Source organism: Fundulus heteroclitus, chromosome 18 (genome assembly GCF_011125445.2).
Source record: "Fundulus heteroclitus isolate FHET01 chromosome 18, MU-UCD_Fhet_4.1, whole genome shotgun sequence".
Taxonomy (NCBI): Eukaryota; Metazoa; Chordata; class Actinopteri; order Cyprinodontiformes; family Fundulidae; genus Fundulus; species Fundulus heteroclitus.
Window position 1 is genome coordinate 29,098,838 of NC_046378.1, and position 106,993 is coordinate 29,205,830.

Sequence of the window (106,993 nt, forward strand, 5' to 3'; positions counted from 1 at the left end):
GCTATCTCTTTCATGCACAGCAGGTTCCCTGCAAAGCTTGACAAAGATTTCGTGTTTCTAAACAAACTGAGTTCAGATGAGATGTGTCTCCTTTATCTGGAGGCACAGAATGTCTGTATAATGACAACAAGAGAGAAATTGTTTAGACATCAACAACGTCAAAGACGATTTAAGTTGAATGAATATACAGAAATGTGGTGTTTTTAACGAAGGAAGCTTTAAAAGGCTTGTAAAGGACTTTTTTATGATGACACTGATGGGTTTGTTTTTTTATACACAAGTGATCATTATTTTGCCTTTACGTCAAAATACATTTAGTCAGAGGCGAGTCTGATGTCCTGCAGGTTAGTGCAGCCTCAGTGGTCAATCACTCCCGTATACTGCACAATTATTAATGCAAGCTAGTATTTCTGATCATATCATCATGTTTAGGCATATTTTTTAACTCCAAGCTGGATAAACCTGAATGCTTACTGGATTTAAGCATAGCAGGTGATGTGTATTTGTGTATTGAGAGAGGGTGTGGCCTAAGAAGGTCAACACCCAATGTCAAGGTGTGCAGAATTATCAGGCAGCATCTTTTCTTTAGGCAAAATGGGCCAAAAAAGAGATTTGACTAACTCTTAAAAGTCAGAAATTACCAAAAGTCTCTCAGAGGGATGCAGCACACTTGAAATTGCTAAAATATTATTTTGTTGCAAACAGTCAGCAGGGTTGCAAGAAACGTGTAAATAAAAGAGAGGGAAATTAACGGATAAGAGAAGAATCAAGAGTGAAGCTAGCTTTATCTTGCAAGTCTGTCCTATTTCATACCTGCAACCCACCTGGAGTATCCACAAGATGTTCAGTGCTCAGAGACATGGCCAAGGTAAGGAGGGCTGAAATCGACCACCACTGCACAACACACAGAAGCTGAAGCGTCTAAACTGGGCCAAGAAATATCTGAGAACAGATTTTTCAAAGACATTATTTTTCATTTGACATTGTAATAAACTGATAAAATGAGAGGGACTCTTGGCAGACCTATATGGGTCACAGAGTTCTATTCTTTTTGCTAATTTCCAGCTGTTTTGTCTTTTGAAAATAAGTCCACCCTCTATTTTTTCAGGTCAAGATGTTTTTGGTGCAAGAAAAATAAACCTGAGAAACAAACCGTCTCATCTTTGTGATTAGAGTCCAGACTGGATGGGTACATCTTTCCAATCGCCGGCCCTGTCTGCCATAGCTGTGGTCTCCACATGTCAGTGTGGCTCTGTTACAAACGTTGAAAACATGGCTGACGTACCGCAGCAGAACCCAAGGAACAAGCTAGGATCGGGAGCTTTCCACGCTGACGTATACTTCCGGGAACTGGCCCCGTTACATACTGTTCGCCTAGGCTGGTGATAACACATCATTATCTATTTTCAGCTGGCTAAACTGAGCAGTCTGTCATTCTGGAGATGTGGCTGAGCTGAGATTACAGACAGGAATGTGACAATTGTTTGCACTGTTTGGATGCCAAGTTGATGAAAAGTCTTTTTAGCACTCATTAATGCCACTAAACGTTCTACAATTTTTAAGAATCAAGTGATAGAAATATGCACAAGTCCCCTACGGAAGTTAACATTACTCTTTGATTTCTTCCGGAAAGTCAGACTTTCTGATTGTTTATTCAAGCCACCTCCGGCTTTCACAAGTCAACCAATCAAGTCAACAAGCCTCTCTCACTTTTGCCTATTTTGCCAAATGAAGACAAGAAAAATATTTGGAGGAATAATAGCTTTCAAACTTCAGACGCATGGAGGCAGTTTCATCATGTTGTGGTTTTCTACCATTGAATCTGCTGTCGTGCACAGAGTGAATGGATAACTAATGAGGAATACCTTCAAATTCTTCAACTTCCCCTCAACTCAGCAGCCAGACAGTTGAAAACTGAAAGACCCAGTTAGAATAATGCCGAAGCTTGCTGAAGGCCAAAAAAGCAGGAGTTTCAAGAGTTTGCTAAGGGTAACAAGATATTACAAGGAGATTTATGTATATTTACTTCTATCTATTAACATTTTTGCTTATCTTATAGGCTAAATTCCTTCTGCAGTTTGCATTTCGTATTTCTAACTTGTAGAAGACCTTTATGATAAAACACTGACTGACATATCTGTTGATTGTCACCTAGCTTGGCCTTTAAGTCTATTGTCACATCGATCATTTTCTCACATTGATCCCTTTTGTTTTCATAGCTAGGGTCGGCGATTTTTCCGGACGTCTCTCCAACTCCCTTTTTGAATAACTGCGCAAGTGTAAGACTGTCTTACTTTGCTCTTCTGCTCTTCAGCGGGATCGTGTGAAAAAATCTCCTAAATCCACTCTGGTCTTATTTCTTTCTACTGAGACCTTCCTTTTCTTCTTATAAAGACGAATGCGGTTCACTACTTGTTACTCTCAGCCATGTTGAAAGTCTACAGTAAGAGCAGCAAAGCTACAATGAACGGCTAACCAGTAACCTAGCCGCTTCTCTGAATTACAAAAAGTTATCTTTTGGCATGTGGGACATCCAGTAGATAAGGCGATTCCCCCAGAACTTGAGGGACACAGTGGGGTTTGTATATAACGTCTATAGATGAGAGCAGGAATAAAACTTTGATAAATCCATGCCCTTCGGACTGAACGGCAAAGATTGGTTAGAGTTTCTCCTACAGAGTTTGATTTTTTAAATCAAATGTGTTAACTACTTTCAGGAAGGAAGGAAGATGTTACCCAGTATAACAAAAAGTGTTTCTGAGCAGGATTATCAGCTATAACTTTAACTCCCTTTTTTTTAACCCAGCTAGTCATTAAACACAAAAATGGTGAAACTCTGTTGCGATCTTGACTCTTCTGTGCATGTTTATATTTTTGTTAAAAATGAAGAACACCAGGTAAACCTGTTAAAATAAACACCTGTTGACATTTTAAGCTTGTTGCATTTGGGATAGTATTTGGTTGTATTATAATTAATTATAATTAATGTCAAATTGTCAAATGTAGCTTCTGAGAATTTCGGCAAGAAATTCTTACCTGTAACTGCAATTGATGTGGCAACATCAACACATGAACAAAAGCTCTTTTTAATAAACAATCTATTCTGTTTCATTTAAGACCCGTTTGATTTATAACCAAATGAAGCTGAGAAAATGATGTTTACTGCTTGGATTTTTAATAATGATTTAGGTTGGAATGACCTTTGGAAAGCTGACTGACCTCAGCTTAAACTATATCTTCAGTCACGGTGCTGCTTGAAACTGGACACCCAGAGTAACACTCTCACTATCACCTCCCCCTCCTTCATGGGAGTTTCAGTCGACCTGTCAAATCTGAATTTAAAGCTCGGTGATAAAAAAAAAAAAAGTAGGAGAGCTTCAGCCTCATTGCGTCCGGACCACGTTATCGAGGCCAAACCTTCTCTGAATTACAAAAGGTTATTTGATTTTGAACTGATAAACTCAAGTGTTTGTGGGAGACTGCTGTAAATTGTTAATGGCGCTGTTAATATTTGATGGGAGTGTTTACCTTTTGTGTTGAAGGAATGTGTGAATCATGGTTCTGCTGAGAAAAAGGTGTTGCATTCGCTGCAGTGTATCAAAAGAGCAAAACTGTAGGCAACACCCAGACTGGAAGGTAAACTTCAATATTTTAAAAAGTTTCATTGAGACAGCTGATAGATACGGAGAACCGTTTCATTCAAAAGTCAATTAATAAATAAATACTGTTGTTACTGTAATAGCTTATTAATAAATATTCCATCAAAAAAGTAAATGTCCACATGGAACAAAACAAACAGTATATTTTTAAAAATACATTTTTAGATTACCTTTCCTGTATTTATTTACCGCAAGAGTTATTCATTTATTTTGTATGAAACAGCTCCCCATAAACTTTAGACATCTTACTAAATATGTAAAACCTGAAGCTTGTTTTGTACATAGAGTGAGATAACCATTGTTTCAAAGTAACCTTTTTTATCTTTCTGGGAAAAAAACAAGAGAAAACACAACATTTTCACAAGTCTGGAAACAGTTACAAGAAAACAACCTCTCAAATGTGCTAATCTGTACAGAAGGAGCCATAATTAAGACACGGCTGAATTAGGATCAGAGTTTATCTCACCTCCGCAAACAGTGAACAGAAAAAGTCCCCAAAGCTCACTGTTGGAAACATGCAGGACAAACTGGCATCCGGAAATCACCAATAAACAAACTGTGTGAAGCCGTCTAACATGCCAATATCATGTTTGGGAGGCATGTCAGCAAAAAAAGCATTTTCTTTCCTACCATCACAGACATAAACAAGTGGAGCATACACAGCTGGGGACTGAAAGGGAACTGTGAGCTTTTCAGCCAACACTCAAAGTAAAAAAAAGGACAAATATGTGGGGAAAGCCCCTCATGCCCATTGCTCAGTATAGTGGAGGACGTGCGATGCTGTGGCTCTGTTCTTCTTCCAAAAGAACCTGGGAACCCTGGTTATATCACATGGCTTTATAAACTCTTCAAAATACTAGAACATTTTCAATAAAAATCTGGGGTTCTCTCAAAACTGAAAACAGAAACGGGGTTGCAGCTGAATATTGTTCCACTACGAGACCAAATCAAAAGTGTTTCATCAAACTTAACCTTATTGGAGCATCTTGGTCCTCATAGCAAGATCCTGGGATAAACTGTGGAAAATAAATTATAGCGGTGGATCCAAGACTACAACAGCGGTGTCTAAACATGTTGCTACGAGGTCCATGGGCCAATACTGCAAGAAACAAAAATTAAACTGTGACTTTGAAATGTATTATTTTTACTGGCTTAATAATGAGGCAGAAATGCAATATTTCTATAAAACTGATAAGAGTACCGGTAGTATATTTCTGTACACATAAGTCAAACATGTTTGACTTCTTTAAAAGAATGTAGTATTTTTCAAATCTTTTTCTGGGTGTCTGCATTCAGTGAACAAGTCTCAGTTTAGTAAAAATCAAAGGGTGTTTGTGATCCTACTTAGAGAATTGAGAACAGAAAAGTGCTTCAATAAAGTTTTTTTTATTTTACTGTATCTTTTTATTTAATTTGACACCCCAAAAATACAGAAAAATATATAAAAAGGGATTCTACTGTCTTTGTTAGTAGGTCAAATCTTGATTTGCGGTCAGTGGGAACAGAAAATCATTTAGAGAGCCAGAAATGGGCCTTGTGCTGCACCTTGGACTCCCTTGATGTAGAGTGATTGCGCAAAAATGGACGGTCAAAGATCCGTCTTTCTGTTTGCTTCAAGTTGGCCAGAGAGAGCAAAGTATCAACAGCTCGGGTCATAACAGGTTTTCGTATAGTGATTAAAAAATGTTTTTGGGTAATACGGGATTTCTTTTTTTACCATCTGAATAAATGTATCCAAATTTAACATTGCATTAAATGATTTTCTGTTAAGGTTTTTCCACATCATTTAGTGTGCAGGGTATCAAATTCCAACAGCATTCCTCGGTCTGATTTACAGCAGTGGCCTCGGCTTCAGTAAACAGCTCCATCCTGCAGCAACAGGTCTTAAATGTGTGCCGTGTTTACAGAGAAAACAAAGCAAACAGGCCAGCCGCTGCACAAGGCCGGATGTGGTGGGATGTCAACCCGCCAAAGTGCCACCTCCAGGCTGGTTAATCCACTCAGCACAATGTCAGAGAGAGGAGCACAACCAGACAATTAGAGCTTTAGGTGATGGAGGGCTCCCCGGTGACCCATCAGTGTGACACAGCACAGCTGGATGACCAGATTCATTACCCGGCTCGGCTAAACCCGGCTGCCTGACCTGTCAGTATAATAAAGGCAGAGTTTGTGAAGCTTCAGATCTCCAGGGAGACAGTTCTCACTATTTAGGCACTCATATTATTGGTCTTGGAACTGAACTAAAAAACAATTTTCTGAAAATTACAAAAAAAATGCCACTCCCATTGAAGTTCTTGTTTTAATCTTTTTCTTGTTTTTAAGTGGAAAACAACAAATTAATGTTGTGCAAAAGGTACCTAACCAGAACCTTGTTTAAAAAGTCTGTTCGTTTTTTCCAAGAGTTTCCTCGACTACTTCCTCGTTCCTCTCCCCCTCAGAGCTAACCTTGTTCTAGTCTGGTCCTGTCAAACCTCTCCTTGGTCACCATCACCCAGTGCTCTGGAAGGTCTGAATCCCAAGAGCCTTCCTGGCACCCCTGTAGGCCGCTGCCCCTCCGACCGACCGCCGTTCCAGATTTGTTGCTTCTGGGTTAGTCATGGAAAACATGTTCTTGATATGCATTTTATCTGTTATCATACTTCTTGGTATGAATACCTGCTCTTGGATTTCACAAAATGTTGGTGATTGGTTCGGCAATCTGTGAAAGAAAAGTGCTTTTTATTTGTCATTATACATACAATGTGCATACGATGAAATTACACAGATCAGATGGAGGGTTAGCCTTAGCTGCTGCGACTGAGTGCGCCGCCACTAATGACCAGTATGTCTTTTAGTGGTAGGGGAAACCGGAGCAGACACAGGGAGAAGATGCAAACTCCACACAGAAAGGTCCCGGGCTCAGCTTGGGCCCGGGACTCAAACCCGGGACCTTCTTGTTGTGGGGCAAGAGTGCTAACCACTGGTCACCGTGTCGCCCAAGAAGAGCAGAACAGCCTAAACTTAGACTGGATTAATGGTGTCTGTTATGACCAATTTTCAATACCTGCCACCGTTTCTCATTTATTTTTAGTTACAGACTTTAACTAGACCATTCTAACACATGAATATGCTTTGATCTAAACCAACGGTGTCCAAGGTGTGGCCCGTTTGGGGTAACCTGACTGTGCCAGATGGATTTGCTCCGCATATCCATCTGGAAACCTTCCGTTGAAGTAATTTTGGGAAGGGGCGAAAATACTGGTTAGCTGATTGGCCTATGTTGGTGATAGACGGGCCAAATGAACCAATCAGATCAACGAAGCATATGACGTACTAACAGCGACGACGAAAACACAACCACAAGCTCTTACCGAAACCAGTCGGGAGAAGAGCAAAAACATCTTTTCCTCTGAGAAAAGCCTTCAGGGCAGTGTTTTGCTCTTCTTTCAGTGAAGAAATACTCTGTAATTCCGATAAAACTTGCTCGATAGCCGCGCTAACGCTAGTTTCATCGGCTGAAGCCGCCATGTTCTTTAGACTGAACTGTCGATCTTCTCGTTGCGTCACACCTCAACCCGCCTCAAAGCTAATGCTGATTAGACGTTCGTTTGGAGAACTGCTCCAAATTTTCTTTAACGGAAAGTAGCCAGACTGATCTGCGAGTGAAACCTTGAAAGCTCGCGAGATCAGGATGGTCTCACGAGGCTACGTTTGGGGCGCCTGGACTCATTTTTTGCGTCCCACAACTCCGATTCCAGAATAAATCAGAGGTTGATGCAGATGTAGACTCTTTATTGTAAATTCTGGCTAAATTACTACAGACGAGATAAAACCTTTTTACATTTGTAAACGTTAGCACAAAGTATACGTCTTTTTAACCGTCACAGGAACACCAGTGAGCCCGCACCGCAGGCTTCTATTTTAAGGACTCAGGTTTCAAATGGTTGTCCAGGCCCTTCTTGGATTGACAATCCTTTCGACCAACTGTGGTGATCTGCTGATTCTCCAGACATAATATCATTCACCGTAGCTAATTTCTTAAACTCCTTCCTACTGTTTTCATGCATGTTGCCCGGCCCAGTCAGACCAAACGCTCATTCTGCTACATGCAGCTTGTAGACAACACAAATATTCTCAGATGGATGTACCTCTGGGAGTGGAAATTTAAATCCCCACTGCAGCGGCATGTGTAAAGAAAAAAAAAGTTAATTCTACCCTTACTGTATTTCAGTCACGCTGACGGTGAATCTGTGCATAGAAGATGATTCCACTGGAAATTACCTTTCATTGGATCCCTCACTGACGTCTCTATGTAAAGGTAAACAGGAGTTAGAGCCTTCTGAAGAACCCTTGGAGAACGTCTAGACATGCCAGCAGTACCTCAGTCTGCAGCTGCAGGAGAACAAAGGAAAAATAAATCATAATTTATGTGTTCCACTTACTAAAAACTGAAAGAAAAGCTCAAATTGGGGTGGGTGATGCTGGGGCGGTGTTAAGAGAATTTATTACCCGCAATTTCTCATTCTTTTTAGTTTCATAGTAAATATGTCATGGTTGGGGTTAGGGAGGACCCGAGCACAGAGTGTCGTTTTGACCAGAAATGTAACAATAAACAAAGAAAACCTACAAAATGTTCTTTACCAGAAAAATCAGGCAGGGACGTTTTGGTCACGGAGGAATCAGGGTGGTGGGAGGCATACGTCCATGTATCAGCAAAGAAGTCGGCAAGAAACAGAAAAAAGGAGATAAATGTGGCAGAAGAGAGGTGAGAGAAATCAGAAATCTGAGCAGCAGCAGACAGGTGAGAAAAACGAGGATAATATCTTCTAAAAAACACTCTGTGTACATACTGCTGCTGTTTTTTTTTACTATTTCTGTTAGATAGTGTAGTTGCTGCTCTGCTTACTATTACATGTCTGCCTGTTTTTGTTTTGTTTTTGTTATTTTTCACACGAAGCGAGCGTTGGGATACGAAGTCAGATTCCAAGTTTGTACCCACAGATGTGGCCAATAAAGTTGATTCTGATTCTGATAACAGAAAATAGAACAATGTGAACATGGAAAGACTAATAAGGGAGTCCTCACAAGATAGAACTAACATAAATAAACGCTAAAGAGATCATGATCCTGTAACTTAATGAACTAGTCAAGAATACATACTTGAAGAAGAATCATAGCACAATCACAAGATAGGGCCACGTCTATGACTTCTAGAAACAGCTGCATCAAAATCTGCGTTTAATACAGTAATTACTACAGCAAAGATTTTCAAAAAAACACCGACCCAAATCCTGATCCTACTGCTGAGAATAGACACAAAAAATTACCTGGTTTTTTTTTTAATCAAGACCTAAATAATTTTCAAACTGGATGACTGTCTTGAAAATGCAAAACTTTTCTACAATAAGTTACTCATCCCTTCTGACTAATTTGTTTTAATTAAAATATTGCATGCTCACATTTTGTGGAGCAGGTAAAAAACAAACATCCCGATATAATTTGTGAGTCCTTTTGTTTCATTTTTTTTCAATTAAAATTTTTTTTTGGCATGTGCTTTATTCCTCGCACATGCGACAAAAAGGTTGGACACTCAAGCTCTAAACCAGGGGTGTCAAACTCATTTCTATATAGGGCCACTTTGGCGTCATGAAGTCATTACAAGGGCCGGTTGCACGTGTGTAGACGATCCTTTTCATTTCATAATTTCATTCCAGTTCACATAGAAGTATAAAAAATGCACAGTAACATAAAAGTAGCAACCTTAGGCCGTTTATACAGTTTATCTGCAAAAAACGTTGATATTGGGGTGAGTTACACTTACAGGAGGCACAGATTTAGCCATTTTATACACTTTCGAAGGATATATGCCTCTACTTTATTATTTTTGGCTCTTGAGGGCCGGATTATTTACCTTGACGGGCCGGATTTGGCCCGCGGGCCTTGAGTTTGACACCTGTGCTCTAAACCTTTCCATTGCGGCTCTGGCTGCACGTTTATCCTGCTGGAAATTGAACCTCCACCCCAATCTGAAACCCTTTCAACCCGGTTTCCTCTCGGGATGACCTTGTATTCAACTCCATCCACCTTTTCATCGACTCCGACCGGCTTGCTTAAGAAAGGACTCCCCACAGGATGATGCTGCCACCACCGTTTCAATATGTGAGGCTAATGTGTTCATGTTCTGACAAAGTTGGATCTAAAAAGTACGCCAAATTATATGAGAGGTACGTTACTTTGTGATAAATCAATGCTTTAGACATATCTTTACAGTGTTCAGTGGTAAAGCTTTGGACCCGGTGCATCAGCGACGGACAGAGACGAGAGCCCTGCCAGGATGAGGCAGTTTTCTGTGGGTAGAAACTGAGCATAGAGTGATAAAAAAAAGAAAGTAATGAGAAAAAAGAGGAAACACTAGCATTGTTTTTTTTTCTTTTTTCAAATAAAGAGTCTTAAACCACAGAGACTTCTGTTTCTCCCAGGATGAAGGAGTGGAGGACGGGGTGGGGGGATGAAGAGCTCATGTTTCACATCCCTGTGGCGGTTTCCCCTCCACGTCATTCCTGCTGCAGAGTTTCTCGTGTCCCCGCCTGCCAGGAGTTTGTAGAGCCAGTTCTTCACAAAGAAAAGACAAAGCACATCTGGAGCCGCAGCCGTGGGGCCAAACGCGGCGCCAGTCCGAGCTGAGCCAACACCACAAACACTCACACACTCACACACACACGCAGACACACACACTCCTCCCTGTACGACCCAAAAATGCTGCTGGGTGGTGACACCCAAGTGTTTTTCTCTTTTTTTTTTTACCCGCTCATAATTTATGCAAGCAGGGGGGTCAGAGGTACTCGATGTATCTTCTCCTAATGTGGGGAACAGTTTTAATGTGTCTCAACAATGCAGGAAAGGAGCCGCTCCACTTCTAAAAAAAAAAAAAATGTAATCCCTCCCACTGAAGTGGCGCCCCTTAAAATCTCCTTAAACGAATCCGGAGAAATTAACACGTGTCGTTGTTCCTCTCTCACTGAAGGGAGGCGGACCCTCGTGTAGTTAATTGTTCTCAGCTTTTCTGACCCAGCCATGCAAAAGTGGGGCCCGATCCAGTCGGCCTGTTTCTGATTAACACTCACGTGAAGGGGCATCCTGGGGAAAAAAAAGAGCACTTTTCTAAGTCAAGGGATTTCAAACTGTTGTCTTTAATAGCTACCAGAAACAATCTCAGACGGCCAATAGCTGCTGATCATAAACTACAGTTTTGTATTTTTTTATTTTCTATTTTCATGGGACTGTATGTGCTGGATAACCAATCATGCTGTCCAGATTTCAACAGCTGGGAGGGATTTACAACAAAAAGGAGATAATAAGTCCCAAAACAACCGGATAGCAACAGTTTCAGTGTTGAGTCATGCCTTAACCACCACTCAGTCCTGAATATCTTTGGTATTTTTTTATTTTTTTTTAATCACCTCAAGCAGTTTAGTTTTTATGACTCGATAAATACAGTGGTGTGAGAACGTGTTTATTCCTTCCTGTTGCATGTTCGTCACACTCCAGTGTTTCAGAACAGCAAGCACATTTTAATATTAGTCAAAAACAACACAACTAAATGCAAAATGCAGTTTTTAAATGAAAGTCTTTCTTGTTAAGGGACGGGAAAAAAAATCCAAACCTGCATGGCCATAAACCTAATAACTGCGTTAGCCACCCTTAGCAGCAACAACTGGTCAAGCGTTTGTAAATACTTGCAGTAGGACTTTTCCAGCGCTATAGAGGACTTCTGGCGCGCTCATCTTCACAGAATTGTTGTTATTCAGCAACATTGGAGGGTTTTGGAGCATGAACAGCCTTTTTAAGGCCATGCCACAGCATCTCGATAGAATTCAGGTAAGTACTTTGACTAGGCCACTCCAAAGTCATCCATTTTGTTTTTTCTTCAGCCATTCAGAGATGGACTTGCTGCTGCGTTTTGGATCGTTGTCCTGCTGCAGAACTCGAGTTGGTTTCAGCTTGAGGTCCTGGACGGATGGCCGGACGTTCTCCATCAGGATGTTTTGGTGAACAGCAGAACTCAAGTTGTTCAGACCATCACATGAGCACCACCATGTTTTACTGTCGGCACAATGTTCTTTTTTTGAAATGCAGTGTTACTTTTATGCCGGATGTAACGGGACGCACCTTCAGAAAAGTTAAACTTTTGTCTCCTCTGCCCACAGAGTATTTTCCCTAAAGTCTTGAGGATCATCAAGATGTGTTCTGGAAAAACCGAGAAAAGCCTCAATGTTCTTTTTCCTCAGCGGTGGTTTTCTTCTTGGACCTCTGCCTGGCAGGCCATTTCTGCCCAGTCTCTTTCTGATGGTGGAAGCATGATCTCTGACCTTAGCTGAGGCGAGAGAGGCCTGCCATTCTTTGGATGTTGTTGTTGGGTCCTTTATGACCTCTTGGAGGAGTCGTTGCTAAGCTCTTGGGGTAATTTTGGTCAGCTGGCTACTACTGGCCATATTTTCACCATATGTGGGTAATGCCTCTCACTGTGGATCACTGGAGTCCCAAAGCTTTAGAAATGGATTTGTAACCCTTTCCAAACTGATAGATCTCAATTACCATCCTTCTCATTTGTTCCTGAATTTCTTTGAAAATCAACATGATGTCGAGCTTTGGAGGATATTTGGGTGTGCCTCACTTTCACAGGCAGGTCGTATATATATATATATATATATATATATATATATATATATATATATATATATATATATATATATATATATTAGGGCTGGGCAAGTTAACGCGTTAATTTCGCGTTAATTCATTAGACCATTAACGGCGATATTTATTTTATCGCGCATTAACGCATGTTGCTCACATGCTTTCAGTCAGTGTCAGTCAGCAGGCGCGCTGACTGCAGCGCGCTGGCACGGCAGCACTCTCCCGCTCCCCCTCCCCTCTCGTACATGGCTCAGCGGCGCCAGCCAATCAGCACGCAGGCTCAGCCTGGCCCGCCCACTCAGCTCTCACACAAACTTAACACACAAACAGCTGAGAGAGACCGCAGCAGCGAAAAAACATGAACAGAGGAAGTAGCACCGTTTGGCTTTATTTTAATACCGTAAATGAAATCAAGCTGTATGTTTTGTAAAAAGCCGGTTAATTTCAGTGGAAACACAACAAATTTATCTAAGCACGTGAAAAAACATGAAAACGTCGAGCCCCAGAAACGGAGAGAGGAGACGAAACTTCTCTCACTGCCCCGACAGACCCACAGACGTCTCTGACTGAGGCGTTTCAGTCCTCCAGGGAACATCCAGGTAGATCAGTGGATGGATGGATGGATGTTACTGGAGCCCACACATAACATGTAATTAAGACCTTGAAAGAACCCAGTACATATATTAAAAAGTGTTATTTAAGATAAGATAACATTAGCTAATCCTTTTTTTTATCCCACGACGGGGAAATTTATAGGATTAAAGCAACAGGCAGGTGCACACAACACAGACAAAATTACATAAGGAGGATTGAAATATATAAGAGGTGGATTAGCGAAAAAACACTGAACATAACATTATTATTATTATTATTATTATTATTATTATTATTTAATTGTAATAATAAAATAAAAACCACAAAACCCAAAATGTCAACAGTTTCATGATACATCAAGCTTAGGGACTGGCTAATATACAGCAGGTCAAAAAAGGCCATATTTTGGCTGCAGTGATTGCTGTTCTCTTATGAAGAAAAGATCAACTAGTGCACTAAATTCAATAGATGGGTTGAAAATATCCAGTATAAAATAAGTGCTACAAATGTTACAACACTTTTGTTCATATGGCAGCAGAACATTAAAATAAAAGTGCTCTTTACACTACTTTTGAATTCATTCTTGGAGTTTGTAAATACAATGCGATTAATCGCGATTAATCGCGATTAATCGCGATTAATCAGGGCGATTAATCGCGATTAAATATTTTAATCGTTGCCCAGCCCTAATATATATATATATATATATATATATATATATATATATATATATATATATATAAAAGTGATTTCTTGATTGAGAACAAACATGGCAATAATCAAGCCTGGGTGTGGCTAGAGAAGGTGAACTAGATGAGATAAACCCCAGCTATGTACTGTATATATATATATATATATATATATATATATATATATATATATATATATATATATATATATATATATATATATATATACGTGCATCTTTTTCCAATTCTTCTAAAATGTTTGTTATTGAGTACATTTCTTTAAATTATATAAAATTTCTTCTGTACTGTATTCTTCGTACATTTCTCCAATTTTTTTCAAGATTATTTCACATTTTATTATTTATTTATTCTCAGTAAAATTATGTTAAAGCTGCACCTTTAACCCGTCAGGCCTCTGAAACTAATTAAACCCCCCCATGGAGATGATCAAGTTTATCTAATTTAGATATTAATAGTTGTATGATTGTCATAGAAGTGTATGTCTATTTCGTTTCCTCCACTGTTTAGGTGGTGGATCAGCCAATCAGCTCTCTCTGTTTCCTCCATCTTCCCTGCTTAAGACACTTGTAGCCTCGCTAAATGTCCTCCTCACTACTCCTAACATTTTTTCACTTTAGGAGCTCCCTTAAGGCCTGAGATGATATGTGAATAACATGTATCTTACTGAGGGAAAACTCTAATCTTAGAATTTGGGAAATTCTAAGATTTTTCCTAAAATTATGTCACTAAGATTTACTTTTTAAGCTCGTCCTATAGTAGGTCTCTTTGTGAACACGGGCATATAGCATTTTTATATTCAAATCCAAGAACTTCATAGGTCACATTTTTATTGCTTTTTACAATGACTACATGTAAATGTTGGTCGGTCAGACGGACAGAGACAGATAGATGTGTTACAAACCTGATGATTCAATGCACTGGCATCAAAATTAAGAGATGACAAAAAAAGTAAATTACTCATGTCTTTGACTGTTTAACACGACCCCGGGAATGAGAACAGAAGATACAACGCTCCTCACTCGCATCTACAAGACTTGGCTAAATTAAAAAACTTTATGGCTTTTACATACAAAGAAAAATGTTCCTGCTCACACCCAAGTTATAAAGCGCATATTAAAAACAAAGGCTACAGTGGAGAGAATGTGAACTCCAAAGGGAGCCGTGAGATCATTGTTTTTCATCTTCTTCACAAAGTCAGTGCTCCACAGCTTCAAACATCCAAAAACTGCTGAGAGAAAACACTTTATTAAAAACTGGGAGGATGTGTTGGTATAAATGGCTGAAACCTAATAAAGCATATAGGAGAAAGGAAGCAAAAGCTGAAATGCACAATGTGTGTTTTTATTTGGCATATTAGCAAATATTTAACAGTAGGCCTGAATCCACATCTGTATTTCTACTTACATGAAGGATGAAGAGGCGCCTTCACACACAAAAAAGAGCTAGAAATTGACAAGAATGGTTGGATATTTACTAATAAATAACATTTGTTGTCCCTCAGGAGGGAAATTCAGGATAGCAGGTAGTTCCATTTGAATTGTGTTAATAACAAATGTGTGTCTAGTGGTTTTATTTTGAATAATAGTGCAAAGGTGGCTCAATAAAGTAGAAAAACATCTTTAAACATTTTCATAAAAAGAAAAGAAAACTTTTTATTTTAACTTTCCTGGGGGCATAGCAAGTGAGACCTTTGGTGCAGAGAAAATTAAATACACCAAAAACAATTAAAGCAGTATGAGTAGGCCTTATTTATGTGAGAAAATGATGAATCCTTTAGTTTATTTGCTACATTACTGTTTCGTTGGAGTATCTAAAAAGGTAACAAATTCTCTAATTCTCTGGGCAAGTATGAAGGCGATCATACGTCATTCTCTTTGTACTTGCCTTACAGGTTTTTACCTGCCATTTCTCGCTCTCCAGGGGCCTCACCGTTCTTTAGATGTCAACATTGCCTTCTAATGAGGAACCTGCCCTCTTCAAACAGGATTAGGACACAACCTTCCTCTCAACAGGCACAACGTACAGCCACATCCTGCCATGAGGCTCTGGGGCACAGTTTGATGTTGCACCTACGTACGGCATCTGCGCTTTGGCTTCAATTAAGTGACGACTGAGCTACGCCAAAGGCTTTGTAATGATGCTGTAACTAGGACCTGTCCATTTATAATACACAGTGGCGATACGGGGCCTTGGACAAGTATTTATACAACTTGAAATTTCACTTTTTTTTTTCTCCAAATTACAACTACACACATGAGATGGGATTTTCTGTGATAGACCAACAATAAGTAGTCTATAAATGTGAAATGGAATAAAAGGAAATTATATATATTTGTATTTCTTTGTTATACAAAATAGTTTTTATTTTTCATTTCTATTTGCAAACTAAAATGGAACACATTATATGGATTAAATACACATCGACTGATGTTTCCAAGCCTTTGTTTCTGCTAATTATTCAGATTTTCTGCTTACAGCGATTGAAAACAGTTAAGATTAGAATCTTACATCAGACCAATAAAACCATTTTTAACACAGACATGTGAGTATAATGAAAACTATGTTTAATACCTTCTTAAAGGTTGTTTTAATCTGACAAATGAGCCTCATCAGAACACTTATTTAAACGTATTGTACATGACTGTATTTCATACCTGAGCTGCAGGATCTCCTTCAGGGCCTCTTGATTGCTTCTTTGATTAATGCTCTCTTAGCTTAGCCATGTCTTCGTAGGTTTGCTGTTCTGTCACACTATTCCCAGAGATGTTTAAGGCTTGGGGTACTATTTTATAACCTCACTCTGCTGCAAACATCTCCATAACTTTCTCCCTGATCTGCCTGTTGTGTAGCTTGGCCCTTAAGATGCTGATTGGTCTCTAATGTTCTGTAACAAAACTAAGGTCTTCACAAAACGGCTGCAGTTATACTGAGATTAAATTATACCCAGGTGCACCCCATTTATAAATCAGGTGACTTCTGAAGGCAGTGTTGGGTTTTATTTAAGGCTTTCAGGGTAAAACAGGATGGATTTAAATGAATGCCAGCATTCTCTGATTTTCTCTGAAAAAATCACCTCACTTAAAATCCCCCCCAAAAAAAACTAAAAAATACAAAAGGCCCCATACAACGTTAAATAAACCTTGCAACACTCCGCAGGGATAATCCACTTTCGGACTGAGTTTTTTTTTTTTTTTTGAAGCAGTGTCTAAAGCAGCTAAAAGTATCCCTTTATAGACAATTAAAGGGGTATAATTTTACATGTATGTTATTCATTAAATCAAACAGTAGGAATTAACAAGTTGCCAGTTCTTCAATTAAAAATGTATTGATATAAAGCCGACTCACAACACATATCATCTGACAGCACTTTACAAAGTCAATTCAATCGAATCATACAGCCAGATTGGCCAAAACGGTCACATTACAGGGCAGTATAGAGAATTAACCTATGGTTTTGGTAATGGTTTTGGATAGTGGTAGGAAGCCGAAGTACCCTGAGAGAGTCTGGCAAGCACAGGGGGAACATTCAACCTCCATGCAGAAAGAGATTTTGCATTTGTTTTGCAGCAAGGCAACACTGTTGCCACTGTGCAGCCCCAGATTTAAATAATTTTATCATATAATTGATTATCTAAGTGTTTTTTTTTCTTTGCATTTAATATAATTTTAATATACAACTTTACCTGGTCATCTTTTTAGCTGTTGCTGCATAATGTATTAAAACAACCATTTAACATTTTACAGCAGATTGTCTGCTGATTTATTAACATCCCATGAAAAGAGCAACTTTCCAAACCTGAGGAGTGATCTCGTTGCCCTGCTAACATCAGCTTTGTGTCAGGACAGCTTGGCCTGGCAACAAAATATCAGTTGTTTCCCATTGGCAGTGTCCCCCTCCTTCAGGGGAGGCTTCAGCGAATCAGAGGCTGGCTCAAGGAAGCTGAGTTTGTTCGCTGTGGCAACCGCGCCACTCCACCTCTCCTCACTGACAGCCCTCGCACCGTTTCTGTAAGACAGACCGGATAACACCCGCCGGTCCACTGGAACCGGCCCAGTGCTCCACAGACTGTCCTGCCCGCCCTTTCCAGTGTCCTGATGTCATTCAAAAAGGAGAGGTTATCTCCCCCCTCCCCCCGATTAGGCTGGTGTTCCAGATGAGTAAAACATGAGATAATCTGTGAGTTTGTGCAGAACTGCGTCCTCCGCCTGCAGCAGATGCTCGCTGGTGGGGGGGGAAGGAGTGATATTTGAGCCACAGCACAGATGTGGGAACACAGCTCGAGACAAGTGTGGGTGGTGCCGAGCGTTTCAAAGCGGCTAGGTCAGGAGACAAACCACACTTGTTTGAGTATCCCTTCCCCTACCCGCCACATTAATGTGCACGGTAACAAGCAAAGAAAGCTGCTCAGCCGCATGAAGAGTTTCTACCCCTTTTTACCCCCGGTTGTTTTCATGGAGCACCACAGGGTGAGGATAGGGAGACATGTTTTACAGCATAATCTTGGCCAGGCCATGTGGTCAAGATTTTCCCTGTGTTTTTCCACGATGGCGACAAGAACATAGTCCTCTTGGAAGACATCTTCTCTGATTTTACATCTTTCAGTGGATGCATTTTGGTTGCATTCGTTGGAGAGGCTGCAGCAGGTCGTGCAGCAAACCCCAAGCCAGCGGTGTACCATATAATCTATACTTATGCTATCACTGATCATTTCCAGTTGAGTCAGCCCATCTGGAAGCGACGACAATCCCATTGCTCTCCCAGATTAATCGCTGTTGACACGGGAAATTTAATCCAGAAATCTTGGTGATTAGGAAAGTGGTTGTAATAGGATTAAATTGGTTTGACACTGTTGTGACATTGCTTCTACAGGCGCTCCGGTATGGTGAATGATATCACTGATGGAGGGAGGAAATGTTTGTCAGTTTCTACTTTTCCCATGTAAAAAAAAAATGATTGTCTGAAAAAGAAAATGCTGTGTAGTTGTTGTTTTGTTGTTGTTGTTTTATCTTGTTTGGCAATTTTTTTATTTTTTTGCTTGTTTTAAATTTAGCATTCAAAAATATTTCAAGTAATAACTTGAACTTCAGATCTCTGTCCAATATATACCATTATTTGCTTTTATTTCTTCTGGAGGAGTTGACGAACTGGGAAAAAGTGAGTGGGATGAACATGTAAACAAATGAGACCATATTATGTAAAGCTGTTTTAAAAATGAGCAAATCATTTTTAATCTCTGGTATTTTTATGATACATTTTGTTCTTTGAATAAATCTGTATAAATGTTTTGGGCTACTTCCCAACCAGCTTTGTAAATCTATTGAATAAAGGTTTTGGAAATTCTATTTGCTAAAAAGCTCAGTTGAATTGAATGGAAAGCGTCTGTGAAGAGCAATTTTCAGGTCCAGTGTGTCAGTGCTGCTTGTTTTTAGTCTTCTTAATCATAAATTGCAAGTTGACAGACTGGAAAAATAGTGATTTTTTTTTCTGGTGTTGCGCAAAACTGATGCAAATCTTACTTGGCAGACTGGCAATACTTTATGACAATTGGAAATGATAAATCTAAGGGATAAAGATCATATGTGGGGTTCCTCATGGCGTGATTCTGGGGCCACTTTTATTCAATATCTAAATCCTCCCTCTAGTATTTTTTTATTTTTGTGTGTGTTACAACGTTCTTTAGAACACCTTGCTGGCGACAAACAACTTTAAAGTTATGTGTTACTAAATGACCAAAAGTTTAGTATCTTAAAGTTTATTTATTTATTTATAAGGATTTAGTTCAGCTTAATGCAGAAAAGACAGGAGACTTATTATTTTTTAACCCAGAAAATGCACAGAGATAAGCAGTCAAAGCATTTGAGCATTTCTGTAAATCTCCCTCAATTACAATTTGTTGTCAGTGCTTTACAAATACACTTGCAATGCTTTGCCTTCACTATATGAGTTAGTGACTTAAAGTGAGAAGATTTTACAATTCTAATTTCTTGTTAATATTTCTTGTGTTTACTTCCAGCTGCTACATTTTTTAATTGTCAAAATTAAAAACATTTACAGCCTTCTCTAGATACTTAAAGGGTAATATACACATGCACAAAACATACTGTCAGTACGGCTTTTATTGATTATACATTTTGCAAAGTGAAATCTCTGTTAGAGCTGTCATCTTACACAGATGCTTAAAGTCCTTATTTGACTCATACACAGATTTCAAGAAATAAAATTAGAATGTTTGGATGTGCAAGTGGTAAATAATGCTGACGTGCAATAATGTTGAAAAGTTATTTTTAATAGGATGACACCTTATTCATTAGTTATTTATAAAACATGCGGAAGCTAAAAATAGTCACAAAACAGTTCTATTTCAGTCTACAGTCAGTTGAGTCCTTTTTATGTTGTTGCTTGGACAGCTGCCATTTGGCTATTTACCGTACAGCTAGATTACGGGCTGCATGATTGGTGCCACAGAAAGGCTTTACTTATGAGCTAAAGGCTAGAATTAGGATTTTGTGCAGGCCTATTGGTCAAGGAGATTTGTTTCCACAGGTCTGCCAACGAAACAGTGTGTTTAGCAATGAGAGGATTGCAGGGTGGAAACAGATAAATCCATGATTAAGCTAATTGTGGTTGTTGAACATTTTGGTTAAAAGATATTTGAGGAAGCCTAATGAAAAGGTTTGTATGTGGGTGCTAAGTTCCTTCTCAATGCAAAAATTGGAAGGATGCAAAGTATTTGACCCACGTGTTTTGTAATCCTGAATAAGGGCTATGATGGTGTTCCAGGGGTTTCTGCTGATGGCTATTTGGTCTTCATTTGGCAAATCAAGAGCTGTTTTCCTACTTTCAGCACGGATCTAAGACCATTTCTGGTGAGGGTTGCACTGACGGGGCTTTGCTGGTCTCTTCAGTGCACAGCAGAGCAGTTTGCAGTCAGTCTAGCCAAGGAAAAAGTCCAGTCTTCCAAGTCTAAACCCATTGTTCTCCAGAAGTGGAGCACTTCCTTCAGGTGTGAGCTTGGTCTTGAAGTGCGTTAGCGGTCATCATGATAAGTGCCATCTGAATAGTGCTGTCAGTAAGGAAGGAGGCAGGAAAAGGAGCCTGTATGCTTCCTCTCACAGCTAGTTTAGCATAGGTACCTCACAATGTCCCTTACTGGCACTAAGGAGCTGTAAGGAATCCCACAATCCATTGCTTGACACGACATATAAACAGCCCAACTCACGATAATTAACAAAAATGTCCGGAGAGAAGAGAGTGCGCACTTTGTAGTACATTTTAGAAAGGCTGTAGGCCCAGATTTGACTGGAATCATCCTGCATTCTCAGAATCATTCTGCATTTTTATTGACATTTCAATGCTTGTAACATTCCAGTTAAATTGCCACAATGAAAAATTAGGTAAAACTTTATTGGCACAAAATTTGTAAAATGGACCATTTTTCAGGACCAACTGTAAACGTACAGGGACATGAAACCTTTTGTGAGAAAATAAGATGATAAACTTAAAAAACACATTACAGCTAATGATGGGGACTAAAAAAACCTCAACAATTTTTTTTATTGCGTGTTCTAGTCCTTAATTTGTAGGCTTAGTGAAATAGTAAAAAAAAAAAAAAAAAACCCTGCTGTTCAGGGAGGTAGATCTTAGTGACATGAGCGACAGATGCTTATCGACTGATGTTGTAAACAGACTTTTGTTTTTCCACAGTTTGTTCACAGCAGCGGACTGATTTTCGCACCTTTCAGTGTTTACATCTTAGCTGATGAATCGCCCTCACAGAGGTGTCTTACTTCATGCATTTATGGAGTCTTTGAGAAATGTCTTTCATAAAAATACAGATTCAAGACCATTGACTGTATTCCTAGTGGATTTGACTGTAACATATTGAAATAATGGCAACAAGAAGAATAAGAAAGACAAAACGTTTGCTTGACATAAGACACAACTGCTGCCCATAAAAAGATTATTCTGCAATATACAATATATAGTGTAAATATTTTATTTTTTGCCCGGTTTGAGTCATCCAAATCCACCCCCCCCCCCCCCCCCCCCCCCCCCCCCCCCTTATTGGTGATACACCCAGGGTTTATCACCAGCTGCCACTGATAATAAAGGTCAACCGACCCAACCTGCATCACTTCAGTGGAATGTTGTCCTGTCTTTCCCATTTTGAGGAACGGCTAAGAAAAATAAGCCTCTCTGAGCCTCTATGTCACCTCTAATTCCCAGAGAAACAGAAGGTAATATAATAATAATTAATGGTAAAAGTTTCTAAAACATATGATCAGCTTTATAAACTAAAGTATAAATTATAAAAAAAAAAAAAAAAACGTTTCAATTAGAGATGGTTTTTTTTTAGGAGCAGCTCTTAGAACACCTCTGACTTTGTTGAAAAAGAAGATGTCATGAAGGATTAATTTGTTTTAAGGCTGTTTACGCATAATGACTTGGTGTGTCATTAAAGTGTGTAGGTTGCTGTATCTGTAGCATATTTCAGTCAGAAAACTCATTAAGATGTGTGGGGGAGCATTTTTCTTTTCATAAATGTCTCCTTATCTCCCCTCTGACGACTCCTGTGTTTGTTTTTTCAGTAACCCAGACCAGTGGCTGATCCATGCCTGGCAGTGGTGCTACTGGTAGGCAGCCATGGAGAGTTTCACTGACCTTTGGCCCCAGGCCATAGCTTCCTGTTGAACCGAGCTGAACTTGATTATTCAGCTGCACGGATACGTAGAAACAATTAAAATCCGTCCACACACATTTAGACTTTTAGTTTTATCAAGACTTTTCACAGCCAGGCTAGTTATTATCAGAGCGATTCAGGTTATTATGATTAATCCAGACCTGTCTAAGTGTCGGGAATGTTTTGATTAAACTAACAAACATAAGAAAATTTAATAAAGATGTTTCTCAACATCAAGATGTTATTTGAAGTTGGAAGAAACTGTGTAAAAAAAAAAGTCTCCGGAATAAGATTATAAAGTATGGGTTATGAATGATGTGTGTTAATTATAGGCTTTGCCCACGTTACGGTTTTCTATTGTTGGATCTGTTGAGTGATACAAAGATAAGTGCGATTATGTCAATGACTCATTAAAGGGATGGGTTAGGTGGAGCTGGCTTGGTGTAATACAGGATAACAATGAAAACAAGTGGAGGTGATAAAAGCTGATAATCTTTGCATGATACTGAAAATTTTCAGTAAATACCATGAAAGATTTGGCAACACTTCTTATTTAAAGGTATAAGAAACAGGTTTCTACCTGCCTAAAGCCCTATTATTAATTAAATCTTTCGGTGTATGTATTTTATACTGGTATAATCTATATGCAATAATCTCAAAGCTAAAAACAACAGCTCTAAACAAACAGATTAACATCTTATTACCTTCATTTGCTGTCCATGATTGTAAAGCTACAGTAAAGCTGTCAAGGTGGCATCAAAGTTACTAAACTCTGCTGTCAAAGTTCAAGTTAAAAGTGCAAAAGGCAATAATCATAATATAAAGTTTTATTTCATTACTGTAAAATGAATGGAATAACGAGATGAACATTTAATTGAAATAAAAATAGACATAACAATAGCGTGTAATTGGATGCATCTAAAAAGGAAACAAAGAGAGATGTATAGGGCTTAATTTTTTTGTCAGCTCATTCTCAGTCCATTATTAAACTTACTTTAATGTGAACATTGACAAATGGTGTTCCAGCAACTTTCCTGTTCCTTCAAAACGAAATGGACGGTCCATCCACAGACAGTTTGGAATAAAATCTAAATCATTCTGCCTTTTTTTTTTTTTTTTTTTTTAGATGGAGGCTTAACTTTTTAGTTCCTCTTAATTAGTGCTCCTCTTAAATCGGTAATGTTTTTCATCAAATTGCCATTTGCAGGTCAGCTGGCAGTGCTGACACATACGCTGTGAGTTTTTTTCCTTTAGTTCCTCATCCTTACTCATTATGTTAATCTTCTAGGGAGGTTCTGGTGTTAATCCATGCGCAGATTTTCTTTAAAGCTGCTGTGGGACACCACCTTACTCATAAACCACCCTGGTTAACTTCAGCACTTTGAGACGCGATTGTTAAACTCCAGCATGAGCAACGACAGCATGGCACCGCTTCGTAAACCACTGCTTCTCTTTGATGTGTTTTTTTTTTTTTTTTTTTTTTTTGAGGAAGGAAAAGGAAAGCCTCGTGGGTTGGGCTCTTCTCCATCCTCCCTGCCTCCTCTTCTTCTAGCCCTGTTGGCATCTGCCTTTCAGCAAATGTTGACCAAAGGTTACGCGCGTGTCTGCGTGTCTGTGTGTGCTCAGTGTTGGGAATGTGACTACCTGCAAATCATTTACCTGCTGAACAGAGGGTCATTTCAGAGAGCGCCGTCAAAAGACAGCCCTGTGTACGGCGGGCTGCATGTGACTCGGCTCCACATGGGATGCGAGCAGCTATGCTAATGTGTAATTAGCTGTTTCTATTTTGATGCTGCATTGCCCTGAAGGAGCACAGGGTTGTTGGTTGCGCACTCCACGCCAGGAAACTCTGAAGCTTTCAATTTGAATCTAAAAAACTTTGTGTATTATTGAAAAGCTGATTCTTGAACTGAAAAAGCAAGCCCACTCGTTTTTTTTTCTTTTTCTAGAACAGATGTTTTTATCTTTGAGCTTTAAAATGAGTACCAAGAGAACTGAGATTATAGCTTTTGCAGGACCTTGGCCAGCGTTTGTACAGTAAGTGAAATGCAAGACTGTCCTCTTTATGGGCTGTAAAGAGATTTTGATATTAAAAGCTCACTTTGCTCTTCTCTAATCTTGCACTTTGGCCAAATGGAAGGCTGATGCACACTTCTGTCTGGTTGGCTTCCTCTGCTGCTTCACTTTCAACCATTTCTGGTCTTTAATGACTGGGGAAACAAGCGAGACTACATTGACCTCTGCCCTAGATCTCTGTATGTTGGAAATAGGAAGCAAAAGAAACTGCCAATACCGCACATTTCCGACATGTTTCAGAGAAATAGGGTGACTAAACAAGGGGGTTTGTTCTGCTAACGGAATATAAATATTGCAGCTAAATTAAATCTTATTAAGCAGAGAAAACCGGACAGATGGCTAGATGAGCTTTACAGGCTTTCAGTTTCATCAAGTATTAATGCTGGTGGTATATTTATTTAATAATTCAGTGAGGTTTTAAGTATGCCGATGCTTTAAATTTGGCAGAGGCTAGCAGGTAATGCACTGGTTTAACAATTTGAAGGGTTTTTAATTTTCAAGTCTTCAATTAAACGGCCATTGAATACCCTGGGAAAGATTTAGCAGAATCTCACAGCAGAAAATAAAATATGGTCCTGAAAATCATCAAACAAAAATGTATCTATGTGTTTGTCCATTTATCCCATTTACTCAAGCTGGAGAATACCACTACCCTGGCTACACCATAACTTTGGAGAACAATTAGCTTTGAAACTGGTCACAGACTGTACTTAAGTCTATTTGATCACAAGTCATTATTAAAAGAAGAAGTTTAAACCTGGTCCACTACGTCCCAAGGGTGCTCTATCCTGTTGGAAGTAGCCACCAGAAGATGGGTACACTGTCGTCATGAAGGGTTGGACATGGTTAGCAGCTATACTTCTATATGCAACTATATGCTAATGTTGCCCAAAGTGAGCTGAGAAAGTTTCCCACCCACCATGATCATACCACCTTAACTGTTGACACTAGACTGGAGGTATCCATGCTTTCATTTAGCTCATGCCAAATCCTTACCAGGGGACATCTCCCAACCTGTTACGATCCCATTTTTGTAACCCTGTGGGAACTTTAGGCTCAGTTTCCTGTACTTAGAGGGCAGGAATGGCACCCGCTGTGTCCTTCAGCTGCTGTAGCCCATTGGTTTCAAAGATCAATGTGTCCAGCATTGAAAGATAGTATTTTGCATATTATGAAACAAGTGAATATTTGAGCTTCTGTTGTCTTTCTGTCATCTCAAACCAGTCTGTCCATTCTTTTTTGACCGCTGACATCAACAAGGCATCTTGTTGATCCGGCTGTTTGGCACCAGAAAACATGACACGTTCCAAGTCATTGAAAACCACTTTCTTCCTCATTCTACTGCTCAGTTTTAACTTCAGTAAGTTGTCACACCTAGATGCCTAAACACATGGAATTGCAGCTAGGTAATTGGATTATATATATATATATATATATATATATATATATATATATATATATACATATATATATATATAATAGTAATAATAATAATTGCTTGGAAATTATATTAAAACATTTTTACACAAACAGGTAAAATTTGTGTAAAAATAGTGTGAAATTGTAAAAATTGTAAAATGGTGTAAAAAATGTGGTCTTCGCCTTTTGTGCTCCTATTTGGCATTGAAATTCAATTTCTTCCCACTTCCACATTTTAACCATTACTTCAACCTTTGCAGTTGGTATTTTTGAGATTTTCTCAATTCATTTCAAATAATTGGATGTCGAAGCGGGTACAAAACGTCCCTCTAACAGGTTGATGCATTGTTTGTATAAAACGTCCCGTGACAGACAACTTAACTTTGACCCAAACAAAATAGTAAAAAATATATACAAAGGTTCAAACATGGGAAATGACCAGAAGTTGATTCAAACCAAGCTTTTGTAAATAAACACATTTGAGGGCATTTATATCAACTTAAATAGGATTTAGAGAAAAAAAAACAAAGCAAGAAAACACTATGAAAGGAGGGTTGCTTGTATTTGGGCTAAAAAAAGAAAGAAAAAAGTTATATAACTGTCCATTATAAGTGCCTTTATTAAAGTAATATTAAGTTGCTAAATTCGCTGACCAGTCCTGAATTGTTCTTGGAGGCTTTTCATAAAACTGGTCACCACTGCTAATAGCAGACTTTTAATTAGCATCATGGGAAGTCAGGGAGTAATCAAGTGTGGTATTTAAAGTATGGGCTTATTAGAGACGAGGAGATGATCAGTCATATCTTGAACTCTGACGGCCTCTGCTTTCTTTCTTCAACAAGAAATTCTCTTAACTTGTCAAATATAGAAATCAGTGATTGAGATGTAAATCAGAGAGATCAGAGCTCAAAAGCGACATTAGAGCTACAACAGTTTCTTTTCTTTGCCTCTTGTTCGGGGATGTGTTTAAAAACAGCTCGGATCACACATTAGATGAGGAGGAATGCCAATTTGTCAGGGATTTAAAGAAATGTATTTACAAATCGTTTTCTTTTTGCCATCCCTGTTATAGAAAAATATTGCGTTCTGTTATTTTTAGTAGGTTGGATTATTATGTATTCAAAACATCCAAATGTAACAACGGGAATCCTGACCAACAAGAACAAGGATCATGTCACACCAGTCCTTAAATCAACATACTGCTCCGCTGTTTGTAAAATAATCCATTTAAAAATCTTCTTTGTATTGAAACAAAATGGCTTCCAAACTTAAATGAGAACAATTTTTTTTTTTTAACTGGGGGTTTACAGTTTACTTTCATGTTAATACTACCACTACACTGGTGATTTGATAATGGTCAATTGAGGTTTTCGATGATTTGATAAAGCAAAACAATAGATAACAGACTGTAGAGCACACATGCAAAAAACAATTGTAATATATGGTATTTTATTTCAGATAAGAAATTGACAAGCACTCATCAATCAACATATTAAAACATTTGTGCCACCAGTCTAAACTGCAGATGGCTCCTTAAAATAAATACTTTTAAGAGGAAATAATACAGACAGAACAGGCTCAAACCACACAGACAGACAAATTATCCAAATGTTCAAAAGACGAATGGGTCTGAAAACTCCCAAAGTCAACCCCGACTCTCCAACATAAAGAGCTTGTATAAAACAGTAAAGCATTTTTAAAAATACATAATCTTACAAAAAAAGGTTCTTTATTTCCTTGCTTTTTTTGTGTCACTGTAAAATATCAGCTGGTATCATGACAAGAAATCAAGAATTCCCCCATGTGTAATAATAAAAAGACAGAATGTGCTTCTGCGTTTTTACATTAGTATTCACATATATCATAAGTAAACTGTGTCATCAAAGTCCTCTCAGCTCCTGATGGCGCTTCGACGAGAAAAAACAGGTGTTACAGCACAGGGCTGCTCGTCATTGTCACATTGTGTGTTGAGCTGAGGATGGTCACCGCCCGGTGATTGTGGTTTGCAACGGAGCTGCACTCAGTCCCATCACACCAAGCATCTGGACACCTTCCATTCCCCAGGTGTGTAAAACATTACACTCAGTCCAAATGTCCGTCTCCTCTACAGGTTATACCACCAAGGGCGTTCACATTTTAATCAAAACAAAAAATCGGAAAAAGCTTTTCTTTGACAGCTTCTGTCATCTTTCAAATGGTAAAAAAAAACAAAAAAAAAAAAAACAACAACTAGTGAATAATCATCAACAAGTGAGGATTTCAAGAATACAGCTTACATTAAAAAAATAAAAGAAAGTGAGAACCAGGTTTTGATGCAGGAAGCATGCATGTGTTTGCCCTGCTCACCACTAAAACCCTCATGCGAAGACATACTGTGTAAAAAGGCCACATGGCTTTTCCTTCACTCTTAAATGCATGTGTATTCTGACAGTAGGGAGGAAATGGATGAAAGGTGCTTTAAAGTTTATTTTATCAGCGTGATGACCCCCATCATAAACATGGAGCCAGTTAAACTTGCGTGTGTTCGGTACATCAGAGTGCTCCTGAAACTAACTATGATCTAGTTAGCTAATACACAAGAAAGCGCTAGCTATCTCCTGCTACAGTAACAACCAACTAACCTTTAGTATTGTTGTGCAATTAGTCTTTAACGCGGCCTGTTTTTTTTAACATTATTAAAGTACACAAAATCAAATTTGTTTTTGTTAGAAGTAAATGAAAAGTTTTGCTTTTTAGGGCTATCGTAAAACTGTTAGCAGTCAGTCGCCTAAAGGAATGTACGTACTAAACACGAGCCAAGAAAGTTGTTCTCTTTCCCAGGGCAGTGGAAAAAGGATGAGACCATTCCTTTCATAGAAATAAGTAGTTAGCTTAACAAGCTGCGATAAATACACCATCTAGGCCAAAAAAATAATTGTGTGTGATGTCGAAGAAATATTCCTTAATTGGTAAAAAATATGAAGATGGCGTGGTTAACGCAGAAATGTAAACAAATACCTTTCTCAGTTCTTGTGAGTACGTACATCCAAAATACAATGTATTTGTTCTATGTATAGGCCTGGATGTGGGTGCTAGAATCAGCCTTTGATCTCCTGTTAGGGTGGACATTATTAAGTAAAAGCCATGCCAGTTGTTATTCTTTATTAATATTTAGGATAAGTTTAGTGATTAAGAAACAGCCTTCAGCTTTATAGTTAGCACAGTCTTGGTTAAGTGTTTTTGTAAGGTTTAGAAGTAAAAAACAAAACAAGAAAAGTGATTTTTTCCTGTTACAAGAAATAAATGAAAAGGTAGATCTTTACACGAAGGTATGCTGATGGTTAGCATAGCTTAGCATAAAAAACTAAAACTGCAGCAGATAAGTTTATTCCCTACTAACAGTTTGTGCGTGGGTCTATTGGTAAGCTTTACATTGAATGTTGGGTGGTCGACTATAAATAAAAGCCACGGTGATTATTCTTATTTAAAACATTTGAGCAAAACCTAACAATTTCCAAAACTAGTTTTAGTTTTAAGTGTCTTTCTCCATTTTCAGGGAAATTAACTTTTCTTTGAGAGGCAAATGACAAGGGGTTTCAAATGTTATGCTATGCCATCATCAAATTGTTAATATTGCCTAGCAGAAAGAGGGGAAACTAAAGTTAATAGTGAGTTTGCTCGGTCCAAAGATTTTGGTTGGGATTAGGTAGGAGGCTTACATCTACTGTTTGATGCAAATTGTTCACTAAAAAGGTTATTTTTATTGCAGACATTTAAGCGCTTCAGAAACCAGCTTTAGTTTACTTGCTACCAAATAGGAGTTTACTTTCTAGCATTGAAAGATCTATAAAAAACCTCAATTATTTGAATAAAACATGATGTTTTAGGTGTTTAAGTTGAAGTCTGTTGAATACTTTAACGTGTTTGTCAGCAGTGTGCGAAAGCTACGAAGTAGTAACCAGAGATTTCAAGTTAACGGTGAGGTAAATTAAACGGAAAACAATAAAAATAGCAAGTTGGCTGGATTTAGAATTATACTTTTTAGCTGTAGTTAGATGGATGTTATTTTTTCTTTAACAAAACCACACTGATTTTCAGGCTTCTGCTCTAAGCTAAGCTAACAAAAAAAAAAAAAAAAAAAAAAAAGAAAGAAAAAGAAACCGACTGCAACTTCATATTTAGCATAGCCTATAGTAAAAGCTTTCCTGGCTTAATGAGTTATAAAATGGAAAATCTTTGATTAAAACATCTAAATATTTAAGGTCTCCTAAAAATATAAATTTGTATGTTTGTGATTGGATAAACCTTTACAGGTAGTTCTTACCGGGGAATGTCTGTTTGTTAAAGGATCAGTATACCGTCTGACACTGTAAACAAAAGGCAATTGGGCTTGAGGTTGAACCTGCTTTGCTCCGTCTTCAGGAGGAGCATTTCTGAACATTTTCAAAGCTTCTTTTCAGCTTACAAATGCCCTTTACCCTTCTTTCTATATCTTAACCACATTCTTTTATGTTGGTACAGCAGAAACAAAAAAAAAAATAAAGTAGAACTCAAGATAAACACTCTAGGCACTGTTTGATTTCAAAGGCTTTAAGTTGTAGAGGGTGATTAAAAAGGTCAGCAAACGCATAGAAAAAACGGAAATAATAAAAAAAGAAACGTCAACGAGTGACAGTTCTGCAGACCAAACATTTTCCCCTCTGGGATGCAAGTTCCTCCAAGTCAGCTCGTACAACCAGACGCGCTTCGAGCTCTTGTGGCGGAGCTGTGAGGGCAGAAAGTATCTAAAGGGTAAATGTGTAGAAGCTTTCAAGGTTAAGCACAAGTTCAAGTCTTTAACCTGTCTTTCTCCTCCATGAACAGAAAAACAAAACACTGGATCTTAACCCATTATCTTCTGGGGAATATCTATAGAAGCCTTGATGAAGATGCAGTTGTCTCGGATGTAGTTTCTCTTCTTTATTTCCTCGTGCGAGATGAACTTGGGATAGCCGAAGCCCAGGGTACTCTCGTCCAGCGAGTTGCGGCTGCTGCAGGGCTTCTGGAAGTTCTTCCAGTTGGGGTCGGGGTTGAAGGTCTCTGTGATGTGCTGCGGTTTGGACAGAGACGGGTCGCTCTGGTCCAGGATGGAGAACGTCACCTTGTAGGAGAAGGGCCACTCTAGTAGGTTGTCGTACTCTCCCGGTAGGACGCGGATGTAGACGGAGAGATGGGAGCCCTCGCCGCTGCCGTTCCCGTTCAGGAAGGCGGACACCTGCAGTTTGTAGCCGTAGCGGTGGGTGTAGAACGGTGGGCTGAAGAACTCGTGGTTGCTCCGGAGTTTGGCTTCCTGGAGTTTGCGAGAGTAGTCACTGAGTTTCCAGATGAGGACACCGTCTTGGCTGACCGACAACTCCTCCATCTCTCTTCGCAGCTCCAGGATTTCTTGCCGTTGGCGACCCACTAAGTTACACATCAGGGTCAGGTGTGACTTGGTGGTCTCTTCCAGGTGACGACCAATAGCCAGTTTAGGGCACTGTAGAGAGAAGATTTGATTATATAAGAGATAAGATAATGATTTGATTGAATTTGACTTTGTAAAGTGCCTTAAGATGACATGTGTTGTGAATTAGCGGTATATCAATAAAATTGAATTCAATGGATAAGAAATTCCTATATTGTCCCAAATCTTCTGCATTGGAATCTTTCTCATTTCCCTTTTTTTCATTAAAGAACATTGATTTATTGAGATTTGTTCATTTGCTTGGTTATGTTCAAGAGGTGTTTCTTTTGCCTGTTGCCAATTTGTCCTTTTACAGTTTAGGTTATTTTGTACCTCATATTACTGGGTACAAAATGGTGCCATCTTCACTCAGAGTCCATTTGAAAAGTCATGGGAATGTCTGTAGCCGCATAGATCATTTACAACTTAAGTTTTCCGTATTCGGAGTTAAAGCTGCAGTAGGGAATTCTGAGCAAACCGTGGAAGTAGCCGGAAAATTATGAACAAGCACACCTTACAAGTCCCTCCCGCTTTGCTCTCATCTGCACTGCAGCCCTATCTCCACAGCTCCTTCCCCGTAGCGGAGACTGCTGCTTTGCTCCGACTTTACCCTCTTTGTATTTCGGGCTCGGTTCAATTCAGCTGCAGCACACTGGCAATCTTGGGCTTGAATGACAATATGTGTTGTGCAGGGGAGGGGTATGAGCAGCACGTACACAAATGTGATTGAGACTGCTAAGTACGTTGGTCATTCAGGTCATGATCAATCCAAAAAGACTTCCCATCTTTCCTAGATGGGAAGGGAAACGTCTTCAGCTTCAGAATAGAAGTCTGTTTGTTTTATTTTTTAACCTTTTTTGGACTGCTGAGTACCAATCAGAGCCAGACATTCTGATTGGTTGTTTTTAACCGGGAGCAGCATGTTTCTGCAAATGACAGTAGGATCACTGGAAGGAGCCAGGAGAGTTTTATTTTTATTTATTTATTTTTTTACAGATATCTGTCTCATATTTTACTGTCAAGGAAAAATACATTTTTGCAAAATTACTTACTGCAGCTTTAAGCTAACTTGTAACTTCATATAGAAGTTTCTTTTGATTACAAGTATTTTTTCCCTTTTCCAACAAGTTTTGAAAGGAACACAGAGTTAAAAATTACATTGATTACATAATTTGGATGGTCTTGAGGCGAAATCAAAATTCACATTTGATGAAATCTATTACTAATACTAGCTTGAAGAATTATCAGCTGTGTATAAAAGGACTTGTTTATTTAGCTTTTTAAAAGGGTTTTTGGACTTCAACCAGAAGCTATGTCAGCTGCAAATTTGGGGAAAAATGTGAATCTCAACTCTAAATTAACACAAAGACAGGTAACTTTGGATTTTTGTGTAAAATCTAAAAAGATGTCTAAACTACAGCATTGTTAGTACTGTTTTATCTTTGCTGGCCTTCAACATTTATAAAATCTGTTTCATTTAAATATAAACCTTCAAAAAACAAACAAAGCACTACAAGTTGTTTGATGTCTAACTTGTTTTAAAACCACATCGAATTTTCTATTTCTCCATAACTACTGTACAGTCTTTGTTTTATCTTTACTATTAAGCCCAAGCAGTGAATGTACTGCGAGGTCTATTATAAATATTGCTGCTTAACGTGTATCTATGTGCTTCGTCACTTTGGCCCTGACGAACCTGAGTTTCTCCACTGATGGACAAACAGGATGATTCTGTTCTTTTTTTAGAATTAAATGGAAAAAGTAGAGCTTTAACGCATGAAAAATCTCCTTTTTTAGGGGTATTTAACGTCAAGCTTCCTTGACTCTGTAAGCATTATAAAAAGCGCAAAAATGACAGCACAGAGTTCGATGGTCATGTATCCACATGTTCACAGTTTGGGACTTTTCAAAAGAGACACCAATAGACGTTGTATCAGTTTGAAAATGTCAGCTGTAACCCAAAGGCACCAACATGGATCTTTGGACTTGGTAACCATGGCCACGAAGAAAATATGACTTTTTTTTTTTAAAGCGTTCAGGGAAATGATTAACACACAACAATACCCGTGTTAAAAAAGTGATTCCTCCAGAGGCAGGGGAATTTTAATGAGAACGGATCCAGGTCCAACCTTACCCTGTGTTTGCAGCCGGCGTCTTTGAAAGGACAGAGGACGAGCGCATTGCCGCAGTTGTCCTTCACGTGGTTGGCCAGGTCCTCCCGGGCGATGTTAGGAGTGCCGCACTGGTTTGGACACTGGACAGGGAAGCGTGGGCAGTGATACTGGTGGTTCTGTGTAAAAAGAGAGAACATAAAACATTTTTGCTTTTTATTAGAGAAAAACTGATTGTGATATGCTTTCATTTCATTATTTAAATCTATTTCAGGTATCTAACAGATAATAACATTTGTTTCATTCATTTTTGACAAAATTACAAACTCAACAAGTTCAAAAGCAACAAGGATCATCTGGGTTTTTGCCAGATGGAAAACCTTTTACCAGTTGGCATCGTACACTGAATTTGAATGCACTCCAATGCATTTCATTGAATTTGAATCGGTCTATTGAATTTGGTTGGTTTGACCATATTTGCTTTGTGTGAATCAAATCTTTTTGTCTTGCTCAGTGACTTTAGATGACATTTCTGCTGAATTAGGATGTGAGCTACTGTAACAGGTTAAAAGTAATGATGCATTCTGTATTCTGGAGAACCTGCTCTGATTAAACATGGCGGGATGTGGAAAAGAGGAACAGGCTTTCTTGCTTCTGTAGCATGTAGCTCAAATTCCCTAAAAACACTGATATCTGTAAGTTAAACTGTGAAAGAGGAGACTTTTTCCCACATTTTGATCTATAAATTTGAAGTATTGTTAAAGGTGTGGTACCAGAGAGAAGTGGTTTGCAAAACAGTATTTATAGGATGATGAAAGATGGGCAATGAGCTATTGGCAACAAAAGGTGGCAATTTATCAAAAAACTCAAAGAAACATGAATGGGAAATTTGAAAATAAATACATAAAATAGAAATTTAAAAGCTAATTTTGTATCTGAATCTATTGTAAGTAATTTTGTGTTTGACTAACGTTTTTAGCTGAGAGTAAGGGGAAACAATTAGCCTTTAAAGAAAAGAAAGCCGTTTGAACGATTTGAAAGGTTTGTGAAGTCAACACGGTAAATACTGTGTTTCGGACTATATGGCACACTTAAAATCTTTAAATTTTCTCAAAAATCGTTGATGCGCCTTCTAATCAGTGTGTCTTATAAGTGGACAGACACATAGACACCTTAATTCACAGTACGACCTATAATCCAGTGGGCCTTTTAGTGTGTAAAATACAGTACTTTTAAAAAGTATCAAAGTTAGAAACAGCAAAAGTCTTGCCAAACATCTGCTGAATGCACTGAATGTAAATGTTGAAAAGCTGACATAGGACAAAGCATGTGGAACGAGTCAGACACCAAAGAAAAGGACTTGAAAAGTGAGAATACTTCACTTCAATGTTCAGACAATAATGCAAATCCAGAAAAATACAGAACATCAGCGGTTCAACACCGTGATCCAGGTTTGGAAATCTCAGCACATCTTGACCCAGTATGTGAGGGGAGGGTAAATCACTGCTCTGCCTTTTGTCAAAGCAGTGCTGAGAGGAAGGTGCCTTCACTTAAAAGCATTAATGGCAGCAGCTCACACAGCATCCAGCTGGAGAAAGACAGACGCCCTGAATGGAAACATCCTGCTGCTACAGCACTTTTTCTTTTGTCCTGCCTTGGTCTGCTGAGGCATCAGACAGAAAGTAGCTGCAGTGATACTTAAACATGAAAATAAATGTGTCTCTGTGCGCTTTCATGTCAAAAATAGGTTGCCCTTTTTTTTTTTTTGTAATTCAAGCAGCACTTTTTTTGAAAACAAAAATGTTTTAGGTGATTGTCTTCATGTGAAACCCACCTGGATTGTGTCGAAGACAAACTCTTTGCCGCAGTACTTGCAGGGCTGCGTGCGTTTGGGACACTCGGCCAGGCTGTGCTGGGACAGCAGGCGACGCATCATCCTCGCTCCACATTTGTTCTCACAGTAAACGCTCTCCTGAGGACACACGCCCTGGTGGTTCTGGCAAAAACAAAATAATGAAACAAATATGTGATTAGAGAATGATTAAAATGTTTTATTAAATCAGATTTCTTCTTTTTATGTTAACTAAAAATGTCCATAATTTTCCATCTATAAACACATAAAACAATACTTTAGACTTGAATAAACTTTTTTTTAGTTGAATATAATTCAGATAAAGGTTTGGGCATATGCTTTTCCTACAATTCTTTATTTTAAAAAGTCGGATTATAAGCTACTGCCTCTATCAAAAACCCTGCAGGACTTGGTCTTCTTTATATGATACAGCTCTACAAAAGCACTGGACTCTGTCAAAATCCATATAGGCAGGAAACCCATAAAAAGGTTTTATTGGTGCATCTCTTTATTAAAGATTCCTACACATTTTCCAGTTAATATTTAATACAAGTGTCCAGAGTTCTCAGTTTTTTAAGCTAATTTTGAAATTAAAAATATTAATGATCACAATGATTTTATGGCAGTTATTTAAAATTATAATACAGAACCCACAAAACCAGAGATAGTAAAGATGGGACAAAGGAAAGATGATGGGTAGGTAGGACAGAGCGAAGGAAGGAGGAAAGGTAGTAATCAAGCCATACACAAGGAAACAAGGAGAAGGAAAAAAGAAAGGAGACAGAAATGGAGGAAGGACACAAGCAAGGAGACAAATTAAGTACTGTAAGCTTGCAAATTAGGAAAGAAAGGCATGACACAAAAGCAGACCACCCTGGAAAGACAGACGGAAGGACAGAAAGGAAAAGAATGGGAGCAGGACAGGTGCAAGGTGGGAAAGAAAGGTAGGAGACATAGAAGGAGCTGAAAGCAAGGAAGGGAGGAAGGATCTAACAAATGAAAGAAGGAGGAAGAAAAGGACAGAAGGACATGAAGAAGGAAGGGTGTAATATAGGAAAAAAAGGAAATCAAAAATATATTAAAAAGAAGGCCGTAAGAGAGGAGGGACCACAATAGAATAAAGAAAAAGAAGTCTAGAAATAGAAATATGATTTCTATATTCTTATTTTGCTTTCAATACATATCCTGATCTGGAAAAAATCTGAAAATGTCCAGACTGTATACGAGTCCTGAATATTATAATTTAGAAATTACATTACTCTGAGTTTTCCAACAGGATGTTCAACTAGACATTCAGTAATGTGTTTTCAGAGGGCTGAGAAACCACAGTGGGACACTTTCAGCAAAATGCATTTATTTTAAACAGTGAAACTTTCCAAATATGACTGAACCAAAACATGTTTTTAACTTTTTATTAAGCTGTTCCTTTGAAAGTAAAAAGGTGGATTGATTGCTTCTGGAAATGTGTGCATATGGAGAAACAGAGTAAACAGAGGAGAGTCAGGACTAACAGAAGTGTTAGTGAGGAGCATAAGGTCCCTTGTCTCACATGCAGAGGAAAAAAAAACTTTAAGTTATAAAAGACGCAGTCAAAATGTTGTTTCCTTCTTCCAGGACTCGTGTTGCCAGAAAATATTTTCCTACAATGATGACGCACAGACCTGACTTCTTCCAGCTGCTGTTCACAGGTACTTCTTTCATACAATTTATCATGAGTCATCCCTCCAGGTGTTTTTCCATCAAACTCGCACGACGATAAAGCAAAACACAAACAGTGTGTACCTCGTAGGCCTCGCCGGTGAACTCGCTGCCGCAAAACTCGCACTTGACCTTGCGCTTGGGGCAGTCGTGCTGCAGGTGGTCGGGCAGGTCGCGGCGCGTCAGCTTGACGGAGCAGCGGTTCGGGCACGGAATCACGTTGAAGGCGCAGGTGGAGAAGTGGCCCTGAGGGAGACACGGCGACGCGTTCAGCAGGCCGCACCAACCGGGGGCGAGTAACAGAAGAGCGGAGGAGGTACGAGCTCCTTCTCACCTGCAGCTGCTTCATCTGTCCGGTCCAGCGGCAGCCCTCCTCGCTGTGGATGCAGCGGATGGGCAGCGCCAGAATCTGCTGCTCCAGCTCTGGGTCCGGGTATATCTGAGGATGAGAACGCCGGGTGGAGACAGGGTGGCAGGTGTTATTGACAGATGCATACAAACAGCACCCTCCAGATTTACTCATATCGTATAAAGATCTGGTAATTAAGTAAAAAAAATAATTTGTCCTTTTTTGTAGTGCTGTCAGTTAAACGCGTTATTAACGGCGTTAACGTAAACCCATTTTAACGGCGACAAAAAAATTGTCGCCGTTAATCGCGCGTCAAAACACACACACCGTATCCCTAATGTTTTCTCCCCGCCGCGCTTTCCGGACTGTGTTTCTTTTACCCTCGGCGCTTTCCGTAGTTTCAAGAGTGCTAGAAAACTGTAGCAAAACAGACCCGCGCTGCGCGTGAGCGCAAAGTTTCTTTTACCCTCGGACACATACGACTTTGGGCTTTTTTCTAAAAGCGCTTCTAAATTTCATGAGTCACGGGTTGCGGTTTTTTTGGGCAGGTTTCTGAAAGTGAAATCGGTTATTTGGGCTCTAAAATAGGTGACGAAATAGGGGTTATTAAGAGACCTGCCTGCACTACATTTGAGTGTATCCAGCTGAAATATCCCTCCGCTGACGGTAGTAAAGGCAGACAGAGCAACTCTGCACGTATTTTCTGCAGTTTACGGTGCAATAACCGGTGATAACTGCTGAAAGTAGATTACATGGTGCAGAATACCATGTCTATCTTTGTTTAAGAGGCAAAAAAAACATATATCGGCATGAAAACAGGTATTTATTTACACATTTGTTTACACATGGTGTAAACATCAGGGCGTCATGATTAGTCATATAGCCATTATAGTCCAGAGTTTAACATTTGGCACCAGGATGTTTTCATTCCAATTCTGAAAAGTGCTTGAAAAATAACAAAATAAAAATATTTTTTGTACAAGCATGTATTTTATTAGTGTCATTTATTGCAAAATTGCATATTAAAATGCCCAAACAGGCTATTACACTTTCAGAAATAAAAGGATAAAATATGCGATTAATTTGCGATTAATCTCGAGTTAACTATCGACATTATGCGATTAATCGCGATTAAAATTTTTAATCGTTTGACAGCACTACTTTTTTGTAGTACGATAGCATTGAATATCTGCTGCTGAGGTTCTCAAACAATAACAGCTGGAGATTTTTTCCCCCACAGTAGAAGACTCAGTAGTGAAGTTGGCTCATTTGAGTCTCAGTGAGAAGTTTAAAAATTATATCAGAGGAAGTAAAGAGATGAAAAATGTAAAAACTAAACTGCGTGCTGAACAATATGTCTGCAAGTCATTCATGCTGCAAGTCAGCGAGCGAGAGCAAGACTTCTTGCGCTATATCAATCAATCAATCAATCAATCAATCAATCAATCAAACAATCAATCCAAATGACATAAAATCTACAGACTATTTGCCACCGTTCGAAGAAATAAAGCTTTCATATCCAGAAAAGCTTTAGTGATTTAATTTACTCGTTTTATCATGGTGACCACGTCCAATAAAAAAGTCACTAAGACATTAGTATTCCCTGTGTAGCAATTATCTGGTTGAACAAAGTCCTATGTAAATCAAGTTGTAGGTTTTATCTTCAAAGTCCAACATATCAACAATTCCTAACATGTTTAGTGATTACACTGAACACAGCTTCAGCTTCCTCAGCTAGGAACCACTGATCAGGCCTGGAATTTGGGTGTAGTGATGGACTCAGACCTGAACCTCCAAAAGCATCTAACAAAAATTACAAAGTCAGCTTTCTATCACCAAAAGAACATTTCCAGGATTAAAAGACTAATGTCCAAGCAGGATCTGGGAAAACTAACACATTTGTTTGTGTTTAGTCGAATTGATTACTGCAACGCTGTCTTCACAGGTCTTCCTAAAAAGTGGATCAGACAGCTGCAGCTGATCCAGAACGCTGCTGCCCACGTCCTCACTAAGACTAAGAAAGTAGAGAACATCACCTCAGTTCTAAAGTCATTACACTGGCTCCCTGTATCTCAGAGAATAGACTTTAAAATACTTCTGTTAGTCTATAAATCCCTAAATGGCTTAACAACTGAATACATCACAGACTTGTTATCAGTGTATCAACCATCCAGAGCACTCAGGTCTTCTGGCTCAAGTCAAACTCTGCAGAACCAGACAGAACTAATGAAGGAGAAGCAGCATTTAGTTCCTATACTCCTTGTGTGGGACAAACTTCCAGAAAACTGTAAAAGTGCGGAAAGCCTCAATTCTTTTAAATCAAGATTAAAAACACATTTTTTAGGATTTGCTTTGGCTGTCCTAGTTAAACTGTTTTACTGAAACATCATTAGTTTAAGTTTGTCGTCCAAATGTTTTTAAAATCATTAATGTTTGCTTTTAGTTTCCATTTTGTTTATGTTTTATTTTGTTTAAATTGTTCTACATTTTATTCCAACTTGGTTTTATTCTGTTTTTTTATTATCCTATGTTTTAATCATGTAAAGCACTTTGTGTTGTCTTTGTGCTGAAACATGGTATACAAATAAATGTGCCTTGCCCTTACACATAACATGGACAATGTGGTCATTTGGGGTCAGTTTTGCCAACAAGTCCTGCTGCTTCAAACATTGAACACATCATTGTTTTTTTTAATCCACTATAACATAACATAATTACATTTCTGTAAAACTTTTCTTTTTAAATAATAAGAATAAAAAGGTTTCATTATTAGTCCCCACATTTAAAAGCAAAGACCAGCACTTAGGTTTTGCTGCTTCGTTACAAGCTTCAGTGCAGGTACTTTTCTGCTCTTACATAAGCCATCACATTTTTAGAAAAGTTGACATTTTTATCTAGAAGAGAAAAAGGAGTGTTCATAAGGTTATTCTATTTTTGGACTTTGACACATAATCAAGTCTGACTGCCAGGTCTAGTTCAACCAGGAACACTGTGACAGCCTGAAAGAGGTGGTAAAAGAGTAAAACATTGCTTAAGTGAGCCGTCTTTAAGTACCATTAAACACTTTCAAGTCAACTAAAGCCACAAGATTGTCAGCTGCATGTGTGGATGTAAAGGTTAGGATGTATATAAGGGAACACTGTTTGCACTGTTTAGCATATTTTCCAGGAAGAAACTCTCATCATGCTACTGCTTTCAGTCGGACCTGCAACCGCAGTGATAATGAGGAGGTTTATGACTTTATGGGACCTCTGAGAGGAAAAATAAGCAGTAAAGAGGCACAGAAATATGTATCTGTGGTCACTGAACATTGGAAAAGGGACAGTATGCTGCTAAGATCCTCCTAAATCCTCCACAATGGGTCGTTGTACTGAGGCTTTAAAGTTTTGACTTGAGCGTCTGTCCCCCATGAGGTGCAAAAAAAAAAAAAAAAACTGGTCAAACAAGAAAGGCCACTTCCTAACAAATGTCACAACAGGCCTCTAAACATATCACAGCTGAACAGCTGAGCTACTATCACATGCATCTGCACCGAAACATGGGAGTAATCACAGTCCAATAAAAAAAAAAACCAATGCAACTGGAAATCTCCTAAGCTAAATAACTGATTTCATTCACAATATGTTTAAGTACAGATATATGCAAGTGAATCACTCCCGCTCCACAAAAGCAGCCAGCAGTATTTTTGCTGCAACAAACTCATTCCAGAAAGAAAGAAAGAAAGAAAAAAAACTAAATCCCATAAAGCTAACCGAAACACTCTCTCATTGTTCCAGTCTTGGAATCTGCAGGGAAGGCTGCCATAATGACCTTTTAATAACTTAGTCCCCAGCTCATCGGGGGGAGGTTAAGCTCTTCGGTTCAAGTTGGGGGTTTATTCTGTCTGCTGCAGCAATTTCGGCCCCTTACTACAACCGCAGCAGCAGTGACAGCAGTGCAATCCTTTAATGACTGCACCACTGTTTTTTTTAAATTGGTGGCATGGTTGCTTTTTGTTCACGGTTTTGGAAGGACAGCGTGCCGTGAGCATCCCGGTAACCCTGACAGGAGACCACCAGGATGGGAGTAATTTGCAGGCGACAAGGAGCCTGGGAGCGGCTTGGTAAATAACAATGTCTGACAGGTGTGCCATAAGCACATCCTCCCCCTGGGAAGTCCCTGCTATTAAAGGCGCCTTCATTGCTCCCAGCACCGAGCTGCTGCCCCGCTGATCCTGCAGCAGTTCGGATCAACCCTTGAATGCAAACATCTCTCCTTTCGTTTTTTCTCCAAGTCACTTTGCTAACGATGTAATTCCTCCCTGTCTGTGCCGACAGTCTCCGATTTTCAGGGAGTTGGTTCCAGAGCTGAGGCAGGATAAAAAAAAAAAACCTGAATGTTCCCCTCTCTTGTTTAATTCTTTGTCCTGAGAAAACATACTGAGCAGGTTTTAGATGACCTGGCCGTCTGCATGCTTCTGACATGACCTGCAACACTGAGATGCATTTGCCTCAGAGAGCAGTCCCTGTCTTATAGATCGATTGCAGGATTTTAAAATGTATCCTTTCACAAACCGGGAGCCAGGGTAGTATTTAAAAGTCAGGTGTGATATGATAGTCAGGGTTCTGGCAGCATCGATTATGATGAGCTACAGCTGTCTGCAAATAAAAGCATGCACTGCTTTTTATAGGTTTCATTTTGAAAGGAAAGCCTATATTCTTTTTATGTTTTTAATTTTCATTAATATCATGGACATGCCAACTCTGAGACTGAGACTATGGGCACGTTGCAAAACAGAACAGATGTTGTTATAGCTACTCTCTAAATTAAGGTAGCATACAGATATTTAAAGAACAGTCCCGAGAATGGAGCCTTGAGGAACACCAAGTGTGATCTTTGCAGATGAGATTTATAAATACCAAATGACACGCTAAAATCTAAAATCTGAACCAGTTTAACACAGTCCCAGATTTTTTTTCCTCCCGATTAACCGTATCAACTGGAGCTCTGAGGTCCATTAAATACAACAATTTAAATCTTCTCCCAATGCAGTTTCAGTGGTGTGGTGAGGTAGAAAACCAGACTGGAGAAAGTTTAATCGATCGTTTCTGTCAAAAAGGAGCAAAGTTGTTAGAGGACACGGTGTTCAGCCGAAAAATATCAATGATGATGTTTAATGTTTCTTCCATGATTCTGGATGCTACATTTGTTGAGTTTTACAGACTGAACAGGGCTAAATCTAACAGATTGCATCACAGAAATATGCCAAAAGCTGAAGCAAAAAAAAAAAAAAAGAGGAGATGATCCTTTCCGGCCCCTTATCCTTGCGCTGCAATTGCTTTGAAAATGCAGAGATCACACGTGAGAGAGCCCTGACTGACTCTGAATACAGTCGTTATCCCCCCCCCCCCCCGAGCACAATCTGATTAACTACATTTTGAGTGGAGCTGAAATTTATTTCTCCATCTGCACAGGGAGTGATTGAGTGCAGTGGTTTTAATAAATTATCTTGTGTAATGAAATAAATTGCAACCTCTAACTCGGGGTGAAGACGTACGTTACTGCCTTTATGTGTTACAGTAAATCAGAGACACAAACATTCCGGTTTTTACTGTAACGACGTAAAATCAAAGTCACGGGGTCAAAACAGCTGCTGTCTTAACCTGTCAGCACCGGATGCCTGCATACGAGATACAGAAACAGATACCAGACGTTAGGAGGGCTTGTTGGGTTTCAACGGGTTACCCTCATAGCCTAACAAGATTTATTATAATAACTGCTCATCTCCTCAGATTGCATATTTGTCCTTGTAGAACCAGATGTCAACACTACCCCTTACTGTATTAGAAGAAAAGCAAATGCGTATATTTATAGAGTAATCTTGTTTCTTACCCGTTTTTTATTTCTTTCATGTCAGCAACCTAAAATGCTGAACAGAATTGATACTGTGCCAATATCATGTTATGTCACAGTGAAATAGTAACATAGTTGATATTAATTCAGCTAAATGTGTTGAATTCTTTATCTGAATACCAGACTGAATAACACTGATGGATGTGACCTCTGTAACGTTGTTTTATTCATTCGCAGACAAGCTTTTAAAAAGGGCTGAGTTCAGTATCTTGGTTTTCATTATTATGCTTTTGTGAAACTGAAAGTTACATCATATGTGATCCAAATTAATATATTCGTAAACTGACAGCAGAAATAACAGATAAAGCAATAAAAAACATATTCTGTATTTCTAACTTAAGCAGAAGGAAACTCTGGCCAATGTGGTGATACAATTGTAAAGTTGTGTGTCATCAGCATATGTATGGTAAGAGACATTGAGGCATTTCAAGTTCTTTGCTGTGGGAGCGTGTAGATATTAATAAAAGTTGACCGAGACGGGTGCCTTGAGGAACTACTCATGTGATCTTTGCTTAGAAGGAGGACTCAGTATTCTAGTTGTCAATATTTTGCTATTTTGTAGTTCTCCTAGAATATCCGTCCTTCACATGTTCATGAGCACAGTTGGCTGAAACAAGACAACTCCACTTTTCCATCACTTACAAGAAAGACAAATTGCGCTGTTGTAATCCAATTTGGAAATCAAAAGAGCGTCATTATCTAATTATCAAGGTGAACTGCCCAATAACCCACGATATGGATTTTAGGCCATATCGCTCAAGCCTGACCAGCCAGACTGAATTATATGGACCGCAAGTCAGTCTGGTAAGGCTCCATTCCCTGCGGCCCAAAACAGACCGGACCAATCACAGAGCTGGAGGTGGGACTTCACGATGCTGCATCACTCCCAGCGGCAGAATTACCCATAATGCAGCAGCGCTTTTCTGGTACCATAACAGTCAAGATACATACAGATATTTTTGTTGCTTTGTGCCTTGGAAGATTAAGAAAGTGCAAGTGAGTACACCATGTTTCCTCTGATTTGTTTTTTAGACAAAAGTGTCAAAAATTTTTTTGCTGAAGAGTTTGATCAATGGCATGACATGTTTCACGGATTACAAATTAAAAAATATTGATTCCAGGCTAATATCGGCCAGCTCTACTCTGAGTTTTGTTTTTTGTTAAAGTAACACTGTCTTAAAATTACAGTTGTTAAGTTTGTGATTGATAACCAACCAATTGCAGGTTAATCATCCGCGTAGATAGCACAGTGGTTAAAAAAACAACAACAAAAAAAACCCAAAACAATTAACTACTGCAAATCTACTACTAAATGTAATAGGTGCTTCTCTTGTGATTGCCTGGTAGCACCATTTTTGGCTTAATGGTACCATTTATGGGTAACCTTATAGCATTAATAATCAATATGTTTGATAATTTAAGCAGCAGTAGAAATACATGTTACTTTTCTGCTTTAAACAAAAGCAATTACATCAAGTTAAACAGTTATTCTTTAATTATTGTGTAAACACATTGAAACTGCTATGTTTTAGTCAAGGAGTTCTTACCATGATAATGTCATAATGGCCCACATCTAAACCACCTGCAGCCACATCTGTATTTGTTTAGTACCAAACTGATGTGATTTGAGATGGGAAGCTCGACTGTTTAAAACTAATGCATGTTGCTGGTTGTTATAAGCTCCAATTGTGTGTATGAATGCTAAAAGTAGGATTGGATTGCTGGAAGCCATGCAAAACTTTCAACAAACATGCACATATGTATTAAACCGGTTAAGGCGTTTCAGCACAATAACTCTGAGTTTGTTAAATGTTATAAAGGTAATTTTCGTACCTTGGCATAGTCTAACGGCAGTTGATCCTCTGGACATTTGAAGACACCCTCACTGTAAAAAAAAAATAAGAGAGAGAAATTTGCTTGTTATTACAAATGTACAGATAATCTCACTGTAGAGACATTACAAGAGAATCACAAATCGCTGTCAAATGACGCTCAAGCACTGATAAAAGCCTCCTCTTTGAAAAGCCTGTATGAGCAGCACTGCGGAGCACAAAGTTTTAGCCTTTTCAAGCTCACCCTTAATCTAATCTGAGAACTCTTCTGACTCATCAGGCTGCGTGACGTACAGAGAGAGCACTTTTACAAGCACAAAGAAGCCAGAGCTGTGAGCAACCGACTTTAATAAACTCTTTCATCCACTCCGCCTCAGAAGATGTGCTCTGTACGGTGGTTATGCTGCAGAGAAAGCTAGAAACTTCAGTCAGATTCGTTCGCTTGTTAAAATCAACTCTTTTAAAAAGACCCTTCACATCTGTCTGTGGCTTTGTTGCTACATTTCAGTAAAAAGTATCAAAAGAGTGTGCAGCTTTGATCAAACGCTGGAAATTTACAAGCAAGACGTTCTTTTCATTTCTTGAAAAGTTACCAATTGGTAGAAAGAGGGCTTCTGTCCCACAGTGGCAATACACTGCAAAAACGGAACTAGAAATAAGTAAAATGTTCTTAAAATGTTTGTATTTGTCCTTGATTTGAGCAGGTCAATAATATGATTTGCCAATGGACTAAGATTTTTGCACTTAAAATAGGAACAATTCATCTCCATCATCTTATTTCAAGTGCAGGATGTCTAATTATCTTATTTTAGGGGTCAAAATACTCATTCCATTGGCAGATAATCTTATTTACCAGCTCAAATCTAGGATAAATACACTAACTTTAAGAACATTTTACTTATTTTTAGATCCGTTTTTGCAGTGTAGTTTGGTGTAAATAAAAAAAGGAAAACCCCTGTAATATACTGTTGTAACATTCAGGTAAGGTGCTTCTGATCTGGTGGTGAAACAGGCAGCTTCTTTTTTTGTTTTCTAAAACCCAAAACCTAAAGTTTCTTTACTATGCAAACACATACAGATATTCAAAGGTTACTTAAGCACCACAGAAGAAGCAAACAGTGGTTATCTCAGGAGATGTCAATAGAAAAAGAAATGGAATGTCACTTTTGGGAGGAATTGAGAAGCTTTTCATAAATATGTTTCAAGAAATTATTCTTCCGTTTTAGGGATGCATGATATATGTACATGAATGTCGTCTTTTTTTTTTTTTTAACATACCAGTATGTGTCCCATGTGTGGGTGTAGGGGGAAGTGGTGGGGTATTTAACTGAAGCAGAGAAGAAATGTCAGGGGTGTGGTTGTTTTTCACGTAGTGTTGAAAGGGCAGGGAAATATAATATCTCTAAATATTGGTTATATTGTCATAACAGAGATATTCATATTAGATATCAATATTGACCCAGATGTTCTTATTGGTGCATCCCTATCCTGCTGTAATAATCTGCAGATTAATAACATGCACACTTCCCTATGCATTTATGTCCCCCCCCCCAAATTCAGTCATCACTTAACCACAAACTCCAATATTTTTCAAAATATTTAATTTGATAGACCGATACAAAGTAGTGCATAAATGTGAAGTAAATGAAGAATTATACACCTCTATTGACTTTTCAGTTCTAGTGTAAATCTTTGCCCATCTTTCTTTGTAAAATAGCCCAAACTCAGCTGTACTTTGTGGAGTGCATACGGAACATACATTATCCATCCTTGTCACAGTTGGATTTTGGTCTGGACTTTGCTTAGCCTTTTTAACGGTGATTGTGTATTCATGGTGAGGTGCAGTGTTTTCTGCCACAAATCTATGGAAGTGTGAAAACTGGACTTATTGTGGCTTTTTGCTTTAATAAAGGCCAGATCTGTAGAGTAAATAAGCTGAGAGCTGAGCTGAGAATCTCTGCAGCTCCTCCAGAGTTACAATGGGCTTCTTGGCTGCTTCTCTGATCAATGCTATCCTTGTATCAGTTTAGGTGGGAATCCATGTCTTGCAGCTCTCCTGCGCTGAATCTCGTTTTGGACAGTTTGCTTTAAACTTCTCAGCAACTTCATCTCTGACACGTCTGCTATGTTTGTTGGTCTTCACTGATCTTCTGGAACAACAATCTGAGACCTTCAAGGAACAGCTGTGTTTATACCGAGATTAAATTACTCGCAGACAGACTCCAATCTGACGCTGTCTGGAGGCTATTGGTTGGACTAGATTTTATTTAGGGGTATCAGAGTAAAGTGGGCTTAATATAAAAGCCCACTTTACTTACTTACTTTTCACGTTTTTGTTTTGCTTCTGCTTAACAGCTATGCCCTTCTTTGTGCCAGTGGATCACATAAATTCCTGATAAAATACATCGGAATTAGTGGGTTTTAATGCGACTACACATGACAAACCTGAAGAGGTGTGAATACTTTCACACGGTACCACGTATGAGCGCAACGCGGTTTGTGCAAAAGCACCAGCTGAGGCTTGATCCGACTTTCTGCGCAGAAAAACCTCTCGGAAACCAAATCTATGCCTAAATTCTAACCTAAACTGATTAGGGAACAACACGGTTCAAAGAGTGTTTGCCTTTTAGTGCTTTAATTCGGTCAACAGTGTCACCTGACCTCGCTCCCTGGGGCACAGATACACGTGACAGGATGGGAGGGCATGTGCACTTCACTCCATCTACCCAGCTGTGCAACGAGCCCGCCGGTGACGGTGGTGGGAGGGGGATGGGAGCAGAGGTCAGGCCTGAGAGCGAGGGAGGGTTGATGGATAGAGGGGTGGAGGAGGGAGGTTAATGCATGATGGGACAGCAGTAATTCTTCTCCATTAGGGTTACTGTGTCAGCAGAGAGCCGGAGACCAATTAACAAAACCACAACGGGCTGTAAGGGAGGGTCAATCGATTGGAAGCTGCGAGAGTCCACTCAGCATCTCTTGTGTGAAACCATTTAACTGAACTCATCGGCATCATCATCATCGCCGAGGAGTTGCGACAGCCAGCTCCAAACGTCCCGCGACTGTAAACCGAGCGGCGATGGGAAGTGACAGGGCCTCCGCTGTGGATGGGGGAGATGCAGGGATAGATGGAGGGACAGCCCGAGGCCCCCCGTGTCCAGCTCCGGCCCCACATCTGAGGCACGGAGATGCAGAAAGAGCAGAGTCACAGAGAGTCAGAGTGATTTGCTGCCCTGGTTGCAGATAAGACCCTGTGACCAGACAATCACGAGTAAAAATTGCGCACAGATGTTTCATGGGTTGAACTCATAGTCGGTCGGTGAAACCAGAATGATGTGTGGTATAGCTACGAGTAAATTCTGTTTATCTTCTCACATAGAGATGCACCCAGAAATCAGCTGGTGACCAAAATCAGTCAAAAACAAATAGATACTTTTCTGATCATTAAAGACACCATAAATACGTAACTCAAGGCAATGCTACCAACACTCTTTGGTCTGGAAGTTGATCCAAAATGAAGAGGACCAAATTAAGATTTCTAACTTGGAGCCATATCTCTGCGTCCTTTCAAGCATGGCACCCACTAAATGTAAGGATGCAGTTTAACCACACACATTTTTTTCTTTATCTCAATATCACTGCAAACAAAGACAGAAAGACTGATAATATCACCATCTCAATTTATTAACACCCTCTTAAACAACCGGTGGTGAACGTTTCCATATCCCAGCAGCTGATGTCTGATCTGATCAGTACCGGCAGAGCTAGAAAACAGAAGTTAACGCAGCATTGACAGAAGAATATATTAATAGCACTTGCCAATATTAAAACACCGGCAGATATAGAAACTGACTCTCAAATGATGTTTATGAATTCAGCGGAAATGTCACCTGTGAGAGCAGCTCTATGCAGCACTCAGTGAAGGGTGATATTAAAAATAAACAGCAGGAAGAAAAGAGACAGCGAGATTGCGTTATTCTGAAGTTTTTTATCAGTCTTCGTTAACGCCGAAGGAAAAAGTTTTTACAGTTCTTACCTTAAACTATGAAGATCAAAAACAAAACTAGTGCTCTGGTTTTAAACATGGAGCAAACAACGTTTTGAGCAGCTAAGCTTGCCACTAGCTCCTGAGAAGAGGAAGTTTTTTTTTCCTCTGGCCCGGGCTGAGAATAAAGATGTTTTTTTTTGGGGCCAGAGCCCGGAGCAAGAATTCGCCTCAGTGTAAACGCTAAGAATTAGTTTTAAGCAAACAGTAGCAGCTGTTTAGCTTTGGGACCGGCTCAGCGAGAAAGAAAAACAAAAGTCAGCTATTTATCAATGAGTCAGCAGAAACCGTGCAACCGGATGTTATAGGATAAAAATGAAAAGCATTCTCTGTGAACCGAAAAATATTCTAAGCTTGTTCAGGCTGCAAGAGAGGGAGAGAGAGCAAGGCCTCCAATATAAAAGGTGACACAGGAGTTATGGAGTTTGTCCTGCAATTGGCGGGTTGCCGGTTTGATCCCCTGCTCCGACCGTCTAAGGCGTTGTGTCCTTGGGCAAGGGCACTTCACCTGAATTGTCTGCTGGCCGATGTATGGCAGCCTCACCTTTGTCTGTCTGCCCCAGGGCAGCTGTGGCTACTAACACAGTTCACCATTGTCAGGGTGTGAAGGGGTTAATGACTGATTGTAGTTTAAAGCGCTTTGGGGTCGTCGGACGAGTTAAAGTGCTGTACAAGTACGAGCCTTTTACCATAAAGCAGGAAGACTAAAGGGCTGACAGGAAAGTCGCTCTGTTGCAACCTTTGTTAAGAAACATGCTGGATTTGGAAATATCTCCATGGAATATACTCTAGCAATGCTGACAGTAGGGCTGGGCGATATGTAGCAAAAATAATATCTCAATATCTTACGCTGATCGCCGATATACGATGTTTATCTCGATGTATTCTTTTTTTTTTTCATAAAATATTTCTAAAAAGGCATCTCTGAATCAAAGTTTTATCCCAAATGTATCACAGGCATGTTTTTTTTTCTAACAGCTGTAGATAAATATGAGAAATGGCTAAAAAAAATAACCTGCTGGAATACATAAAAGTATAATTCTAATGCAACATAGACCATCTCGATATAAATGATAGTCTAATTTTATATATATATCTCTTTTTAATTTAATTTTTAAATCTCAATATATTGCCCAGCTTATAGCAAACAGCAACTATAAGTTGCTAAAAATGTTTAAAATGAGAACTCTGTAATGACTCAATCTCTGTTTCAAATTAGTAAAATCCACAGGAATCCACAACACTCAGCCTGTGAACGATATTACTGTCTCAACAGATTATACCTTTATAAAAACAAGAAAGTGGCCATTAGAAAAGCAAATTCTCATCAGTGCATCTCTGCTCTAAGACTAAAACCTCGTCTGACCCCTAAGCTATTTCTAATAAGGGTTATGAGGGCTGCGCTGGTACGAAACCGTAAGTAAAACTTGAAGAAAAGAAACAACTGAAACCGAGTTAAGCTGAAACGCCAACAGCTGTCTTGCTACCATTTACTGCCCGGTCAATGAGCATCCAGGGACAAATTCATCAGCAATGCGTCTGCGTTGGGATGAGCTGTCACGGGGGAGCTGCTCTGACTGGACTGTACAGTATAATACAATCACCTCATTAAAATTTAACCACCTCCCTCTGTCTGCTCAGATGATGCTCACATTCACCTCATCTCCACGCTGGTCCTGAAACCATTCTCCCCTCTAATTGCCCTTTCTCTCACCCCCACCCCCCCCCCCCTTCATCCCCAAATCTTCTTAGGCAGCGTCCGTTCCTCCAGCTGATACCAGGGCCGTCACAACATACTCCGTCCCTCTGCGCACAGCTCCTGACAGGCAGACGGTGAGAAATACAAATCCCTCAGGTTTAATCGCACCGGTGCAGAGCGAATCATGGGGAGGGGGGGGGGGGTTGTTTTTCTAAAGTGACAGCAACCAGCCTGCAGGCCAAACAAGGAGGACACATTGGTGACAGACAGCTCCGCTACCTGGGACCCCTGAGTAACCTTGAGGTCCGATCAATCGACTAACAGAGAGACTCCTAAACAAATCCCCATGTTTGCTAGAGAGGTAGGAGCGATCGGTGAGACGCCCTGAACAAACCGAATCAAAAGCTTTAGAGAGTGCAAGACTGCAGCACAGTGACGGGCCAAACATACGCCTGTCACCGTCTCCGGAGGCGTCTGGAGCCTCATCCGAATCGCCGGCTTACCTCCACCAGCTTTTATTCTGATGCTCATCCTAAACCTTTTTGTCTTTTCAAGTTACACCCGGGATTAACTTTAATTTTCCCAAAACAGAAGCTGCCTGCAGGGCATGTTGCAACCAAACACCCTGCCTTCCCTCAGGAAGTCTGGAAAGAAATAAGACTCCCGTTTTATCTCACATCCGGTTAATGTAATCCCACAAAATCTGTGTGAGAAGTCAAGACTTCCTTTGTCTGATCCCACATACAGCGTTCCAGGGTCATATTTAATTCAAATCAGGGCCATGTATGGAAAACTTTACAACTATATCCAATTTAACTCAATTATCAATGATGTTCTGGACACAGTAGAGTGTTCTTGACAGGGACAGATGCCTGTTTTGCTCCAGGGGACGTTTACGTCCTGAGCAGCTGGTTGAAGACTAACACTAACATGCTCATCTCTGTTTTGATATGACTTGTTGAAAGTTTGCATCCAAACTTGTTTCTATGTGGTTCCGGTTAATCGCGTGTGGACAAAATGTACAAAAAAAATGTTGTTCACCAAGCTTTAACTTAAAAATGTTGTAAGATTACATGATTAAAGTTTCAGCATTGCTTTGATCCACATCGGCAGCTTCTTTGAGCGCAGCAAAAGGCCGGTCACATGACAACAGTCAACCTCTGTTGAAGGAGCTGCAGCAGCCAAAACAATATTTCTTTCCATATGAATTTCATAGCAAATCGCAAAAAAAAAACTGAATTTAAAGGTAAAACCCTGATCGATTAGATCTGATAAGTAATGGGCCTAACATAAAATTATATTGAGTGCAGTAGACGCATAATCCCAGACAGTAAACCAAAGACTGGGATCAGGACTTGAGTTCAGACAGGGCTTCTGCTATAAATATTTAAAATTGCCTCACTTGGGACAAAGATCCAACATTTGGGGTCAAATCAGGACATCCGTACTTGATACAGACTTATTATTATGTACAGTGTGTGCTTAAGAGATTTGGGGGTCAAAAGTGCAAGGAAACAGTAAAATTAGCTGGAGAAGTATCTTAATGCCTAAAATATGCATTGCTCAGATTTAAGTGGCTTAACAAGCACAAGGAAACATTCCTCTAAGTATTATAATGGCAGGTCCAAAGAAAGCATGGAAATCTATCAATCAAGACTATTTACGGAGACTATTTGTTCTCATCCAGCTTTTCAGTCCCAACTTCTAGACCTTTGCAGGATCCCTCCCCTTATCGCCAATTTACTATCTGAAAAACTATTTAGGGAACCTCTGGTGTGTGATGAATGGGCCTGAAGTGCACGACTATCCGGATGTTTGACACCTGCAGAATCGTCTCTGACTTGAACTGCTGGCCACAAACAGCCTTCGACAGCCGTCTGATATGAAATAACAATGGCTGACGGTCTGCTGGTCATGCTCATCAGGAAGACAGAAATAAATTATGTGTGACTCACTGTTAGACAAGCCTGAAAAAGGACAAGCGGAAAACAATCCGTTCATTGCATACATTTGTTGTATCTTACTTTTGTAGAGCCTCTACAGCTTGTGCTTCTCTGTCTAGGAGAGAAAATACTATTTTTGTCTTGTTGCTTTGGAAAAAAAAAAGGGGAAAAAAATGATGCAAGTGGAAGAAAGGCACTACTATCAAACTGTGTGTGTTCATGTGTATGTGTGGGTGGATATCTGGCCTCTTTCCCTGGCTTCTCTTCCTGCGCCCCGTGCAACCCATTCACAGAGATGTGGATTGAGATGGAAATACATTAAAGCAATGCTTTTACTACGAGCGACGACACACACTTTTAACAAAAAAAAAACTGAACAGCGTAGAAAACTAAAACCGATGCTGCTGGACTCCATTTTAAAAAGAGCAGATATTCTGACCCTGCAAAACGGCGGCATGGACCAGGACACCTGGGGCCATGATCGCTGTGTTTGCCGTCACTGCTTATGTAATGATCTTCATTTCTCAGTGCAGCGCTCCTCGCCGTGTTGACATTTTTTGTGCACGGGCCATCTGTGAGCGAGTTCACACAAAGCTGGAAAAAAATCTGTTTGCTTTCCTTAAATGACACCTTTGCAGCAGCAGATAAAGACTAATAACGTTGTGCATGCATATTATATATATATATATATATATATATATATATATATATATATATATATATAACATTTTACAAAGATTTTCAAAGGTCGGCCTTGAAATTCAATTGGTTTTAGGAAGGGATTTTTTTTATTTATTCTTTCAGCCCTGTGCAAAATCCTACACTTCCACGACAGAAATCCTCCCTTTAATGGCTTAAATCATTTTGAATGTGTGAACAGCCAAACAATGAGCAGTGATACTATGAGAAATGCAGCACCACACACTGTAATGACAGCCAAGAGTAGATGGAGAGCCACCTGCCTGAGGGTAGGCTGGCAAAAAGAAATCGAAGGAGAGGAGAGGAAGGAAGGGTGGACACAAAGGGTCAGAGGGAGGAGGAGAAGCCATCTGCAGGATGACAGGAAAAGCCTGCGAGTTGGCATAATCCACTCTTAAGTGTGAGTGGAGGGGAGGTAGAGCTTATAACTAGTCATAATCCCCCTTTGCACTGTTGTCCTCCATCAGCATGATTGGAGCCTGACATGGAGCCTATATTACTGAGGGAATGTCTATAACTGGAATAGCTAATCAGAGTTCCCAGGTCGTTTTGGTAACTTTATGAATTTGCAGGCTTCATAAACTTCGTGACTTCTGGGATCCAAATCTGAGGGGCCTAAAACACTGAAAAAAAAAAAGAAACCACTTAAATCTATAATAACACTAGCAGCAATAGCTTGTAAGCTTAGCTTGACTTCAGGGGGATCTAATTATGCAAATTTCTTGAGCACTTTTTTTTTCTTACTGAAGTTCTGAGTATTATATTAGGATTTATAGTTCAAAGTTATTTTAGGCTTTTTACCAAGTGAAAGATGTTTTGGATGGGTCCAAGTCTAACCCTGTAGACCCAACCCTTCATTTCACTCATTCAAAATGTCTTTATAAGCCTTCAAATGAACCAGAGAGGCAGTAACAAAACATATTAAAACTACAACTAAAACCTTTCGGTAGCTTTATTGCAGATCTCCTCATCTCTGTTTCCTGTTCTTACTCTGGATAAAGGCTCCTTGAAAATGTGTCAAAACTGACACTTTGCAATAGTTTATGACACAACCACTTCATTCGTGGTGGTGGTGCAGTAGGATTCTTTCTGGGTGCAACTCCCAGTAAGAAAAGTAAGAAAAGTTGCATTAATGCAGTTTGTTTAGATGGTGATTTGTTTGAAGCAAGCCGCATGTTTCCAAGTGATTAGCTTGCAGTTGGGGTAATATCTTTCTTATTTTATTCTGTTTTGATGACGGTTAAAGGCATGCCCCTGCGAAGCCATGGTGCTTGTTTTGTTGTTCTTCTGATCAGGGAAACCTTAACTTGTGGCCTCAACGAATGTGTGATGAACATGCGACCAAAGTGAATCGGGTAGTAAGCTAAAACTGCTAGAAATAGGAAATGGTCTGACAAAAACAACTTCATCAAAAGCACAAATTATTTACTTGTAAATTACTAACACAACCATCCAACTGCTTAAAGCCTTTTTTTGTATGGTTTGCATGCAAATACAATGGTAACATTCTTTTATCCAGTTAATCTTTGAATGCGGGAAAATAAAAACCTCCTTTTTTCCATAGCTGTTGCTGATCCTAATGCATGCTGAGCAGTTTATAGAAAGGAAAGTCCCATCCAGTGCGTGAGAGCAATCACTCTCACCCACGCAGCACCCAGAAGAGCACAGATGAGACCACCATAACGGAGGTGTACCCACACACACAGGATGGCCTGCTACGTACATGAAAGGAAAGGAGGGCTTGAAAGGACACGGCTTTACATGTGATGTGGTTGAAGACCGGTTTAGTGGAGGACCAAATTTGGGGATCAATGAAAAGTCCAAAGCTTTAACATGTCAAAGATGTGAGAAGGACCTACTGGTCTGCAAAGAAGTGCTAAAAGCTGCTGTCAAGGTTGCAGAAGGTGTGAAACATCCCACTCTCAGTTTTACTACTCACTCTCACACAATTGCGAGGATTCAAATGCTGGGAAAGAGTCAAAGAGTGTTATTTAGTAACAAATGGAAGCACTTATAGCCTTTAAAGTTTTATTTCTCTCATGCACATGTACATTTTTGCTGGTATAATCACAGATGGCTGTTCTAATTTTAGCCGCACGTCAGAGGGCAGATGTCTGCTCGAAAGAACTATCTGTGGTGGATATTGTTGGATTTAAATGCCGGCCATGAGATTAGAAGATCTGAGATTCTCAAAGCGGCACGAGGATTGGTAAAAAAAAAAAAGAGAAGGTGGCTGGCCCGCCAACTGTATACTGCATATGGTGATGGAAGGGCAGCAGAAGCACAGCCACGTCGTTTTTTTCCTTCAAGCAGCATTAATGAATCAGCTACCGGAGTCACAATCATTCCAGACGCACAGCATGAAATCACAGCTCTAACACAGATTAAGTGTGAAAGCAGAAGTGTATTTCCAGCTTTTGCTCAAGCAGTCAGTCATATCGAGAAAGACGGGATGAAACGCATTTTTTAAATCACCGTCATGTCTCCAGAATTAATGCATTATGCAATAGGATGCATGCTAACACACCGGTGCAACAGGGCCTTGCCAAAGTATTCACCCCCTTTGGCTTTTTACATGCCACCCAGTAATTTAAATGCATTTTTTAATCTTATTCTATGTGATGGTTCTGCATAAAATAGTCTAAGACGGTGAAGAGAGATAAGAAAAATTAATATAAAAAGACTTTAAAAATACTGGCATGTGTACATGTATACACTCCCCTTGGCTATGAAGACCCTAAAAAGTTCAAGTCCAATCAATTATGTTCAAAAGTCACATAATTAGAGAAATGAAGTCCACCCGCATGCAAACTTAGTGTCACATAATCTGTCAGTATAAACACGCCTTCTCTGAAAGGCCCCAGAGCCTGCAGCGCCACTAAGTGAGAGGCATGACACCATGAAGACCAAGGGATTCTGAAAACAAGTCAGGGACAAAGTTGTTAAGAAGTACAAGTCTGAGTGGGGTGAGAAAAAAAATATCCAAACATTTGATGATCCTTCAGAGCTCCATCAAATCCATCATCTTCAAGTGGAAAGCACATGGTACCACAACAAATCTGCCAATAGACGGACATCCACCAGGACTTACACCGGGCAAGAAGGGCATTAATCAGAGAGGCAGCACAGAGGCCAAAGGTAATCCTGAAGGAGCTGCAGAGGTCCACAACAGAGACTAGAGGGTCTGTCCATAGGAGCACAATAAGTCATACTCCATAGAGCTGGGCTTTATGGAAGAGGGGCCAGAAAGCCATTACATAGAGATGAAAATCAGAAGGCATACTCTGAGTTTGGCAAAAGGCATGTTGGAGACTCCCCAAATGTACAAAAGTAGGTGCTCTGGTCAGATGAGGGTAAAATCGAACTCCCACCAAAGCAAAAGCTATGTCGGGTGTAAATCTTAAACATTCCTTCACCCCACGAACACCATCCCCACAGTGAAACATGGTGGTGGCAGCGTCATGCTGTGGGGACGTTTTTCAGCAGTAGGGACTGGGAAACTGGTTTGAGTCGAAGGGAAGATGTTTGGTGGCAAATACAGTGATATTTTTTTTTTTAGCAAAAGCAGTACCCGTCTGCAATTTAGGATTGAGACGGAGGTTTGCCTTCCAACAAGACTATTCCTCCGAAGCATACTGCTACAGCAACACGCCATTGATTTAGGTGGCAATATTTAAATGTGTTGGGATGGTCTAGTCAAAGTCCAAACCTTAATCGAGAATAGAAAATTGAGACTCTGTGGTTAGATTTTAAGATCGCTGATCACAAGCAAAAAAACATCCAACACGACAGAGCTGGATGTTCTTAAGGTTGATCTATCTAAACTTGTGGTTGTTTAGTTGGTTTAGCCCAGGGGTAACCTTCATTGGTGTTGAAGGTACACCAATGAAGGTGTTTTTTTGAGCTAACGGTACAAACCTTTGAACTACAAAAGTCAGAGTTCTCCTTAAAATAAACACATCTTTCAACCTTTGTTATAGACATTGGCATTTCTAAATCTATATCAATGTAATTGTGAATAAACAGGAAGAGTAACATGATAAAACAACGTTGTTGGTGACCCCTGGTTTAGCCTATCATAGCTTGTTTGTTTTACCAAAAAAAAGAAAGCATAAAATATAAGGAAGCTGCCGTTGGATAATGGTAGATAGCTTGTGCTGTTCATTTTCCTTTAATATATTATTTTTTATATATGTTTTTTTGGGAAAGACTTGCAGTAGATTTTATCTCACCTTAGATTAGCTTGATTTAGTTCAGCTTTTTATTTATTTGTCACAAATACTGGGAACAAATGGACCTGTTAATTTAGATTAAAGATAAAGAGAGTTGCCTCTAGGAAAAAAAAAGGTTTATTCTTTTTTTCCTCCCATCATTAAATTATTTGCTAGTATTATTTTAGAAAACACTCAATTTAGATTAGTTTGAATTAGCTTAGCGTATCTTATGATGATATACTGCAAAAACAAACAAATTAACTTACAACTCTTCGATTATAGATTTAGAAGATTGTGTTTTGGTACATATATTTTTTTCTTTTTTATTTATTAAAATCTTGATAGTATTTTAGAAAAGGCACAGTTTAAGACTGTGATAGCTTAGCTTTAGAAAGTTGCCTATTGGTAGATGAGTTGTAGTTTTTCTCTTTTTTTCTTGTTTGATCCTTTTTTGAATAAGGTTAGCTTGGATATATTTAACCTTACCTTACTCAGGCTTTACAAGTGAGCTTGCAAGTCTGGGATTAAAGATTTAAAAGATTATGTAGTCTTAGTTGTATTGTTTTGTCCTTTTGTTATTTATACAAATATTTATCGGTATCATCATTTTAGAAGAGGCTTAGGTGAGTTTATTTGAGCTTATCTTGGTTTAGTTTAGCTGGTCTAACTTAGTTTGGCATCAGTTGCACACTAAGAAATGGAAAGTTTTTTTTCCAGTAGTTCACTAAACTAAATGTATTTATTTAATCATAATTTCTTTCTAAAGTATTAAAACTGGCTTTACTTAGCTTAGCTCATTATAGCGAAACACAAAAACAGTTTTCTAAAACGTTGTCTGTAGGTGACGTGTTTATTTATCGTCTTTTTTTCTGTTTTTCAGCAGAGATGATCTAAAATAAGATCCATTCGTTTGCTAATCAGTTTACCTCTAATCTTTCATAACCCACCACTAAATATGCTGTTTGTTTAATCCTTAAAAAAAAAAGCCTTGGTATAAAATCAGGTCATTAACACCTTCCTACATTAAACAAAGCTCCAAGCTGTAATGTTAGCTTCAGATTTAGCATTTGTGGTATAAATCCTCTGGCGTGACCTATAACCTATCTTAGATCTTCGAAATATGTGGCACACAGCACTCCTATTTAATTTTGTCAGAAGATCAGACAGATGGTACATGGGATGGTTTGGAGCTTAATGCCCAGTAAATCCACAGATAGGGGATTTTCTAATCATAAACCATTACACAATTTGCAAACTTTCCCTTACTTCTTATGATCCCAGATATGAAAAGATCTGCATAATGAAAATTATGGCTTAACCAAGGGTTTAAATGTCACAATAGATCCCGTTGTGGCATCAAAGAAGGAGAGGCAGCCCCGAAATAAAAAAAAAAGACCATCAGATACAACTTCAGCAAGATGAATCGAAAATTTCCAAGATCTTCTGATGCAAAGTACCGTATTTTCTGTGTACATATATCATCAGATTATACAATTTAGATATTCTCTACATCAGGGGTGTCAAAAATACGGCCCGCGGGCCGCATCCGGCCCGCCGAACAATTTAGTCCGGCCCTGTGGCTAAATGCACATTTTTTTTTTTTTTTTTTCCAGTGTCCTGTCTGGCAATGTGGCAATAAGATGCCACAAAGAGCTCATCAGATTTGACTTTCACAAGTGGACAAGATAAAAGGAAGAGAATGATAAAACAATTATTGAAAAAAACATGTACCTTGGTTTAATTGAAAATATGCAGTTCCTACATTGTCCATCAGGGGCGCTGTGTTTTAATTAGCAGATTAAGCTTCAGGTGTGGAAAAATTTAAATCATTTTTTAATTTTTATCTGTTTGATGTATTTTGTCAAGCAGGACAGTGTTTTTAAGTTCCCAAAAATGTGAATAAATGTTTTTCAACATTGTATAATCACTGTGATCAGTTCTTATGCATAATGCACAAGTAAATGTTTAACTGAGTAAAAGTATTGTTGAAATTGCACATACTTTTCTTAAAAACCCTGAGGTTATTCATAATATATTGTGTAAAAGTGAAATTAACTTAATATAAAAATCAACAAGTCCACTTTTATTAGTTCTATTTAATCTTGCAATGAGTTAACTCGTGTGGCCCTCTTGAGATCAGATTAAGCTGTATGCGGCCCCTAAACCAAAATGAGTTTGACACCCCTGCTCTACATTAAGAAAATACAGGAGAACCCACTGGAACAACATTCCTTAGCACACTTTGAGGTTTATTTGCCAAAAGGTTGCCAAGATTAGTTTCACCAACACCAAAAACCAAGATGGAAAGATGAAGTTGAAAAAGCATTTTATTCCAGGCGTGCCCACCAGAGCTACGACATCAATGAAGGGCCACTTGGCACAAAGGTTTTACAATTTAGCAGCACCTATAGACACAAGAGGCGGCAGATGAAGAGGACGATGAGCTGCTGCTCTCATCACAAATCACATTTATACAACAGAGAAGTCTTTGGTACGCTCCTTTATGGGGACGACTTTCCCTGCCAAAGACCAGCGTGGACAAAGAGGACTTGTTTTCTAATGCGTGCAGATCTGCTGTGCACTGCAAAAAGGGAACTAAAAGTATGTGCAGTTTTCTTGAAATCAGTGTATTTTTTCTTGATTTGAGCAGCTAAATAAGACCATTTGCCAATAAAATAAGATTTTTGCACTTAAAGTAGAAACAATTCATCTCCATCATCTTATTTGAAGTGCAAGATATATAATTATCTTATTTTAGGGGTAGAGATACTCATTCAATTGGCAAATAATCTTATTTAGCTGCTCAACTCGAGGAAAAATACACTAATTTCAAGAAATTTTTACTTACTTTTAGTTCCCTTGGACCCAAGAGGAAAAGGAGCCTCAGAGAAAGACAGCTCGCCTCACCCTCCAGTTAAAATGTTTTTTTGAAAACATGCACAGAGAAGTGTGTTTTAAAATGCAACAGACCATCGTGACATGTTGTGTTAAACAGTGAAAAACCCATCAGCTTCATTTCTATACCAGCGTTCCTGCAGGGAGCATGCCTCAGAGCTGACACCACTTTCTACAGGTCACAAATGCAGTATTTTATCCTCGTTGACCACATCCACACAAAATGTTTAAAAAGAAAACAATCTGCAAACCGGAGATTTATCCTGTCTAAATTGTTCATTGCTGCGCATAATTATTCTGACTTTGCTGTCTGCCATAAAATGATAATCTAAAAAACTGCAGACCGACCTGCAGCTGTGGGTTTGGCAGTATCTGTGCAATATGCAGGTGTCTTAGCTTAGTGTACATGGCTTGAAAACGGTGTGGTGCATCAGTTTCTAAAGGGAACAAATAAAAGTTACTTTGCTGAAGAATAGGAGGTTTAACATTCAAGTCAATGAGAAACTTGAAGGCACTCTTTTCAGTCACTTTCAGACTCTTTAAAATGTGCCTAGGAAGACCGTTCATAAGAAACAGCCTTTATTTGTTTACAGTTATGGTTTAAGTTGGGTTTTGATATACAGGTGCTTGGATCCAGGTACTTACAGATTCATTTCTACACAGAAAACCCCTATTATCATCTTTAGCTGTCACTCTATACATTTTGTATTAAATAATACTGTGTATTCTTTAGCGATGGTATCAAGGCGTTGGTCGCTTTTCCTGTAATACTTTATCGACTGGTTTTGCTGTTCTGTTTATATCTCTCTTTGCAGGTGAAGAAGCAGACTCAGAGGATGTTGTATTGCTCTCTCCCTTTCCTCTCCTCTTTCACCTTTTCTGCCGTTTAGCATTTTGTCTCATCTCATGCAAATATCAAATAAATGTGAGAAAACTCCCAGAAGTTTTCACACAGCTGCAGAGGCCCTCCCAACACACTGCCAGACCTTTTCCATGACAGCTGCTTTAGCTGCGAAGGACTGAGAGCAAACGATTGTGAGGATTTCTAAAGTTTATTATTGACCAGCCTTCTATGTCAGACACTAATTTTGCTCAGTGTTGGGGTTTAGATAGAGAATCATGTTGTCTCTGCTCTTTGTGTTATGCAAAGGTTATGATGGGGGTAATTTGTTGGCTTTCAGGAAGAACGTGACTCAGTTTTCACACCTGAATGACATCGATCCATCTCACATTACGTGCTTGTGGATGAAGACAAGTTGGGCTATTTTTAGTTCATTTGTTTAGTTTTTAAACCCTAAGCAGTTCCGCCATTTTTCTGTCCTGATTTATCACCACAAAGTCTGCTGTGCTGTGTAGTTGAGACAGTTTAAGGTTTTTTTGGTTTGTTTTGTCTTCAGTGCATCGGTTTTACAAATGCTCTATTCAATTTAAGAACACGTTATTAATCCTAAAGATAAATGTAAAATTGCTTTGCTGTATATATATATATATAGAGATAGATAGAGAGATAGATAGAGAGAGAGATAGAGAGATAGATAGAGAGATAGATAGAGAGATAGATAGAGAGATAGATAGATAGATAGATAGATAGATAGATAGATAGATAGATAGATAGATAGATAGATAGATAGATAGATAGATAGATAGATAGATAGATAGATAGATAGATAGATAGATAGATAGATAGATAGATAGATAGATAGATAGATAGATAGATAGATAGATAGATAGATAGATAGATAGATAGATAGATAGATAGATAGATAGATAGATAGATAGATAGATAGATGAGTCAAGGGGAGCACTATGGCGAAAGCAGTAAGGCTCCACTTGTGAAAGTAAAATCTGTTGGGCTCTTTATGGCTTTAAGACAACAATTCTTATTTCCACATTGCCAGACAGGTCACAAATGAATAAATAAATAAATTGTGTTTTGAAAGATATTGGTTGGTTCACCTTTTCAATTCTTATTGTGCGCCGACACGTAGCCGATTCATGTTAACCTGTTTTCATTTTCATATACTGTACTTTAATGATTTCATAACTATGTACTTAGCCATTGAGTTTCAGTTTATTTCCCTCTGTAATTCTGGGGAAACAAAATATCTGTACATTTATTGCACCATATTTCTCTTACGTGGAGTTTGTGTCCTTGTGTGGGCCAGGTGACTCACAGAACACGATAATGATTATGAATCATGGTGAAACCCAAACAACTCTGAGCGTCTTCCTCGTGACCGCCGTTTATTCCCGTAGCTTTGTTTCGTTTTGTTTCTGAAGAAGTTGGTTGTGAACGGACCGAAAACGGCAAAAAATGCAAAATGGTTAGGGACAGAAAAGACTCGCAAGGAGTTTCTACTAAGATGCACGAACACGCCTTTCAGCTTGTGTGTTTTTGTGTATTTGAATTCATTCGGAGCACAGAAACTCCGTGAAATCTCCGGTTAGATAAGAACGAGCGTTCCGCCGTCATTCACGGGTCTTTGATTCCCGTCCTTCACGCGTACGAACTCGAACTCCAACCAAAGCGAGCCCGCACCACTTGCAGCTGACCCGCCGTACGAGTTAGCAGGTGTGAGCAAACCGTTATCAGATTTTCTGTGCAGGCGAGCTATTCTGGACCAATCCCAGAAGAGCACCCTTGGCCAGATTACTTAACGAGGGGCAGGTAGCTCAATGATTGAACCTCTGTTCTGGTAAACCGATAAGCACATTTGTTGCTGGATCACATGAGCTCAAAAAAGGTGCAGACTTACAGGGTTTATCGTTAAGGATTTCCCCCCCCCCGTCAGAGTGTATGATCTGCCTGGCTGTGATTCAGCCTTATCGCAGCGGCAGAGCACCGGAGGCACAGCTGTGAGTCTGATTTGTTGTGAGTCACTCAGGTTCCTCTCGGGTAAAGAAGGAAAAAAAAAAAAAACTGGAGAACTTTTTTCTCCTCAGTTTTGTCTGAACTTTTCCTCCTCTTCGCCGTTACGTCTTCATCGCATTTTCTCCCAAAAAAAAGAGCGCGGCCTTACGCAACCTGAATATCCGTCCCACTTGATTTCTGCATAAGGGCTTCAGGCGGTCCAGTTGATGAAAAAACAGGTGTGTGGGGACAAATTTAGGTTTGTGTCCACGGAAATGGGGAGAATAAGAGGATGGCTTATACAGATCCGCGGGCTACGTGACAAAAACACAAACAAACCGGGCCCACCGCATAAACCGTCAGATGGCGCGGTCACATCTCAGACGTGCTGCAGGCCGTCCTTATCGGCCACCATCTGCGGAGACGGCGCACGTGACGGAGGCCGGACGAGCCGCCCTCTCTCCTCTGCCTGACCGTCCTCTCTCGCTGTCCACCTCTCCGCTTCGTGGCTGCAGCTCCTTTGTTCAGCGAGGCGAGGCGAGGGGGGGCTGACGTCAGATCGCCTCCTTTGTTTCAGAACGCCTCGGCGGCATTGTTCGCGCGAGGCACGAATTCTGCAAACCTGCCGCCCCGTTTCCAGGAGCAACAATGAGGTGGATGACAGCATTTTTTATTTTTTTTCCAGTTGTTTGAATAAAACAAGAGCAATGGGAGTAATTAACAGCAAATAGAGATGTCGCCCATCTCTCGCGGCGACTGTCAGGGAGAAGTGCTTTTACCTTGAATCCACGCAGATAAACAGCCAGCCTCCTCGGCTGCTTTGGAGCAACGCGGTGATTTAATGCAGCACGACAGCCAAGGAAACGACGGTGTTCCAGGTGGGCTGCTGTCATTACCACAACTTACAATAACTGCTTGAAAAAAAAATAATAATCCTAAAAAAAAAAAAAAAATGTTAAAGCTCCTCAGGTTTAGTCTTGTTTTGGGCTTTTACTGGCTGATTTTCTATGTGGTCAGAGCTGCCAATTCGATTTCTTCATCCAAATAACGCATGAAAAAGTTGATTCACAGAAGTAGTTTTGAACCCAATATAAAAACGGTAATTAAAATGTTATCCCCATTTATCCCCATTTATGCGTCGACTCCTTTGAGTTCATTAAACTCAAAGGAGTCGATTTAGAAGCTAAAATGTGTGACTCTTTAGCTGTGACGCATGTAATTATTTTGATGATTTTTCAGTATTTTAAGCGCCAATCAAGGGGAAATTGGCTGATTTCAACTCTGGCCAGCTGACTGGTGCATCTGCATTAAAAAGGTTTTAATGTTCACGCAACAATCTGCAAGAAAATGCAACAGCGGCTCTTTGCATTTCTGCAACGGTGAGTTTATTCTCATGGCACAAAGACAACAAGTGCAGGATTTAGGCGGCCTATTCTCAAAGATGTCTGTAAAAGCACGGACGAACAGGAGTTTATAATGCGACTGTAATGCAAGTTTGTCCAGAAACAGACGAGATTATTTGGAGCGAGTGTTAAGAGTCCACACCGATCTCCACATTTATTAGAACCCGCATAAAAATGTGTAAAAAGCCTTAAGATTAATTCATCTTACATTTGCAGCTGCATAAAAAAACATTTATCAGTGAGGGAGGTCATTTTTTTAAAGATTTTAAGTAAAAGCGATTCAGTAATTGGCCACTAAATGAGCCCCGTCTCAGTTTCTCAGAATATATGGGGGGAAAAGCGGCTCTATCCAGATACATCTGGAGCTGCACCTGACCGAGCCACTTCCTGTGCTGCACTTTCATGGGATCTGCCGCTGCTCGGAGTAAGGAAGGAGGCGACGCAAAGCGTTAAAGCCGTACCGACGTGTCAGAAAGCGAGGCGTGAGCCGGATCCCCTGCTGCTAACACAAGGCTCTCATTGAGCTAAAGAGAGGAGGGCTGAGCAACCGTGGCAGGAAGGAAGCATTTGTCTCTGAATTCAACCAAAGAAAGACAACTAGGCAGTGACCTCAGCATTGATGAGGACCCCCTTTTTGGATAAATGGCCGATTCAGTGAGCGTTCGCTTAAAGCGGAGGGTCTTAACTTCTGTGTCGACACCTGTTCGGCTCCACAGAGAAGCCTTTCAGTGGAGGACAGGTGCCTCGGCAGCGAGCCGCCCGGTTTCCCCGGAGCTTCCTGCTCCAGCTGGCCTGCTGTCAGACGTCGGACGCACATTCCTCGCATGCCTTCCTGCCACCCTAGGAACCGCTTTAGAGCCGCGGGACAACTTCCTGACGCGGGCTTTCAGCTCACCACAAGCGGTTAAACTCTGCATAAGCTTCCGCTCACACATGAGTGACAAGACATCTTCCCGATTACGAGCTGGATTCCTGAGAAATAAAAGGATCACGGAAGTTGTTGCCTCACCAAAGTCACTTCTCAGAAGTTAATTTGCAGTCATGGAAATAACAGTAAGGGTCAATAGGTGAAAGATTTAAGACTTTTTCAAAAGTATTTTAAATAAAATTCAGGATCTAGAGGAAATATGAAAATATATACAGCTTCGATCCCACTTACCTAGAAACTTAAGCAAGTTAAACAACTTTGAAAACCTATGTTGGTGTTTTTTCGTATCTGAATCAAAGTCTTTATCACCTAGATCACCAAACTTCACTGCTTCAAAGTTTTATAACAGTTGCCGATAACGAGTTTAAGTCAAATGCAATGTGTTTATGTCAGGATTAAAACACTTGTTTTGTTTTTAAGACGTTTCACAACCTCGCAGAGACCTTGTGGTTAAAAAAAAAAAAAAAATAAAAAAGCAGAGAGACTCATTGTGTTGTTTTAATGTTGTTTTAAAACAAAAGCGATTAGATAATGTTAATTTGATTTTAAGTCTTTATGTGAACACCATTAAACCATCGTCATTTTGCTCAAGGTTACGAAATTAAACTATTAAAAGTTGCAATCTGTCAATTATAAATGACTTGGCTTAATCAACTAATCAGCCCAAGGTGTGCGCTCGAAGGCCTCCGACTGCCATGCCCACTCGAGAACCCTTCCCCCCCCGTTCAAAGCTTCCAATCAGACAGCAGAAATAATTTGTGTGGGAGCTCAAACATGCGTGTGTCTGCTTGCATGTGCATCGATTCTGCTCGCTGACCTGTAAACAACACACGGTCTGAAGGGAGGAGTAAAGGGGAGCAGAGATAAAGAGCGGCGAAGGCTGGAAAGCATCTAAAAAACACAACCGCGGCTCGGCTTGCAGGCCTCTACTCGCATGCTGCGCAACGCGGTGGTGGGAAACGGGCAGAGAGCATGCGTGTTATAATAAACACACCTTTTTCCGGGCTGCCTCGCATATCGTGCATACCCGAGCGTGTGTAAGCAGCAGCCACGCTGCCGCGATCTGGGCCAGCTGGCCGCGGTCCAGCGGCGGGGCTGGGCCGGGCGGCTAGGAAGGCGGTTCGACGCATAGCCGCTACGTTTTATGCCTTTGTTGTTTTTTTTTTTCTAAACCAAAGAGGCGACAGGGTTCTTTTTAAAAAGGAGGTTTTCTAGAGAAGGGCAAGTCAAGACAGGTCCAGACGTGAATCGTGGAGACGTCCGGGACAAAATGCTGTTTTTTTCTTCTGGGATGGGAATCTAGAAGCAGCAGATGGGCCCCTTTACTGAATCTCTGTAACGTTCAAACAGAAAGCCTTTCAGGAGTATTATAGTCATGCCTCGTCCAGTCGATTATGTGGGTTATGATTCAGGTTAGTTCATGTTTACAGACTCCTGAAGGTCCAGAGGATGCTGGGAAATGTTTGGAGTAAAAACTGAAGGAGACACGCTTCTTTACTCCCAAAAGCAGACAGCGGGACACATTTTAGTTCAAGTACTTTTATTTTTTTAAATGAGTATAATCTGAAGCCTATTTCTTTCTGATCTTTTCTTAATGCAATCAAAGTTCTGAAAGAAATAACATCAGATCAGACACCTGGCATCGAATCAAGATTCCTTTAAACGATTTGTGTCTGAATGACAAAACCCAACTTGGCTGCAATTTGCAAAACCGGTTTGATTTAAATTTAATGTCCCGTGTATGAGTTGTTCTTTTTTTAAGACCATGCACATTGTTGTTTTGAGCCTATGAATCTGGGTTTTCCCCTAACATGCTGCAGCTCCTTGTCCGTCTGTGTAACATGACCTTGTATTCTGCGCTTTGCTCAGGATTGGCCACCCAGCTGTGCTGTGGGGAGCAACTGAAACTAATGCTAATAAGAGTTTATGACGTCCACACCAGAGGACAAAGTTTATAAAGCAGGAGATCAACACGTTTGTACATTTTTTTTTGTCCTGACATGTTTAAATGGGTCCATAATGGAATAGATTATGAGCTGATTTATCAATTGATCATAAAAAAAGGACAAAAATATAGTTTATGTAGTTTAGGACTACAGCTGAATGTGTTGATTAAGAAAAATCTTAAGAAACCAGTTTAACAGTTCAGCTCATTGCTGCTGATGTCCTGTCAAGACGTTATAGTTGTTATAGTTTTTAACCTAGTTAATAGATGTTGGAAATGCATGTTAAATGTTTCTTAAAAAATAAACATTAACAATGGGACAAAGTATCTCTCTCTTTTAAGAAATATTTAAAAAAAATTGATAGATAGATAGATAGATAGATAGATAGATAGATAGATAGATAGATAGATAGATAGATAGATAGATAGATAGATAGATATTCTGACTTGTTATGAAATATGGTACATAATTTTACTGCAAATGCACTGATTTTAATTTGCTATCAGACTGGACTCAGTGTTAGCAGATGTCTACCATTAAATGGGTCAGCTTAGAAGGGACATTTTTAATTACATTTATCTTTAAGATTAATAACGTGTTCCTAAATTGAATAGAGCATTTGTAAAACCGATGCACTGAAGTCAAAACAGACCAAAAAGAAGACATCTTAAACTGTCTCAACTGCACAGCACAGCAGACTTTGTGGTGATAAATCAGGACAGAAAAATGGCGGAACTGCTTAGGGTTTAAAAACTAAACAAATGAACTAAAAATAGCCCAACTTGTCTTCATCCACAAGCACGTAATGTGAGATGGATCGATGTCATTCAGGTGTGAAAACTGAGTCACGTTCTTCCTGTAAGCCAACAAATTACCCCCATCATAACCTTTGCATAACACAAAGAGCAGAGACAACATGATTCCCTATCTAAACCCCAACACTGAGCAAAATTAGTGTCTCACATAGAAGGCTGGTCAATAATAAACTTTAGAAATCCTCACAATCGTTTGCTCTCAGTCCTTGGCAGCTTAAGCAGCTGTCATGGAAAAGGTCTGGCAGTGTGTTGGGAGGGCCTCTGCAGCTGTGTGAAAACTTCTGGGAGTTTTCTCACATCATCGCAGCTGCATCTTTAAAGCCTCTCTGCTTCCTCTCAGGAGACAATCATCTAGTCCCAAAGCTGGCTGCTTTACATCTGTCCGTCACTCTCTGGGGCGGGTCAATGAGTCCACACGGTTCCTCCTACAAATGTTTGACTTTTATGTTTTTTTGTTTTTACATTGGCTGTCCTGAATGATTAGCAAGTCTTCCAGGGCTTAAATTTAAAGACCTTTAGGGTTTAAATAGAAACCAACACTACAAACATTATAATAAATCATCAGCTACAACATGCAGTAAAAAAACTAATCTCATCAGTGCAATTATTGAAAAAATAAGGAGTTTAAAAAGTTGTGAAATAGGTAAATAAATCATATTTAAGACCCATGCTAGAAAACCGGAAAATAACTTAGACATTTTAAGGCATATCATTGAGGTGATTTTGTTCAAGACACTTTATGGACCTTCAAAGACCGCAGCACAAACTCAGTTTTACCCTAAAAATGCTGTGAAGAGTTTATGTTTGACAAATACTGGGGCCAGTAAACAAAAGTCGCATCAATCCAGATAGAAAAACGGATTTCTCTGGCTGCATCAGTCGATCTGTCGACACGGAAAACAATATTTTAAACAAGACGCTGCAGGTTCAAGTTTTCGGTTTTTTTTCTAACTAAACATGGATAACTGGGATAAACATCCACTTCCTAACCCCATAAAACCCTGTAATCTGGAGGTGTTTCCTGTTATTTCTTCAGCTCCACTACTTGGACTTTCTCTCATAACAAACCGACTATTTTTAGGTTTAAGCAAAAGGATAAAGAGACCTCATAAAAACGAGAAACGACGGTGACAAATGACGATAAATGGGGAAATAGTTGTTCTAAAGCAAGACTTTAAAGCTGAAACTGAACCAACTTTTACGTTTTCGGTTGCAGTTCGGAAAGTAAAGCTCAACATTAAGTGTCTTTCATTCAATCATTATTCTCGCTGCGTTTGGTGACCCAGGGACTCGCCTACCAACAACACAGGAGTTTGTTTTTGTCCTCTTTAACTGTACAGGTAAATCAAGGCTGTCACCCACTGATCTTTCCCCTGAACAAGCACTGCTCTGTCCTCCGGCTCCTCTGATCTCCGCGCGCGTCTGTCTCTCCATTGACGGCGTTAAGATTTACTGGGCCGCTTCCAGCTCTGTCACCCTGAGAGGAAGAGGGAGGAAGCAGAGGCCTTGACGGATCCCCGAGTGCAGAACGGAGGAGCGGGCTGAACACAAGATGCCTCTGTGTGTCGGGGACAGACAGAGGCCCCCCCCCCCCCCCCCCCCAACTCTCCGGATCTGGACCCGGGGACGCCCGTGCAGCCCGAGGACACCTGCGGAGGCTCTGAATGTCTCTGTGAGGATGAATCCAGGGATGAGAACGGCTTTGAGAAGGCAGTCATTCAGCGGCCATCCTTGGCCTTCGCTGCCATTTAGATACAGACACCCAGTGAGATACAAAAGGCCCAGCTGCCTCAAGTGGCAGACGTCTACACAACACTGAGCACTGATGAAACACAAACTCCATTTAGGCCTTTAAGAAACGCCCAAACAGTCCCTTCTATACAAGCACTCGGATGTGTGTGACTAAAGCCACTGTTTCCTCTTGTTTTTAATCGTCTGGCAGCAGATAAACTATATTTTCACAAAGATCTGAGTAACATTTAATCGCCCAAGAAAAACTTTAAAGGACGAACGTAAAGACAAGGCAACATGCGGCCATTTGGTCAGGTTTGAGCTTTACCAATTTGACTTGTGGCTTTTTTTTTTCCCCCACACAGCGTTAAAATCATACAAAATGTCTTAAACATACCCCCCCTCCACCAATGGCTAAAGCAAGTTGCGCCCCAACCACATTCTCCTTGTAGCTGTAAACAAGCCTTTGGCTCGATTACCGAGTTTGTTGAAACAGGTTGGTTTCCTTGGCCGGACATGGCTTCCAAAAACACAGTTCATTAGTTTTCAACAGTGTTAACGACCGGCCTTTTATGCAAGCCTCCAGAACCGGATTCAACATGTTTTAGCAATTGAAAAACTCAATTATCTCCTACTTTTCCACCGTTTGCCCCGAGCGGTCACCCTCAGATTAAAAGAAATGTGGTTGGATGTGAAAGAACAGCACAAGAACCCCAAAGGCCCAAGCTTACAAAAAAAAAAAAAAACTGGAAATTGCAGGAACGCCAGTGTCGCTTGTCCACTGGGAAACCAGTTTAACTGCAGACTAAGAAAGAAGCCCCTGCTTCAAAACCGACACCCTGAGTTCGCTGCCCACACGGACAATCCGGATGCCTTCAGGAAAAATAAAAAGGTAAGGTTTTCAAAGCAAAGAATGTAGTAGCAGCTATCAAGCACGGTGTTGGCAGCATCATGGTGTGGGGCTATTCTGCTGCCGGTGTTCGTGCTTAATTGATCAAAGTGGATGGAATAATGAAGAAAGCCAACATCCAAATTCTGCAATTTTAAACCAGCAGCTGCTTGTTTTCAAACTCAAGTCCTAATCGGATGTTCGAGCGGGACAAAGAACACGAGCAAACACGTAAAACCTAACTTACCCAACATTGTTGCAACGTCTCGGATCTCAAACTGATTGAGGAACTCAGGAAAGCAACTCATTTGAAAGAACTCTGATACAATGTGTAATATAATATCCAGCCAGAATCATGACATATGCTTGCTGATGGTTTAAAAAAAAAAAACTAGATGTTTTGTTTAAGTCACAGCTAACTAACAGGAATTTAACCCAAACACTAGTATAAATCTAAACCTGCAGTTTTGACCCTGTGGTGATTACAGAAAATCCTAAATCAATTCAAATTGCATTTATTCTTGTTTTTAAAAGACATTGGATCTGTTTGTTGTATCATCATTTCACCCAGAAAAAAGAACAGCTTAACAAATACACAAATATTAGATCCCCACAATAGTGTGACACTCATACTGATGATACATGCATGTAAACTGCAACTAAATGTGGCAACTCATCAAGCAGCTGAAAAAGTATTATTTTAATATTCATAAAGATTAGGTTCCCATAATACTGTATGTTTTTCAGAAGTTTTCCGAGCAATAACAATAATAATGAAACTTCATCTTGTCTATGTGGGATTGCATGAAAATTAACATCTCAAGAGTTTGTTTTGTGTTTTTTTTAAGAGAGATTGGACAAATTAAAAAAGGAAACTGTATCTAAACAAAACCAGTTAATCACATTTAATTTAATTCAATCCTCAATACTGATATATAGGGGCAAGAGAGAGAAACAAAATGCAGATGTTCTAACATCTGCTACAGAAGAGTGATGGATACAAAGGCTGCACTGCACACGGGCGACCATGCAAAGTTAAAAACAACGTATAAAACTGAATCTTCCACTTGTTTAAAGGACAAAGGATGACCGAAGTGTGAAACGGGTTCCACATCATCTGAATGCCTGAAGAAAGACGCTCCTGAGCGCAGCGACCCTCCCCCTGTCAAGACCATCGTCCCCACGGCGGGCGCCGCTGTCACGCCGCGTCTCTGTCGAGCCCGGTGTGCGTGGCCCTGCCGCTAAACGATTAAGCATCAATTGTCCTTTATAAGGACAGGCAGGGGAAGCTGAGACAAAGGCCTGCCATGACGGTCGCCTGGCGAGCTGCTGAGGCATGTGATGATGTCGACTGCAGCGCTGGAGCTGGGAGGCAGGCCCGCTCTCACCCCATGACTCTCCCTCGGAGCAGGGGCAGCCTGAAGGACTGCTGCTGCTGCTGCTGCTGCTGCTGCTGCTGCACATTCCTCTCAGAGGAAACACAGCCCATTAGCATCACATGCTAACGGAGGCGCTTGGACACGGTGAACCGAGAACAATTCACGTGTTTCCTTTAGTGCCTCTCAAGAACCACTCGAGCAAAACTCCAGGATTAACCCTTAAAAAAAAAAAAAAAACCTTCTTCAGCATCTTAAAGCTGCATTTTAGCTCTAATCAAACATATTAAAGTGATACGAGTTATGTAATTTACTCTAAATGAAGGTCATCTTAAACCCTGCATAGGATTTTGATGCGTACCTGATATTTAAGTTAAGTGTTGTTAAGTGTAATAAACCGAATTTGGGGCTGAAACAAATATAGCTGTTTGAGTTGTTCACATTCTATCCCATAAACTTCTGAGAGTTTTATTGAGATTTTAAGTGACAGACCAAGATAAAAGGAGAGCACAGCTGTGAAATGAATTTATAAATTCCACCCTTAGGTCTGGGTTTTTACTGGGCCATTCTGACACATTCATATGATGTGATCTAAAGCTTTAGATTGTAGCTTCTGGTGGATGTTCAGGGTCAGCTTTTGCTAAATTCATAAGCCCTCTGGGGCCTCTGGTCCATCTTCCCATCACCTCGGACCAGTTTATCTGTCCCTGCTGAAGAAAAACGTTGCCACGCCATCATACTGTCACCACCATGTTCCATCAGAGCACAGATGCATTTTGACTTGGTAACACAGTGCATTCTCTCAGGCTTACTTCTCTTAACTAATACGATGAACTCTGAAGGTAATTTGTTACACTGGACTTTATTTAGTTGTGTCAAAAGTAAAGGAGTTGAATACAAACGCACCACACACTTTTGGTGTGTCCTGTCTTTCAGTTTTTAGCCACTGTGTCTCTCCTAGACATAGCTACTGGCTGAGCTTTGACTACGTCTAACTATGAAACTGACTCAAAGCTCATCTGCTTAGCTGTGTTTCTCCCCTAGATTAAGCAAAATGGAGGAGCTAGTACTGCTATTATTTTTTTTTACTTTTCTCTCATGTAGAAATTGTTCCTGGATCAGTGCTTCTGTGCTCTTTTTGTGTCTCTGCTCCGTCTTCTCAGGCAGATGACCGTTCACACTGAGCCTGGTTCTGCTGGAGGTTTTTCGTCTGTGTGCACTTGTCTCTTTCTGAAGTCCCTTGCAAAAGTTTTCATGTTACAACCTCAAACGTCCATGCATTTTATTGGGAGTTTGAGTAATATATCAACATAAACCAGTAAAACCCAGTTTTTCGTCTCCACTGTCGCTGCATGTATGCTCGACACGAGGGATTGCTGCAGAGTCAGTGCCACAATGCAAGCGGCTGTCCACTGTTCACTGCAAAAAGGGAACTAAAAGTAAGTAAAAATCTCTTGAAATGGGTATATTTTTCTTTGATTTGAGCAAATAACTAAGACCATTTGCCAATGGAATGAGTATTTTTACCCCTAAAATAAGATAATTCGATATCCTGCACTTGAAATAAGATGATGGAGATGAATTGTTCTTATTTTAAGTACAAAAATCTCATTCCATTGGCAAATAGTCTTATTTACCTGCTAAAATCAAGGACAAATACACAAATTTCAGGAAGATTTTTCTTACTTTGAGTTCCCTTTTTGCATTGTCGCTACATGATCGCCCAGGAGGAGTGAATGCTGCAAGTCAACGACTCAATGCAATCTGCCACTTTTCATTCGATTGGATACTTTCAACCAATCTGTCTGCGTGATTTAATTGAATTGACTTTGTTACGTGTCTTGAGATGACAGGTGTTGCGAATTGGCGCTATATAAATGAATCAAATTCAACTGGATTTTACTGTCTTATGTTGATATATTACTCAAACTCCCAATAAAATGCATGGACGTTTGAGGTTGTAACATGAAAACTTTTGCAAGGGACTTCAGAAAGAGACAAGTGCACACAGTCAGTTTTACATGTCAAAGTGAGCTGACTGGGTTGGCAAGCCCAGACTGGATGTGACACAACCTTTAATAATTAGTGGGAAAGAGGATCAACTTGTGTTTGCACAATGGGCACAGCATTCGCTACCTACTGTCTGTCAGTTTCAATAAACCTGAACTCCTCTCACAATGGGCGCTCCCCGGCTCAATGGCCTCAACCAGCACACTTTGTTAATTAAAGAGGTGAAAACGCAGCCGGCCGAGTGGATCTGTCAGCGCCCACGAGTCTGCTGTGCTTATTAATGTTTATTTGGTTTTAATATGTCGCCAAAGTGAAGCAGGGAATCTATTCTTAAAGCAAACACTGCCGTGATCAGACACAGTTTGACTCTTTATCTTCAAGATTATTTAGATCCTGTATCTTAACGAAACGCTAACTTATTTCTGATTTTCTTAAATTAACGTTTTCAACCTATTTATCCCAGTTAAATGATAGCAAATGAACTTTGATACAGTTTTGATTTACAACTATAATGTAATTAAAGACTTTAGGCTGTAGTTAGAGATTTTCAGACCATCATTTTCTCTGTCATACACCGTGATTTTCCATTTATAATGAACTCTCACTTCTTATTCAGTAGACCTATAAAATATTAAGACGTTAAAATGACTAGAGTGCCATCCATCCATCCATTATCCAACACGTTTATCCCTATTGGGGTCGTGAGGGGTGCTATCTCCAGTTGTCAATGGGCGAGAGGCGGGATACACCCTGGACAGGTCGCCAGTCTATCGCAGGGCAACACAGAGACAAACAACCATTCTCGCAAATACTCACACCTAAGGAGAATTTAGAGAGGCCAATTAACCTAACAGTCATGTTTTTTGGACTGTGGGAGGAAGCCGGAGTACCCGGAGAGAACCCACACATGCACAGGGAGAACATGCAAACTCCATGCAGAAAGACCCAGGGCAATGGAAGGACTTGAACCCAGGACCTTCTTCCTGCATGGCAACCACGCTACCCACTGCATCTTAGTGCAGCCCTGACTAGAGTGCAATTCATGATAATTAACCATCCTAGGAATTATTAGAGATTGTAAGAAGTTAGTAAAGGGATGCCTTCAGAAACCGTCTGGCGCAACAAATCGGCTGATTTTCAGTTGATCAGTATGGACTGGCTTAAAAAATGTTTTAATTTTTATCTGTACTGATAAGCGGCATGCTGCTGCTAGATCACATTGATCATCCAAACTGACTCAAACTTTGGTATTTTCTGAGAGGAAAGCTGTGAGAAAATACCCCCTGCCCCCCCATAACAAAACAAAATAAATAAATGAATAAATAACACAGAGACTGCAGTTTTTGTGATGCCAACTGAGCTAAGTGCTAACATAAGATGCTAAAGAAACTTTAAAATGTCAACTCTGTAATTATATGGGGAGTTCTATCTTAATTATTACTATACGTTTAACCCTAATGGCAGGAGACCTGAACAAATCAAAACCGACCCCCCCAAAGTTCTGATTGGTGCATCCATAGTTAATAATGTGGTTGAAATTGATCAAAAAACACACACACACACAAAAAAAAGTTGTTCAACTGAAAGCTATAACTTACTGAAGTTATAAAACTGTAACTTCAGTCAGTGTGTAGGAGGAGAAAGCGGATCATAATCTGGAGGAGGAGGTGCACGGAGGCGAGCAGGACGAGGCAGACAAAGCGTCGGGCCAAACTCATTGATCAGAAGTAAAAAAATAAAAAAAAAACACTATTCCTCCCTCGCGCTCATTTGTTCTTCCGCTTCTGCTTCTCGTTGCTGCTGTTTAATAAACCAGAGGAGGCTTCCTGATGACTCAAAAACCACTGCAGACCAGGAACTCACGACCAGATAATGTATTCACAGCATCACTCCACCGGCAGACGCTCTCACAGAGCATAATCGCCAAATAAGATCTTCCCCTTCCCTTAAAGCATGCGCAGAGTTTAATAAAACTCTGTTTGCTGATGGACCCCCCCCCCCAGGGTGACTTCATGTTACATCAGGTCAAAACTGAAGACATTTAAGGAACTGCAGCTTTAGTGAAGTTGAAATAATAATAATGCAAATCAGTCAGACTGGGACTGTTTCCCTGGTTCCTAACCAAGAATATTTAATTGATAATGTCACACAGACCCAAATAATCTGATTAAGATAGAGGATGCAAGCACAAACTGACAAAAGAAACAGTATTTAAGAAAGTAAGACAATTAGAAACCAGGCAACAATACTTTCCAATGACCCCTCAACAACATCTATCTACAGTGGTTTAAGAGATGAGTGAGCATGCTTGTAGGTCCTGTTCACATCGGTTTCTCAGAAACGATGCCTGACATCTATTTCAGCTGGAAGTAACGTTACTGAACGCAACTTTCTGACCATAAAACCCCCAAGATATCCCATTTACTGTAATTTAAGTTGTGGCGTGTAACAGTGAACGTTCATATCTGGACACTAAAAGGAATTAAATATCTGATGTAAATGGCACAGATTACCCACAAACCACTTTCAGAACGGTTTATGAACAGATCGCAGTGAAAGGATCACTTTTAGTTTTGAATAAATTGGGAAAGCTAACCAAGGGGGGGGGGGGTGGTAATACTCCAATATTCTTGTCAACCAAAATATATTCGCAGCAAATGGAAATGGATGAAAGTTGTTTTTTCATTCAATTTATTTATAAGATAATGAAGTGAAAACCACTTTAGTGCATTAAAATACTTCAGATGCCTTTAAATGTTCCAGTTTCTCAGCTTTCTTGACCGATGACAATCAATTCCTTTTCTTTTCTTTTTTTGTTGCCATTTTACAAATTTTAGGATTATTTCATTTGTATTCGTGTCATAAAAGGACAAAATAGATTTAGTTTATAACACTTGAGAGTAAAACCAAAAATCTCACAAACAATGAAACATGATTGGTAAAGCTGAAAATCTTTGGATCTGATTGGACGACTTTCAGCTTGACTGTTGGGTCAGAAAATGTAAAAATCCAATCTTTTTCTGATCAGTGAACACACCACAACGTGATACCAGATTCTAGAAACACATCATCGTGTGAGCTCTTACTGTCTAAAAGACACTAAGTTAGCCATTTTGTGCATCTGTGCGTTTAAAGGTGAACAATCAATTTAATGAGACGTTAAAGGCTGCAGAAGAGACAGAGAGAGCAACTCAATATTTTTACTGGTCCATTAAACCGAATCATAATTTATTTTTTAAACTGAGCTACCTTTTTAAAGTATAATTTTTATTATTTACAGCTTAGCGATTTGTTAGCTTCTCCTGTCCTACAAAGAGATTTTCTGTTAATAAAATGTTTTAATTACTCTGTCAGCCACGTCTACACATTACTCATTCATCAAAAATGTCTTTTAGATTTCTGAAGTAATCTGCTGCCTTAATGACTTTAATGACTGCCCATTACTAAGGGGTGGACCTGTTTCGGTTGAATTTGCATGTTATCTAAGCCATTACAAGGCCTTTGTTTGGGCAGTAGTATAAAGCTTGGTACTCATCATTACTCCAGACCTTTTGAATTGAGAAAGCTTCCTGGTGAGGAAGCGAAACGTCTTCAACTACGGAAAGTCCAGTTGCTTTGTTTTTTTACTTTATTTTTTGAATGACCATGACCTGGATGACTGAGAATCTTCACCAGCATTTCTGAAGTACAATTCTATGATCAAATGTTCCCTTAACACATCATTCAGCATCTCAGTGGCAGTTATGGACGTGAATAAGTCATTAATATGCATCGAGAAATAAGCCGCTGACCGGAATCTGTGTGGTGTGCGGGCTTTTACGAAGTAAAGAAGTTAGCTATAGCCGGTATCTGCGAGCTGTTTGAATCTCAAGTCCACTAAAGTTTTTTTTTTTAGAAGGAAACTGCTTTACAAGACTTGACCAATGACAAGGCAAGTCGATGTCTGTGGTTCATTCAAGCTGCAAACAAGTGAGAGAGAGCAAGGCGTTTCACGCAGATACAAATATTACTGGATTCAGAAATCTTGGAAAACATTTGGAAATCTCACGAGTTAATGTAATGATCTGCATGTTTAAAAATGATACAGTGAGTGCCATGATAGCTTAATCAATGCTGCAAACCGCTAAGAAACAAATAGCAAGTGTTGTGATACTTAAGAGCGTTCCTTGAGACCACATTTTCAAAGTCCTGGTCTTATCTTGGACTTGGGTTAATGATATTGACTACAAAACCACAAAATACTGAAGAGCGTTTAAACTGCTAACTTTTAATCAGCGTGTCATTGTTTTGAGTATTATATATATATATGTGTGTGTGTGTGTTTGAGTAGCTAACTGCTCTCTCACATCCACAGACCATTTGAGATAATGTCTGCTGCCAAATTAACTGTTTCATGAGAGAAAGAGAGAAAAAGAAAAACATTACATGCTGTTCCTATAATCGACCAAATCTGTATCTGTAGGTCAAACACCAGCCACAAAGCTCTAGTCTGTCGCGATAAGAAAAATACGGTTCATGGGAAAAGACGATTTTACTTTAAATCACAACGAAGTTGCACTTTTCAAAGAGTTTAGAGACCGAACAGAGCCTCCATGCAAGGAGAAGGGGGGGGGGGGGGGTGAAAATGAGCATTTAAATCCTAAATAAAGACACACAAGGAGTCACATGTGCTCCATATACAGTAGAGACCCACTGACAGACTGATGTTGTGGTGGATTAGTCAGAAAAAAAAAGGACACATGTGTGGGAACTCCAGATATCTAGATCTCGGGTAATGTGAGTGTCCTTTAGTGTCGAGAGATAATTAGTGGCGGTGCCATCTTAAAAACCATTAAAACAAAGGCTGTCTTTGTAAAGAGTCTTAACAGACACTTCAGTGTGGAGCAGATTAGGAGGGTGAGGAGGTCCCTTGTAGTCCTGACCCCCAAAGTGAAAGGTCCCTCAGAAGTGGGCCCCCTGAAGAGAAAGGACCCTGTCTAATTTCAGATACGAGGACACTAACTAAGTGAGCCATCCTTTGCAGGATGAGGAGACAGGGGCCCTCTGCAGGACACAGCCTCCACAACAAGAAAGCTGTGAACTCTAAATCACCTCCACCTACAGATTACAATAGCAGGGAGATAAAAAAAAAAAAAAAAAAAGATCTGCAGCAGCAAACAACAACTGATGGAAATGTGTCCTTTTAGCTGTTTGCGTTTGCACATGTGGACGACAATCCCAAATAAAAGAGAGAGCCTGGTCGGCTGCTCGCATGGGGCCTCTGGTTGTCTTGCTTTGTGCAGCAGAAGCACAAAAGACTAAAAAAATAAATAAAATAAAAACAGGCTGGTTTAAAAGGATAGGTGAGGCTCAACCGAAACGGGGAGCAGGCAGGCAGGCAGGCAGGGCTGCGGTGTAAGGTATCACCTGCGGAGAGCTGCACCTCTGCACACACACACACACAGACAGAGACAGAGACAGAGACACACAGGGACAGCCTACCTGAGGAACTCCTGCAGACAGGTGTCACAAAACCGGTGTCCACAGGTGGACACTTGGACGGGCTCCCGCATCGCCTTGCTGCAGAGCGGACACTGGAACCGTCTCTTCGGCTTCTCCAGGAACTTGTAGTCGAAGCCGGGCATGTCTGCTGGGAGAGAAGGGGTGGTGGTGGTGGTGGCTCGGTCGCCTTTCTCTCAGGCCTTCAGGTTAAAAAGAAAGAAATAAAAAAAAAAGGAAAAGGTACGGCTGATGCCCCCTTGTTTCCACCCCTATGTCCTCCTTGCAGGCGCCGGAGCTGTCGGAGGCGTTTCAGCCGACGAGCTGCTCACACCAAAAGCCCGTCGCGCCCCGACGGATCGCGTCCTCCTGCAGCGCTCCGTCGAGGACAGCTGCAGACACGATCCTCCCCTCCGCTGGGTTTGTTTTGACCGGCTGGGCTGCTCTCTGGCTCGAGCTGCGTGCAGGACTGACACACTGAACACAATGCATGCATTACCCCCACCGTCTGTTTAGGTGCGCGCAGCTCCTCCTCCGCCTCTTCCTCCTCCTCCTCCTCCTCCTCCTCCAAAGCAGGAGGAGTCGAGCGGCTCCTTTCGCTCCGTTTACCTCTCCGCGATCTCTTATCTCGCACCTTTAATCGAGCTTTCGCTTCCCCTTCAGTCCGATGCACGGTGTCATAAATGCTCACCTGTGATACAACGTCGCAAAAAAGGCGCAAGCAAACATTTGACTCAATTAAATTAAAGTAGGGTTTAAATAGGGGCGACGACGCCCTCTAGTGGTCAAGTGGTGCACAATTTTTAACAACGCTTTTTTTTTCTGATTTATGTAAAAAATGTTGCACCTATGTGCTTTAAATCTGCTCCATCTGACAATGGTGCAGCTGATTTAAAACAAAAAACATTCGTGTATGATGTGGGAGAGAGGCAGACAGGCGCCCAATCCACACATCTGGATCTTCTTTCACCTGCTGCATTGCCACCGGATTACATCACCATTACATCACCGGGACAAGGACAACAATGGCAGCAGGGCCATGTCCTCACAAAGGGGTTTTGCAAGTAGGGATGTGAGCTTATGAGACTGAAAAAAATGTGTATGATTTAGAACAGTCAAAGATAAACTCTAAGATCGCCAGGTGATAATGAAATACACGTTTATTTGAATAGATTTCCCATATATAACCGATAAAACAAAAGTTGAGACTTGAGTTTTATTCCCTTTAAGATAATGCTGCTTTCTTTTGTGATTTATAGCCGTAATAATTATGTGGCACATCAGTAAAAAAAAATGAATATGATCATTTCTAGTGTGTTGCTAAAGCATTCATACCCCTTGAACTTTTGCACCTTTGTGCCATTAAAACCACAAACTTTAATGGATCTAATGTGTAATTTTATATTTTTTTTTAAAAAAACAGTCCATAACAAGGACATGTTCTCTCTAAAATCTGAAAGGTATAATCTGCATTTATATTCAGCCCCCTTAAATAAAATACAGAGCAATTTATGCTGCTCGGTGGTACGGTTGCCTTGCAGCAAGAAGGTCTTGGGTTCAAATCCTAACTGGGTCTTTTTTGCATGGAGCTTGCATGTTCTCCCTGTGCACATGTGGGTTCTGTCACGGTACTGCAGCTTTCACAGTCCAGAAAGCTGACTTTAAATTGACTTTAGGTATCGCTGTGTGTATGTCTCTGTACTGCAACTGCAATCAGTTGTCTTCAGAAGCATAACAAATACAAAGAGTCCACCTCTGTGAAATACCACATCAGTATAAATACAGCCGTTCCACGAAGACCTCAGACGTTTGTCAGAGAACATTATAAACAAGCAGCAGCTTAAAGACAAGTCAGGGATAATGTTGACAAGTCAGGGATAATGAGAGATGTTTAAAACCAAGTTAGGATATGAAACAATACCAGGAGCTTTGAACATCTCAAAGAGCACTTTCCAGTCTAATCATCTGGCAGAGGAAAGAGTGTGGTACGACTGCAAACCTCCAGGCGCGGTCAACGTTAACCCTGGAGGATCTGCAAAGATCCACACCTCAACCACGATAATCTGTTGCCGAAAAAAAAAAAAAAAAAAAGGGGGTCTGGAACCCACTGATTAAAGAAACCCATAAGAAGTCAAATTTAAAGCTTGACACGAGTTATGTACGGGACACGGGAAACAGAAGAAGCTGCTTTGGTCAGATGTAATCACAGCCTTTTTTGATCTGCGTATGGTGGAAACGCGGCATATCATGCTGAGCATATGACCCACTATCAGACATGATGGTGGGGATGCTTTTTTTTTTTTTTTTTTTTAAGCGGGGGACATGGAAGCTGCTAAGAGCTGATAGGAAAAGGTATGGAGCTAAATGCAGGGTAATGGTGCTGAAGGCACCAACAGATCTGAAACTAGAGCGGTGGTTGACCTTCCAGCAGGCCGATGACCCTAAACATCCAGCCAGAGCTACAATGAAATGGTTAAGAGCAAAGCATACAAACGTGCTCCAAAGTCCAGACCTAAATCCAATTGGGAATCTCAGGCAAAACATGGAAAATTGATGTTCACAAAGCATGAACTATTCTATTGAGTAAGATGGGAAAAACTTTCTAGATCTGGAAGCTGGCATAGTCCAAAAAAAACAAAAACATGAAACACAAAGAAGTTCAATCATTTATTAACTAACGAGGGGCTGAATAAATACGCAGGCCACACCTTTCAGGTTTTTTTATTTGGAAATATTTCAAAATTATGTCATTTTTATTCCACTTTACAGTTAGCAACTCAAAAACACTTAATATTAATCCCCAAAGGGAAATTAAAATACTAAAGGTATGCACTACTTTGTCGTTAACGTAAACATCTGTGACTATAATGAGACAAAATGAAAATTAACACAAACATTTCTTCCAGGCGACGTGTTTGAACAAAGCTTGATCAGTAATTCATTACATCTGCACAACAAATATTTCAGGTCCCTCTTTTTCACATTGTCAACTTTTTATAATGGCAACACAAAAAGTGTGACGTTTGCATCAATGTTGAAAACAATGACTTCTAATCTGGTAGTTCGAAAACATACAGTTTTGTACTTTTTACTTGTGCTCCACTTCACATAAAGACTTTTTTTCTTACTTTGCTTTACCAATGAATATATTATGACATAATTAACCAGAAATCAATAATTCACATTTAAATATTGAAGCAGGCTAAACTATATGAATCTTTAACCTATTCCACTGCTACCAGCTGCAGCATAAAAGTACTATTAAATATTAATCATCAGCATAATATATACATATATTCTGATTTATTCATTATGGATGGCTTCCACACTGTTGCATGTGCTGTTCTCGTAAAAATAATCAGTTCATGCTCATTTAAAGCCACATCATATAACCAGGCATTTGTTTCTTTTACATTGTTTCTCTTCTTGCTCGTTTGTCTTTAATTGGTTCTTATCAGATGGAGACAGGAAGAGTTTTTAATGCTTGTTCTGTTCTGGGGGGGAGTGACTTATTGTCCCTCAAAAGTCCGACGTTTTGGATCCACAGAGACCAAAGTTGTTCATTCTCCGTTTTGTCTGAGGTCATCTCCCGAAGACAGTATTTATAACACTTTACACATTTACGAGGTACATACTAAAGCAGGGGTGTCAAACTCATTTTGGTTGAGGGGCCCCATACAGCTTAATCTGATCTCAAGAGGGCCACACGAGTCAACTCATTGCAAGATTAAATAGAACTAATAAATGTGGACTTGTTGTTGATTTTTATATTAAATTAATTTCACTTTTACACGATATATTATGAATAACCTCAGAGTTTTTAAGAAAAGTATGTGCAATTTCAACAATACTTTAACTCAGTTAAACATTTACTTGTGCATTATGCATAAAAACTGATCACAGTGACTATACAATGTTGAAAAACATTTATTCAACACAGCGCCCCTCGTGGACAATATAGGAACTGCAGATTTTCAATTAAACGAAGTACATGTTTTTTTTTTCAATAATTGTTTTATCATTCTCTTCCTTTTATCTCCTCTTTCTTTCACCTTTTGTTTTTTTTCTTCTTGTTCTTCCTTTCCTCTCCTACTTTCCCATTGTAGTGTCCATATCATTTAAGATATTCCCCGCATGAATCATAATAAAACTATTCACATTCATAAATCAAGCGGAGCACTATGGCAAAAGCAGTGCTCCACTTGTGAAAGTCAAATCTGATGAGCTAACATGAAGGACTTCTCATTTGCTGCTCACCGCTTTCTATCAGTACAAAGGGAAAACTGTCAGCTGTTCAGCCGGTAAAAATTCCTAAGCTGGAATGGAAACAACGCCGTTAATAGCCTGTTATTTACTGCTTGCAACAGTGTGAAAAGCTGCCTGTTTACGCTACAGGCCGCTATTCTCTGCTCCAGAGAAGCTGTGAACGTGTCTGAACCAGAGGGGGGAGACTGCAGCCTCGGTCCAGCATGTCCCCTTACCCCCCCCCCCCCCCCCCCCTCGTTATCTGGTTTGAACGCTGCTGTTTGCGTTTGCAGCACTAATCCAATAAAGCCCAAACTGGCCCCTCGCGGTGCGACGCTCTCGTCACTCGACTGAGTGGCTTCATTCTTTTTGTGTCGTTCAGCGACGTCTTAGGAGGAAACAAAACCTGTTTGACTTTCACTGGCTTTTCTACGGTTTACTGATAGAGAGCGGCATGTGAGGGAAGACAATCGCTCACCACATGAGAGCTGCCTAATGAGCTCCTGTAATCCAGCTTCAGTATCTGTGTTGCAACATTCCTTTGACATGTCTGCAGTGAGCTCCCACCTGCTGCCTGAGACGGGTCCTGACCTCCTGTGTGTGTGTGTGTGTGTGTGTGTGTGTGTGTGTGTGTGTGTGTGTGTGTGTGTGTTTATCGGCCCACCAGCCGAAACAAACAAACATTTGGTCACGAAACAAAAGCAGAGCCGATAGAGACGAGGAGCAAGTGACGCTGTAGCTGCACTGTGAAAGGAAGATGCTCCCCCCCGTGTGATCCGTATGAGGACGAATTACGGGGGAAGGTGTTCGGCTGAAAGTCATCTGGAGACAGGATCTTCACACAAAGCTGTAAAAAGGTGAAGACAAAGAGGCAATGTCAGGACACCTGCAAGAAGCCAGCTGAAAGAGAAGATATGAACATAAATACGTTGGGGAAGACCTTACAGAATTGGCATTTTAACAAACCAAAGTACAAAAATACCTCTTAAAGCTTTTCATGTTCTGTCACATTATAGCGAAACACTTCAGTGTACGTTATTGGGATTTTATGTGATGGACCAACACAAAGCGGTGAATCATTTTCATGGGGAAGGAACAAGAAACGTATTTTTAAGTACTAAAAATCTCAGAGGTGTGGAGTGGGTTTGTGTTCAGCCGTCCTGAGGACACCGTATGTCCAGAAGTATGTCTCTGCACGGCTTCCCACAACTAGAAACTCAAACGTTTACAAATGGGCTTAAATACAGTCAGACTGATGCCGACTCTTTGTGAACAATAGTTTCCCTTTGCAGCCTATAATATTCTTTCAGGATTGTTCTATTTTTAGCTTTATTCATCCTCCAAAATACTCTCAGAAGCTTTTCTGGGTAGCACACGACTCATATTCAGACCTGAGCAGTGGATCTCCTGCAGATCCTCCAGAGGTAATCCTCGTTGCCTGCCCTGTCAGTTTAGGGGCACGGACTTTATTTAGGGGTATCTAAGAAAAAGTTGTCATTCCACTTCAAAACTGCTCTGCATCATGATGGTCTATCCAGAGATTGGTCGACGCATTAAAATCTCGACAACATACATTAAAGTATAGGGTTGGAACCTGACATAATGTCAAAGGGTTTAGCAAAACACTGTAAATCTGATGCCATGACTCCGGTTTCCGTCAACATAGATCAAAACGCCTGAGGGCAGGGGGAGCGGCACAACTCCGCTGGGACTGAGAAACATACCCAGCATCAATAAAAACAGACGTGACGCTGATGGAGTCAGACACGTGAGAATGATGCAGCGTTTGGGTGGAGGTGGGCTGTGATGTGACAGAGATGGACACCAGAGAGGTCTCTGTATGAGATGACTTGATGAGATAATCTGAACTGTGACCATTGAATGTTTCTTTGCCTCGCTGAGAAACAACACTCTGCTCCTTTCCTCTCTGCTTCTCCTGACCTGCTCTAATGAGAGAAAAAAGTACTCAGAATGAGATTCAGTCCAATGTCCCTTCAATCTAAAAGTTATCGCTGCGCTTCTTTTGGAGGAAAACAACATTTTTTTTAAGACTGCAGCACACAGTGTTGCACCCTTGGCAGTCACAGCTGCAGCTTTTAGACATGAGAAACTGTGATCTTGCTCTCATTTTAAATCTGAAATATCAATAAATTATGTTTTTCTTTATTAACTCTCTGCGGAGATTTCAAGCAGTCCAAAGATTGCTTAAAATTCTTCAATCACTAAGCATCCATAGAGTCTTTTATGTCAAACTGAACGGGTTGTGTATGCTTGCTGACTGATCAGAGACATTTAACTTAAGTTTGTATCAGAGCACAAGACAAAAACATCAATGCTTCACAGAAAACCTTCTGTATGTATGTCTACGGACGTACTGGCAGAATAAATAAATTTAATTACGAAGTCATATCGGGTAAAGTTGTCGTTATATTTGATGTTAAATTACAGTATTTTTGGATACAGAGCCATCCAAAAATATTCAGACCCATCGAGTTCTTTCATTATTTTTTTTTACCTATGTTGCAACCATCAACATAGTCCCCTTTACTTTGATACATCAAACGTTGGGTACACTTTCCTTCAGCGGGTCACATTTGATGATAAGATGGATGCTGCTAAATATCTCCAACATGACAATGAGAGTCGACCGCCGTCATTGCAAATATTTAGGAGACCCCTTTTAACGTCCTCTAATGTCGCAGACATCTGTTTTGTGCAAAATTAACTCCTGAATAAGCAGATTTGGCAGAAATAATCGTGCGTTTGCTGCTCCCGAGCTTCTGAAGTCTCCCAACATTTGCTCGTAGGCAAACAAGCGTCCCTCTGACTCCATCGGAAGAAGTCTGTCTGGAGTTCGGACGCCCTTTCATCAGATTAGTTAGATTTCACCACAGCGCTTGATAACTGAGGGTAATAAGCAAGATATTACGTTTCACTGCCAGCAGAGTGTTGCCATGACAACAAGCCACTGATGTCACCACGAACGGGTGACTCTCGTCGAGCTGCACGGGCTTCGGTATCCCACAATCCTCCTCCTTTCTGCCGAGGCGACCGCGGGCCCCCTTTCCCCATGTGTACACCTCCCCTTCTGCAAAAAACAGGAAACAAGAGAGAAAAAACAGACTGATCACCAAATTCTCAGAAAGCCCCCCCCCCCCCCCCCTGGAGGGGCTAATCCCCACAAGTCTTTAACTGACAGCTCTGTGTCTTCAGCACTGGAGCCATAATAGCCGTATGAGCTGGAAGTCTGAGCTGAACAAAGCCGCTCTTCAATAGAGGAAGACCTACAGGCACTGTTGTCTTCTCCCTAGGGAGCCTGTCGCTGCCACAATGCGGCGTTTTACTGTTTTACACTCCACTGTAAGAACAAAACCCACACACTCAAGACACACAACAGACATCTGTTCCCCATCTAAGGGCCCACATGCTAACAGAACCCTCCCCATGTTTAAATAGGTTTATCCAATTAGGTACCACAAGCGATACCGCGTGCCCCATTTAAGACACCAGTGACAATAAAAGAGGAAAAAAAAAAAAAAAAAAAATGAAAGCGGTTCCAAGTGTCTGCGTGCAGGGAAGGTTTTAATCATAGGGTACACGGTGCTGGGGAAACGAATCTTCTGTTTTTGCCTTTTTTTTTGTCCCACCTAAATGTCTCAGATCATCAAATTAATACCACGTTAGGACAGACCACTAGAGGGCTCCACTCACAGCCAGACTACAGGATGCTGGGATTTACAGATTAGCGTGTTTGTCGATTTTTCTGTTACTCTTTTGCTCTCCGTTTAATTTGAGTAAAAGAGGTGATCCAACGTCGTCCCCCTTGCTCCTCCACAGTATCCCCTGAGTAAAGGTGTTTGCGTTAGCTGGTAATGAGTCTTTTACATCACTGTGGGGTATATCAGATCTATTTTTGATCACCACGTGATTTTTAAAGTGCATCCTTCGTCGATATTTCACTATTCGTTCCATAATCTAATTATCAATCTGACACGATATTAGGTTTAACTTGCGTTGGACATTCAGCTGTTAATCAGATGCATAAAGTCCTGCCATGTAGCTCCTTGAATGTTACTGCGGTTCGTTTCTTACTGTAAGTCAGTAATATAAACGATCCCATCTGTGCGGCAGAAGACTTCACACTCTCTTGTCCCGGGGGGGTCACAGGCTGGCGCTGCGCTACAGTGTCTAACAAACGCCTCTCTCTCCAGGCTGGAACAATGTCTCTTGAAACGGCCCTTGTTTCAAAGAGAGCCATCCACAGTTTATCTCCCTTTCAGCTCCAAGGTGTTCTGCTGGCTGAGGGCTGCAGGCTGCGGTTGGGTTTGACGTGGCAATCAGCGCAGAGGGGAAAATGTTTTGGGGAAATAATCGCTGAACGGGTCACCGGTGGTTTAGCCCTTTGAACTCTCCCTCGGACACTAACCATTCGCCCATCTTTCTTTCAGAAATCATGAACACTGACCTTCGGATGTCCGCTGAATATCCGCCCTCCATGATGCTTCCTTATAAACTGACTCCGCCAGCTGTATGTCGCTCCGCCTAGCTTCACTCACATCCAACTGGGACATCGCCCATAGAAAGTGATTTCTCCAACCAATTTTATTGTCTGGCCAATCAGGACGCAGGGCTGGAGTTTCATTGATGTGACGTAGTGGAGACGCGACCATGACGTGAGACTGTTTTGATTCAGACAATGGCGGCTCGTTGAGGAAGCAAGCGTTAACATTGATGCTGCTATTTCTTCCGTGTTGTCTAATCTACCTAATATTGTTTAATTAAAAGAACATCAGAGAACGGCTCTGAAGGCTTTTGTTGGTGGAAACCATGTTTTCGCCCTTCTCCCGACCGGATTTGGCAAGTTTTGTTTTCCGGGGCGCGTCCACAGCGGACATCTTGTCGGTTAGTGGTTAGCGTGAACCATGTTAGGAGGCCTTTAGTCCTCAACGCGGTCGGCCCGGGATCGACTACGATCTTCGGCGCTTTGCCGCCTGTCTTCCCCCCTCTTCCTGTCAGCTCACTGTCAATAAAACGTGTGCCACTAGAGCCGCAAACACATAAAAAAAAAAGTTTTGTTTGTTCCTGCGTCGCTCTCACAGCGTCACGGGTTAGCTTCGGTGTGAGTGGTTGAAATAGCACGTCGATAAAGATGACAGACAAGTGGCTTATCCAATCATATGCAAGGATTTTTGATAAGGCCCAGCCTTCAATAAAGGCAATTCCTATGGAGAGGTCCCAGATGGATGTGAGTGAAGCTAGGCGGAGCGACATCCAGCTGGCGGAGTCAGGTTAGCTTCCTTAGAGTACGACTAAAATCTATATACAGCAAGTCTAAACACTATGAATGAACCCATCAGACCACATGTTTAAATCTTCCCGTGACATTGGACTGTGGTTTTGTGTTTTTTTTTTTATCTCACGTTAAAGAACGAAGACCATCAAACTCACCGGCTCCAATGGCCAGGGTGAAAGCGTCTCCACAGGCAGCCGAGGTGATGTCCTTCAGGCCGAGCACCATGTAGGGCACGCGGCTGCTGCGCCGGGAGCTGCAGCCCATCTGACCGTGCTGGTTGCTGCCGAACGTATAACACTGACCCTCTTCTGGGTATCAAAAACAAAACAGATGCAAGTACAGAAAAGATTTCCAACATAGTGGACAGTTTAAACATCATCAGCCTAGACGACAACTAGAAGCAATGGTGACTCCTTCAGAGCCAATCAGTAGTGACCCTAGAACAACATTAGACAATAGTAACAAGGTTCTTTCAAGTATGGTACATTTTGTACCTGTAACAGCAACAGAATGGGCCGTTCCAATGTCGACGTAAACAATCCTCTCAGTGTTGAGCGGGGCCGACTGAACCGGAGTGTAAGAATGAACTTCTTCGACTTGATCGACAGGATCCGGTTCCTCTCCAGCTGTAATCTTATCCAGACCAAGCTTGTTGAACCTGAGGGCAGAGGGTAACAACATACAAAAGGTGAAACATAAACCACAGCCTCGCATTAAATCCAATATTTTATAGTCAGTTCTGGTGAGAAATTGGCTCGCACCACAGGCATGAATGTCGTATTACCTGGACCTGTTCTTTGTTTCAGTGTTTAATCATTTTACAACAAAGACATTCAATCAAATTAAATTTTTATAAAACAAAAACAAGAATTGGGCCGCGGAGTTTTTATTTACAGCAGATTTTCTCTAATCCACACAGGGTTAAAATCACACAGACGCAACATGTAACCCAACAAATGTTTTGGTCAAATGTCTCTCAAGCTCAACCTTTTTGTAGCCAATGAAAAGCTTCTGGAATAACTTTGGTTGGATATTTGATCACTAATCTCAGAAAAAGTAGATTTTATTTTAAAACATGGTCTATACATCTTTAGCTGGCTTGTGGTTTTCAATGAGGAGAATGTACCAAGTAGCTCAATATTAGCCTGGTAGAACCAGATTCAAGAACCTGGAACTAATACTCCTTCTTAATTATTATTCTGCCCTTAATAATAAAATAATACACAACCACTATCCATGAAGCAAGCCTTGAAGCTTCCACCACCATGCTTTACTGTTCGTAGAGCATTCTTAGGTTTAAACAACTTAACATGACTCCTATAAACATAGCTGTTGCCACTGAGGCCAGTTAGCTCAATCTGTTCCAGTTAACCATAAATCTTTTCTCCAGAACACATTTAGCTTGTTAATGTGGGAAACCTCGAACTCCTGGTAATCTTAGAGGAGTTGTAATGTTAGAACAAGGATTCGTTTCTTGGCCGGTCGATGATGAACTCAGTTCACTGCAGACAGTAAAGCTGCTGTTCCACTAGTATTCAGACTCTGCTGGGCTAAAGTTTTGTTAACTTTATCTGGTTTATCCTGAACAACTTAACCAACTTCCTTTCATCTAAGGGGGTCCGTTTGGGTCCGATTGCTGAAACTTGGACAGAACTGGGTGTTACAATAGGCAACAATGCCAAACATACATAAAAAAACTGTTTTAATAGAAAAAGCTGATTAATATCTGCTTCTGGAATGGCAGATATTCACAAAGTCACAACCTTAATCCTGCGAAAGATTTAAGGACCAGTTCTTTGCCAGGAAATCAACAAATAGGTAAACTCTACCAAGTCATCATACACCTAGAAAAAAAACAACATTTAAGATATACACACACTAAAAGTACAAAAATCTTCTAACACTAATGCTGATGATTAAATACAGGCGCTAAACAGAGATTTAAGATTCAACACAGGTTAGTGGTTACACAAGGACTCGCTCCTCACTACGAACACAGAGATCTACATCCTGTCAGGCAGAGCTCGCTGTTATTCCTTCGGAGAATGCGGTCTCACGGGTTATGAGCAGTGAAACTATTTCTTTACACCTTTAATCCATCGCCATTCCACGCACGCAGCATCGATGCAAGTCTACAGGACGTAAAAATTAGCCAGTCATTGTTCTCTGGGACGGAGAGGCAGAATAACAACCTGTTGCTTCCACATGCCAGAATGCCGCCCTGCGTGCTGATAATCATGGAGCAGTCGACGCCGCACACCGCCCTCTGGGCCTCGAACTCTGCAGGTAAACACACCTGCTGGGGGCAGTTGTGGGTGTCCTGGGTGCCCAGGCCGAGGCGACCTTCCGGACAGACAAGAGAGCCGACAGTCACGCTGTCGTAAATCACCGGTGGCCAAAACAAGCGGCAGGGAAAAAAAAAAAAAAAAAAGACAGCCGAGACAACTGGCTCGTTTGTCGTACCGTTGTCTCCTCTCCCCCACGCAAACACTTCTCTTTCATTGGTCACAGCGACAACATGAGAGGCTCCGCAGGACACCTGGACCAACTCGTAGCCGAGGAGGGCCTCCACAATCTTAGGCTGCGCACACAAAGATGTGTTGGCACAAGCAGAAACGTTACATTTCGTGCAGTTTGCTGACTGGATTGGTTGATCTGCTGAAGAAGCTCAAGTAAGGCAGTAAATTTGGCTGAAGGATGGAAACTAGCAGATACCAGAAGACTAAAAAGATGTAAATGCATATAGTGTTGCTCAAGTGTTACATATTGAGTTGAACGCGTAAAGTCAAGTGTGAGCAGGTGAGCTTGAGTGGCAACCGTGGGAGACATTGTAGTTCATTGTGTAGGTAAAATGGGCTTAAAATGTTGAAATCTCAGGGAATCCATTAAAAAAACGATTTGACCTTTGTAGGTAACACAAGTATATTTAGAAAGATTTGTATAAATGTGCCTGATTCCCCAATGGGAGGACCCAGGAGATGTGTGGTGTTAAAAGTGTAAAGACAGCAGAAATTGTTTAAGAAATTTTTTACGTTGGAGTTACCAGAGAAGAAGAAGCTACTTCCTTTTCTTCTGAGAGATGTAGTTCATATTTGTATTTTAAAGTAACATGGAATAAAAGAGGATGCCTTTTCCCATGTTTTAATGCATGCATTGTACATGGAAACAGAAAATGCAGAGAGTGAGGAAGAGTTTGTTTCAATAAGTTAAAAAAAAGCAGCTTCAAGACAGACTGGGTGGTGTCACCCTCCTGTCTAGCAAAATATGTCAAATATGAAACCGGCCAAAAATGACCTACAACTTAAACTGTGACTCTTAGACTTAAGCAGATTATGGAAAATAGTTGACTCGTTTTAAAAAGTATACCCAAGTAGCAGGATTTTAGACCTTTTAAATCACTTTTATTCAACCAAGAATTGAGGGATGCATTAAAAAGGCAGCAGGGGGAAAACTATTATTACCACTTTTTAAAGCCTTCATATAAAATGCTGATTGGTGGCATATGTTGCTGGTCTTATGATGATCTGCCTTTGGTGATGAGCTCTAAGTCATCGCCCTAATCTTTATCTCAAAACCACATAATCTTTATCAGATTCAGATAGGGCCACCGGCTGAATCCGGAAAGGAGTGAAAAAGTTAAACATCTATGCTTATGGAAAGTTAAACAAAAGCTATTTAAAAAGATGGGATTTTAGTTGCTTTTAAAAATCCTAATATAGTCAACAGTCTTCAAACTCAAAGGGGGGAGTGTTCCAGAGTCCTGCTGCTACTGCTTAAAAAGCCTCCAGCCTCACATGTGGCAGAACCAGCGAGGCCTGATTACAAGACCTGGGGGACTGAGATGGACGCATCATGGGGGTTAAATGAGTTAAATAAAAGCAAACAGCTAAACTCAATGAAATGTGCTGATGAGAAAAAAGCCGGAGAACTGTTTTCCTGTGGAGTCGTACCTGTGTTACGTCATTGAAGTTACCATGTCCCAGGCAGCCGTTACTTCCGCTTCCGAATGTCATGATAATACCTCTGTCTGCAAATAAAACCAGGAGATTAACTGCACTTTTGGCTGATAAGGCCACATGTACTGTTGCACAGACCAACAGGATTCCCATAATCCCTATCTAGGAAATGTTCATCTGTGTCATCTCGGAAAAGTACTGAGCCCCTAAAGGGAAACTGAAAGGAAATTAAAAAAAAAAAAGAAATACTTTCTGGTGCTCTGGTGCACCAAAAAGTGATGAAAGAGAGGATTAAAAAAACAAAGTGAAGCATTTTTAATCCTATAAGCTTTGCGGTGCTGGACAGGCTGACAAAAGCCACCTGCAGCACACTGGCTAACGGTGGACGTCAGCGTGAACTCAAGAACAGCAGCTCTGTCAGACTAAATCTTTTCTCATTCTCTCAATCACTAAATGAAACCGCTGCAGATGCTCCCTCAGAAATTCCAACCCAAAAACGTGACTTTTCCTTTTGTTTCAGTTCAAAGCGCAGGAGCTCACTAACCTGTCATGCAGGTGGTAAACAGGTCTCCACAGGACACAGACTTGATGGTGACACCTGACTGACCCTCAAGGAAGCGGGAAATGAACGGCGGCTGCATCTGATCCACCGCGCCTGGAAGACTGGTCTCCCCGGACACGGCCGACGGAGCCTGGCACCAAATTCCACCGGGATGGGAGAGACGACGGAGATATTCACAATACGTCACCGTCCACAATAGTTGGTCAGAATTAGGCAGGGCTTTGAACCGATTTTTTTTTCCAATCGGTTCGTTCCGAACAGAAACGGAATTATAACGTTTCCGGTTATGAGTTCCACCAATAAATTGATGTTCCCGAACCGGTTAGAACAAAAAAATACTGTTCCCGGAACGGTTAATTTCGTTCCTTTCGTTTGACAAATATAGCTAATGATATTGTGTTTGGAATGAGCGTTTTACTTAACGATGGATCGTAATTTACCTTTTATTTAATATGTGTAGATGTATGAGACACCGCTCTCTCTCCATTCAGTCAGCGAATGTGTGATGTGATGTCACACAGGAAGTGAACCTCAGCCATCATGGTAACGTGCGCAGGAAAATAATTACCTTTTTTTTTTTTTAGTTAATTAGGCAACGAAAATTTTGAGGAACGAAATAAAACCGGTATTAACCGGTTACCATTATTTTTAAATAAGTGTTCCAGTTCCAGAACATAAACAATAATAACGTTTCCAGTTTTGTTTCTGTTCCCTGTAAAATACAAAAAGTTCCCGGTTTTCGTTTTCGTTCCTTGAACCGGTTCAAAGCCCTGGATTTAGGTGTCGCTTTAGCATGCTTAATTTCTTATTTCCCCATTTGCCTTATTTAGAGCTCTTCTATGTTTTTGCTGTGGTTCCTGCTCAAAAACGTGACAAACAAAACACAATATGCTGAAGATTACTTCTCCCTTCAGAACATCATTACTCCAGACTTTTTGAATTGAGAAAGCTTCCGGGAGAGGAAGCGAAACGTCTTCAACTACGGAAAACAAGGTCCAGTTGCTTTGTTTTTTACCTTTTTTTGGAATGACCATGACCTGGATGACTGAGAATCTTCACCAACCTTCAGAACATTAAACACCACATTCATTATCAATAAAAATGTGGCGGTTTGCGGTATGAATGATTATGAGTGATGTCATTCTGACATATTCTGCTTTATCTGGGTGGGTAGCAATAAAAGACGGAGCAGATGGGTGCAGGGAAGGACTTCATGTCAATCGGTTGCCTTTGTTTGCATTAGACTGAAGCAAATCATGCAAAATTGTTAGAAGAACATCACAGCAAACATGTAGAAGAAGGTCCTCTGGTCAGATGGGACAGAAATGAAACATTTTGAGATGCATGGAAATGCATAGCAGACACATCACTAAGCTAACCCCGTGATGAAAAAATTGCACAGAATTTTTATTAAGCAGGGATAGGGAAACCGATCATAGTTAAAGGGAAAATGAATGGAGCTAAATACTAAGGGTGTCAATTTATTCTTTTGAAATTCAGGCATGAGAGTAAAGTGAACAGGGTATCTATTATTTTAAAATTAGAAGAATGTTGCTTTTGGTTTAAATGCCTGATATCTTTAAAAGCTTAGCGATAAAATGGTCAAATCATATTTGTTTTTTTGGGAGGGGGGGGTGTGAGTTGATATCAATGTAAATAATGATGTTAGATGGGCAGATGATATCACGTCATGTCGATTGGAAATCCTAAAAGAATTTGTGATATCGGCACAAATATCGTATTGTCATCCAAATAAATTGATATAACATCGTATCGTGTTAAAGCTGGTGATTTTTATAGAAGAAAACCCGTGAAGACTGGGACAGAGGTTCACCTTCTAACAGGACAACCACTCTAAAGATATACACACAGCTACCATGGAGAGCTTTGGCTCAAAGCACATCTGTGTGAAACCTCCAGACTTCAATAAAACTGAGAATCTGACTAAAGATGAAGTATTTTGCAAAGAAGCCACGGAAACAACTTCAATCTCTATATGTACAAAGCTTGTAGAGACAACGCTTAAAACTCGTGCAGTAACAAGCTGGTTTTAAGAATTGATTTTCACTGGCTGAACATAAATGATTAGGTTTTCATTCTACTCCACCATGTATGTTCTGGTTTTCTTTCACATACAATCCCAATAAAACACATTCAGGTTTTGCAGTTGCAATCCAGCAAAACGAAGGAAAAGTTCAAGGGATGTGAGGAATTTTGCGAGGAGCTATAATTTGTCCCTTCAGGATGTTACGGAAGCATGAAAATGGTGGCGCTCAGACAGACCTCCCAGGTAATCAGACGGCCAGACTTGGTGACTCCCATCTTTTGTGTCCGACCCAGAGACACTTGAAGCACTTCGGTGTTAAGCATCGGCAGACGGAGAGGCGCTGTGATCCCACTTCCCCACGTGTACACAGAGGACAGTGGGAGCGAATGCATTTTTCCCGACCCAAAGCCCACTGATCCATCTGTTTCATGGCAAGAAGAAATAGCCAGTTAGGGCAAAAGTCACTGCGTTACAGCTCGACGATACAAACAATATTACCCATGGTCCTGTTGGTCGGAACTCGCCCTCCTGGTCTGCCTCGTTGCTGCACAGTGGACAGTGGTTTCTCAATCCTGGAGGGAAAAAAAAGTCTTTATCACTAAGCAATTTAAACTGACGTAGTTCAAAAGCCTAATTATTAGTATTATCCATAAAAAAAAATGTACCTGCGCATTTTCACATTGCCTATATCTGTGTAAAGATTCAGTAGGGGCCTGATGCATATGGGCAAAGCCATTATTTCATTGAGCTGGGGCCTTTTAGATGGATCCAGGTTGAGCATGTTGAGGATGAGCTGCCGGAGTTCTGGGCTGTACCGGTCCGATATCGGAGCGAAGGTACCGCTCATGATCTTCAGAACAAGGGCAGGTAGATTCTGAGAGGAGGAAAAGAGAAACAGGCTAGATCAAAATAGGGCAGAACGATTTTGGAAAATAATCTAATTGCGATTTTTTTTTTCTTAATATTGCGATTTAATGCGATTTTTTTCAAGTTTAATTTATCATGTGTTTTTAATTATTATACAAACAACAAATCAATTTCCTCGCTGTGCGGATTAGTTGCTAAAAGACCATCTAAACTCGGTGCAGAAATGATTGCGTTCTGCCTATGATATATTTCAACCAAAATTGCAATTTTGATTTTTCTTCGCATTAACTACAAGCAACAAAAATGGCCTCTAAATAAAGATGTTTGTAAACAAGGACTATTTAAAACAAGAACGTTTAATGTTTCTATTGATCAGAATATTATTCAAGAGAACAGCTTTTTATTTAATTGGACATCAATCCTTGTTGAACATAAAGTGCAAAGTCCAACCAACAAGCAAGTCTATGTATTAAACTGATTGACCTGTACTTAATGCTATGTATGATTATACAAACTCTAAAACAAGTAATAAAATTAGATTATCTCACTGCTTCAACTGTCTTCCCTTCCATGTGGAGGCAAACCCACTTCAAAACATTTTACCGACACCTAATGGACGGGTCTAATTCCCTAATTGTTACATAGCCAAAAATTGCAGACCTCTGCGATTTGAAAATTGCATTTTTTTTTTTAAATAGCGATTATATTGAAAATGCGATTAATTGTTCGGCCCTAGATCAAAACACGTATTAGATTCAGATAAAAAAGGAAAACATTGACAAGTGTTTGTATGCCAAGTGAACCAGCATGTAGTTCCAACCATTAGAAAAACAGTGAAATTAAATATGAATCTATGTGGAAATAAAAATTACATTACGCTTTAAAACAAGACTAACTGCAGTTTTCAGATTAAATATTCAGAGAAATATCATATATTGAAAATAAAGTGAAGAGATCACATCCATTATGCACAGTAGTTTATCTATTATACATCAGTGAGATTATTGTTACTGAATAACCCAAAACAAATGCAGAATTTGAACTAAATCTTTGAAACAAAGAGGAGAGTGCTCCCTTACAGCCGCCTCAAAGGCCCTCTTAAGGCTCGCCAGCTCATACAGGACACAGCCCAGAGCCCAGATGTCACTTTTCTGGTTGTATGGCTTTCCCTCACACAGCTCCGGGGAGATGTAGCACGGAGTCCCGACTACCTGCACAGGGAAAGCGGCAGCCGTTACAGAGACGTGAACCTTTAATCAGTTGCTTCACATTTTCACATCACAACTTAATTCTTAATTATTAGAATAGTTCCACTTGCTAAAATCTGATCACCGTGTAAGCTTTGCTCTTGCTGACGAGGATTTTGGAGATGCCGAAGTCTCCGATTTTGACGATCATCTGGTGCTTGTCCAGCAGAATGTTCTGAGTTTTGAGGTCACGGTGCAGGATTAGCTTGTTGTGCACGTGGTACAGAGCGAGTAAGATCTGCACGAAGAAGTGAAGGATGGTGTCTTCGTCCAGCAGGGAGTTACAGCGCTTCTGTATGTATTCAGCCAGGGTCCCTCCTGCAGGAGGAATGAATAAACGCAGTATTAGACACTGTGGCGGCCAAATGTTGTTGGACTAGGAGAGATAAGGATATTAAACCACATCATTAATGAGTTTAATAGACAATAAGAACACAACAGTTGTTTTTTACTGAACTCTGAATGAAAGTTCAACATTAGTTCAAAAGAAAATAGAATCTAAAACATAAACATCTGACATTTTAACTGAACTACACTTATCTCTTTATCCACAGTGGTAAAGCATTTAGATTGTATAACTCCAATTACTAAGAAGCTTCAAGATTTGAACTTAAACAAACTCACTTTCAACCCAGAGGAGGATTTTTTTTTTTTTTTTTATGTCAGGGAACGACAACAAACTATTAAGGAGAAAGCAAAAAGTTAAGAAAACTCAGATAATGAGAAATCAACTAGCAGAAGCTTGTTTCTGACCAAGATGGACCTTCAAGTCCTGATAACTGTCAGTCCTGTACTGCTTTTATATTCAGGGTTTATTTGGACTCAAACAAACCAGAGCTTAAACAGAAAACTATTTAAGGCCTTCGTAAATAATCAGACACAGCATCACAGATCGTTCATCGCACCTTACAGTGGACATTAGATGCTTTGTCACATATCCGTCCTTTGTTTTAAGCCAGTTATCTTAATCCAAACCAGAAACAAAACAGAAAATATTTGTTTTAGATGTATAATCTTCTTAGGTTTGACTTACTTTCTTTTACGGAATTAAAATGAAAACATGAAATGACAGGTTAATAATTAAGGTAGTTGACGTGGAAATAAATCAGCATATGATAGGCACAAAGAGACACTGGACTTTTGATTATTCCATATATAAAATAAATCTACATTAAAAATGACATGTAATACTCTGTTAATCATTGCCTGCAAATCGCACGAGTGAAATGCCCAGAAAGCTTCTTTTTTTTTTTTATTTAGCTTTCTGGGCATTTCACTCGTACGATTTGCGGGTGAAAAAGGTAAAAAAAAAAAAAAAGAAGGAAAAAAAAAAACAAGAAATGCCCAGAAAACTAAGAAAAAAGACATTTCTAAAAAGGGTCCAAAGCTGTTTCTTAGTTTGAAAACGAAGACAGCTTAAGCTTTTAATCTGATGATTTTAGGGTGGTAAAAAAGCTAGTTATGGCGCAGAACTTTGGAATCACTGGTGCAACTCTATATAATTTACCTTGTTACACAGTCATGCGAAGTACCTACTTCACACAGACCGATGTTAAGACGGTCTGAAGTGGTCTTTTCAGGCCTCTGGTGTGGAACCCTAAAGCCTGGGAAAAGCAAACTGCTTTGCAACGGACTGTGTAATTGGATGTGACGGGAAGCTAACCTGGTGCATACTCCATCGCTATCATCAGGGCCTTGTCCTCCAGGAAGTTTTCGTAGTACTCTATGATATTTGGGTGGTGGAGCAGCTTGAGCACTTGACACTCGTTCTGGGCTGCCAGGCGTTCATCTCGTGACATCTGCTCAACCGGGATCTCTTTCAGGATGACAAAGGCCCCGTCGCCGCGCCTGCGGCACAGGTGCACAATCCTGACAGACCAGAAGAGAGGAGATAAATGGCGTACGTGTTTCCTCAAAAAACAAAAAGCTGGGGGAGGACGATTTGTGGCAGTTTGGTGTTGGTGAGATCATCGGGACTGACATGCAGCTGAAGCAGATCCAAACTGAGTAAAAAAAAATAAGTTTTGTTTCTCTTTGTACTCTTAGAGTAAACTGACATACTGGTGATTGTTTGCGTTTTCTCGCCTAAGATTTCTAATCTAAGTTTGTAAACCATTAACAGGGTTAAGAAGGGTTTCTGTATACATCTATTACAAGGTTAAACAACCTTTCAGACTCAAACCTCCAAGATTATAAGATAATTTCTGGGCAATTCCGCAGTACATCTCAACAGTATTCATACCTCACTGCAAAAACAGAACTAAAAATAAGTAAAATGTTGTTAAAATAAGTGTATTTTTCCTTTATTTGAGCAGGTAAACAAGATGATCTGCCAATAGAATAAGATTTTTGCACTTAAAATAGGAACAACTCATCTCCATCATCTTATTTCAGGTGCAGTATATCTAATTATCTTGTTTTAGGGGTCAAAATACTCATTGCACTGGCAGATAATCTTATTTACCTGCTCAAATCTAGGACAAAAACACTAATTTTAAGAACATTTCACTTTCCTTCAGTGATTCGATGTGAAAGATTAACACAAAGTAGTGGACAGCTGTGAACTGAAAGGAAAATCATGTATAATTTTCAAAATACTTTATCGAAGAAATGTGCAAAGGGTGCGTCAGTCCTCCTGAGTAAACATTTTGTAGAAGCACATTTTTCTGTAATAACACCTGTAAGGCTTTTGGAGTACGTCTCTTTGCACATCTAAAGTAAATGTTGGGCAGTGATGCCACCGCCACACTGTTTGACAGTGAGGATGATATTTCCAGAGATTTAAGCCTTTTGCAATCTCGTCTTCCACATGCCTGCTGTTTCCTACAGAACTGATTCCCTGCGTCTTTCCTGTAACAATATAAGCTTCTTCCTGCCACTCTTCTGTAAAGCTCAGATTTGTGGAGTGCAAGACCAATTCCTGCGACATCAACACATCCTCACCACCTGAGCTGCAGAAGTCTGTACCCCCCCCCCAAATCTACCCTGTCCCTCTTTTTATTTCTCTGATTAATGACATGCTTGCCTGGCCTACCAATATAGCTGGATTGGCATGTTTGCTTTTATTACCATACTGTATGTTTTTTTTAAACAACTGACTAAACCGTGTTGCAGGAAACAATCAGAGCTGCTTTGGATGCTTTTAAAACACCTCTATTTATTGTTGATTAATGTTCTCCAACAACCTTCTGAGGACTTCACAGAACATCTGAATTTAGATTTGCATTGAATTACAGACAGGTGGACTTTATTTCTGGTTAGGCTGGGTTTGATTTAATGGTACTGGAGGAAGGAGGGGTTGAAAACACATGCACACCACTTTAAAATACTTTTCCTTTTTGAAATAATATTACTATAAACAAAAATATATGTTAAAAAAAAACTTTTCTTTCCGTCGCACAATTATGCACTACTTTGTGTTGGATCGTCCACCTAAAACAAAATGTGGTGTGAATACTTTTCAAATGTCCCACACTTTCATATAACAGCGCAGTGTCGACTCCCCAATTATCGGCTTCTCGCTTTTAGCCCTTTATTACCGCATTTATATTGGCGTGCATTGGTTTCAATACTCATTTGCTTACATTTAATGAATCCACGGCAGCAATTATCAGCTAGATTTAACCGCCGCTCTACCTCAAAATACACTTTTATTCCCCCACCAATATGTCCGGCGCTCCTTTATCTCCTCCTTCTTTTTCCCCTCATAAGCAGACGGACATTCCGTTAGTTTGTGAAGGGAAAACTGGGCTTTTTTTTACCGACTTCTGGCTCTCCTAATGAACTCCTGGCGGGGCCGTTTTGTCAGACACACAAAGTGTTTTACACAGAAACAACTTTAATGTGAGAACAAGAACAGACTTTACCCGAAAGCTCCTCTGCCAACAACTTTGATTTTCTCATACTTCTCCATCGTCGCTAGCTGTGCCTCAAACGTCTCCTGGCAACCGAGCCACGGCACCACGGCATCCTGCGAGGGACAAAATTAGCGCTCAGGGAGACTTTTCGCTCTCGTTTAGTTTTTTTTTTCCATCTGTATGCTTTTGCATATTGAAAATCTCTGTATTTTTGTTAATATCGGAGATACTACAATTTGATATGTAACCATAATCTATTTTTTTTATTCAGATTTTCATAATTCAATTCAAATCAATGTACTGTTGTTTGAAGCACACAACAACTTTCAACAGATTCGTAGACAATGTATAAAATACACAGAAACACGAGTTAGATTGAAAACATCAAAGAGGTACAATGATATACAATCATATATGCTGCTGGAGGTTGAAGGGTGTACAACAGTCTGGTGGTCCAGCGTCGGAGAAATCACCCTTTTCATGGTGGCAGCTCATGGAGAGGGTGTAAGGAGTCTCTGACAATGTTCAGAGCTCTATTCCTAAAGCCAAACAGATCTGTAACAGATTCTGGCATGAGGGTTACTATAGGGCTTGTCTTCCACCATATGGCACCATGTCTTGATGTCATCAAAACCTGAATGAATTTCCTGCTTTTAAATTCTGACAAGACAGAAGTTGTAATCTTTGGACCAGAGTCCTCAAAAAATAACCTTCTTAATCAATCACTTAATCTGGATGGCATTAAATTGGCCTCTGGTAATAAAGTAAAAAACCTTGATGTTATTTTTGACCAAGACATGTCATTTAAATCCCATATTAAACTGTTTTCCAGAGTTTCCTTTTTTCACCTCTGTAATATCGGCAAAATTAGAAACATTCTGTCCAGGTGTGATGCTGAAAAACTAGTCCATGCATTTCTAACTTCAAGGCTGGACTATTATAATTCCTTACTATCAGAAAGTCCACAAAATGCAGTTCAAAGTCTTCAGCTGATCCAAAATGCTGCAGCAAGAGTTCTGATGTAAATCAACAAGAGGATTCATATTTCTCCAATTTTAGCTTCCCTTCATTGGCTTCCTGTTAAATCAAGAATAGAATTTAAAATTCTTCTTCTAACGTATAAAGCCCTTCATAATCAAGCTCCATCATATATCAGAGCTCTGATTACCCCGTATGTTCCTAACAGAGCACTTCGCTCTCAGACTGCAGGTCTGCTGGTGGTTCCTAGAGTCTCTAAAAGTAGAATGGGAGGCAGATCCTTTAGCTATCAGGCTCCTCTCCTGTGGAACCAACTCCCAGTTTTGGTCTGTGAGGCAGACACCCTGTCTACTTTTAAGACTAATCTTAAAACTTTCCTTTTTGACAAAGCTTATAGTTAGAGTGGCTCATGTTACCCTGAGCTATCTCTATAGTTATGCTGCTATAGGCTTAGGCTACTGGAGGACATCAGGACCTATTTTTCTTACTCTGCTGAGTTCTACTGTTCTCTAATTTGGATAGCTTGTTGTCATTTCTGCTTTTCACTTTTTGTTCTCTCTCTTTTTTTCTTCATAGTAGGTACACCTGGTCTGGCGTTCTGTTAACTGAGACATCATCCAGGGAAGACGGCTCACCCGCTACTACCATCTAATGTAGAACAGATTACTAGATCAATGTGTGCTTCTGTGCTTTTTGTCTCTCTTGTTGTGTCTCTGCTCTGTCATCTCTAACCCCCAGTCGGTCGAGGCAGATGACCGTTCACACTGAGCCCGGTTCTGCTGGGGTTTTTCCTCCCTGTTAAAAGGGAGTTTTCTTCTCCACTGTCGCTTCATGCATGCTCAGTATGAGGGATTGCTGCAAAGCCTTCACCAATGCAAACGACTGTCCACAGTGGCTCTACGCTCTTTTAAGAGTGAATGGTGCTTGTCAAGACTTGATGCGATCTGCTGGGTTAGATAGGAAATTTAGATAGGAAGCTTTTTGACCAATCTGTATAATCTGATTGAATTTGACTTTGTAAAGTGCCTTGAGATGACATGTTTCCCGAATTGCCACTATATAGATAAAATTGAATTGAATTGAATTGAATTGAATAAATCAAATTTCAGAATTTGATTTGTGTCCAAACCAACTGAAAGGATGGTTTGGACCCAAATGTCAAATGTTTTGTACTTTTCATTTCAAACTGAAAATGAAAAGTACAAAACATTTTCAGCATTCATCCAAACACCATCATCAGCACTAACGAGTATAAAGAGGGAATTTCTTTTGCAACAGTCCGGTTTTCAAAAATGGGCTTTTATTAAAACAGGCCTACAGCAGATTCAAAAATCTCTCTAAACAGACGGCAGAAATTATAACTCATCACAAAGTAAGAATAAACCATGCCATCATTCAACATGAGGCTAGGCTCTTTGTGAGGTTCCGGTGTTTTTTTGTTGTTGTTGTTTTTTTTTACAAAGCATTAAATCCTTGTACATTTTAAATATCAGAAAACGCTGAGATAGCGCCTAGTCCGTAAAAACAAAATACCGAAAGAGGAACAGTAAAACCTGATGCAAGCTGGAGAGTAAAGCTCTCTACATTAGGGAAACTAAACAACTGTTAGGAGGACACATACTTCAACACAGGAGAACTCCTCAGGCAAGGATTCAGTAGTCTAGACCCCCTTGAAACAGAAACAACACAGTTTTGAAGAACAAGACGTCTACAGTTGTTTCTAAATCTTGACCTCAAAAAAGTGAACTACTCCTTCTGTAGAGCCGACCACTGATCAGGGTAACCTTAAGTACCAGTCTGTGGAGCTCGAGATGTTTTTCGGTCCCGTTGTGGAGGTTTTGTTTGTGACTGAGACAGGACAGTAATCCTTCACAACAGATTTGAAGTTTTGAAGACCTTATTGAAGAATATGGGAATGATGGCTTTACTGAAAGAGCCTGTAAATATATGGATTGCAACATATTCATCATAACAGTCTGAAAACGAGTCTCCAACTTTGACTTCTTGTCCCTGGATGGAACTAAAACCTGCTGTTTTCCTTCAGTTCATTCAGCTTATTCTTCAATTGTCAACTAATGCTCACCTACAGCACACACATGTCAAAAAAGCTGCTGGAATATTGGCTATATAAAAACAAACACTCCTTTAAAATCTGAAACTGGTAAATGCAGTACGAATAAAGCGATGTAGTATGTCTGAGTTTGTCAGAATTACTAACTTTCTTCATATATTACTGTCAGAGTCCACAACTGCATTTGCTTTGTTTAATTAAATTATTACTAAATGGCAATGTGCTGGGAACTGGAAATTGAAATAAATGCATTACTCAAGTACTACAGCTTCTGTCGTCAACCTAAACTGCCTTTTTTTTAAATGCCAGTCATTATTTTAGACTTCAAACCGACTGCCTTTGCTTTATAAAATGTATATGCATCTCTCCTTGTAAGATATAGATCCTGGGTCCAGGTGAAGATAAACAGATTATGTGAAAAGGGACAATGTCATCAGTGGAGCATCTGAAGTGCTGCAGATTTGCTTCCATCTACCTGGTAATTATTAAGCCTCTTTCCCGTCGCCTAAGCCGGAAGGAGGATGTGTGACCACTGTTTCTCTCGTCTTCCATGATGGGATAATAAATGCTTTGTGCTGTGACAAAGCCGGCTCTGTGTGGTGAAATACATACTTCCTCTGTCATTATCAATCTGAAATAATTATGCATTACCGCAAACAATCATCCACATGCAATTGAACCTTCCCCCTCAATCGCTGTCTCTTTTTTTAAATAAACCTCCTCAGATGGAAGTTAGATTAGTCATTGGTTTTTACAAACAATGGGTTTCTCTTTCTCAGGGATATAAAATCGCAGCACTGGAGCACCTCAAGGAGCCTTGAGGTCTAGATGCTCCACTCCTCAGACCAGCTCGGTCACATAGTTGAGCTTCTGTCAGAGGGTTTGCCTCTCAGTAAGTGTCCAGGAATGCAACAAGTAAGACAGTGAAACTGATGCTGATTTTCAGGTATGCGCCCACACATCGGGAGCCTTATCTGTTTAAGCGCTAAAGACTTTTCAACAATAAGGACAGGAAGCTGTGGGTGGCTTCTTCATACATGGGACAAAGCAGCTGTCCTGTTGCAACAGTAATAGAAAAAACAATTTACTCTGTTATCACAGATAGAAGAAGAAACTATCATGAATGGAAAATTGAGCTTCCATAACTCTGCCGATATTTAAGAAACCCATACAGTTTGATTTCTGTTGGTAACTTAATTTCTAAAAAGGAGAAATGATGCATTATTTGGCAGAATGTTTGGCCTAATTTCCATAATCTGAACTGAAACGAACCGAAGTGCTGGCACCCAGAACAAGAAAAACGAGAAAAAAGACAACTGCAAATCAATTAAAACCTCAAAGTCGTTTTATCTAAATTCACAAAACTGAGTGTGGGCATTGATATTTATTGTTTGCATCAGTTTAACATCTAGATTTTCTCTCTGTTTGCCAAGGAAATGTCCACAGCTGCAGGTGTTTCTCAGTTATTCAGAGAAGGGGAAATAAAGAACACAGGATCAATATGATTGTGTCACAAACCAGACCCACAGTTTCCTAAAGAGATCATAGCTTCTCAAGCCTAAAACAGCAGCTGCTTCTCTTGCCTGAAACTTCCTGCACCTGTTTTCTTTGAAATCCTGAACCTCCACTAAATTATAAGTTTCTGTTCTTCGAAAAGACAAAAAGGGTGAAAGTCCTTTCGTGTCTCACAGTGTGGGGACCAGGAAACTGAATCTTCGGTTTTGAGTTACATTGCTAAGTGCGGGTTGTTCTGTTCCAGAGGGCCTGTGGACGTGTGTGTGTTAATTGCACATCTCGTCTTTCATGCTTGAAGTCCCTCCAGGTCTAACATCTGCAGACGTAATAAAGAGCATTTAATTGAGCATGATTAAAAGGCACAAATTACTTCAAGTCAATAGAGAAGGCTACCGCTAAGGTTGTTTAAAAATCAATTAAAGAAAT

At 40.1% G+C, this 106,993-nt stretch overlaps 2 protein-coding genes across 5 annotated transcripts; both read right to left on the reverse strand.

Moving 5' to 3' along the window:
- Positions 1-27,247: 27,247 nt before the first annotated feature.
- Positions 27,248-80,579, reverse strand: traf4a (tnf receptor-associated factor 4a). Its single transcript, XM_036149591.1, has 7 exons — positions 79,933-80,579; positions 45,012-45,063; positions 37,272-37,376; positions 37,022-37,183; positions 35,222-35,383; positions 33,411-33,566; positions 27,248-31,309 (listed from the first exon to the last, which is right to left on the reverse strand). Exons 1-7 carry the CDS (start codon positions 80,073-80,075, stop codon positions 30,677-30,679), a joined length of 1,413 nt encoding a protein of 470 aa, XP_036005484.1. The 5' UTR covers positions 80,076-80,579; the 3' UTR covers positions 27,248-30,676.
- A 3,581-nt stretch (positions 80,580-84,160) lies between these two features.
- nek8 (NIMA-related kinase 8) lies at positions 84,161-102,127 on the reverse strand. 4 transcript variants are annotated; one of them, XM_012851655.3, is made up of 15 exons: positions 102,013-102,126; positions 99,810-100,015; positions 98,232-98,464; positions 97,979-98,110; positions 96,698-96,906; positions 96,531-96,604; positions 96,269-96,453; positions 93,968-94,115; positions 93,418-93,494; positions 91,931-92,048; positions 91,660-91,810; positions 89,962-90,125; positions 89,623-89,775; positions 87,104-87,262; positions 84,161-85,021 (listed from the first exon to the last, which is right to left on the reverse strand). In XM_012851655.3, exons 1-15 carry the CDS (start codon positions 102,057-102,059, stop codon positions 84,993-84,995), a joined length of 2,085 nt encoding a protein of 694 aa, XP_012707109.2. In that variant the 5' UTR covers positions 102,060-102,126; the 3' UTR covers positions 84,161-84,992. The 4 variants fall into 4 exon arrangements, with proteins under 4 accessions (XP_012707109.2, XP_012707110.2, XP_036005914.1 ...); XM_012851656.3 differs by having other exon boundaries at positions 84,161-85,074; XM_036150021.1 differs by lacking the exon at positions 84,161-85,021 and having other exon boundaries at positions 85,512-87,262.
- Between the last annotated feature and the right edge of the window lie 4,866 nt (positions 102,128-106,993).

Excerpts from the sequence above, each read along its gene's own strand:
- traf4a (XM_036149591.1), bottom strand. The coding sequence starts at position 80,075 with ATGCCCGGCTTCGACTACAAGTTCCTGGAGAAGCCGAAGAGACGGTTC. Across the intron at positions 37,184-37,271 it reads GACAGATGAAGCAGCTGCAG|GGCCACTTCTCCACCTGCGC; the intron begins GTGAGAAGGAGC and ends TGTCTCCCTCAG. Across the intron at positions 33,567-35,221 it reads TTGTCTTCGACACAATCCAG|AACCACCAGTATCACTGCCC; the intron begins GTGGGTTTCACA and ends CTTTTTACACAG.
- nek8 (XM_036150021.1), bottom strand. The coding sequence starts at position 102,059 with ATGGAGAAGTATGAGAAAATCAAAGTTGTTGGCAGAGGAGCTTTCGG. Across the intron at positions 96,605-96,697 it reads GGCAATGTGAAAATGCGCAG|GATTGAGAAACCACTGTCCA; the intron begins GTACATTTTTTT and ends TTTTCCCTCCAG. Across the intron at positions 93,495-93,967 it reads GTTTACCACCTGCATGACAG|ACAGAGGTATTATCATGACA; the intron begins GTTAGTGAGCTC and ends TTTTATTTGCAG.